Source organism: Calliopsis andreniformis, chromosome 8 (assembly GCF_051401765.1).
Source record: "Calliopsis andreniformis isolate RMS-2024a chromosome 8, iyCalAndr_principal, whole genome shotgun sequence".
Classification (NCBI taxonomy): domain Eukaryota; kingdom Metazoa; phylum Arthropoda; class Insecta; order Hymenoptera; family Andrenidae; genus Calliopsis; species Calliopsis andreniformis.
In genome coordinates, this window is record NC_135069.1 from 220,351 (window position 1) to 330,000 (window position 109,650).

Consider the following 109,650-nt stretch of genomic DNA (forward strand, 5'->3'; position numbering starts at 1 on the left):
TCAAAAATACCGATAACTTCATGATTATGTTAATTTATTTTTTGAAATAGATTTCATTAAAAATCAATGTAGAAAGAATGCTATATGCATAAAATATTTGATTTCTTCTATGGCTTCCATTCGATTCGAGTTACCAAAATCACGTGAAAAACTTGATAACTTTTTACCACAAGTATTTACATATGTACATTATATGCATAGCGCATTCTCATCTTCTAATTTCTCATGTGCAATGACGTATAAAGGATAAAATACATATGTATTTGACATACAAATGATGTAAAAGATAATTTAGTGCTACATACCTATGTACGTTAACAAAACTAAGAATAATAAAAAATGCTCGTACTGTCTATGCATCGCATACAAGCAATGCTTATCTCGGACATTACATCCGCGTATACGTGCACATATACGTTTGTGGATTTATACAGATGTTTATTTGGATTTGTATAATTTGATGCTTGCCTTAATATATAATAGTAGAAATTTCAGAATGTCGTCATTTATAGACGTATATTTATATTGCATATGCGTATTATATATTTCACGATTTTAAAATGAGGAAAAATAATTTTGAGAATCTTATTAAACAAGTATACGTTTGTATTTAGATACGTACGTAAATAATATGAATTCTTGCTCTAAATGTTTGCAAATGAATTATAAGAACAGAAAGTACGTAGGGGAAAGGGAAGAAATCTAAATGAGGGAAAAGTAATGAGAAAGAAAATGAGTGGGAAGGAAAAGCGAGAAAAATGTAAAGAATTGACATAAGAAAAATGGCAGTTTGTAAAGTGAGGTGAGGATAGAGTGGGGGGCATAGATAAATAGCGACGAGCCTGACTAAGGCGGGGCTCGCATATACCGCGAAGAGAGGTAAGCGGTTGAATCGGATTGGATCGGAGCGAAAGCAGCAAGTAAGCGAGCAGGGAAACAGGTTTGGTTTTGTGGGGCTTGCACCGCTGCACCGCTCTTTCAGACAGACAGTCCAATTTATGCATTACGGCTATGTAGGCACTACACGATATCAAAACGCTGCGCCCGGGCTTATTCCTCATTTACCGTCATCACCGTTGCAATATTATCAGAACTTTGCGAGTGCCTACAAGACTAAATTCACTGCATCGCATCTTCTTTGGTCATACAACAAAGTGTTTATTTTTCTTCGCATTAGAACAAAGTGATTTATATAGTTAAATACGAAAGTGAAACGAAATACATAAATACAACACGTCGAAACGTTTTGACATTGGTGGAGTTTGTAAAATGAATTTTACATCATTTAGAGGATTGTGACTGTTTTGTGACGTATCTGGTGCTTCGTCTTTCATTTTATTCAAAATTAATCGTACGAAGATATCAAATTCCGTACAGGTATATCATTTTTATATTGCACTGGTATCATTTGTTTCCCTATTAAATGTGCAATGCCTATTTTCAACTTAATCAATCTCCTATGGTTCTTATACAATTTATGAGGTTATGGTTGCTTCACTCATCGTAGTGTCTGTAGATAACCTTTCTAGATTTTAACATTTTTCTTTTATTTATTTCTTCTTCTCTTCTTTTACTATCTATTTCTCGACAAACGGTATCAGCAGACTGTTTTGTACATATGATATAATGTTCACACATCTACATATATTCTTTGCTATGGGAATTATCATAACGATAGTGAACAATACCGATACACGATGGTGTTTCTTCTTGACGTTACGTACGTATTTATACCTGCGTCATTGTTACACCAGCAGAATTTCAAGTAACATATAACGGAAATAATTGTTTGTTATATCAAAAGTTGTTCCTCTATCGAAAGCGAGTGAGTGAAGAAGGTATAAAAAGTCAAAAGTCAACGAACGTTACCTTACGCGAGTTTTTCCATTCAAATAGTAAGTAGTTACATTCTGATGTTCGCTCAATCATATTATTATTTTAATGGATAATTTTACTATGCATTTTTACGGTTAAAAAGACTGTACGTGCATACGTATATACATCTGATATATGCATCTGCTCTGTGTGTTTGTACACGTACATACGCAAGTACATACACTGTGCGCGAGGTGAAAATATGTACGTTTTCCCAAGAAGATATTCCATAGAGTCGTAGATGCATTATTATTTAACGAAAATTAGGTGGAAAAGGTACAATTTCAAAATCTGGCGTACATAAATGATCGAAATTGATCAATGGAAATGTGTCGGTTTCGTGCGTTTTTTATACATGATTTAGTTGTGAAATTCGTTATTTTATACAAATGAATATTGCACGGTCAACTCGTTCTTCTCGGTTTTTTGTATTGGCCAATCAGAATTGGCGAATATGCCTTAAAAGAAAATGGCTAACTCGTGTCGCTGGGTTCGAGCGTATCTTTGCGCGTCGTTTTGTGAACCCCGTAGTCTGCAATCACGTTGACGTCTATCGCCATTTCCTCGCAGGAGGATTCTGTTCGTTCACTTTCTAAGGTAAATTAAGTTTTCTCGATCGCAGAATGTAGAAACTTTTTCATTGTTGTTTCCCTCTGATAACATGCTTCTAAACGCGAGTGAAAATCCATCGATTAAAAAGACAAGTGTGATGTTATCGCGAGTGCAAAAGTGCATCCCATTCTTGAAGAAATATGGATGCAGTTTCGTTGCCGGCCGGCAAGCTATACGCAAAAAATTTCAATCTTATCTCGACCGAAGCATAAGTCATGTTTTATTAAATACATTAAATATATTATTTCAAATCGCTTTATCGCGATAATTCAATTATTATACGTACTAACTTAATTCACGATATTATATTCTGCATTTTATATTTCAAACTGAAGAATCAAAAATATCAAATTAATTGTCATGAATTTGAGAATATTTCGATGAAGTATAAGAAAGTTATATTGTTCGTTATTCCTTTGTATTTGGTTTGATAGGTAATATTTAAAGGCGACGTGGCTTGTTCATTAACGCGGGAAATTGCATATTCCATACGTGTGTGCGTCGCCAGTGTTGAACGGTCAAGTTCGAGTTTCGATGGGAGTTGATTGCATTTCCTGTCTTTCGTTTACTCCATTTTTGCATCTGAATATAGGAAAAATTTCACGTTTTGTTTATTTTTGTACATACTCGTACGAATTTTCTTTGATAAGTGATGAGTTTAGTGAGCTGAATATTTGCATTGTGAACACTTTCAAAGCATAAAATTAGATTCGTATTTTTCTGCATTATTCACAAAAAAACTCTCTCGCTCTCGCTCTCGCTCTCTCTTTCTCTTTCTCTTTCTCTTTATCTTTCTCTTTCTCTCCCTTCCTCTTTTAGGTTAATTATTTTGTTTTTATATTACTTTATACATAAATTTCTATTTTAGTCATTATGAAATGTTAATTGTATATTTTTCATGAATGACATCTCAATGATACAGATTGAAACAAAAGATATACATTATCCTTATGCATTGTAACTTATAATGTACATTTAAATTACTACTTACAGCTATGGCAGAAGGGAATGGGGAAATAAAAATGGAAGAAAAACAGTCTAAAGAGGAAATGGAATATGTAGAAAGGACAGAAGATTTTGCAAAACTTATTCAGTATGGATTAGATGAAAAAGTAGCTGCAAAATTGGATGAAATCTACAAAACTGGAAAATTAGCTCATGTAGATTTGGATGAACGAGCATTAGATGCTTTAAAAGAATTTCCTGTAGATGGTGCATTAAATGTACTCACGCAATTTCTCGAATCAAATTTAGAGCATGTATCAAATAAATCGGCGTATCTTTGTGGAGTTATGAAAACCTATAGGCAAAAGAGTCGTGCAGGTCAGGGTACTGGTACGAGTACTACTCCTAAAGCACCGGATGAAGATAAAATAAAGGTAAGCGTGTATTTTGTAACTGACATTAAAAGACTTTGAAGTAACTACTGATAATGTTTTAGATGATTCTTGAACGCACTGGTTATCCTTTGGATGTAACAACAGGACAAAGAAAATATGGAGGGCCCCCTCCGAATTGGGAAGGTCCCACGCCAGGCACTGGTTGTGAGGTAAATAAGTAAAATGTTATTGTTCCTCCTTCAGCATTTACTTTGATCTATGTGTAAAATAAAATTACAAACAAAATCGATACGACTTTTTTATCTGGACATTATCGTTTCTGTTAAAGGTATTTTGTGGTAAAATCCCAAAAGATATGTACGAAGACGAATTAATTCCATTGTTTGAAAAATGTGGAAAGATTTGGGATTTAAGACTAATGATGGATCCAATGGCAGGTTGCAACAGAGGATATGCATTTATCACTTTCACTAACAGAGAAGCAGCACAGCAAGCTGTTAGAGAGGTATGTAGACATGTTTTATTTAATTTTTTTGTTTTTATTAACGCGTAGGTACCAATTTGTGAAGCGTACAAATTTTGTTATCCTACTTTACGATATCTTGCTATGGACAGATCGATTCCCTTCATTTTTGTTTATAAAATTCTTAGAAATGTTACAAAATTGTTATTGCTACCAAAATACACGTGGTCTTTCGAAATGTTTATGTATTATATATCGTGTAATTATTTTGCGTTTCTGTTTCTATATAATAATTTATAGTTTGTTTGAAGTTGTTACTTATTACGGCTATACTTGATTTGAAATAAGCGAGATTTCAATTATATATCAATGGGATAATAAGATCTTTTACCTCTAATATTTACTGTTTCATTGGGCAAACAGTTAAATCAACGATTTTCATGATTTTCAATTCTGCTCTTCTTTCGTCGTTTTTGTTTTGCATTAAACATTTCGAATGAATTTTTGTACATTCCCATGTGGCTTGTTCTATGTTGTTCATTACGTTTTCTTGCTTTCTCGGTAGTTTCAATTCAAATGTCTTGCTATTATTTCATTAATTATAATAAGAAGTAACTAAATTGAAGATTCAACGTTTTAGTTAGGAACAATCCACATATTTGTTTCATGCGTATATGTCCCTGACCATCGATTCGTATTTAAGTACATAATTATATCCAAAACATCCTTAATATTTAACAATGAGAAAACACTGAAAACAAAGATATGCAGAAATCTGTATGCATGCATATACACAAATATACACGCACACACATTTATAACGCGCGCATACATCACCCGTATGGATATGCGCGCGCGCTACCACACGCACACTGGCACATACACGGCACTTACAAACGTACGCGCGCGCGCACACACGCGCACACACACGCACACGCGCACACACACCCGTATACATGCACATACAATAGAAAGAGCACGCACGCATACACGCATACATATATACATTAATGACGTCCCTATGGATGAGTTTCTTTTCCAGCTCTCCTCTTTGCTCAGTGGGCAAAATTGGGAGTGGAGAACCTTCCTGAACAATGACGATGAAAAAAAGCTTTGTGGTCTAATTGGTTAGGGGTATATTTACCTAATTGGTTAACTTTGATTGGACAGTGACAATTTTTGTAACAAAATTGAAAAAAATTGGTAGGCTTAAAATTTGTTTACAGGAGCACATGATACGCGAACGCCGGTTTCCTATATTGTGAAGACTCGAGCGACAAAGCGCATGCCACTTTCTCGCTTTCATGGAACCACACCATGTTAATAATTTCGCCAAATTGCACATTTTGAAAAATTTTTCCTAAATTCTCCTGTTTCTCGTAATTACATAAAATACGAAATGTCTCATTGGAACAATATTAGGCATGTGTCTGTTTTCTTCATCCCACAGCTCGATAATCACGAAATAAAACCCGGCAAGAATCTGAAAGTAAACATTAGCGTTCCTAATCTACGACTTTTTGTGGGGAACATACCAAAGTCAAAAGGCAAAGAGGAGATCTTGGAGGAATTTGGTAAATTAACAGGTAAAGTGAATTCGAGGCGTGTGTACCTACCTATTTACCTATACCTACCTGTCTACCTGTATTGTTACTTAAGAGTGGTAGCCTTTAAGTAGTGGTTGTAGATGGTATGGAATTACGGAGCATCCAAGAAAAAAAAAGAACGAACGATCGCGCGTGTAATCGTGCGATCTGCGATAACCTATGACACCTTCAGTTCTGGTCAGTCTCCTTGCCTCTCGGTTTATTAGTGAACAGTAACACCTCTCTGGTCCAAGTCTTCTTTTCCTCGCATATTTAGGTTGAGTTATGAGTTATTTGCTTCCTACTTGTATTCACCGTGTAATCCTCTTATCTTTTTTGTCCTCCTCTTTTCATCTTCCATTGACTTTTTCCTCGCAGTATCTTTGCAATCATCGCCGCTGCTGATACTTGTTATAGTTATAACCAGAACCGTTCTCCATTACTCTCGTTTCATAATTCCATCGTAGTAACATCTTTATCGCTACTACTATTTTTATCTCTATCTCTAGCTTCTTGCGTCTCTGTAATCTCTTCACTCCGTTTTTCAGCCGAATTCATGGTTGATTTGCCGGCTTCCTTGCCAATTACTATACTTTTTTTACTTTCTTTCTTTCTTTCTTTCTTTCTTTCTTTCTTTCTTTCTTTTTTCTTTCTTCCATTTCATTTCTTTTTTCTTTTCTGCTATTCCGAATGTAGAAAGAAACGGTGTAACTGAAGAGAAAATGTGGAAGCAAAACAGTACGATTATTGTCCTCGTTAGAATTGCCGTCCTCGTTGTTGTGTCGTCATTATTGCCATCACAACACTACCATTTCACTACTATCGCAACAACCACCATCACTACCGTCATTACCATAACTACCATCACCACCATCGTCACCATCGTCACAATCACTATTGCAACCATTACTATCATTATTACCGTCGTTGTTGTTGCCCTTACTCTTGAGTATGAATAAGAGAACGATTTGATACGATTTAGTAAAAATAAAATAGCCCGATCACAGTCGGTCGCGTTGTCCCGCGTGGTTAGAAATTCTGCGACACGTTAACGTCACGATTCATGACTGGGCCTCGAGCATGGGGGTATGGGAGATTTGCGTGGACCGCTGGGGCGTTTAGCTCGCTAACAAACGGACAGGCACTCCCACCCATCCACCCACCTGTTCATTTCAACTGTACGCAGTGTTCCTGGTCTTGTCTCCACGAGAGGTTCACTTTCCAATAATCCTCGGTCAATTCTTGCTCTCAGCCCTATGTAAACCCTTTCCGTACAATATGTACAAATCTTCCTGAAGGTCGCTTCACGAATCCCACGTTCAGACAGCCAATAAGCAGGTGAAATTGTAAAAGGCAAGCTTAATTGGCACTCTCCTTCCACATTATTCTTACAGCTGAATGATTATGAGATTCGGAAAGGGAAAAAGATTGGTGTTACCGTATCTTATAACAATCACCGCTTGTTTGTGGGAAATATTCCAAAGAATCGAGACCGAGATGACTTGTTCGAAGAATTTACAAAGCACGCACGTAAGTTAACAATTGTCCTTAAATCAGCAAGCAGTAACCAAAAGGAAGTTCTATGGGAGAGATGTTGGGACAGAATTTTTATCTCTGAACGATCGATTAAGCTGTTTTTATCCCTTGATTTCGAGATGCTCAAAGGTGTCAGGTGGGTTAATTCTAGCCCTCTTGAGTAATTATCGACCCAGTAATTATCATTATCATTTCAAATTGCTATACCACGCCACATAAGAGATAAACCGGTCTACATGATCAATTGTGTCCCACGATCAAAGAAGTTTTATTGGAATGCCGTTCGAGACTCGACTGTGCCGCAAATATTTCAAATGATCGTTTCTTTCCTTCATTTAGTACTTCTCACGATACAATTTCATCATTAGTTCTTTCTTTAATTGTTCAGTTGTTTCAGTTTTCAGATATCGTTTTGAATGATACGCATACGTACCATGTGATTTTCTAATATATACTTTTCTCTCCTCTTTCTCCTTTTTTTCCGAAATCAACTATACTATATTTTTAGAAAAGTGAAGTCGTAGCTTCAATGTGAATATTGATTTTGGGACACAAAAAAAAAGAGAGAGAGAGAAATCGCGAACACGAAACGTGATGAACAGTAGGTGAAAGCATATAAAAATTATAAGGCGTGGTATTCTTTTTGCTCGATCAGGAAGTTCCATTAGTTTTACGAACACGTGTCATGTTCTCGGATTTATATTTGATTTGTATTGTTGCTGACCGATGCAAGGCCGATCGGGGTGTGATTGGAGCGAATGTGTATGATACTTCTCACATTTTCTGTGTGTGTTTGCATAGTATTCTTGCATGTAATGTTAAAGTCTGGACACAGAGAGGAAATAGGATAACGAGAGAACAAGAAAACAATAATTAAATCGAATGCTGATACTGGGATTCACGTAGTACGAGAGTGGTCCATTTAAAAGATGTAAAAGTTTTGGCAGAACAGTTATAAGGCATCTGAATCCGCTTTAACAGTGTATTACATTGTTATATATATATATATACATTCATTTAGAGCAGTCAGAAAGTGAGAGTTACTTATTCACGCATATGTAAATACGTATGTCACGTATGAGCCAGCTTTTAAACTGAGAGGAAGGAGAGGAGAACTTTGTTCGAAAGAACAGGGTATAGAGTGATAGCGATTATTTCAACAATGTTTAAGAGTGAAGTAATTGTTCCAATACTAGTAGAAATACTGCTTATCGTTAAAAACGAAAACGAATTGAACGCGGAAAGATGTCACACTTCGTTCAAGTATTAATATCGTTGGAAGGAAAGTTGAAGTGATTTTTTTATAGTGTCAGTCTTCGATGTATTCGTGATGTCGTCGCCATAAAGCATGTCAATTCTTATAGCATGGTAACTACTCTTTTCAGCGATAGATAGCATATGTACATTAATTTGTTGGTATTGTGAGCTGTCATAGTGGTACATATTAGAAATCGACAGACCATGCGTTATCGGTACGCGACAGAAGCTTGTATATTAAACTATTAACGAGTAACAGAATTCGAAGGTTTAATTAACTGCAGACTTATCGCGTGCGTTCTGTGATTGAATGTGGGCAAAGCTTTACGTTTTCTCCCATGATTATTCTTCTACATTTGTATTTGTTAGAGAGCTTTTTTTTGTATTCGTAATGACACATGGTAATGTCTTTTAATACCGTGTTCAATTAGTTCAACTGCCTTTTCTATTTACACTCTATATACGTACGTTTCAGTCCCGACGTCTGATATTCTAATTATGTTTCAACACTTTTATTTCACGTTTACAATATCTCCTAGCCGGATATTGTCTGCAATAAGTATACCTTAAATGCAAGTTATACACCTTAAAAAAAGGGGAGAGGGGGGGGGGGAGAGGGGGAGAGAGAGAGAGAGAGAGAGAGAGAGAGTGAGAGAGAGAGAGAGAGAGAGAGAGAGAGAGAGAGAGAGAGAGAGAGAGAGAGAGAGAGAGAGAGAGAGAGAGAGAGAGAGAGAGAGAGAGAGAGAGAGAGAGAGAGAGAGAGAGAGAGAGAGAGAGAGAGAGAGAGAGAGAGAGAGAGAGTGAGAGAGAGAGAGAGAGAGAGAGAGAGAGAGAGAGAGAGAGAGAGAGGAGAGAGAGAGAGAAGAGAGAGAGAGAGAGAGAGAGAGAGAGAGAGAAGAGAGAGAGAGAGAGGAGAGAGAGAGAGAGAGAGAGAGAGAGAGAGAGAGGGAGAGAGAGAGAGAGAGAGAGAGAGAGAGAGAGAGGAGAGATGAGAGAGAGAGAGAGAGAGATGAGAGAGAGAGAGAGAGGAGAGAGAAGAGAGAGAAAGGAAAAGATCTCTGCTTTGTACCGATGTACTTTACGAATATGTATGAACGTATATACATATATAAATACACGTACATATACTCCGTCTCACAGAGCTAAGTTACGATTATGGTAGTAGAGTACGTATGTATATTACAATCGGGCTTTGTTCAATTATCACATTTGGATATCGTAAACGTAATTTCCATGCAATATATGGAGGAATGTTATGCGTACCTATTGGAATAAACGTATGTCTGATTGTGTGCGTGTTTTATACGGTTTTGTTTCTTCTTTTCTTCCATTTCTTCTTTTCTTCGATCTTTTTCTGTGCGTGCTATATTGAAGATCCGATATGCGAAGATTCGATACTATAATGTTCATTTTCTATTACTTTATTTGATTAGTCGTTTATCGACTTATCTGTTCTGTAGATTTTGTCAAGAATTCACAATTCTTTCCTCGCGTAAGAAAGGTATTCGAAATAACACTTGTACGTAGTATATCTGATTGCGAGTTGATCAATTGTAGGTAGTAAATAGAGGGAATGAGTGAAAATCAATGTTTGAGAACCGAATTTTTGAGAATCATACGAGCCAGGAGCAGGAGAATTAGCAGCGAATAGAATTGAGTGAGGATACATATTATCGAATAGATAAGATATGTTGTAGATACTCGATAAATGTAGTAGAAAGTCAAAGACATTCATATATTTCAGCATCTTTGGATTCTTGGAACTTTCGGGTTCATTTTGTGTCTCGATATTAACAGGTTGGAACAATGCTATTTAAAAAAAAAAAATTCATGACAATTTTTCATGCAGAAACAATTACTTCTCTTCTTAATCGTATTGTCATTTAATTATCTTTTGTGAAACGAGATTCAGTAGCCCTTAGCGATCGGTTCAAGTTTTATGCGTAGATGTATATAATTCTGATACTTTTGATACTTTATACGAATCGTTGAATTAGCAATTTGAAAATAAATTTACATGTTCTTTTTTTTTTTATACATATATATATATATATATATACATATATACATGTATACATGTATATATATGTATATATATAATCCTTTTTCATTTTGTTTGTTTGTCGTCCGGTTTTTCTTTGGTTTTTCATAAATACCATTAATGTCTATAGCATAGTCAATATCGTTTTACAATTATATTACATGTTGAAGAAGATGTGTGAAATTCAATTTATATAAAAGAAATGGAGTAAGGAATAGCTTTTCCATGCATAATTGATGGTAATTAATAATACGGCATAATACGATTACTTAGGCTCATTCTTTATACCTTCGCATCCACAATTTGTTTTCCTTCTTTTTGTTTTCTTTAGCCATAGATATGTATATATCCTCATTATTTTCGCTGAATTTTCTGATCAATTTTATTGATCTGTTCTGTATAATTTTTTCATCGTACAGCGGGCCTGACCGAGGTGATAATCTACAGTTCACCGGATGATAAGAAGAAAAATAGGGGTTTTTGCTTCTTAGAGTATGAATCTCACAAAGCAGCTTCCTTAGCGAAACGAAGACTAAGTACAGGTCGTATCAAGGTGTGGGGATGCGATATTATAGTAGATTGGGCAGATCCTCAAGAGGAGCCTGATGAACAAACTATGTCGAAAGTAAATGATGTGTTATTATTTTTTTAACAAATGAAAAAAAGAGAAAGAGAAAAAAGAAATGAGAGGAATTTGTTTGATGACATTCAGGAAATAATCTGTTCATTTAAATTGTATTTAATTTTAGGTACGCGTGTTGTACGTAAAGAATTTGACCCAAGATTGTTCCGAAGAAAAGCTAAAAGAGTGCTTCGAACAATATGGTAATATAGAAAGAGTAAAAAAGATCAAGGATTATGCTTTTGTACATTTTGAAGAACGAGACAACGCCGTGAAGGTAGGAAATAACAGCAACATGTGTTCATTGATAATTCATTAGCCTATTAATGTTTATATCGTAGGTTGTTTGCGCAAACGAATGAAATTTATTATTGCGTTGTTATAGGCGATGAATGAATTAAATGGTAAAGAAATTGGAGGTTCTCACATAGAAGTATCTCTTGCGAAACCACCTTCTGATAAAAAGAAAAAAGAGGAAATGCTTCGTGCTAGGGAGCGAAGGATGATGCAAATGTTACAAGGTCGAAGCGGGTGAGTTATTTAATTGTTCTAGGAACTCCAATTTCTGTCTTTCATTTTCGTTCTAATTTTGTTCACAACGATATTTTTGTTGATACAGAGGTTCCCCGTCGCATCCAAGCATGATGGGAGGGCCAATGCCAGTTCGTGGACCTGGCCAAGGCCCTAGAGGTACCGGTGCAGGTATGCGAGGACAAATGGGACGCGGTGATTATGGTAAGTACCGATTCATTTTCATCTTTCTCGCGATTCATTTGCTAGCATTCTATATGTATGGACATCATGAATATAGATATAGATATAGATATGTTTATAGGACATAGATATAGATATAGACATATATAGATAAATAAATGCGCGTGCCGCGAGCGCGTTCGAACATACACATATGCAAATGTTCGCAACACAAATTCTTACATTAAGATATTAAATAATATTAAATAAATCACTACATATAACATGTATATGTACGTACATGCTCATCGTAGTATTTTTCCTGACTAAACAAGTAACAATCTATTTACATTCTTCTGCGCATTTGCTTTTCAGGCTTAGACCATCACTTGTGAATGTTCACATTGATAAATCAGTAAGCTTAATATTTATCTTCATCAAGAAAATCGTTCATTAGGATATTTCATGTATTAATAATAGTATATTAATAATAGGGCAAATTATGCGTGCGTAAAATATTTCAATCGTACCGTGCTGCTATTTATCTACTAATTGAAAAAATTAACTGATGAACTTATCGTTAGGTATAAAGAATTAATGTTTTATTTTTCAGAGTTTAGTAAACATAAATCATTGTTAGATCATATAATGATAATGATACTGATAATGATAATGATAATGATAATGATAATGATAATGATAATGATAATGATAATGATAATGATAATGATAATGATATGGTAACGTTAAGTGAAACGAATATCCCGCATGCTTTTGGGAATTTTTCACTATCTCACTACATATCGACTCTCTTTAAGAAAAGAAGCATATTTCATTTGTCTTACGGGAAAAAAACATCTATGTTCGAAGCGAATAAAAATATTATGTTTCGTTTTCTTTCGCAAAGAAAAGTTCTTATAATGTGCTATGAAAGAAAGCATGATATGTACCATCAAATGTCGAAATATGATTTTTTTTCGTGGCAAAACAGTGAAATAGATTACTTCTCGTAGCAAAGCCGAAACGTGCTACTATTCCTAAGAAGAAATGAATAAGACAAATGAGACGTGCTACTTTCCTTAACGTACGTCATTATCATCTTACTATATGTGATTTTGAGCATAGATGTATCTAAGAAAGAAATGACGTTTATATTATACGAGATAATAGATTACATGAGTACGTAACGTGCAATAAATTCTTTAACTGTACTGAAAGGTTGTAGTGAGGTAGTGTACAAATAATGGAATATTTCTTTTCATTGAATCAAGTGTTCAGTATTCATAGATTGTTTTTATTAGTTGTTTATTTTGTTGATAAGATTTGGCTGAATCTATTTTATTTCTTATATCTACGATTTGTCACACTTATCGATGAAATTTTTTCCTCGGTGTATTTACTTTCTTCCGTGATAATTTGATAAATTCGTTGGTTAAAAATAGTAACAGACATTTTTTATGCATTTTCATACATATGTACATTTCTACATATGTATGTTACTATAGTTATCATCGTTCTACTAGTAAGAGCACCTTGTTGCCTTACCACTACCACTTCCTGTGACACCTGTACTCTGTACTCTTTCATATATGTATATGTATTGTGTCAAATTAAATACATACATACATATATTCATATTACAGTTTTTGTATGTATTTTATGAGAAAATAATTGCATGCGTATTGTTTGTTTTGTGTTTATATAATATGGTGCTCTAGTGAGACTTATTTTATGGCAATGACCAGTTACGTGCATTGCCCATCAATTGTATCTTTTGTTCTTCTTTCCTTCTTTTTTTCGTTATATCGTTTGTCTTGTTTCATTTTATGTAACTGTATTTATTTTGTTGATTTCCTTTTTGTATGCATCATAAATTCAAAAAATTTGTTTACAGCGCTCATGGAACTAGGTAAGATGCAAATAATGAATGATTGAGTGGAACGTAGCGGAGAATACTACATATTTGTAGATTTGTTTATTTTTCCCTTTTTGATTTATGCTCAAGGTTGAAAGCATACGCTATTGGATCATCGAAAATTGCAGTATTATATACATATGTGTCATTCCTATAGTTTTTATCAAATGGGAAAAATTGACAAGAAAGCGAATAACATGCAGATTTTCTATGATCCGTGTTAGACGTGTACAATCTTATCAGGATACGTGATGGTGGTAGGGTAATTATCGTAATTTTTTTTTCTCTTTGCAGTCTCGCGTTGAAATGGAAAAGATATGTAATTTTCTTTTTCTTTTGTTTTGTTTTGTTTTGTTTTGTTTTTTGTTTCTTAATAATTTGACCGATCATCGCATCATACAATCATATCGATATAACTTTCTGAATAACAGTTACGACACAATTCCGATGTACGTTCTTTTCCTTTTGTTTTTTTCTCTTTTTCTTCACTCAAACACTATTATTGGAGTTTTAAAACTATCTTTTCCCGGCATGCCTTTTCTTACATGAAACACAAGTATTAGTTTTGAATAAGTTGACAATTGGATATATCGTGGCTAAATTTGGGTCTATTTGTAATGTGTGTTTTTATAGATTATGATTACGACTATTACGGTTATGGGGATTATCGAGGTGGCTACAGTGATCCATATTACGATGACTATTATCGATACGAAGATTACTATTTCGATTACGCGCCGCCTCCGCCACCTGCCAGAGGGAGAGGCAGGCAGCCTCAACCGGTGGGTCGCCTTTTTTAATCGTTCTAAAGTCGTTTCTGTTCTTTCAATCAGTATTATTTTTAATGATTACGATTCGTGTACACATGTGTGTGTGTCTGCGATACGTATATATATATATATATGTATATAGGTATATATGTGTGTGGTACTCATACATATGTATATATATGTATACAGATATACACACATCAGCGGTAGTTTGATTGTGGCACAGTGTTCGTGGATATTCCCAAATACATTACATGATCCAGTTTATACTCTCCAAACAACCTGCTCACTTTATTATTTAATATGAATGCTTAATACCTTGTTGCTAATTGCTGGTGTAAGTATACGTACCAGGTATACATGTGTATATAAATCAAAAACGTGTGTCCGTGTAAACGTTTACTGTCTCTCATCAACATAATTCTTTCTATTTATAATGTGTGTGCTCTCCTTTCACTGGCCCGTTTATCCACCCTCCACGTATATATGACGAGTGTATGCTTTTTCTATCATACGTGTCCTATACGCACGCACGCACACGCGCGCGCACGTACGCGTGTCCATTACGCGTGCATGTGCGTTTGGTTACGTACTGAACTGTTACTACCAAAACATAAACACTAATATTTTTTAATACTAATACTAATCTCAGGTAAATCAGAATATAATAGAATAGGAAGAAAAAGATATGAAATGCGTGAAGGGGGGTCAATTACGTTGCAGCTTGTAACGTGTTTATGACTTTTTTTCTCATCACAATATTTTTTCGTCACTGTTATAGTTGAAACTAGCATGATAGAAGATATACATACATGTATGAGTGAACTTTTTGCCTTATCACGCATTCAAGGAAGTGAGAATAAACGAATGAATGAATGTGCAGAAGATACGTATAAAAGGGTTTGGATGGACGGTGGGAGAAGGAAAACGTGTACTTTTCTGTGCGTGCGTGCGTGCGTGCGTGCGTGCGTGCGTGCGTGCGTGCGTGCGTGCGTGCGTGCGTGCGTGCGTACGTGCGTACGTACGTATTAGCTGCATACATGTAGAAAATTGAGAGAGTGAAGAAAAGAAAGAAAGAGAGAGGACTTGTATGGAACGTGCGCGCGTTCTATATTTGGATCCGTTTACAGATCCTTAATCAAGTACGCCTAGTATTTAATATCCCCGCTTTCACTAACATAATCCTGTAATCCGAACACACTGCCACTTTCAAATTGCTTGCTAATCATATCTGAGCCATAGTAGACCCATTCTAAATTTTTCAACGAAAGTACAGCCGGGAAAAGCTATAAGAGAAAGGAAAGTAACAGAGCAACGGAAGGAAACAAAGAAAGAAAAGAAGAAAGCAATACCTTTCCCTGGTAATAAGAGACCATCAAAAGGCTGAAAGCCGCGATCTCTCACATTTTGATATTCTTCCTTCGTAAGAAAAGAGGAATGGAAGAGGGATGGATGGAAGAAGGAAAGGAAAGGAGGAAGGAAGGGAGGAGAGAAAGGAGGGAAAGAAGGAAGGAAGGAAGGAAGGAAGGAAGGAAGGAAGGAAGGAAGGAAGGAGGAAGTACAAGGTTATTTGTATACGAATGTACAGTGTCATAGGTTCTCCTGATATTTGCACTAAACTGTCAGTAATATTTGAAAACGTTACGGCTACAATTAGATAGAATAGTAGGAAAGCTCGTGTCGTGCATTTTACGTATATGTGACTGTATGTATATACACACGCGTGCATAAGTACATCGTACATAAGTCAATGGTCGTTAAGTTGGTAACGTTTTTGTATAGATGTTCGACGTTTATTTTCTCTTTCTATAAAGAGCGACGTGCGTCTCGTGGCTCGGATATGATGCACTTAGTAGATATTTACATATACATTTTTATGACAAGTTGCAGGGTTATCCAAAAATTGTAAGAGAACATTGGGCACCCTGTGAACATCGTTACAACTATGCCATTACTACATTTATTCAACAAATTGCTTGATTCACTGATAGACTAATTAGGCCGATTTTCTGATTTCTCAATTGGTTCGTTGACAATTAAAAGCATCGACGAATGTAGAGATAAATTGATCGATTGATTGCGATCAACTTTTTCTCTTGACAGTTCTCTATTGTCATAACATGCAAATTCGATTGTACATTTGTCTCAGCATTATAGTTTTAGTATCGTAATACTATTTACATTCTTCGATTGAGTCCTTCGAGTGAGGCGTATAGTGTCTTCTAATAAAATATTTCTCGCCTGTGTTATCTGTTAGTTGATCGTTTAAACCTTGACATAGGAACGATGAATCGCTGATTGTTCGTATTTATTGAATATATTTCTGCGCATGCTGTATGATGCGTAATTATTGGGATATCATATGCATTCGGTTTAATCGTTGTGTTCGTTCTATACGTTTGTTTCGGAAAATGATTTCTATGCTATAGATAAATTGATGTATTTATTATGTGTATATTCGATGGTTTATCTTATAAGCCTTCTCTATTTCGTCACCATCTTGATGAAAATTGTTGTGAAAGTCAAGTAAATTGGTATACTTCTTGAAAAACGGCAGATATGAACGTTGAAAATGAACTGTGCAAACGAACTTTATCTACTGTTTCACTGTAGGTGTATTATGAAGTTCAAGGAATCCTCGTATGCATTTAATTTGTAATATAGATTCAGTGTATCGCGTTTTACTTGAACAGGAGGAAAAGTTTTTCGCAAATCGTGCAACACGATTACAAGGATGTACATGTTACGTTTTAGATAGATTTCTCGCTAAAAAAGAAAGAAAAGTGAGAAATGGAATCAGGTTATTGCGTTGCTCTTGTATATATTGAAATGTTTATTCATGTGATTTTTCGTGTATGAAACAGAAAGGGAGAATCGATTAAAAGAAAAGTTACGACCTATTAGCCCGCTGTGTTTCAGTAATCGGTAGCATCGATAATAAAGTTTGATGGCTGTTGCTTGCTTCGATGTATACGAACACTGCTTACGCTTAAACTACCTTGCTGTAATGTTGTGCCGCTTTATTTAAACCTTGACTTGTTGAATTTTGTTCTAGCTGACAGTGCAGTAGGTTGTGTCGCTTAAAGTTTCCTCGCCAACCCAAAACAGTTCGCTTTTCGCTTTACCACATTGGATAACTCTGCTAATACTACTACTGCTGTCTGTAAAAAACATGTGGTTAGTAAGATTTGGTTTTAGGATATCCCTCCAATTGCATCGTTTTTATTTTTATTTATTTTTACATACATATGCTCGCGCATGTGCTTATACACGTGCACATGTAAGCGCATACATAAATATCTGTCTTGTATTCTGTTCACCTTCTATTCCTCCGTGTCCTTGTTTTCTTCTTCCACGTAACGCATACTCTGTCTTTGCCTATCTCTTTCCCTTGTGAAATAAATCAGTGAACATATGTACATATTACATATACGTACCTGTATTATATGATTCGTACATACAGTATACATATATTACGTCGCTTACACAAATTCGCTGGTACGAATTTCTAAGTCATTATTTACGTGTATAGTTATTCACTTGTACGTGTACGTGTTTGTGTACATAATACATATATGAATATATTTAATGGGTATAAAGTGTATGTATAGCAGTAGAATTAACGCCGATGAATAAAGATCTAACCTGGGTAAACGAGTCAAACAAGTTGACATGTTGTAATGTCCGTGCAGGTTTTGGACATTACGAGTATTCAATAGAAAAAGGTGATAAGAAAGGTGATATCGTGTCTATACGAAGTGACAGAGAAAAAGGAGAAGAGAGGAGAGGAGAGGAGAGGAGAGGAGAGGAGGGGAGAGGAGAGGAAGGGCAAGAAAGCGAGTGAATGTATGCGCGTGTGCATGTGCGAGTGAATGAGTGAACGAAAGAGAAGGAAGGGTAGGAATATAATAGGAAGAAGGGGAATGTAAGAAGGAAGAAAGGGTAGGAATGAAGGAGAAGTTGAAAGGTAAAGGTGCGCGATTAAGAGCGCGTGAATGAACGCGTAAAAGCGTAATGAAATATACGAGGTAACAATTGGGTGTGTGTTATTTGGTCAGGCTGGACGTGGTCGTGGAGTAGTGCCGCGTGGCCGAGTCGGTGGCCCGCAAGTCCGTGGGCCAGTCAGGGGGGGACGCAACCCCGCAACTTCAGGGGCTCGTGGGGTCCAGCGGCTGTCCGTTCGTGGGGGGGTCCGCGCCAAGGGAAGTTTACCAGGTGAGGATGGTCTGTATCTCCACAATAAATCAATCATTTATTTATACTATTATTTAGTTGCCACTCTCTTTTTATTACGTATGTAATAAGTATGAAAGCCAGCTTCTTTTCTCACATGCTTTCTCTTTTCATTTTCCAATTTTTGCTATTTTATTTATTTATTTATTTCTTCGTTTCTATCTTTCCTTCATTCTTTCATTCCTTCATTCCTCCATTCCTTCTTTTTCCCTCTCTTTCTTTCTCTCTTTATTTCTTTTTTCATTTCTTTATTCATATATCTCTTTATCCTCTGCTTCCTTCTAGTTTATGTAATTCCATAAATGGCCACATGTCGTTGAACATGCGTGCAGTCGATTTCATTATTGGTGGATCCCTCTCTCATTTCATATCTCCTTTCAATTCATATGCTTGCTCGAAGAAGGCAACATTACTTTCATCGATCCTCTTGTTTTTTACTTAATGGTAATCAGAATCAAATCGTACCGTTCAATATTTTCTTTCTTACGAAAACCCGTTGTTTGTTCATTTAGTTTTACATCATTGTAATGGGTCGTTCGTTTTATCTTTTAGACATGAGAAATTACTCTATATTATGTGATACCGCTTTTGCGGGCAAAACGAGTACCTATATTGCGTCAAATTATAGTACACGAAATATATAAGGTTTCAATTGAATTTGTATAATATATATATTCATTAATTATAGTATGCTTCCCTGTTTGCAACGAGTGCGTTTTCGAAAGAGAAAGGAGTATTTCTTCCCTGATCGATACTATCCAATCCTTGTATCCTGACGATCCTTGGTTCTTAGATTATAGCGTGAGGCACGCAGCGTTCACCCTTGATAAAATATCGGCTCAATATCAGTACATTTGCTTCGACCATGATGTTTTTGAGGTGTGTGTTCTTTTTCGATAAACTCATGACTCCGATTTACTCATTGAACTTATGATATAAATCTATGATGGCCAGTGCATGCTTGGTACCATGCAACGTTGGTTAGAGGGAAGATTTTCGATGCAAAAAGGGTGACCCGCAACTGGGTGTGCAACTGTTGTAATCATAAATGCAATCGCGAAGGTGACGATGGTTTTTTTGGTTTGTTTGTATAGCAGGTAAACGAAAATTTGACGGGGGTCACCAGAACCAGGGGGAATCTAAGCGTCGCTTCCAGAGCAACTGGGGAAACCAACCCCTCGCCCAACAACCACTGGGCAATGCGTACGGATTGGCGAGTGTGAATGGTGGTAGTGGTGGTGGTGGCGGTGACATGGGATTTGGCGGTAGAACCGCCACACTCAGCGGTGTTTCCAGCGACGATCACGAGTGGTATCAAGATTCCTACCAGTCGTGGAGCTAACTTCTGCAAGTCTGTGAGTGAATACGCACGCACGCACGCAAGCACGCACGCACGTACCAACGACCGAAGGGGACGGAGAGAAAAATGGTTTGAGCAAACGCGTACCACGGACGAACCGAAAACACGGGAATCGTTTCTGCAGAGCGCAGGAGACAAAGGAAAGTAAAGCATATACGAGAAATTGAGGGGTTTAGGGGGATGGGGGGGGGGGGGGGGGGGGGGGGTACTAATACTATTGAAAGAAGGAATAATACACGGTGAACAAGGGATCGTTGGGAGGGTAGAAAGTGAACCGCTGATACCGATATTTAATTGATCAATTTGATAATTGTAAATGTTCTCTCGTACCTATACGTGTATGTTTAATGAAAAAAAAACACTTAAAGAACGCGCAAGGTGTCGTGCTTGGCGCCACCACCATCGCTCGCTGTTGTGATTACGTACACAGTGATGTGCCACTGGGACTAATTATTACATCGGAGTGACCACCCAACAATCCACCCCGTACTACTATTATTATTATTATTATTATTATTATTGTATATTATGTATATTATATATATATATATATTTAATATATATATATAGTATATATAGTGTATACGATACGATAATACTAATCTAAGTACCGCTACTGCATTGTCGCATTGTTTACTGCCAAGTGATATGAAGATCATTGATGTTGACGTTGGGATTGTGATGGCTCGTATTAATTAAGAGAATTGCTGGAAGCTTGTGGTTTATTATGCGTCTATTCAATTTTTGAGTCTATATGAAAGAGAAGAGTGTGTTTTCGCGATGTCGAAGAAAGGAATACGCGGCGCATGAAAGAAAAGGCGAGAATATGAGGGTGAATGAATGAATCGCTATGTATGGAGAGAAAATGATAGACATGTTAGTAGTACTAATGTAGGTTTGCGGAAAAGTTCGAGGGCGCAAATGAAATAGATGGAGATTTAGTGATAAACTTAGATCGAGCTTTCTGCGAGAATTTAGAGCAAATATGACTGTGGTGTGAGTGTGCATCAGCGTGTGTGCGCGTGTGTATATGTGTGTGTGTGGATTTGGTTGCGAATTGTGTCCGGTTGCATATTTGTTGTATGTCTGTGTGTGTGTGTTGTCGTGTGTGTGCGCGCGCGCACGTGTAAGGCTATCGCATATGTGCGCATGTGTATCGTGTATGCGTGGAGCGCGCTAAGCGCCGCTAGACCTCCTATCGTTGGTCTATAATGTGTACAGTCAGTGAAACTATTATTATTATTAAGGGTCAGACAGGTACGACGAACACGGAAAATGAAACGTTGTAAATCAACGGTTCTACGATTATGTCTCGTAATTTGTCCGGTTATGGTAATTGTAAAAAAGGCAGTAGTTGAATCTATAAAACGGAGTGACGAGAAAGTGGGGGGAAAAATGGGAAAAAGTATCAGTCGGAAAGAACTTGATCCGTATAGAAGATTTTCCGAAGATCTAGTGAGGAAAAATTAGTCTAAATTATTGGGGTATTTATTATTTATTATTTCCCCCTTTTTTGTTTTGTTTTGTTTCGTCTCGTTTCGTTTCGTTCTTGTAGTTAAAGAGTGAGAGAGGAGAACCGTTGAATACAAACGGACATACAAGACGATTAGAAAAAAATATATCTTTTACGTTTCGTTTTTATTTTTATCTCAAATTTTACTGTCAAAATTTTCAAGTCGCATTCTTCGTGCGGTTATTTTCACCGCATACGCGACCACTTTGTTTGTTCTACTTTTAAAAACGACTGACTACCGAAGTTGATAATGATAGTTACGGATTGATTTAGGATGCGTAAAGCTTAGGCAACGTTTACAAATGCATGAACACATACAGCACACATTTTGAGTGTTGACTCGTTGTTATTGTTAGCCTGTTAGTTAATTAGTAAGAGTTGTAAGTGCGGGCTGTAGTTGGTCCCTGTCCCTGGAGCCCAGACACCCCCTGTTCTGGAGGATAATCGAAAAAGGAAAACAAATATAAAATCCATTTCTGTTTTGTACACTCACCCCCGAATCATGACTGTTAAACGAAAAAAAGCAAAAAGGGAATCAAGAAAAATATAGAGGATGAAAATTTCATTCAGTTGCAATAAGAAGCGACTGGGTATCGCCGTAGCATATCCTTTTATTCTATTTTATAACATCGACGAGAACGAATTATCACCGTGTATTTTTACCCAATCGAACAATGCACAACAATAGGACTAAAAACGCAAATTTCAGATGATAATAATAAAAAGAAAAAGAAAAACTATAAACAGTTGAAAGCTTGGACAAGAAATCACACAATTCGCACGTGAAAGTATGATCCGATCGACTGCCATAAACAAACTTACTGTACATCTCAATGGTGATCGACCGTTCACAGATTCTCGTATTTATGAACTACATTTTGTTACATTTTATTCACGTTTTACTTAAGTCTAATTCTTCTTCGTCATCGATGCTGTTTTGGTAACGATGATTTAACTGTATCTAGTAGAGTAATAATTGGAAGCCCCTCGTTTTAACTTCCTGTCCCCAGTTATGCGATCATTGTTAAAGGGAGGAAAGCAAACAGAAAAAGAGAGAGAAGAAAGAATGAGAGAGGATTAGAAGATGAGGAAAAAGTGTGTAAGAGGTAGAAAAATGTTGGGGAAGGGGGGAGAGGGGATAAAGGAAGAAAGAAAAAGAGAGAGAGTGAGAGTGAGAGTGAGAATGACCACAGAGGGGCGTGTGAAAGAGAAAGAAAAATGGGAGGGGGAGGAGGGGGGCAAGCAATCGGAAAAAGAAATTCGACTTTGTATACATCTATTAAGAATATTTCCTTTCATTCTTTTAGTCTCCTCCCCCATCATACATACAATTCACTACTCAATTACTGTACTTTATACCTACCTACCTACTCTACTTACCTACACACCCTATTTATACAAAAAAAAAACATAATATCAAGGATATAATAATGAATAATGATAATTAATATTAACGGTATAAATAAGGATAATATAGCTAATCATATTGAGTGGGGTTTTATCACACGATAATATTATACACTGTAAATTCTGGTTTTCCTTCAAAATTATATGGTACGGCAAGATACGTGTGAGTGTGTGAGAGAGAGTGTGTGTGTGTGTGTGTGTTGGTGTGTGCGCGTGCGCGTGTGAATACGTATACACATGTATATGAGTTTGTACGTATATATGTGTGTGTGTGTATATTATACATATACTATATATTTCTTGACTTAAAGCGCGCATATTCCCACACACATACACGCACACAGGTATATAAGCCATACGCAGGTAGAAACAGCAAATAGGAGAAGGATAAAGAAGGAAAGGAGGAGGAGGAGGAAGGGTGGAAAAGAGGAAAGAAAGAGAAACAGATAAACAGAGAAGAATATTAGAGGGTAAAAGTTAAGGTTGCGGGGGCAAGGAAGCATAACTGGTATATAGGCGGAGGCAGTTGACGGTGACGAGACTTTAGACTGATCTAGGTACTAGCATTACGATTTTGGCCTTGCCCCAGCTTTAAGGCGCCCCAATATTCTAATCCACTTACCCCTTGCTATTTTATATTTTGACCGGTGTTGTGGCAGCTGGGGTGCCTGGGGGTAATCGGTCGCATTTAGGATAATGCACCACTGTGGCTGACGATGCTGTAGCCGCGCGCGCTCTTTTTACCCGGTCAATGCCCTAATTCGCGGCACACATCCTTGAGAACTTGACTCTTTTTGGTTGGCCCGTGTCAGGCGGATGTTGTGTGATTTTTGGGTCGATCAATTTATGTTAATAACGACCCAAAGACGTGTTTTTTTAATTATATATAAATATATTATATATTATATTCCTGCGAATATGCATTTTGTGACGTGATGTTATTTAGCACTGACGAGGAAAACAAATTACAAAAATAAGCTATTGTATGAAAAAGAAATGAGGATCATATGTACGTAATACTATTCACACGAACAATATATATATATATATATACGGTTTATGTTTCTCGCGCCATATGCCACGTGTCAGCTCCACGGCTAAAAATGAACAAATTTCTTATTACCAAATTCTTTTATCGTTAATAATTGTGTTTTCAAATTTTTTTCTTAATATTCACCTTCCAGTTGCTTTGCTTTTTTAATTACCGCAATTTTAAAAGTTGTCCTTAATTTTAGTGTGACGTAGTTGAAGATAATAATTATCGACGAATTTAAAACAATGTTGAAATGGTTCCTTTTTCGGGCTAGGAGCTTGATTTAAAGTGTCAAAGATTTTTGTGTATGACCAGATGTATTCTACATGTCTCAATAAACAGTTGTATGTGAATTACCTTTCTTAACCGGTCTTACATTCATTTCGTACCTTGAAATTGTATTTAAACCTTATCCAGTTAAGCAGACAACGTGTATTAATTTATTACGTGAAAATGTATACGTATGTCCCAGGAAGAAAACTGGCTAACCTGTAATTAATTTGAAATATAACATATTTGTAATATTCTAAAGGCGTTACAGCAGCGAAGAAAATTCGGTAAACAGGTAAAACAAATTTTCAATATAACGAATCGTTGCAATTACCTTTCTACTTTGGGATCAAGATTTCAAGTTACAGAAAATTAATTTTGTATGCATTTAATGTGTCTTACGTAATAAAAAATCAAATGTTAATTGAATAAAAGTATGTCTCGGTGAAATTAACATTAGGGAAATGCATCTAATATTTAGATCGATTACTACTATCTACTACATGTGTGTTTACTTTCTTCATTTTCATCTCTTTCTCGCTACCGTGATTATTTTGCTCTAGCTTCGTTTTAACCGATTCGTACGACCTCTACCTTACCATTTGGGCATGTTGGGGGTAGCTAGTATTTGCTAGTATCTTCGTAGACGCTGTAAGGCAAGGGATTGAGAGTTACTTGGAGTCGGCGTCGGCGTCGTCGTAGCCGTAGCTTTTTCGGTGCTCTTCACGACCCTATTCTCTCTCTCTCTCTCTCTCTCTCTCTCTCTCTCTCTCTCTCTCTCTCTCTCTCTCTCTCTCTGTCTGTCTGTCTGTCTGTCTCTTCCCCTTCCCTCTCCTTGTGCACTCTTTTCTGTTCTCCCTCCTGTTCTGAAATATTACACAGAGCGCTCGCACGGCACGAGCACCACGTATATATTTGACTCTGCATCTCTCTTTTGTGTAACGGAATTGTAGTGAAGTGAGTAATGTCGGTGGTGCGTCGGCTCTGCTTATTGTTACGAACACACATCGATGTAACTAATTCGCAATTCGTCGCTATGAGATTTTGAAAGATTAGTGAAGTTGGTGTGGAAAGAACGTGCGCAACACCCTTGCTCTACGAGAATATTGCCTTGTTGGTGGAGCTCATGTTCTATGACTGATCGTTCATGGTTACACCAGACAACCTTCTTTTTCTTGTCGCTTGTTTATCGTTTTTTCTACGTTTTTCAACGTATTTGGAAGTGATAGTTTTTGGAATGGAATAGTGTAAGCATACTGTATATTCCCGTGGAATATTTGAGGCAGAGGACGTTCGAGAATCCTTTCGATGTTGTTGCACCCTTTCGTTGACGGCGCGAGTTCACAGAAAAATTGTCAAAAATCAAATGACATTTGAATTACGAATAGTTAATTTACCAAGGTATGTATATGAAAATACTATACACGTAACATGATGAAGAATGCACATTTGTGGCTACATTAGTGTGCGTGCGTGCGAGCGTGTGTGTTATATTAAAAGGAAGCAGACGACGGACGACGCGCCACTTAGGTAGTCCTTTTGAAGTAGCGCAAATGGGTGGTGACCTGATCCTACGAAGATCCTACTTATATCATTTTAATTTTCCTCCACAATAATAAACGATCTGGCGAAGAAAGCATTACGTAAAAAATAAGCCTGTGCGTTGTAAGTGGGTCAATTGCGCGTTTGAGTTCTGAAAAACTTTATGGATCGTGTCAGATGGTGCGTAGAAGCATTCATGAATAGTAGTTGCCAGAGAGGTGTGGCGTGTCGCGCCTATCTTCTATCGTTGAATTTCATCTAATCATTAACGAGTGAATGAGTGAATGTTTGCGAAGCTTTTTTAAATTATTTTCGTATAATTGATTGATTATAGAAATGGTGTTGAAATATTCATTGAAGAAGCGCACGATGTAGACATGGAAGGGACATTCGCCATATATATAGTGTTTTGTACTTGTACTATTCACACAATTTTTATATGGAGAAAAGAATTATTATCGAAATTGTGCGTGCATGGACAGGTTAGTCCGTTAGTATGTATAAACTGACGTTTATTCATTGGAGGCGCTGCTATTGACCACCCTCCTGCTAGGTATATCCTATTCTATTTTATTTAAATTTTCATCTAATATTCAGTACGTTTCATAGAATTTCAGTTTTTCCTATTCTATTCTATCGGATCTTATTTTATTCTGTATTTTTTCAACTTTATAGTTCGTTGCTCCTTTGTTTCAATCATAATTCTACGTTGCTGCTACTTATAAAGTCGGAAGAAAAAAAGTACTCGGTGAGCAACATAACATTGCGTACATATGTTTTTTTTTATTGAATAGTGAAAGAATTGATTCCAGCTGTTTCATTTGTTGCGAATGAATCGGAGGGTGTCTTGTGAAGTTTACACGACAAACGAGCCAGCCGTATGATTTGAACAACGATCGTAAAACGTTTAATAATGATTGAAACGCGTATGTTTCCAGATGATCTTCAGGATTAAGCTTTCGTATGTTTCCTGTGTGTGGAATAGAGGTTGACGATATGGTAAAGTCTTTGATAGCACCGCTATTACACGTTACATCGTTTAGTCATCAGATATTTTTCATCGTAAGTGTTTTGTCCTTAGGATGCAATATGGCTTCAGAAGTTTGGCATGCTTTTGGGAATAGTTTCGTCTCGCCTGCTTTAATCTTCTTCTTACTACTTTGTCCTCGCAACAGTACAGGTTAGTATATATTTCCGATACGGTACACCATACACGTGTGCGCGCGCGATGTAGCGTGTAGTGTTGTGTTACTACACAACAGTACTTACATGTGTCGCGGTCGTGTATCGCGTCGATGACGATACAGCGATATGGGGATGAACATAAACGTCCCGAAAACAAATGCAAGAAATATTAACGAGGCACGACGCATATGCATACGCATACATGTAGAGTAGGATGACATTGTATCGAGGTAGGAAAAAGGTTTGTTTTGCAGAGTGCGATCAAAAGTTCATAAGTACTCCAGATGGTCCACTGAATGGAACCTTTCACGCCCCAATGTTGATCAATCCTGACGGTGATTCTCGGCAGTGTGTGTATACGTTTTTCGCTGGTCCTCGACAGCGAGTGGAACTGGTGTTCACTTCTTTCGGTCTCCGAGGGACTCCACCAGAGTAAGTTTTCATTTACTTTCTCAATTGTTGACCGATGTACCTGTTCACTTTCTACGCGTGATCTTCACGTTTCTTTTCTTTTATTCGATAGTGGAGCTGCCGTTGGAGAATTGCCCGCGTAAGTACTAACGCGTAGTGTAAATATTGCGTTCCCAGATAATCTACTTATACATATAATGATTATAAGTGAGAACTACTCTTGTCCTCGCGATGAAACTGTATACGATTTTTCAGTTGTACTCACGAATATATGGATTTGTATGCGGAAATACGGACAGAAAATACTACCAAGTTGATCGAAACACCTTTCGGTGGACGTTTCTGCGGTCCAATTCCGCCTCGCAGGCGCGTATCTCTTTATCAAGGAATCGCTCTAAGTTTCTACACCGATAAAAATATCACGTTACCTAGTCTTTTCAGTGGCACCTACACGTTCATCAACGCGTGTACGTTTTTACCCCTCGTTCTGTTTCATTTTCCTTCTTTCATTCTTCTTCTGTTTCCTTCTTCTTATTCAATGAAATAGCATTACTAAATTGTTTGCAGCTGAATACGAAGTAGGAACGCCTGTACCTAGCACGCCTTGCTCTTTCACTGTGGACTCTGAAAACAAGCGTAGCGGTAACATATTGTCTCCCACTTATCCGGGAACGTACCCGAAGGACCTTACTTGCACTTATCAATTTATTGGGAAACATAGCCAACGAGTACGGCTGGAATTTCGTGATTTTGATTTATTCTTTGGAGGTCCACAGTACGTATACGCGACACTAATAGTAATAAATCTAATTCCATTTTCTAGTTAACTAGAACTGATCATTTGAACGTTATCTCGTCTCGTAGCTGTCCTTTGGATTATGTGAAAGTGTACGACGGTATGAATAATACATCAGCTGTGATTGGAACGTACTGTGGTCAACAACGAAATTTGGTATTATATTCGTCTGAATCGAGTCTATTTGTATTATTTGTTACCCTTCAGCGTACGGCAAACACGCAAAATCGAGGGTTCAAAGGAATTTTTGAATTCTCGGAGAGTTTTGTCAAGTTAGGTGGGTACACACCTGTGTACACATATATGCTTAGATACACATGCTTGTTTTGTTGCATGTTCAGATTTCATAACTGCTTACAAGGGCGAACACATCCGAGGATCGGAATGTGACCAGAAAATATTAAGTAAAAAGGAGTCTTCCGGATACGTGGTTAGCCCAAATTTTCCATTTCCGTATATACCAAAGGTTGTATGTCGATATTTCATTTATGGCATGCAAGATGCTCAACATCTCGAACGTGTTCGATTAGAGTTCATAACTTTCAATATATCAAAGAATAAGACGGTTGGAGAGTAAGTTTTACCAATAATGTATCTACGTTATATCGTATAAGTTGTATAAGTTTGGTGTACATAGTTGTGTCTCAGACGTATAACATTATTAAACGAGTTTCACCATTTAGTTCATCCTGTACCGATGGATATCTAAAATTGTACTTGAAAGGACAAGAAGCAACAGATTCGTACGATAAGTTTGATCATGAATTATGCGGGGTAAAGAGCACACCGAGTCATGTCGTTAGTGATGGACCAAGGCTCGTAATGGTGTTTAGTAGCGGAGAATCGCAAGGACAGGGCTTTAAAGCACGGTGAGAGCGAAAGAGTAATGAAACGATTTTTTCCTAAATGGATGTAAAATAAAAAATTGCTTCTCTGTAGATATAGCTTCGAAACAGAATACAAAATACCAGGTACCGCGGCACCAGATGGAAGTTGTACCTTCACGTACCGCAGCTCCTCTCGTAAGAAAGGAGATTTTAATTCTCCACGACATCCCAGCAATTATCCGAGCGATACGAATTGCACATACTTCTTCTTAGCAACGCCAAATGAACAAGTTACCTTAATATTCGACTATTTTAAAGTTCGAACAAAAAACACAAATGTGACGGGAGGTCATTACGGGTAAGGTGTATCTTAAATGGAATATATCAAAAAATATGTCTACTTACATATGTATAACATGTATTGGGTACGATAGATGATAGATGTCATCGGTGTTTGTCGTGTTGACTAGGATCGACATTTGTCAGGACGATTGGTTAGAAATATATAACATGTACCGGGACAATACGGAAAAGTTAATAGGCAGATATTGCGGCAGCACAGCTCCGGGACCTGTGGAATCGAATCTTGGTGCTCTTGGTTTACGAGTGATATTGCATTCGGATTCCGAGCTTGTTTACAGTGGTTTTAAAGCTCGTTATACTTTCGAGGTGGCGAAACCTATTTTTGGAGGTATTCGTAGAATACTTTTTAGCCAAAAGTTGCTGCAATCGTATGGCCAATATTTAGTCAAAAATCAACTACCTTTCTCCAGTTCTCAATTTCATTTCCTCTATGTTGCAGACTGCGGCTCGAATATAAGTAGCTTAAATTATGGTATCATTGCTAGCCCCAATTTTCCAGAGAAATATGATGGACCTGCTAGAAATCTCGCGAGCAAGACCTGTAACTGGTTTATAAGGGTACGACCGAATCAACGAATATTGTTGAATTTTGAGTTATTTTCCGTGGAAGGTGATCAGTCAGGTATGCCTACATGCATTGACCTCTCGGTAGTAGTGGCGTAGCTAATAATGAATAGATTAATCTGAGCTTGAAACATGTGTCAAATACTATATGTATGTACTGTGTATACTATTTGATATCATGATCCTCTCCCTTCTTAGTTCGTGGATGTCCAGCTGCGGTGCTACGTATGTGGTACTCTGCATTGTCGACGCCTGTTGAACTTTGTGGCGTGAAAGCATCAGATGCCGATTGGACTTACCTTTCGGAGGATAACAACATGCGTCTCAGGTTCGCTCTTATTTCAATTCGCCCAGTTTCTTCACTTTTTCTATTCACGTTAGAGAGCTATAGAGCATCAATCTAGCATCGTTCTAGAATCGAAAGGAATACATTGAGGATCAAGCTTTTTGCATTTTTCTCCTCTTTCAGCTTCATATTAGCTGACAAAGCGGTAGGACAGCAAGGATTTAGAGCAACATGGACCGAAGTAAGCACCAACACTGATTGCCAAAACCAGTTTTTCTGCAGTAAAAGTAAATACTGCATCGCGGATTCACTTCGGTGTAATAACATTTATAATTGTGGCCCGGCTGATACTTCGGACGAGGAAAACTGTAAGTTTCGTACACGTTAAAAAGACCAAAAAACAACTCCTTACGAACAGTATGGTTGGTTTCTTCTCTCTATCTCTTACTTTTACCTTTCTCTTCTGCTTTTACGATTGCTATTACTTCGTATACTAGATACACAAATACATGTATACAAATCACGAGCTATATATTTTCGCTCTATTAGACAATATTCGAATCCAATAAGTATGTAATTCCTTCGGATCGTTCAATAGATAGTATGTTGTACAAGTTCTCCAAGCGTACTCTCTTCTTCTTGTATTTTAATACCTTATATCGATCCTTTACATGTATATACACGCATATATTTGTACGTATAGGGCGCGTTACGTGAGGGTTTATGTATGCATGTACAATATATGTAAATAGATACGAATAACGTGAAGATGTGATAAACTTGAATCGTGTCGAAGATCCCGTACGATACGCGTTACATAAAGAGTGACTCGTTCGGTATCGGATTAGATCGGACTCTCATATTTAGTGTCGAATTTCAATTTCTTTTTTACTTGTTGGAGCGATAGCGAAAGAAGTACGCTTAAAATAACATTCGTCGCGATATGGTGAAATATGGTAATGCAAGTTATTTCAATTGAGAAGAGAATACAGAAGTAGTTAAGCGTTGCACAGTGCATGTGTCATCGAGTTTTGAACAATTGAAATGAAAAATGTTTTACATATTGTTCGATACGATAAGTAGGAAACAATCTGTTTTGTGGAATCATTCATCGGACATACCTATAATTTTATTTATATACATATACTCAATTAGTTCGCGGAATGATATAAAAACAAATACTTGTAAAATACGTTTGAATCGAAGGAAAAAAAAACAGAAAGAATAGTAGATGAGGACTTATACTGACAGAGATGATATGTACAGAATTGTAATTGTTCCTAGGTAAGTAGTATTACTAGTTGTTTTGTGATGTAGAAACGAGAGAATGAAGGGGTTGAATGAGTGAATGACTGTGTGTGGTGTCGCAGGTGCAGCATCAGCCCCATTGTCGCCAGCACTGGCTGGAGTCTCTGCCATGCTTCTTCTCTCTCTGTGCTTTGTGTTCGTGGCCATCTGAGCCCTTCATGAAGCTTCCGACGATCCGGCATGTTATGATCTCCCCTACCACGTGAGTTCACTCACAGTATTGCACATTTACCGTGTTCAGTTTCTATAGTCTATACGAACCACATGATATTAGCGTGATTCTACGCTTCTCTATCCGCTCGCGAATATCGACGGATTCGACAAACGTGAATATCGTTCTTTCGAAATTGATTGTTAAATTAACCGATGGCATGTCTCGGTTCAATCGCTTTTTAAAGTGTACGAGTATTATATAAATTACAAATCTTGAGGAATTTTCGTTTACCGTGTGTCGATGTTCGTTTTACCTTTGATCACAGAAATCCAAAAAAAGGGAAGCATGATTATAATAATGACGATGACGATGACGATGACGATGACGATGACGATATAATGATTATTATTATTATTATTATTATTATTATTATTATTATTATTATTATTATTATTATTATTATTATTATTATTATTATTATCATTATCATTATCATTATTATCATTATTATCATTATTATCATTATCATTATTATCATTATTATCATTATTATCATCATCATTATCATCATTATCATCATCATCATCATCATCATCATCATCATCATCATCATCATCATCATCATCATCATCATCATCATCATCATCATCATCATCATCATCATCATCATCATCATCATCATCATCATCATCATCATCATCATCATCATCATCATCATCATCATCATCATCATCATCATCATCATCATCATTATTGTTGTTGTTGTTATTATTATTATTATTACGATGAATGCAAGTTTATTCGTATATTAGCATGCCAATTCTCTCCCTATCTTATGTCTAATTTACAGACACTGTGTCAGTTACCCTTTGCTCCGAGTTGGACAACTTACGAGTTACAACTTTGCTTTCTTCTTCTCGTGCGATTACGAAACGTGCGAAAAGAGGGAACTGTCGAAGCGGATTCTTACAAAGGAAGCATTCAACTTGTCCACCTCTGATTTTAATATACTGCAATGCTGTATAATGTACATATATACAGATTAGAAGAATTGGAACTAGAAAACAGGTAGGACAAAGAGACCGCCTTCCTTTCCTTTCCATTCGTTTATTTTTTCCTGTATCGTTCTGCAAATTGCTGACGAGAATAAGATGAGACTGATCGAGACTAGGAAGAAAAGTGAAGGAGGAGTGATATACAAATAAGAGAACTACATATACCGTAAAGTATACAATATATGCACACGTGTAACAACAAGTTCTCCGGAGTTTTTCTGGAAATGGAAACAGAAATGTGTAATTAATATCTACTCTTAGAAGTGGTGCTCTTCGAGAGATCCGTTCCCGATGGAGTCACGGAGACGAATGAGGAATTGGCCCAATGAAAAATAAAAAACCGCGAGATGAAATGATCGAACTGAGGGGACAAGTTGTGTGGTTCTTTTTCGTATCGCGAATACAGCGACGGATCAGATGTGGTCTTAGGTAGTAGTCAAAGCTGTTCTGATGGTTAACGAGGAATGGAAGAGTGGGGGATTGCTTGTCACTTGCTTGTCACGTGGAAATCGAATGCGCGTGCTGATAGAGACCGATTGAATTTCAGGTGATACAGATATTGTTCGAACAGATAACTACGGAGTTGTCGTGGGTTACGTAGCCGGTGCAGTGTTGGTGGCAATAATCATTTGCCTCTTCTATCATCAAAAGTTAAAAAGACGAGTTCAAACTGTGCATTTAAACGAGCTGCGTCAACGTGTAGACGAGAACCACCGATGTTATCACCGCGAGAATCTGCTCCGCCATCACAATCATCAACATCAACATCAGCATCAGCATCAGCATCAGCATCAACATCAACACCAACATTATCACCATCACCATCAACATCAACATCATCATCACCATTACCATGAGCAACAGAAGCAGCAATACCTGCAGCAGCAAGAGCAGGATCAAGATCAGACAAATGAATTTGGTCAAGGATATCAGCTAGAGACATCAATTAGTCCAGCAAGTGAGAGTGAACCTGAGAATAGTTGCGCTGAAGAAGCAAGTAGCCTGGACAGTGCGTGACAAGACGCGTTAACGTAACCACTTTTGGGTAACTTTATCACCGTTTATCGTTATCGTCGTTGCGAGTAGCATTCGAAGCATGATTGCATGAATCGTGTAAATGACGCATTATACGACAATTGCAATGTACGAAATTGTTACACTCAACTTTTACCAGATGAGTAATTCTATAAGGACGCAACTTTTTCAATGATTTTTACGACATAGGAAGGTAGGAAATTTTGTTTCGACACAAATTTGAAACGAAATGCAGACTTACAGTCGATACTTTTATCAAGTATCGTGCATTATGGCAAGACACGTATCAACTGATTTTCTCGCGTGTAGTCAATGAAATAGAATAAGGGGAACCCGGTTTACTCGTAAGTAAACGTTGGAAAGCGCAGCATTAGAATTTAGGCAAACGATTCGTAAGATAACTAATTCTCTCTTGTAAATGTGCGTTAAACGTCCAGACTGAAATATACCGAAGCAGGTTTTCACCGATCAAAACTGTTAAATTTTGGCACAGTAATTTTCAGTGGAATATTTGGTAATCGATAAAACGTGTAAATGACGTTACGAGTAGCTTTAGAATAAACGTCGGCAATAATTATGACTGAAAGCATAGCTTCGTTATTAATTATTTCGTCAAGAAGAAAACGAAAAATGTCAAGCAATCGGTGTAATTGTTATCGGCGATATCTCAAAACTGCATTGTTCCTTCAACAAATCGTGAAACGTATTTTTATGCTTTCATTTCATATTGAAATATTCTTATGTATATTTCGGTTCTAATCTCTTAAACCTCAGATGTGCACTGTTATTCTTTCGATATTTAACGATATTAACATACGCACAGATATCTAACGAAATTTAGTTTTGCGATCGAGAAACGTCGTGTGTTCCGTGTATGCCTTCTGCTCGCCTGTATCGCAGTGCAATCGCGTAACAATTAAGGTTAAAGAGGATGCACGTACCATAATCTACATAACTTATACGCAATACGCTTTGTACGCGTAGTTGTAATACGTCTTTTTACCTGTAAGAAACAGTTATGTCATAAACGTTTTGTAATACGGTCAGGTACGAAAATGTATCTGAAAATGTTATCCATCCATGTTAAATCGGCAGTCGAATGAGCTCTTCGAACGAATAATTAAGTGCTATTGCGTGATTGACAAGTTATTCTTACTTACATACATAACACATAATTATCGTTTGGAAAAATTTATTGAACATAATTTGCGCGAATGAAAATTTTACTCTTTCTCTACCCATCATTTATATACATTCGACGTTATACTAGAATTATTTACTTTGCCCAGGTATTTAAACGGTCGATGTTAGCTTTCAATAATGCTATGTTGTTCGCCATGCGTTATTGTTTACGCATATATTGATCACGTAAACATGTATATATACGTATTTACATACGAACACCTAGAGGATAGCCACAGTTGTACGAAATTGTAATCGCAATTGCAATCAGTTGAATTTCGAATATATACACTAGTGAGCTGCTCGTAATGGAAAAAAGAGATAAGAACATATGAAAAATAAGCGTATAAATAAACTCTCGTATGCGTGTATAATACGAAATTACTCGAACAATGCATTCGGGATTCAGTTGTGAGATCGATAATAAATATCAGCGTTCGCGGAAATGCGATATTAATACTTGTACGTATGTACAAAAAGGGGGAACCTATTGTGTGAAAATTAAAGAAGGAAGTGAAAGAAAAAAAAAACACTGTACAAATGAGGTACGTATATATAATAATACAATGCCCACTCGACAAATGAAGGCACAACCTAACACTCTGAATAATCTTTCTTTCATACAAGTTTACCTATATAATTATTGTTTTTTTTCCCTTATATATACATAGTCGAAATATCTGATACTTTTAGTGAGGCGATACATATGAATAACAGAATGCCATCGAACACAGTTCCAAAAGTAGAAAACTTTATTAGTAAACTGGTAACTTTAAAAATTACACGGCATAAATATGATGGAAAAGCATATATACCTTCGACGTAAGTATGATTTAAGAGCACATACAATTCTGTTTTCGCTAACAATTATGTTTTTGAGCAGTCTATCTTGACAAAACTTACTTAAAACAGGCGAAAATTGTTGACAGATTGTGTGATCGCATATGCCTTTAAGTCACTAAGAAAGGAAAAGACGAAAAAAAGAATAGAAAAGGGATAGGAGGGAGCAGAGGGAGAGGAGTAAAGTATGTATAATATGCGATTAGACTTGTACGTACTGTTCGTCATCGGTATCTTCGTTACCGATCGGTTCTATAGAATGTTCAAGATGTATTCTTTCATAATCGGCATCGACCAAGTGCTTTTTCACTTTTTCGTACCCATCTTGATTCGTTTCGAATTGATATGCGTTGACTTGTTCGTACGGTGGTTCTTCGGCACGAGCAACACTCATGTACTTAACACTTTCGTAATTAGGGTCTCCATGATTAACGGACTCATAATTAGGATCTGTGTCGCTATCACCGGGTCGACATACAGACGCGTAATTTGGTTCTCCTGAATCGTGCGGCATACTTTCATAATTTGGCTCGGAATCTGTGTCCTGATCCACGTCGATTCTTCTTCTCAGTCTCACTTTCTCATAGCCAGGATCCTCACTGCTGGCATTGCTCATTTGTCTGTGCTGTTTGAAGGGGACCGTATAAGCTACTGGCGTATCTGTACAATTCCGAACTGACACCAAACTAGAACTGTTACTTTGCTGCTGATAATCATCGTTATCCCCGGTCGAACGTTGTGGACGCAATATCTCGTAGTTGGGATCGCAAACAGCGCGATTCGTTGATGAACTCTTTTTTGGAAGATCGGAATGAACTGCTTCGTAGCCATGACTACTCTCCAAACTATTGGATGTTTCCACATCATCCCCGATTCTAGGTAACACGGACGCATCCAAATCGGATTGAACGTTACCTATACAACTGTTCGTCGTAACAGAGTATTGAATCGAATCGAGTTCTTTCTTTTGCATTTCCATTGAATCATGACTAGACCATGAACTTGTAGTTATTTCAACCAAACTCAGCTTCCTACTAGCAGAAGCAACAATAATCTCGGGGTGCAGACCACTGTGAGAACTTGTATGAGTATCCGTACCTTGCTCCTCTATCTCTTTCTTCTTCTTCATTACTTTTGCGTACATATCTTCCAAAGACTTTCCGCTAACCAGAGACGTTTTCGCTCGGTCGTCAGTTTTCGTTCTCTTGTCAATCGACGCGTATACATCTGTTGATCCTTCCGGTGGAGGAGGCAACGGAGAATTAGCTTGACGTTTTTCCGGTTTCGGCGATGCGGGATTTACTATGGAACTATTGGCACTGGATGACGAGGCTACGACACAATGGACGTTAACGAAAAATGTTCAAAAGGTAAAACGGTAAAAAGGTTAACGTAAACGGTTCAAAAAAATAACATAATGTAGATCCGTCTGTAGTGAAGAAATACCTTGTCTCGAATGAGCATGCGCTACGTGGCGAAGGCTATCTACGCTGGGAGGTTGCGGAGCAGAATGAATTTCTTCTGAACGAGATGGGGCTCGTGAATACAGTATTTGTTCAATTTGCATCGTTCGTTGTGCCTCCGGTATAGCTGGTTGTATCTGAGCGTATGTTTCACTACCACTTGTATATACTTTGTCCTGTTCGTCGATCGCAGCATACACTTCGTCTATTTTAAACAGAATGCAGTCATACAAATGTATCAATTTTAGACTTTTTCTATGCGTGTCTACGTACGTACCAGAATCATCTGATACAGTCGCATAATGAGGGTCCGTTAAGGGTCGAATCAGATGGTTTTGTCGACAAATCGTTTTTGTTTGTGCAATTATGTTAGCCAGGGGCTCTCTCACGCTTATACTCGTGTATCCTTCTGCGAAAGATGAAATAGTTGAATATTGATCGTTTCAATTTATCAAATGAAAGAAGAAAGGAAAAGGAGAAACTACTTACTCGAATCCTGAGAGTCTCCGCTGAAATGCTGTTGTGGACTATTCAATTGATGCTGAAGCGACTGTAGTAATTGGGATGACTGTGACGTCTGAGTTAACATTAAAAGCGGTGGTGTCATATAGGGTAAATCTTGATTAGCTTGTACACCACCTGAAATGGCGTTAGCTGCTTGAATATCGCATGAAGTTGTGTCGGTGGAAAGAAGGGAATTGTGTGACGATGATCGACGAGTTCTTGGTGGAGCAATCGGATTATTTCCGCCAACTTGATTCGTCGATGTAGATGGTTTCTCAAGAGCAATCCCTTGATTAGTATTATTTCTGTAACATTAATTAAGAATTTAAGACAATATTACGTCTATATATGTCATGTAAATAGGTATGTATATTAATACCTATTTAATTGACTAGTCTCAGTCTTTTGAACGTTTTGAAGTTGAGCATATGGATGTTCGACTAAAATAAAGAAAGTAAACGATTAAGGGGAAGGATGAACGTTTATATTACTTATTAAAAAAATGTGGTGATAAATCAACAGTTTAGTCAGTACCGTTATCAGAGTTGGAAGATGCAAATCTTGAATATTGACCAACAGAGTTTTCTCGAATCAAAGAATTTTGCTGCAGATTTTCTTGTATTTGCTGCTCCAATACTTCCTCCTCCAAACCTGTATCGAGCACAAATTTTATTACTGTTCAAAATTTAGTTTCAAAAATCGTTTGGAAAAGTTAATATCGAATATAGGAAGACAAAATGTATTTATAGGCTTTTTTTTAACAATGCCCTAACTGTACCTGTACCTTGTACCGTGGCATATAATTCTGAATGATCACCAACTGCTTCTGCAGCTTCGTAAATATTTTGAGGTATCGATTTACTTGTGTCTTTACAACCTTTCTCCTTGTCTTTTGGAATGTCTGGGAGACTTCTATTAGCACCAGTTGTCCTAGGTACACAGCACAAAGGTATATTAATTTTATTGTAAAAAGATTTGTATAAAATTATTATATGTTTTGTAGATATGACATGTAATATATGAATGATAATTGAATAGAAACCTTTTTATACAGTCGATTGTATCTTGCGGAGCTGTGAGCTGTTGCACGTTTGTTGTTAAAACGGTATCAAAGGCTTCATGTTCAGAACTGTTTAATGTTACCATACCAGCAAGCCCAAGAAACTCATTTCTGTTTGTGGGAATTAGAAACAGACATAAGCACATGATACCATGAACAATGCTTTTTCTTTTCAAACAAAATTGAAAATTGTAATTATAATTACTTATTTTCATTACGGCGACAGCTGCAAATGCAAGCAACGATTAGACCAAGAAACGATAGCAAAGCACCAACAGAGAGAACCCAGTAACACCAGGCACCTTCTTCCAGAAAAGGACTTATCATGTTACAGCATATATTTTCTATACATCCTATAAAATGATTATATCAGATAGCATTGAAATTTATCATGTCTTTGTAAAACATAGCAAAATGGAAAAAATTACCTTCTGCTCAAGTCATTGTACAGAAGACCAATATATATGTATAATAGATATACATATATATATATGTATATATGTATATACGCACACACTCACAAACACAAAGTATCCGTAATATTTTATTAAGCTGTCGCTCTTTACATCTCTAATTAAATATCAGGTCAATTTATTTATATGTAGTGTTCCTTTCCCTTCCTCTGTATTTTACGCACCTCCCTGTTCACCCATTACATTTTGTACGATTCAATTAATAAATACGATTATTCATATATTTAGACAGTAAATATGTTACATCTGACAGTAAGCAGTCGTTGCAGGTCGATACGTTGCTTGAGAGAAACCGTAAACATTTTGCGTTGTATTATTCGTACATGCACTTATTACACATATCACACAATTTTTAATGACGGCTGATTCACGTATGAATTTCCGAAAAAATTTAGAGAGAAGTGAAAACACTCGTTTGAAAGATAGGCATTCATGAAACAAGAAACGAACATCAAACGATCTCGCTATGTACATGACATGTTGGTTTTTTAACACAGTACGTGGTGTATGTACATACGTACACACGTATGTACAGTTGTACGATTACGCCGTGACAAAAGCAGAAAAGATAAAAGGTTTTTTGAACGTGACATACGCGTATGCTTACGTATTAATGTACCGATACATCGTACATGCATACATAGGTATCTATATCACAATTCACGAATAAGGTTACGTTATTTATGCATACTTTACATGTACTTTATGCATTCACTGTATCTATCACTGATTTATATCTTTATTACTGGATACGGTATAGGGCTTCTGAGCATAGGACGATTTTAAGAGCAATAGGTTTGTCATTTTGTAAGAATATACCATGAGCGGCGCAAGTGAAGGGACAGGGTACTAAGTATTTCCAATCCACATGTATGTACACAGGAATCAGTTTAACTGGAAACCCTGAATCGATGTTGGCAGCACTTACAATGCACTAATAGGATTTAGAATAAATGCTGCCAACACTCGGAGGGTTTCCAGATAAGCTGATCACCGTTATGTACACTTGTAACGTTGTAACACAGACGAGTATGTAAAATAGATCGGGCATTTAATGGACTTTCGCGTCTCATATTCTGAAATACCGAATTCTCGAAAATTCACTGGTTTTCAAACGCCTTCTGCGAAACATATTCTTTTCACCACTGGCGCTGGTTAGTGTCTGCAAACGAGAAAATATTCCTACCATATCTCCCAGTCCTTCGTAGTCCTTCGATGGGTTCGGAATAGCAGACTTCGCCACAAGATACGACATCTAACGAAACGCATCATCGAGTGTCTTTATTCGAGAACCGAATTATAGGTAAGATTAGATTTGTATTTTCAATTTTGAATTTAAAATTGTATATAAACCAAAACACAATATTTTTCTTTGTTTTGATCAGGCAAAACAATTTGGTTAGCTGGCAAGTTGGTTTGACTGAAGGCATCTCGATTAACTTGAACGATCTTTCGAAAACTTCGCACGAAGATACAACTCATGTCCCATCATTTGTCTGCTTCGAGTAGAAAAACATTGCGATTCAATCAGGTTCGCTATTAAGCTAATACAGTGCTTCACTATCAATAAGCTTCTTCGAGAAGATCATCATCCTTACACTATATTCAACATTCTGCAGTGTATAAATCCTTCTTAATTACTTACAGAAATAAAAATGACTTTAATAACAATAATCTGCGTTTACTGATTTTTTGAACCACATGCCAGACACATTCCTCTATTTCCATATAAAGATATCTCTTTTATAATTGAAAATTAACACTTCCAGACATTTTTCAAAATTCTGAGATACTTCCTTACATATCATATTCCCCTCATACTTTTACGCAATTCTGGTAAAACCTGGATTTCGTTTCCCGCCAATTTTTCGAAAGACCTCCTCGCATGTCATGTTCTCCTGATACTTACAGTGATTTCGAACAAACTCGAATGTCGTTTCCCGCCAATTTTTCGAAAGACCTCCTCGCATGTCATGTTCTCCTGATACTTACCGTGATTTCTGGCAAACTCGAATGTCGTTTCCCGCCAATTTTTCGAAAGACCTCCTCGCATGTCATGTTCTCCTGATACTTACCGCGATTTCGAGCAAACTCGAATTTCGTTTCCCGCCAAATTTTTCGAAAGACCTCCTCGCATGTAATGTTCTCCTGATACTTACCGTGATTTCGAGCAAACTCGAATGTCGTTTCCCGCCAATTTTTCGAAAGACCTCCTCGCATGTAATGTTCTCCTGATACTTACCGTGATTTCGAGCAAACTCGAATGTCGTTTCCCGCCAATTTTTCGAAATACCTCGCATGTCATGTTCTCCTGATACTTACCGTGATTTCGAGCAAACTCGAATGTCGTTTCCCGCCAATTTTTCGAAAGACCTCCTCGCATGTCATGTTCGCCTGATACTTACCGCGATTTCGAGCAAACTCGAATTTCGTTTCCCGCCAAATTTTTCGAAAGACCTCCTCGCATGTCATGTTCTCCTGATACTTACCGTGATTTCGAGCAAACTCGAATGTCGTTTCCCGCCAATTTTTCGAAAGACCTCCTCGCATGTCATGTTCTCCTGATACTTACAGTGATTTCGAACAAACTCGAATGTCGTTTCCCGCCAATTTTTCGAAAGACCTCCTCGCATGTCATGTTCTCCTGATACTTACCGTGATTTCTGGCAAACTCGAATGTCGTTTCCCGCCAATTTTTCGAAAGACCTCCTCGCATGTCATGTTCTCCTGATACTTACCGCGATTTCGAGCAAACTCGAATTTCGTTTCCCGCCAAATTTTTCGAAAGACCTCCTCGCATCTAATGTTCTCCTGATACTTACCGTGATTTCGAGCAAACTCGAATGTCGTTTCCCGCCAATTTTTCGAAAGACCTCCTCGCATGTAATGTTCTCCTGATACTTACCGTGATTTCGAGCAAACTCGAATGTCGTTTCCCGCCAATTTTTCGAAATACCTCGCATGTCATGTTCTCCTGATACTTACCGTGATTTCGAGCAAACTCGAATGTCGTTTCCCGCCAAATTTTTCGAAAGACCTCCTCGCATGTCATGTTCTCCTGATACTTACCGTGATTTCGAGCAAACTCGAATGTCGTTTCCCGCCAATTTTTCGAGAGACCTCCTCGCATGTCATGTTCTCCTGATACTTACCGTGATTTCGAGCAAACTCGAATGTCGTTTCCCGCCAATTTTTCGAGAGACCTCCTCGCATGTAATGTTCTCCTGATACTTACCGTGATTTCGAGCAAACTCGAATGTCGTTTCCCGCCAATTTTTCGAAATACCTCGCATGTCATGTTCTCCTGATACTTACCGTGATTTCGAGCAAACTCGAATGTCGTTTCCCGCCAATTTTTCGAAAGACCTCCTCGCATGTCATGTTCTCCTGATACTTACCGTGATTTCTGGCAAACTCGAATGTCGTTTCCCGCCAATTTTTCGAAAGACCTCCTCGCATGTCATGTTCTCCTGATACTTACCGTGATTTCGAGCAAACTCGAATGTCGTTTCCCGCCAATTTTTCGAAAGACCTCCTCGCATGTAATGTTCTCCTGATACTTACCGTGATTTCGAGCAAACTCGAATGTCGTTTCCCGCCAATTTTTCGAGAGACCTCCTCGCATGTAATGTTCTCCTGATACTTACCGTGATTTCGAGCAAACTCGAATGTCGTTTCCCGCCAATTTTTCGAAATACCTCGCATGTCATGTTCTCCTGATACTTACCGTGATTTCGAGCAAACTCGAATGTCGTTTCCCGCCAATTTTTCGAAAGACCTCCTCGCATGTCATGTTCTCCTGATACTTACCGTGATTTCTGGCAAACTCGAATGTCGTTTCCCGCCAATTTTTCGAAAGACCTCCTCGCATGTCATGTTCTCCTGATACTTACCGCGATTTCGAGCAAACTCGAATTTCGTTTCCCGCCAAATTTTTCGAAAGACCTCCTCGCATGTAATGTTCTCCTGATACTTACCGTGATTTCGAGCAAACTCGAATGTCGTTTCCCGCCAATTTTTCGAAAGACCTCCTCGCATGTAATGTTCTCCTGATACTTACCGTGATTTCGAGCAAACTCGAATGTCGTTTCCCGCCAATTTTTCGAAATACCTCGCATGTCATGTTCTCCTGATACTTACCGTGATTTCGAGCAAACTCGAATGTCGTTTCCCGCCAATTTTTCGAAAGACCTCCTCGCATGTCATGTTCGCCTGATACTTACCGCGATTTCGAGCAAACTCGAATTTCGTTTCCCGCCAAATTTTTCGAAAGACCTCCTCGCATGTCATGTTCTCCTGATACTTACCGCGATTTCGAGCAAACTCGAATTTCGTTTCCCGCCAAATTTTTCGAAAGACCTCCTCGCATGTAATGTTCTCCTGATACTTACCGTGATTTCGAGCAAACTCGAATGTCGTTTCCCGCCAATTTTTCGAAATACCTCGCATGTCATGTTCTCCTGATACTTACCGTGATTTCGAGCAAACTCGAATGTCGTTTCCCGCCAATTTTTCGAAAGACCTCCTCGCATGTCATGTTCTCCTGATACTTACCGTGATTTCTGGCAAACTCGAATGTCGTTTCCCGCCAATTTTTCGAAAGACCTCCTCGCATGTCATGTTCTCCTGATACTTACCGTGATTTCGAGCAAACTCGAATGTCGTTTCCCGCCAATTTTTCGAAAGACCTCCTCGCATGTAATGTTCTCCTGATACTTACCGTGATTTCGAGCAAACTCGAATGTCGTTTCCCGCCAATTTTTCGAAAGACCTCCTCGCATGTAATGTTCTCCTGATACTTACCGTGATTTCGAGCAAACTCGAATGTCGTTTCCCGCCATTTTTTCGAAAGACCTCCTCGCATGTCATGTTCTCCTGATACTTACCGGGATTTCGAGCAAACTCGAATTTCGTTTCCCGCCAAATTTTTCGAAAGACCTCCTCGCATGTCATGTTCTCCTGATACTTACCGTGATTTCGAGCAAACTCGAATGTCGTTTCCCGCCAATTTTTCGAGAGACCTCCTCGCATGTCATGTTCTCCTGATACTTACCGTGATTTCGAGCAAACTCGAATGTCGTTTCCCGCCAATTTTTCGAGAGACCTCCTCGCATGTCATGTTCTCCTGATACTTACCGTGATTTCTGGCAAACTCGAATGTCGTTTCCCGCCAATTTTTCGAAAGACCTCCTCGCATGTCATGTTCTCCTGATACTTACCGTGATTTCTGGCAAACTCGAATGTCGTTTCCCGCCAATTTTTCGAAAGACCTCCTCGCATGTCATGTTCTCCTGATACTTACCGCGATTTCGAGCAAACTCGAATTTCGTTTCCCGCCAAATTTTTCGAAAGACCTCCTCGCATCTAATGTTCTCCTGATACTTACCGTGATTTCGAGCAAACTCGAATGTCGTTTCCCGCCAATTTTTCGAAAGACCTCCTCGCATGTAATGTTCTCCTGATACTTACCGTGATTTCGAGCAAACTCGAATGTCGTTTCCCGCCAATTTTTCGAAATACCTCGCATGTCATGTTCTCCTGATACTTACCGTGATTTCGAGCAAACTCGAATGTCGTTTCCCGCCAAATTTTTCGAAAGACCTCCTCGCATGTCATGTTCTCCTGATACTTACCGTGATTTCGAGCAAACTCGAATGTCGTTTCCCGCCAATTTTTCGAGAGACCTCCTCGCATGTCATGTTCTCCTGATACTTACCGTGATTTCGAGCAAACTCGAATGTCGTTTCCCGCCAATTTTTCGAGAGACCTCCTCGCATGTAATGTTCTCCTGATACTTACCGTGATTTCGAGCAAACTCGAATGTCGTTTCCCGCCAATTTTTCGAAATACCTCGCATGTCATGTTCTCCTGATACTTACCGTGATTTCGAGCAAACTCGAATGTCGTTTCCCGCCAATTTTTCGAAAGACCTCCTCGCATGTCATGTTCTCCTGATACTTACCGTGATTTCTGGCAAACTCGAATGTCGTTTCCCGCCAATTTTTCGAAAGACCTCCTCGCATGTCATGTTCTCCTGATACTTACCGTGATTTCGAGCAAACTCGAATGTCGTTTCCCGCCAATTTTTCGAAAGACCTCCTCGCATGTAATGTTCTCCTGATACTTACCGTGATTTCGAGCAAACTCGAATGTCGTTTCCCGCCAATTTTTCGAGAGACCTCCTCGCATGTCATGTTCTCCTGATACTTACCGTGATTTCGAGCAAACTCGAATGTCGTTTCCCGCCAATTTTTCGAGAGACCTCCTCGCATGTCATGTTCTCCTGATACTTACCGTGATTTCTGGCAAACTCGAATGTCGTTTCCCGCCAATTTTTCGAAAGACCTCCTCGCATGTCATGTTCTCCTGATACTTACCGTGATTTCTGGCAAACTCGAATGTCGTTTCCCGCCAATTTTTCGAAAGACCTCCTCGCATGTCATGTTCTCCTGATACTTACCGCGATTTCGAGCAAACTCGAATTTCGTTTCCCGCCAAATTTTTCGAAAGACCTCCTCGCATGTAATGTTCTCCTGATACTTACCGTGATTTCGAGCAAACTCGAATGTCGTTTCCCGCCAATTTTTCGAAAGACCTCCTCGCATGTAATGTTCTCCTGATACTTACCGTGATTTCGAGCAAACTCGAATGTCGTTTCCCGCCAATTTTTCGAAAGACCTCCTCGCATGTCATGTTCTCCTGATACTTACCGTGATTTCTGGCAAACTCGAATGTCGTTTCCCGCCAATTTTTCGAAAGACCTCCTCGCATGTCATGTTCTCCTGATACTTACCGGGATTTCGAGCAAACTCGAATTTCGTTTCCCGCCAAATTTTTCGAAAGACCTCCTCGCATGTAATGTTCTCCTGATACTTACCGTGATTTCGAGCAAACTCGAATGTCGTTTCCCGCCAATTTTTCGAAAGACCTCCTCGCATGTAATGTTCTCCTGATACTTACCGTGATTTCGAGCAAACTCGAATGTCGTTTCCCGCCAATTTTTCGAAATACCTCGCATGTCATGTTCTCCTGATACTTACCGCGATTTCGAGCAAACTCGAATTTCGTTTCCCGCCAAATTTTTCGAAAGACCTCCTCGCATGTCATGTTCTCCTGATACTTACCGTGATTTCGAGCAAACTCGAATGTCGTTTCCCGCCAATTTTTCGAGAGACCTCCTCGCATGTCATGTTCTCCTGATACTTACCGTGATTTCGAGCAAACTCGAATGTCGTTTCCCGCCAATTTTTCGAAAGACCTCCTCGCATGTAATGTTCTCCTGATACTTACCGTGATTTCGAGCAAACTCGAATGTCGTTTCCCGCCAATTTTTCGAGAGACCTCCTCGCATGTCATGTTCTCCTGATACTTACCGTGATTTCGAGCAAACTCGAATGTCGTTTCCCGCCAATTTTTCGAGAGACCTCCTCGCATGTCATGTTCTCCTGATACTTACCGTGATTTCTGGCAAACTCGAATGTCGTTTCCCGCCAATTTTTCGAAAGACCTCCTCGCATGTCATGTTCTCCTGATACTTACCGTGATTTCTGGCAAACTCGAATGTCGTTTCCCGCCAATTTTTCGAAAGACCTCCTCGCATGTCATGTTCTCCTGATACTTACCGGGATTTCGAGCAAACTCGAATTTCGTTTCCCGCCAAATTTTTCGAAAGACCTCCTCGCATGTAATGTTCTCCTGATACTTACCGTGATTTCGAGCAAACTCGAATGTCGTTTCCCGCCAATTTTTCGAAAGACCTCCTCGCATGTAATGTTCTCCTGATACTTACCGTGATTTCGAGCTAACTCGAATTTCGTTTCCCGCCAATTTTTCCAAAGACCGCCTCGCATGTCATGTTCTCCTGACACTTACCGTGGTTTTTGACTAATTATAAAGTTTAAAGATCATCGAAATGTCTCCTTTTTATAATGTTCTGATATTTATACTCATTTCTGCCATAAAATAATCTTTGGTAAATAATAAACGACATTAACAAGAGAATACAGCACTAAGAAGGGTCTCTTCTAGGATGTAGGTTTTTATATGGCAAATATTTATTACACAGGATTTATGATGGATTAAGTAAATGACTAAATGCATACATTTTTTCGTACTGTTCTTTTATTTGTTACAAAATAAATAAATTTGAACTAGTAACATATTTTATTGTTAGAAGTAAGTAAGTAAGGAGTCGAAAAATTGTCATAGTTCTCTCCAAAAATACGAAAAATTTTATGACTTTTTATCATAATGACATACCTAGTCGAAGCAAACAATGATGGAGTAGAGGATTGAATCATCAGACGAAATGTTAAAAAGACTGTTCGGTATCACCGAAGTTTTTCTCTAATCGAAATGCCGACTATCCGAGCTACGTTGCCTGATCACTAAACAGACAGATTATAGTGAACCACCATAAGAAATTGTAAGAACAGTAACGCAACAGTTTTATTATAAATTACAAGTTGAAGATATAAACGTAAGCTTACTAAATTGAATTCTTAAATGAAGACATGTGACGCTGTTCCACAGTGAATGTTGTATCTCACGGCGTATGGTCTGATCACTAGTCATGAATGATGTAGCCTCAAAAACCTATGGGCTCGTGGGCCTTCGTCACGGGTCAGGTAAAGTTAACCTATCAACCCACCAAAAACTAGCACGACGCGAACTCTTCGAAATCTCGAGAGCGACTGATTGTGAATTGCGACTGATGATTTCCAACGTGTCACGTGTCACCGTCACCGCTCACGCGTCATCACACTCCCGTATCCCCACCAGCGGCTTCATTCTTCTCATTCTTCTTCTTCTTCGTTCTTTCTCTACTCCCTACACGCCACAGAACAGTGACGTCATGAAAATTCGTTATGCGTAGAGAATCAGGCGGCAAGCCTGCTGAGGGACGCGTTGGTTTCATGTGCTTTTTTGGGTACAGACAGACTTGTATTTAATTTTGAATCGATATTACAATTACAATTCTTACTGCTCGCAGTGCTGGATTTTTATTTCATGCACAGCCGCAAACGTTGGACATGACACGAAAATAGGGCTTTAGAGTTAGAGCCCCAGAAATGCAGGACAGAAAAAAGCATTGCATGTCCAGTCTACAATAGGTCTGGTCTAAGGTAAACGGCAAAAATTAGATGGCACTATTGATTCCAGCAGCAATTTCAAATTGTAGAGGATTTTAAAAATTTGCTTACACATTAAGTAAACTGTTAATATAGCTTTTATAACAACAAATAAAGAATTTTGTCGATTGAAATTGTTATATACGAACCTGTAAAATTTGTGACAAAATTCCTGGCCTTTATGTTTATCATTTATTTATCCAATTATTATCTTATTCATTGCATGCATATGCTAAACAAGTGCTGTTTTTTCGTTGCTCGGTACCGTGTACATACATACATATGCATATAACTGGTAACTATGGAAATAGATATTACATGAAAAACTGCACGCGCTATTGCAAGTAATAAGTAATGTTTGATCAATTCTAAATGCATTCAACACTAGTTTGTGATTATTTATTTTATGTAATAAATTAATTGAACTATGGTAACGCTAACTACTGATTACATCGAAAAAAGATCTCAATCACGATTAAGTAAATTTCCGAGTGCAAAAACGAAAAAGACCGAACTATATGGGCTAACCCACTTACGAATGAACAATATGTACATCAACAGTATCGTAAGTTATATTTTCGAAAAGTAGTCATATTTAGCAATTTTTACGACTAGTTGTTTCATTGCAGGGTAATATTGCTGTCTATAAAAATCTGAAAGTAATATATTTACAGAATAATAATATATCTAGAATAGATAATTTACAATTTGCATCCAATTTGACTCATCTCTATCTGCAACATAACGCAATAAATAAATTGGAGAACTTAGATTGTTTTACGAAACTTGAAACGCTCTACTTAGGATACAATGATATAGCAGTGGTGGAAGGACTTGAGCATTTGCGAAACTTAACTGTATTACATGTAGAAAGGCAAAGACTAACTCATGGAGAATCATTATGTTTCGATCCAAGAAGCATGCATGCATTATCGGTAAGTTTGTCACTTTAGAATTAGTCTTTAAAGTAATTCTTTATATTTTGTTACATTGTTTCTAGAATTGTTTAAAAGTATTTAATATTTCTGGTAACAAACTATCAACTTTAAGAGATATTAAGAGTTTGGAGAAACTGGAAGTTCTAGATACTAGAAACAACAGGATAGATGATATCAATGATCTAACTGAAATTATAAGTGCTCTAACATCTCTAAGAGAATTATCTATACAAGATAATCCTATAACTGAACATTACAGATACAGAGAGAATCTTATTGCCAATAATGACACATTAAGTATGTTTATAATTGCATTTTCATTTGTATACGTATTTTATTCAAAAATGTATCGTTTAATAGGGATGTTGAATGGAGTAATGGTCACTGATATTTGTCGATGTTTCATGAAAAGATTTAAGATAGAAAAACATCGTCGTACTAAGCAATTCTCAAAGGTCAGATTGGATGAGGATATTACAAGTAGGGTCATGTTAGAAGTTTTCATAATAAAGTTTTTGCATCACAGATGCAATTACTTTTATGTACGATGATGATGATGATGATGATGATGATGATGATGATGATGATGATGATGATGATGATGATAATAATAATAATAATAATAATAATAATAATAATAATAATAATAATAATAATAATAATAATAATAATAATGATTAATGCTTACATTAGGTTCATTGAATTTACCATTGGCCCTTAAAAAATCAATATCTAGAGCAATGAATCTTCAACATCCTACTCCAAAAGTATCTATTTCAGTCTCATCAATTATTGATGAAACACAACCACAAATATTTTTAGCATGGAAAACAGGTAGATAAATACAATAAACAAATAGATTAATTTCAATATACACACGAATATCATTCACAATAAATGAATGATTGTGATTAATTTAGCACCAGGTATAGAAGCTATGAGACATGGTCACATCACTCCCAGACTATTCTGGAATCATGTAGCAAAAACCAAACATTCATATATTGCGAGATCATCGACGAAAAGCAAATCTAATAAATTGTCAAAGGAACAAGTTAACATATCCAAAAATAACTTATGCGACACTTGACTACATCATGTGCCCATTGCCCAGCTTTACAATATTATGAGAACAGATACGTATTAGTAGTCATATATACATATATACATGTGCGTGCTTGCGTGCGTGCATGCGCGCGCACGCGCGTGGTGGTATGTATATGTAAGCATACATATACTATTGATAACATTTTTTATATCAACGAAAATTATCACGTGAGTTAATATTTTAATATAATTTTTATATTACTATATATGTATATACGCAAAAGAAACCAATAAATCTTTTTCAACAAAGTGATTTTTTCTTATTTATTACAATTCTTTCTTTAGAAAATTATTTATAATCTATTATAGACTTTCTTCATTTGCATTTAATTTTCTTTTAATTTAAGTATATCTTATTCATTGATTAACATCTAAATTATTCGATTTACTGTCTATATATTGGAAAGCCATGTAGAAAATCAAAATAAATCTAATAATGAAATTATGATTATTTAAATGCAATGAAACATCTAGAATTAAATAGTTAATACACAAATGATTTACACACAGAGTAATGTAATCATAAGATTAAGTATACAATATTTTATTGTCGTTAAATAAATAAAAGATATGAAAGCCGTAATATTATGAATTATAATTCCAATCTGCTTGAAGATTCATACATTAGGTTAAAAACTTGGTTGCATGTGTTGATTAAAGTATTTAACCACTGTGTTACATTTGTTAATTTCTATAAAATATGGAATGTTAAATACAATAAAAATATGAAACGATATAAATTATTCGATTTCACGGTATAAAAAAGGTACAAGTACAAAATCAGTATTATCGTTTTTCTCATAACTTTACTGCCAGCTGTAAATTTGAAACATTAAAATTCAACTATAAAATCTTTATATAAATTGCTCATAAATAACATTTAGAATTAAAAAGAATGCGATCCTTGAACGTACCTTAACATGTCAACTAATACTACAAAATAAGGTGAGATTAACGAATCGATGTAGTTTCAGAAGTTAACTGCTAACGTATAAAAAATCTAATTTATAAAAAATGAAATGCAGTTCGCACGTAGATGGTCAATGATTATCCTTTGTTCTCTGTACAATTTTTTAATTAATGACTTGGCTTTTAAATATATCATTAAGTAATACGAAATAACAGAAACTAATTGTTCTAGAACTGTTAATGTAGGTACATAAATCTCATTTGATCATATTTGTATGAGAAGTAGAAAAGTAAAATTATCTTATAATGATTAATATGACAGAAATCGCTTAGTGTTACAAAATAACTGCTTTGTGCAAATGCCAGGCTAGTGGAACAATACTTTTAAAGAACAAAGGTATAAGCAAGCCTCCTACAATGTGATATGCATATCTTTTTAATGCTGTTTTCAAATTACTGTATCTATCATGTACATTTTAATTTTATTCGTACATAAATATATAAAAAAGCTGCGATATATTTTAATATTTATTTATAAATTCATATATATAGCCATTGCCATCATTTTCTCAAAGAAATGATCTGCATCTTAATAGTTTTATTGTAAGTTCAGGTTATCAGCCTTTTCTTCGTCTTAACATAAATTTTTGCATTTCATGAAAAATATAAATAAATTATTGAATGAACAAAACATACATAAAATTGTAAGCTTAGAATTATAAAAGTTATAGCTAAATTTAGACAAATACGCTGACCAATGCATCATAGCTCTTGGCATGAATAATTATATTTGTATGTATAATTTATTACTCTAACCAGTATTTACTTCTAGCAATTCTATCATTTTTGAACTGTGTAATTTAAAAAATCTACATAGTTTCCAAACACATACTTAAAATTATTAAATTATTAAAATTTTATGCTATAACAATGTAAACGACATGTATCATAGTTTTGTTTTACATTGTTGAATATTAATACTTTGTGTCATAGGAAACTTTGTAGACTTCTGGTTTCCTCAATTAATCATTGCTGTTTGTGTACATATGCACGCGCGCGCGCGCGTGTGTGTGTATGTATATATATTTAATTATTTATTTTATATATTTTGTATATATTAATATGTGATGTTTAAAGAACCTTAACGTTATCACACAACAAACATTACATAATACGCGTTAAAAAAATATGTCACAAAAAATTAGAACTATACAAAAAAGTATTGCAAGAATGCCATATTTGCATTGTATAAAAGCATGTTGAAAAGTTTTTTCGTCTGCTACTTACATACTATAAAATCTTTCAAAATTACTTTCCATATAAGTAGTAATTTTTGAATAACTTTTGTTGTCCAACAGATTCATAAAATTATGCCATATACACATGTAACGTTTTACACGTTAATTATATTTTTTCGTGTTTATTTTGTTATATATATTCATATATATATATATGTTTCCATACTTATGTATATAATTCAATTTAGTAAAACGTTCCTCAATTGCAATACTCCTCAAACCAATTTTGGTTTTCCACTACTAGGATCAGAGATAAAGTTTTAAGAACAAAAATTGAAATTATAGTAGAAAAGAAGTTTACAAAAAAAGAAGAAAGTAAAGATTTATGATCTTCATGTTACTGTGCAATTTTTGAAGAAATATTTAATTGTATGGCTTAATGTGTTATTGTTAGTCACACTCAACATCGCACGAATATCATATGATTTGTCTGTTACGAAACGACAGTGTAAATTTTGCAGGGCACTCCTCCCCTAATCTTAAGAACTCTGAACTTTGAACTGATCGTGTTTCGTTTACATACATCTTCGGCTATGTATACATAATGCATATAATACAGTTTTATATCTCTGCTATGTAACATACACACTTGGAGTATGAATACTGCAGTTTATGGTACAAGGTACCGTAACATTTTTATTTTAAAGAATATCACTGTCTTTTTCCCTTATTAATAACTTGATTTTTAATCAAGTTTAAGCTCATTAGGCGGTATTTACCTAACACAAAGAATACTTTTAGTGTTGATAAATTGAGTGGGGTAGTTATAATGTGTGGATAGAACATGTTGGTTTTCACTAATTTCGCGATATAAATATGTAAATAACTAATGATAATGAACAATATTCAATATGATCAGTTTCATCATAATACATACATGTTATGATATAGTGAATACCATTTTAACTTTCTATTTGTTAAAACTACTCGCAATTGTAACACCGCTCCCCTCTACTATTTTTTTGTTTTTAGAAAGAGTGCCCCCCATTTATCATAAAAATGTTTTGATACCGATTACTGTGCAGTTTGCTGTTGAATTTCTATCTTTTCGACAGTCATGTCGGGATTCATAGCAGTAGCTTCTTGAATTGCTTCAGCTAAAGCACGATCGTGATCAATGGGGTCACCGTCCGATTGTATTGTTATTTTTTGTTCTACACGAGTTTCTACAACACCATCTCTTTCGGTTTTGTACTAAAAATAAAGTATGCAACCTTAGCTCTGTATACAACATGAAATATTTATATATATTTAAAGCATGTATTCTCACCGTTATCGTTTCCACCGTACGAGTTTTGCTAGATATTGTCTGAGAACTAACTATTTCTCCAGTTGCACTATACGTGCCATCGTCATTTTCAACAGCTACTTTTCTGGTTTCAGTGGCTACTAATGGAACTGTAGTAGTCGTTGTTACATTTTCCTCTGGCTCATTTTTGTAAACGTGCGATTCTGTGGTTACAACACCAGCCGGATCAGCCTGAATCATATTTAAAGAATAACATTTCTTTTTTGAAACAGCAACAACTACTTATGTTACTATTATAAATATGTTATACTAATATGTTACTAGAATATTACAGCAGTATTACTTTTATTCATTCTACCAATTATACCTTAAAACCAGTGCTTATTGTAGGTATACATATATAAGCACATGTATAAAATATGGATTCTGCCAGTACATATACCTTAATACAGATCTGTCCTCAAGAATGTTGATAAAATAGAGTTTTAATTTCTAGCGCGGGTTGACAACTTTTCATAGGTGTGTCAAACGTGATTATGTTCCAATTCCTATAAATTTACCTGATAATACTGATTGTAGAAAGCTTGTTGATCATCTTCAAGGTCAATAGGAGTACCTGAATCATCACTGCCTGAACTGGATGTACTGAGCCTTCGTGAGAACAGCTACACCATGCAAAGTGTTAGCCAAGCCGGTAAAAATTATTCACAAAAATAAATAAAAAATAAATGTAAAAAAATAATTAAATGAACAATAGCCATGAGTCATATGTATCCGTTAAATATTACTGGCTCACCAAATGAATTGTGATTACTTTATTCAACTGTATTGCATGATTTCATTACATACGTACTGATCATGCATACGAAGTTCAATTATGCACATTTTGCATAGAACGTGAAATTGTATACTTAAAATGTTATGTAAATTTTCATAAAATTAGAAAAAAATGTCAATATACGTGCAACGATATTAAGTTATAAAGCAGTATATTTTATTAAGTTAATGTTAGAATGAATCAAAAATGTGACATATGGTAATTTACATAAATGCTAACATGCATCCATTAGTGGTGAGCCTTGTGTGTTTTTGAATTTAAAATATATTATTACCTGTTCACCAGAAAGTACATGACTCGTTGTTCGGACTTCTTGAGTCACTACTCTTTGTTCTTGTCGCGTTGCACTCGTCGCTGTCGTATGTGCTACAGTTTTTTCTTCTACCTAGTGTAAACAAGAAAAAAAAAACAAATATACAAAAAAATAACTCTAGCTTTATTAAAGAGTATACAGTATTAAAAATGTTGCGTGAACAAATTTAAAGTATTTACTCAACAAATTATGAACAAGCAAAATAGTATCTAAAGAAAGACTGTTGCACAACTATGCAAATTATTAATAACAGTATTTACAAACCTGACTGGTCTTTTGATTCTTTTCAAGATCTTCGTGCATTGTAGCAGTACGTGTAGTAACAGCAGTGGCTGTCATGTATGGTGCTCTACCATCATCCAATGTCTCTGCCTAAATACAACTACAAGGTAACTAATGCTTTATGTAACACAGGAGCAATGTATGTACATGTGTATATAAAAAATTTAAAAAAAAAAAAAAAAAAAAAAAAAAATTAAAAAAAAATACAATAACGAAAAAACTAATGAACGAACCCTTTTTGCCGTCTAATGCACTGGTTTCAAGATGATTACAACATCTATTGATAATTATTATTTGCAATACATTCACAATGCACACTCATTTCATGCAATAGATAAATATTACATGATTAAAGAACATGTTGCAATATCTACAAAACATAACTATTGGATAGACTACAGTTAATATTACTTGAACGTGCTAAAATATTGTCAGTCTGTGTAGTCTTTTCCTAACAATAATTTAAGAAGCATCTTTTCTGCTCTTGTTTTAACACCATAGAATAAATGAAATATCAATTGATTATTTGAATGAATTCGACAAAACTTATTTCATATTTGGGCAGTTAATGCAGTAGATACTCATAATTTTTGCATATGTGAGAAGTTTTTAGAAATTCTATCACCTTGTTCATTTGCGTGGAAACTGTTATTTGGCCTGTACCTCCAGGTGTAAGGTCTTCAATTTTTTCCTCTATGTTTTGAACTACACCTTCCTGATCTTTTACTACTGATTGTTTAGTCGTCGTCTTCACTATTGTCGGGGTAGTACTTGGAACTACCACTTTCTTCGTCTTAGAAGGAATAGTATTTGCTGCATCTTGTAAATTTTTCTGTTTAAACATGAAAACAAAAAATATCTGTATATTTCGCGCGCTTCGCTAGTGCCAATACATTTTTGATACATATGTATATACATATTTCTTGGCTGCGCAGCATTTACACTTTTTCTTCTCTTTCAGATTGTGATCATATTGAGAAAATAAAAACGAATAAAGAAAAGAAAAAAATATTTTCTAGAAAAATTAATTAAATAATATAAATGCATTAATAGTAGCAAGCAATAGTACTGCCACAAAAAGGATGAACATATTCTCAACAAAAATAGCGCGTGCAAATTTGAAATTAAAACGTGAATCTGAAGAGATGAACTTCTTGGAAAATATGTGCTCAGTGTTGCTCGCTGCGCAGCGTTTGTTCTTCTCCTTCAAACGATAATTTTATTCATGTTGCAATCCAGTGTCATCATCATCACTCTGAATATGGACTCAGTCTGAAAGTTATCCAGAGCTATTTAACAATGACCATTTATAGCTCGGTTATGCTGACTCCAAAAATTATTCCGCAAGGTTTCTACCCATCACAGTAACTATTTCATTGATCTTTTTACTATCTTTTGCAGCAAGATCACTTTGATTCAACGATTTATCGTCTCGAACCAACCCCATTAATACCTACCTGTTGTTGCTGCTGCTGCTGCTGCTGCTGCTGTTCTTGTTGTTGTTGTTGTTGTTGTTGTTGTTCAGCAGCAATGAAAACTGCTGAAGCGTTTTTATCATCCTCCGGTCGGGACATTGCTTTCTGTTGTTCTTTTAATCCTGCAGATTCTACATAATTAAGACCAGGAGTCTTTAATCCTGATGTCAATTTGTTAGTATCTAGATCCTTAGTCTTCCTTTTTTCTGCTGATTCAGCAACTTTCTTTTCTTCGCCTGGAGCATAATTAAATGCTAAGCCTGTAGCTTTACGACTTGCAGTAGTTGGCGATTGTTGATTTTGTATTCCCGGTGATGCTGATCTATCCTCGTACGAAAATCCATGTGGTGTAAATGGTTTCCTTGTCGCAGAAGTTTCTGTCTCTTCATAATCATAAGGTTTTGTATAAGAGGGAAGCGGTGATGATTCTGAAATAGTTTTCGTCTTTTCGATATTCGATGTTTCACTTAACGGCTTTACTTGTCGTTCAGAAGCGGAAATACTCGATGACTCCGTATCATTCTTATTCATCGATTCTTCTAATTCTTTACTCTTTTTCTGCTTCTTCTGCTTTGCATCCTTTTCTCTCTTGCCAAACAGGAAGCCACCCATGGAACTCTTTCGTAATAAATAAAAACATGCAGTGCCAAAAACATGCCATACATATATAACTTTCACGCAAATAAACTACCAATGCTAGTACAAACTACATATCGATCCCCCCCCCCCCCCCCCCCCCCCCCCCCCGACCACTTATCATCAAATAATCTAACAACCATGCACACTTATATCCTACGACTAAGTATGCGAATACACGGGTACTTAGAAAATGTTTAAGTTGTATCTGTTTCTTTAAATTAATACGTTGAGTCGTTACGCATAAAAATTCTATTCCAAAAATAAGTATGAATAAGCATTTTTCTTTTTACTAATCACAACAGGCAATAGCATAATAATAACTGAACGATATGCACTTACCTTGCCTTTTTCTTTTTTTTCTTTGTCTTTTTTTTCTGGCGTTTCCTTATCTTTCTTTTTCAACTCTTTCTTACTGGGCGACTTTACGTCGTTCTTGTCACTGATAACACTTTCATTTACTAGATCAGAGTTATTGAGATCGTTATGATTCTCCTTTTCATTTTCATTTTGCTTATCCTTTTTCTTCTTGGATAGACCACCGGGCGGTAGGACCGCGATTCCTCCGACCGGTTTCTATAAATAAATTTATAATCACACATCGCTTCATGCAATAAGCAAAAATTCAGCTCTAACTCTACGTTTTTATAAGCTATATGTTGACACATTCTTTTGGCGTGTAGTTCATGCTTCTGCAACTAATTACGGTCTGCGCTCTCAAAAAATACAATCATGAATTTTGTCACAAATAACTACATGTATTTTTTCCTGCAAAATTGCAACGTATTTATAGCATGTTAAATTTGCCTTTCGATTATTTTCTTCTGATACGATATTGCTTGCGTGAATTATTAGCTCCATGCGAAAATAAACATCAAACTTAGTTAAAAGTCTAATTAAAAAAATAAATAAATAAAAAGAAAAAATATATATTTTTCTGTACCTATTACTACGTATATTTATACAACAACAACACACGCTAAAGATTAGTAATAACAGTAAAAAAATATATAAAAAGTAGTAATAAACGCCAAAAATGAAAACGAGAAAAGGAAAACACCAAATGATTACATCACATGTTAACACAAATGGAATGATATGTTTGTTAATGCAACAATAGTATGTCCCATGTGAAATTCTATACCTTTTTGCCACGATCTGCATCATATTCTCCTTCCAGGCTACTGGTACTGCTTGCTGATGTTGTTCCAGCGCTTGTTTTTCGTGTGAGCTACCGATGTTAGTCATGTGTCAATTAGTCTTTTTATGATTGAATAATGTTACAACGCGGTTATGAAACTAACGATTGCTTCAAATTTGTAAGAAAGCAAGATTGATAAAAATAAGTGTTGTTTGAAAGCGTAGACCGCAGGTGAAACTAAAGTTAATTAAATCTGTTTTAATGAATTTCCATGAAATAACTGTTGAATTTGCATGACGATTTCATGCATTCTCTACGTACTATGTATTGCTATAACTTCGATAGTTGTACCAATGCTGCACGTACATGTGTACACGTACGCGAAGAATTAATATAAAACATACTTATTTTACCTTCTCTTTCTGTTTCTTAATTGGGCTAGGCCTTTGATCTATATGTTCCATGTCAGGTATCATTTCAGGTTCGTAGCTCATTGTATGTCTTTTGCTTGGCTCTGAACCGTAAGTTTCAACTTGTTTCGGTCCACCTAAAGCTGCATAAAGTAAGTAATATTTAACGATGTTAACGCAACCTAACAACTTGTTTATCTATATGTTCTATACGTGTATAATTACCATCCATGCTGCGAGATGTTGGACGGCGGCCAATCAAAGATCTTTCGAATTGTGGCGGCTGTCTATCGATAGAAGTTTTTTTTGTTTCGTAATAAGTTCTTCCCGAGTAGCGGAAACGAGAACCCAAATGTAGCATTAAACCTACCTTCTTGACAGGTTCAGGACTCATGAGCCTAAAAATATTCGTATTATACGTGTAAGTTTATCCTGCAGTTACATCCTGTTGTACATCTTTATGTTCTTTAATTGGTAAAGTGTTGTTCACCTGAAGAAAGTATGATGTTCTACGCAAACTTTCCATAATTTCTTGGCCGCTCTGTGATTCGCTAATTTAAACCCAATCGTAGATTCGAAACGCTCAAATTCACCAGGCCTGATTTTGATATAAAAATTATGCCTCTTGTAAGAAATTTTTAAGATCTTAGGCCAAGCGAACCTATTGATTCTTAGTCGATCACTGTACACGAGGAGGCCTGACGAACATACACCTAACATTATGTCAACAACTTCAGAGTCTTTGGCTGGATGCAGATCGACCCCGTACATTGCCAACTTCTTTGCATTTTCGAGATAATGAAGCTCTGCTTCGGCAGGTGTTTGACCCCTGGAAAACGACCAATATTTTCCATTTATCATCCTTCCATGCCACTAGATCACAACTGGAGCACTTGCTAATTGTATGTTAATGGGAAAAGAAAAGACTAACTTGTGCGTTTTATGCAGATCCATCACTTTTTCCACTAACTCTGGTGTTTGATTAGGAGCAAACTTGAAATCCTTCAAGTAGGTACGACCATGCTCTTCCGGGTCGTAATCACCGACTTCCGATTGTACCAAATATGAACCTAAAAGAGCGTGAGTCACAAACGAACAGGGTAGGCGGCCTGTGATAATATCATTTCTAATTTGAAGGCATAGTTGATATCGCGTTATGTCTTCCTGTAATTGAGCCGGATCCGGCGGATAAAATTTAACTTCGAAATTAAATTTCCATGGCTCATCTGTAAATGAAAGCATTATATATGTATCGCATATTTATGCATGCATGCATACATTCAATAATATGTATATAATGTGCATCAGAGAAGTGTCGTGGTACTTTTTACAAATTTCGCGATCCTTTTATCCAAGTCTAACCAGTTTCGTGGATCGTGTCTATCTTCGTAAATAAGTCCGAAATAATCCTTCTCCAGTAGATTCATACTCTGGCATATCATGTCAAGCAATTCCTGCCCTTTCGCCTTCCTCTGTAAACAAATCGATTTCTAATTAATAAGATTGTGCTATGCAACATCGTGGGATCAACTTTGACGATCAATTGACTTATCCCAGGCGTCGCGTATTTTTTACATTAGTAGGAACTTACATCGATATAGAAGTCTTTGACGGTACCGTCAAGCAAGGTGACTTTCGCAAGGGCAGTTTTTCCTTTGCTGCTTGGACTTTTCGTCGGGGAATTCGTACCAGTCCCATTTTCGGCCGTCACTTCTGCTGGACCACCAGACGATTTCTGTTCCTCTGGCATATTTCAGCCTTCTCTGTTGAGAAAATGATTAAATTCATTCAGTTCCCGATCTTCGTGTGGCAGAGATCAAAGGATTCCATGGATGGGCGTATGTATGTATGTATGTATCTATATGGACGATGTAGGAACAGTTGAATAATCTGCTCCTTCAATCGGTACTTTCACGTTTCATCGCGAAAAAATCACAAGGCGTATTTTGGTGTATTTGAATATAAATCCTGTCTAGACCAGAGGGTGGCATGTACAGAGAAATAATCAATATTTAGACCCACAGATGGTTGAGCGGTGTGACTGTGTGCCCTCCGCGAACATAATATTCGCACATAACTTGGAGGGGAGGATAAAAGGATGTAAGGGGCCCCACCCGAGGATTGCACGCGTGATTCTTCGAGTGCGCAAGTGACACAATCGGCCCGATCCACAATTAGAGGATAGACCTTAGAGGCCCCCTCGACACCCTCGCCTTTCGTAAGCAACCACTACTACGTGTAACATGTTACATACTTCTACATTGTATCAAAGTAACGATAGAAAAGATAGATAGAGTGACGACGCGCCACATTTCGTAATACTTTAGTAAACAGGTAGAAGTTACGTGTGTCAAAAATGCATGTGCATGCTTACCGCAGGTCGTTGGCCGTATCTTAAGATAGAACAACCATGTAAACTCGTGCAACACGCACATTGAACGTAATGTGTGCGTCGATACAGAGCCGATAAAGACATTATAGTTCATATTTATAGAACTGCGCTCAAAATACTATAGAATATACATACAGTATACGATCAAATATACTCGTATTCAAGTAGAATACAAAGTGAAAAAAGGCGCATCGAATTTGGAGGAAGAAAAAACTTTTCTATTAGAGTCCACGAACGCAGACTTATGCAATGCTATCGCTGAACAAATAGCAACTCAACTTCAACCGCGACGATTCGAATTCGTTTTAATATCCGTGTACCATGTCTCGTAACACGTAATGTTGAACGGAAATCACGGCTCACTGCTCAATTCCGACAGAATCACTTGTTACAGAGGATAAAAGAGCAATTATGCTCTATCACTGAAAACGAAAACATTGTCTACGCAATTTCGTCTTCACATTAGAAAACAACTAGCTGTCGCGTCCGCTTAGATTTTAGACTTTTAGACCATCGAATTTTACCTACAAAATATTGTCTATTCGATCTATTAATTTAAGGATTAAGAAAAAATAATAATGAAATTTGCACACGTTATGGAACGGAATCTGCCATAAAAGCATAATAGATTCGACAAGCCCGATGTCGTCATCGCTAAATAGAAGTAGACGTCCTTTATCGTATTCTCTGCACTGGTCGCACTGGAGTAATACCTACATGTGCAGATACGTGTGGCTGCATACACGTACATCAGTTATAGCAACAGGCTACAATGTCACAGTCCAGCAATCTTAATCACGAATGTACACACTTCATTTAGAGAACCGAATTTGAAATAGCATCGGTAAGTTAAGGTGGGGAATGCTCAAAGTCCGATTTTCGTTTCATCAACGGGTTAAAGTTTCATCTGGCTGGTGAAAAAAAAACGGCAGCCGGTTTAAAAGAAACCGCTTTTTCCCGTCAACGCGGAGATCCTTTCAAAAATTGTAAGCGTGGGCTTAGACGGTGCGTCGAAGCAGGGGGAACTGTAAACGAACCTCGTATGATCCATAGCACACGCCTACACGAGACACTCATCCTCTCATCTTTCTCGATCTAATATCTGTGTATTAAACCGATATTACCTAAAATAAAAGCAGTTCATTAATACTACAATCAAATCGTAAAAGAATCGCAAAAGAATCGCAAAAGAATCGCAACCCGAATCGTATCGTCAAGGGTTCAAACCTGTAAAACTGTCACGTACGTGTGTAACATGATTAAAGAGATCGATAATGAAAACATGAAACATTAACACGTGCGTACAGACAATATCGGTCTTCGCGGCGGCTATGCATATGCTAGTCGGATAATTCAATTTTCCATAAAATAATGGTACTAATATGAAAAAAGCAATCGTTCAGGGGGTTTGATTGGTGTTGCTTTGATTAAAGAAACTCGCGTACACAGAACGCGTATTGCGCCGATAAGTGAGCTTGATTCCCCACCGTAACTTTAGGCATGTCGTGTATTGTGCATCACCTCCTATCAACGCCACACCTACCTACGCAACAACAGTAAGTACACTTCCTTGCCTCGATTACCGTTTATACTAATAATCCTGAATATACTGTGAAATCTATCAGCATTCAATTATTTTTATTATAGCTTAGTGTTACAACGAAAGAGGAGAGGACAAATTTCTCGACTTCTTTGGCAGAAGATGTTTGAATTGACGAGAAGGCGTGTAATTCATCTAATTTTTCGTAATAAGCTTTAACGAGAAGGAAGACTGACGAAACTTAGATTCTTTCTTTTTACATCAAACGAAATATGTACATATATACATACATTCGAAAGGTTAAAAAGATTTCAAATATAGGCTGTATTTAATCAAAATATAAAAGAAGAGGGCGTTGTGTGATACCGGCTAAGCAAATCTATGTAGTTACACATTTTACAGGTACACTACATACCTTTCTAACAATAAGTATACTTTGCATGATCGTGCTTCTATCTTTTCGAGGTCCTATATCGGAATGGAATAATAGAAATAAATGATAGTCAACGATACAACTCAACTAGATATCGCTACTCGTCCTCAACGAGATTCAGATAATAAATACGAAAATAATGTCATCCTAAATAGCAGTTCAAAATTTGTACATTAAAATACGCATGATATTATATGTAAACAGCCCCTAATAGTTACTTTAATAAATTGTATCCAATATTTTCAGTCAACCGGACCACGCAAATATTTCCGAGAATCTCTGAGAATATGTATGTACGCTTCAATCAATGAATACATACATAGATACATATATGCATACGCTTGATTCATTATGCAAAATTTATTTTGCAAGATATAGATATTTTATGTAAAGTCGCTATAAACGTACGATTACTATTTGTAATACCCTCCCCCACTAAACACACCATAAAGATTCTTCGATAGTACTGGATTGTTTCGTGAAAGTTATACGTATGTATGTATCGTACAGGTGTCTGTTCACTTAATCTATCAGCAAATATGTATGATAGAAATCCGTATTTAACGCTTCGTGGAAATAGTCTATTTTGAATGAAAAATTGGTGAAACATTACTACGTTGTGGAAAAACTATGAAACTATATACGCACGTACATATTTTCTAAAAAAACTTACCTATGAGAGATGGGAAGACGAATTTCTTTCGGATAATGCTACCACAAGGAGAAAAACGATGGATTAAGAATGGGACCAAAAATGGGACCAAGAATGATCCACAGAAATGAAATGATGGTTGTTTCTTGCTGTGAGCAAATAACTAAGAACTTCCTACCGCGAGCACATAAACAACTTCTGTTCTAAATTCACCGACGGCTATGAACGCGAAACAGGTCCGTCGAATCGCGGGGCGACGCTGGATGCGGCCACGGCCCATACTCTGGCACCATTTTCAAATAGTCCCTTCGTATTGCACGCAAAATTATTTCATTTTTTTACATACCTTGTTGCTACGAAATTCTTCGCACGATGAACAATCACTGTTCATAGGAAATTCAACTTCGTTACAAAACTAGCCGACACACAACAGTGACGCACCATTCAATTCGGAACCGCTAACACAGTGAATACGGGACTGCTTTCGATGTTCTTACGCGTGAGTCAATATGGCCGACGACCTAGGAAAATCAGTTTCTCTTATGACGCAATCAACCGAGTACCGCCCTGTTTAAACGCATTTTCCCCGCTAGATGGCAGCACTAGCGTCAAATTGAAATCAGTAGATAAAACAGAAATTATGCACCGATCACACTGATTCGTCATGCCGATTCCATGGCTGACGATGACATTCTGGTCTAACCTGACTTGACCTGACCTGACTGATTCCGTCATTCTAACAATTAGAATACTTTGAAACAATGCAACATTGTACACAACATATTTCATACATGTATGCATGCTTGTAACCGTATAAAGAAAAACATACATACTGTGGTGATGACGATGATAGAAAGTATTTAGTGTATTCCGCTCTGAATTCGACGTATCTATATATGTACATGTAAAAGCGATATCCGATATCTACTGCTTCAACTAAATATCAGCAGACACATACCTACTGATACCCTATGCCCCTACGCAATTTCGACTTCCACTTACCTCTTGTCACCTCTTGTTAAATATTACGTACTACATGTTTCGGTGCTGTAACATTCTCTAGAAATAACAAGTTTCTTGTTTCCCTTCCTTATCTTTCATTTTTTATTATTAGGATATATATAAAAACAGTTAGCATATCGCTAAATTATTCAACTAATCGCGATCGTAAGCACTTGCAATTACAAGTTGCCGGTTGAAATTGTTTCTTTTGTTCACCGTGTGCGCGGCTCACAACCCCAAAATTCGATTGCAATATTTATATTTTATTTTCATTCTAATCAATTTACTGCTTTCGGCATATGCGTGTAAAATGGCTTGGTTGGGGAGATTTCATGGAAAAAGTAATCATGATCTAGTAGAATATCTTAGACGTAAGTGATGATGCAAACGTAATTTAATCGTTGCTATGCGTTCTTTTATGCTTTCAAAATCTATACATTTTTACTCTTATTACATCTTAGGAACTGATGTAATTAAGTCTGACCGAGTTTACGAAGCAATGTCTTCTGTAAACAGAGGCAACTATACAGATCCTGACTATGCATATGTAGATTCCCCACAAGGAATTGGCTATGGTGCTACTATAAGTGCTCCTCACATGGTATTTTCTTCTAATTAAAATAACATTTGTATTAGTAGAAAGTAGTTAGTTTGATAGAGGAGAATTCAAGTTAAAAATATGAAATTAAACTAGATTTAAATATTTTAGCATGCATACGCTTTGGAATTACTCAAAGAAAAATTACGAAATGGTGCAAGAGTATTAGATGTTGGATCTGGTTCTGGATATTTGACAGCTTGCATGGCAAAAATGTTAGGGCCAAATGGATTAGCTGTTGGTATCGAACATATGCCCGAACTTAAGGAGTTTGCTATGAAAAATATCCAAAGAGGTAACCCAGAACTTCTTCAGGACGGTCGTGTTGAATTAGTTGGTAACTGTCTTTTCAATAATTTACAAAATTTTCAACTTCCTAATTTTCTACAAAAGAATATAATATTCCAGTTGGGGATGGAAGATTAGGGTATCCTGAGAAAGCACCGTATGACGCTATTCATGTAGGAGCTGCAGCTAAAGAGATGCCTCAAGCTGTAAGGAAACATTTTAATTATTTAAATATAAACGTAGAATAATTGTTTCATTCATTGCAATCATTGATATAGTTATTAGATCAACTAGCTCCTGGAGGCTGTATGGTGTTGCCAATGGGTCCTGAAAATGCTGATCAGACTTTGGTCCAGATTGATAAAACATTAGATGGGAAGATTAAGAAAAAATTTCTTACTAGTGTTGTTTTTGTTCCATTGACTAGTAAAAGTAAACAATATCCTTCGTGAAATTCATGCATGCTCCAATAAAAGATCAAGTTTTTCTTGCACATGTATAGAACTAAGCACAAATATTAAACTATTATTATTATTTACATTTAAATTAACTGTAATTTCAGCCATTACACAAATTAATATGCTTAAGGTTACAAGTATTACTGAAGACAAAGAAAGTTGCACACAGTATAATAATACACTTATTTATTGTTTCCTTATGTTAAAATATATTGCATTAAAAGATTTAGTTTAGGTCATCTAGACAAATTTATGTACATATGTATTTAATTTATTCATCAACATGTAAAATTAAATATAAACTATTATTATGTACACATTCTTGCTAATTGTCAATAAAGATTGAAATACTTTACATAAGACTAGAATTATCTTCCCTTATAATCAATTTTATTTTTTACAATAAGTATCGTAATATGTCACATTTGATTTATAAATTTTATCATTAAAAAAAACTCGTACTATATTAGTCTTAATATAGTTGAATTAAGTGTTCTATGGTCGTATTTCGACTTGAAATGCACAATGAACAGTGACGTGAACACTTTATCTCCATTACGTGTTCACTTTTATTTGAAAGAATCGCGGAAAAAGAAGAGCGCATCGATGAAACTCGAGCCCATGACACGCTTACATTCTACGAATTTGCCAACTAATTATAGGTATAAATCAACTTTACGATGTCCTGAGTCTATCCCACATTTTCCTAACAACAGTTAGAGTATTTTAACCATAATCAAACTAACTGCAGCACCTAATGTTAATCCCGCTCCTAGAAAAGCTCCCATCATAGCGGATGCAATCTCTTTTTCTTGAGAATCTACAACCCTGTTCAAAAGTATACATGAAAAAAGATCCATATTAAAGTTTGAACATGCTTGACATTTGTAATACTTACGTTGGAGTTAAAATAAAAGTTAAATTGCACAAGTAACCATTACTAACGGCAAAAGCAATAGTTATTAAGATATAATAAAGATCATTGTGAATATAAACGGGCAGATGATGTCTAGGTTGCTCATTACAAAATAAAAAAGCTGGTATAAAAAAGATTCTCAGGGAACTCATAAGCATCACCTCCCACGGTTTATTTTTTGGCTAGAAAAGTATAACAAACTCTATTTATAGATGATTTCTAATATAAAAAGGATTGGTAATTTAAAAGATATTTGAAAGAATATTTTTCTACAAACCCACTGAAAAAAGCCCGATAATATTCTTCCAACATAATCGCCTATACTAAAAATAAGGTAAGTCACCACAGGTACGAAGTAGATATCTGTAATAATATGCATAAAAATGAAAGGTTTAATATATACTGTATAATATTTAGCTTTAACCTTACCATTCCAAGCATAGCCTTTTCCTTTATACTGACTTTCCACCAGTACAGTAACAGCTGGATACACAGACAAAGATATAAAAAATACGAGGAACACACTAATACCATAGTGCCAAATTCTTTTAACAATACGAGTGTAGGAAACGGTGGTGCCTTGTGGAAAGGTCACTTCACTCGTTATAGAGAAATTTATCTCTATTTGGTTAGATGATTTTTCTAACATATGATGTTTAAAAAATGCCTAAGTAAAAATAAATAGTTTAACTTTTCTTCCATACATAACAGATTAGCATCTGTGTCATTAAAATAAGCTTCTTAACATACAATTATATCAGATACAGCTGTACTAGAAGTATCAGTGATGTATAGTCATCGGAATGAAATTACTCACCGCTTTTTCTAAAACGATATAAGCAATTAAAGATAAAAGTAAAATGATGTCCCCAATGATAAAGTATACCAAGCCTGAAACTACAGGACTAGTACCAATCCAAAGAGAGCATATTTCTGTAATAGCGGTGAAAATTCCTCCAAGTGCTTGACCGCTTGACATAGCAGTTATATACTTTGGCGAAAAACGACCAACAATACCCATTAAACTTCCTCCAAAAATTGCACTTGCAGCTATGTATAAACATTCTATTATTACTCCTCTTGCTACATATATAACAATAAATATTGAATATTATAGAATTACCATTTACAAGTGCTACAGTGGTCAAGGTGATTACCAAAAATGTGTATTGACCTGAAAATTAAATCTGCATATTACTTAAAGAGAAAAGTATACAATTTTCTATTAAACGTATTTCTTTCAACTTACACTTATCTGTATTTATTTTAACAAATACTGTTGTCAAAATGAATAATAGTAATATTGTGCACTGAGATCCTACCATCCTTGTTCTTAGAGGTACTCTGTTATTTCAAATATATTCTTCTATAAGTAAAAGTTAAAAAACACTGAAAAATATTTAAAAATTGTTTTATTTACCTTTTACTAATAAATGCATTTACTACGAGGAAAAATGTATTTGGTAAAGCACTTGCTATACTTAAATACGAAGTAAAGCTAGCTTGAAGATCAGTTCTTTTTTCCAAATTTTCTGTATGAGTATAATTGAAACTATTTGTAAGATTTTCAGGTACCTCTCTAAATTTGAACATCCAATACTGCAAAATAAATTGGATCAAAATAAATACATATCATTGAAAATATTAGGTATTAAAAAACTATATTTATTACTTACGTCATCTGCAGTAATAAAAAAGCTCCATGGAATCAATGTATTTATTCCAAGTAAGTAAAAAACTATATACGCAAGATTGTACCTAAAGAATGAAATAGCATAAAGAATATAAATTTGTTCAAAAGTTATCGAACCTTGTGAGAATGTTAAGTACAGAATTATTACTTGTCACTTGGTTCGTATGGCTTTAAAAATGGCTTTTCATCTGGTACTGAAATATTTGGATCGTCTACTTCAGTTTCTAAATCATCTTCAAATTCACTGTCAGATGCACTCCCTAGTAAGGGTCGTCTGTTGATGGAATACGACATTGCAAAGCTGAAAGATACAACAGTATAAAAATTTCTTTTCATATGTCTTTACAATATTTACATTTGTGATTTGTTATCAATGAAATAGCTATAACATTATAATCAATCTTTTCTCAAATTATACTTACAACACTAAGAGAAGCGTGAAATTGTCACTCAATAATTTCGTCGTACTCAAAATCTAACAATATTTCTTCATATTTTGCACTAACATCCTACGAATATCATGCTTAATGAACGACGTCTGTGATATGATTGACAATGTTCTTAATCCGTTGTTGTTTTAAAGTCTCGAAAGATATCGTCGTATTGTGCATCAGTCATATTTCCTTAACCACCTGTAACTAACCACATGCACGAAAAGCTAATACTACAGCAGTAGTATTATAATAATCCCAGCCTATTTCTTCTTTCATTCCTCCTTTCATATCTACGCATGCAAGGACAACAGATGTAGCACATGCTATTAGATATCACACAATCGGGTACGATGTGTGAGTACACATGACACTGTATAGAATGTGATGCATATATCATGTATCAGATAACACGATATAATTATGCATAAAAAAGGTATTGTAAAAATTTCACATTTGGTAATGACTAATCGTATTATCCATAAAGAATCATTCTTAAGTTGTAATAGAATACGAAACGATAATTTGACCAATTAAATGTTAACGCATCAATTAATTTAAGCAGCACGCCACTGTCATACCTGGTCATATCGTCATTATATGCATTGGTGTGCATGTATGTACAGCTGTACAGGGTGATTAGTTTATCTGGAAACTGGAAACCCTCCAGGGAGTGTTGGCAGCACTTACAAATCTTCTTACAATACTAACAGCAATTACAATAAATGCTACCAACACTCAGAGGGTTTCCAGTTAAACTGATCGCTCTGTATAAGTGAAATGAGATGTCGAGAACTCGTTAATTGAGAGGAAGTGCAAAAAATGTAGAAACGTCAAAGTCAAACTATAGCATTTTCGATGGGATAAGAATGAAGAAAGAGAGTTATTATTAGCATTTTTAATTAATGAGAACTTTTTGACATTCGAGCGGAAGTTACACACATATGTTTCCGACGTAACTTCTGCAGAATGGTGCATGCGCACTTTATACAACCTGAATATGTCGACTGCGTAAAGTACGTTAAATAGTGTTATCATGACTAAAGCAATTTCCTTTGGTTAAGTTTATTGGTGTTGAGTTATCAGCATCATCGTGATTTGAGAGTTGAAAGTTGCAGTCACCGTTAGTACAACTAATTAACGGAATTAATCTCGCCATATTGCACATCCGAAACTAAGTATTAGAGAAAGCCTTATGTCAAGTCAGTTCAGTATTGGGGAGGCCGACGACGTGTGCCAATATGAAGAAGTTATTTTCAAAAATCGAAAATACGTCGAAAGAACCAAACAGTTATCTAGGAAAGATCTTTGTGGTGGGACGTTATACCGTAACTGTTGAAGAAATTTTAGCCGAAGGTAAGTGTTGTCTTCAACCTTGAATATTCAACATCCCCTTTACCTTTACCGCTTCATTCTTATGCTCGAAGAACATCTCTTCTATCATCTTTTACGTACTACACGCGCACTTCAGACAATTTTACAGTATTGTGCTGCAAATATTTATATTCCTACATTTCATATGACTTCTTGATATTCTCAATGTTTGACTAACATTCTTCCACAATTGCAGAATTAATTATTGTAAGTATGATGTTACAGGGGGATTTGCTATTGTATTCTTGGTTAAATCTACAAGTGGACGTTATGCTCTTAAACGTATGTATGTTAATAATGAACATGATTTGAATGTATGTAAAAGGGAAATACAGATTGCTGTAAGTAATCGAGTAATAAATTAATCGTATGAATTTTCTGAAATACCTTTTTCACATAGACATCCTTTGTTTGCAGAGTAACTTAAATGGTCATAAGAATATAATAGGATATGTGGATAGCAGTATCACTCACATAGGTGGAGGAGTACATGAACTATTGCTTTTAATGCCTTATTGCAAATCTCAAGTTCTTCAGATGATGAACAATAGGTTATTCATATAATGAATAATATAATGAATAAATTATTTATTTTTAATAGCGTATCAAATTTGACAAAAATTTTTAATATTTTTCTTTAATATTCCCAGGCTACAAACTGGTTTCAGTGAATCAGAGGTCCTTCAAATTTTTTGCGATGTCTGTGAAGCTGTATCCAGGTTACACCATTGCCAAACACCAATAATACATAGAGATCTAAAAGTGTGTATATTGCACTGTATACTATTTATTCCAATTTGTGCATATATGTTGATGATTTTAATTGACTTACATGGAATCTTCCTCAGGTGGAAAATATATTACACACTGATGCTGGTCACTATGTCTTATGTGATTTTGGTTCGGCTACAGCGAAAGTTCTTAATCCCAGTGTACACGGAGTTGCGGTAGTCGAAGAAGAAATTAAAAAGTACACAACCCTTAGTTATAGAGCACCTGAAATGGTTGACATGTATTGTGGGAAACCTATTACAACGAAAGCCGATATATGGGTAAGAAAATTTTTTCAAAACAGATATGTTTAATTCACAGAGTTGTCCGCGATATAAATTGGGTAAACGTTAATGGTTTTAGGCGTTAGGATGTTTATTATATAAACTCTGCTTTTTCATATTGCCATTCGGAGAAAGCACGCTTGCTATTCAGTCAGGAAATTTTACAATACCGGACAATTCAAGGTTTGTACTTGAAGTAAATTTATACGAGTATGTAAATTTTTCTAATATCTTGTATTTTTAACACATTACATAATAAAACTATTAGAACAACAATCAACTTTATATAGATATAGTAGAAGCCTTCATTGTCTGATACGTTATATGCTTGAGCCGGATCCTGATAACCGCCCCGACATTTACCAAGTTTCTGTGATTGCTTTCCAAATCCAGGGTAAAGAGTGCCCTGTACAGAACTTGCACGTACGTATATAATGTTGATTATTGAATACATAATGTGGATTGTGATAAGTTCTAATTGATCGTCGTATTTAAACCCGAAAGAGGGGCAGCCGGGGGGGGGGGAAGGGGTAAAGTAGTTATATATTTATATTAGAGTTCAATTTATATTTGATACGCTACATGTACATTTACTACCTTCTAGAAAGTTCCAACTCCTATTTTGGAATCGTTATCCTGTCCACCTATGGAATCTGAAAACATAAAAAGATCATCTTTGGTGAAAACACCAAAACCATCTCCTGTAGCTACAGTGGAGGGTACTTCAGTTACACCGAGACAGCGACCGAAAGGGCAGGTTGTGAGCACAGGTCCTATAAGTTTAAGTGGACAAATCGTAAATCAAATCTCTGGCCAAGGAAATCAGATGCAATTGCAAGCTACTACTGGAACTTCTGTTTCGTACGTTCAAATCGGTCAGCAACTCTCTTCGTTGAACGTACCCCAGTCTTATTTAGGGCAAAATATACAACAAAATCAGTCGTTACCGGTCCAGCCGTTGCCAGTAAACGCACAAACGCCCCCTCATCAAATGCCAGCGCAGTCAGCATCTTTCGCTCAAGCTTCGCCACAAGCTTCTATACCAAGTCAAAATGTCACATTTGGCGGGCAGCAATCGCAGGGTCTCCAGTCACAGCAAAATCAATCACAGAATCCTTTGACTGGTCAATCACCCGTCACTGCTCAAGATAAAAACACACATTATTTCGATTCGAAGTCTACAACGGATGTAACCGAAGAAAATCTAGAAGCTTTATTTCCACCATCGGGTAAGGATCTTACAAAGGATATTGATTTTTTCAAAATTTCATAATATCATATACAATAACGTTATTATGACTTTGCAGGATATCCAGATCCTTTCAAAGACGACGCTCGAACCATGCCACCGCCTACAAAAATACCACCTCTAGTAGCCCCGAAACCTGCTAAAACGTTTCCTAAAACGTCCAGTGTTTCTGCTAATTGTCCATCATCGAAGTTCACGCCTGTAACTTCGTTAACATCAAAAATAAGTACTTCAGCTGGGCCTAACAAAATTATAACACCTGGAACACCTCCAACGTTTCCAAAGCCGGTTAATAAGACGGAAAGTTTGAGTCAGAATATAAGTTCGAGTACTTCTCCACCCGATAGTCCGACAATGTCTTCTGTACGTCATAGGAGAAATGTGAGCGACACAAGTGCTTTTAATAAGTGAGTTGCACATTTGATCATTTATATAATAAATGGTATATACTCATATTGATCCATATGCGCGCAGTATTTAAATGTATACACGTGTATCGTTTTTACAGAGTATTTGCAAGTGAAACTACACAATTTCTAGCACCGTACGAAGCTTCTGTGAAATCACGTTCCGAAGATGGTACCCCTCCCGAAGTTTTATCCGATACAAGGCCTGGTTTAGGAACCAGCACCTCGCATGTACGTATTGTAAGTACATAAACTGCACAAATTCAATTTCATTTGCCTTGTCAATATTCAGTTCGTTATTATTGTTTCGCTTTCTTTTTCTTATTTACAAGACAGATAGGAAAATATTCATTTTTCTCACCCCTTGCATTGAATTTTCCTGGAGGCTATTGGACACTTATTCAGATACGGGGCGGGAAAGAAAAGATGGGTTTTCTCCGAAAATTTTTCAATTTCAAACGCGTCTACGAAGCTCAATCAATTTTTTTCACGATCTGTTGTAGGGGGAATTTAAAGTTTAAAGCCTCCTCTTTAGAATAGACCCTTGAAAATTGATGTACGATTTTTTTTCGTCGAGTTATCGCACTTCGAACGAAAAGTGCTCCTTGGCCACCGCTTGATTCAAAGTGTACCTTGGGTATCATGTCATTTAAACTTCGATAATTTGAGAAACAAAAATCGTATATGGATTTCTAAGGACTCTATTTAAAGAGGAAGCATATGCCTTTAATTTCAATCTAAAACGAATCGCGAAAAGAATGTATTAAGCTTCTTATAGACGATTGAAGTTGAAAGATATTCAGGGAAAAACCACCCTCTCTTTCTTCTCTCACACCTGAGTATAAAGGGACTTTCGGGAACCAGGGATAAGAAAGTAGAGGCTTTGCCCTTTAAAATGAGCCTAGGTTCACTGCCGTACGATTCTTTTTCACAAAGTTACACAAGTTCAAAGATCGACATTTTTGTGGGCCAAAATTAGTGATACTTTCTAGGAAGTGTATATGTATATTTTTATTTGTGCATATTCTAATATTTTGATGCACATCATCGTTACTATTTACCATACATTAATCAAGATATTAAATGTAAGTTGGTCTTTCTCCATATGCACGTTCATAGGAATGCGATTATTTAACAGAGAACTTTGAATTAGGGTGAACTTTCAAGCATAATAGCTACGGAAGGAAGATCGTTAAGTGCGGACGTGGCAGCGTGGAATCCATTTGAAGACATGCAACCGTTCAATCAACTGACCGAGGATCACATTTTTGGTGCTGAATTCGATAAGATTAGAAGAGGAAGTAATACAAGTATCAGTGGTGTGAAAAGTCGTGAAAGTCTTGTTATGACTTGTACAGATGTATCAGAGGATCCGTTTGAATCTGCACCTTTTAGTTTGCCAAGTGAGTCTTTTCAAATACGATTTATTAAAATTGAAAGGAAGAAAAAATGAACCAGTCGTAGCTAATAGACAAATTAATTAATTGCGACGTTAATATGTTAAATGAAAACGATTTGCTTTTAGGAGGAAAGAAGAGTAAACTTGGATCAAAGACTGCTGCGCTTACCGGAGGTAATGCATAGACTCCTTCGTATCCTGTCCTATTCTATTTTGGTCTCCTACCTTACGAGTCCATATACAATTTAAAGTAATGTTGTAGGTAAAGTAACCATTGACGCGTATTCGCGTATCTTATTATTTTAATTCCTCTTCAAATCGGTTAAATAATACTCGGATCTATATAACATCGTGTTTAATTTCAACTTATTCCTTTAATAGAGTGTCTTGTTTAAGATAATGAGATTATTTTAAATTGTAGGCATTAAAATGAGATAAAACAGTCGTTACATTATCTATTATTGTATGTGAACAAATACGATCGTACTTTCCTGTTTTTTATTGCTTTTTATAATATTTTTTTGTTTGTTTTCTTTACGACAGTACCTTAAAATGAAGACTGTCTTTGATTCTCTATGCGCAGGCTTACTTAGCGTTCGGTTTTGATCGTTGTTCGAAGGTTTAACATCCAGAGGAATCGCATATTATAAGGCGATTTATTTGGTGTACACGATACGTATCGATCTCGAGTATTATGAATCAGAGAGCTTAGAACGATACAATTCAATTCCATTATATGATTTATTTAGTGTGTAAAAGTTTGTTGCAATAATTGATAAGTGAAATGTTACGATTAAAGACAGATTTACACGCATTTTGCTTTGTTGGGAAGTTAACTATGTGTACATATGAAATATACACTAATTAGCCAAGATTTTGTTACGTTTCATACTATAATACGATTTGAGAGGAAATCTCACGTTGGTAATATAGAGATTTTGCACTAACCGAAGTAGTTGCTATTTCTGAAAATTACTGGTATATAATAATTCATTGATCCTTCGATTAAATTGAAATATTGAAGATAAATACTTAAAGCTCGCGTTAGAATGCACGCGAGTGGCTTCCAATGTATGAATATGTTGTGTATTTTAATACTTCGAGTTACCAAAGATAGGTTGGATCTAGTAATTTCCAATGAATCTATTTCCATGCAATAGAGATTGAAGATCTGTTAATATGAGTAAAGACAAGGATATAAACTATATGAGAAATGTATAAAAAAAAATGTAACATTTGACAGATAATATATTGCAAACAACAGATGCTAGTTGTGAATGTTATGTATGAAAGAAAGGGTAAACAGTGTGTTTTAAAGTTTACACAAAGTATATCTTCATCTAGCAAACATAGATAAGATAAAGAAAGTTTTCAAGTCAAATAGAAAGTGGAATGAAATACATTCCTTTAATGAGCACGTCTCGGAACGTGTTCAATTTGATGGTTGCCAGTTGAAAATGAAACTCATACAACGTATACTTTCTAAATTAAAGGTAGTCAAATGAAGATACGTAGTACTATATTCTATATTTTTGGTGTTCACGTATCAGTGGAGCAATTAGGATTTAGTAGTTTAGATTTTGGACAGTATGCTGGAACTTGTTCAACGATTATACAATTGGTAAGAAAGGGTAACAAATTTAAGGGCCACGACAGTAGAAATTTACTTTTAAGTAAATCACATTGTAATTTCTATACAAAACATTTGATTTGTGATTTGTTTTTAAACTCGAACAGTGGCGAATGACTTAAATATGTGTGTAAATAAACAGAAACTGGAATAAGATTGATTTCTTTCAAAGTGAAGAAGTATATATGTGTGTATAGAATTGCGAATCTGTGTGCATATGTATATGTCTATTTCAATAGCTACTACATTACATGTACAAAACAATCCATAACACGCACGTCTGATCTTTCTCTCTTTCGCTCGCTCGCTCACTCACTTTCTGTGTTTCTGGTTATCCTTCATTTGCTAATGTTAATCATTATCATTTCTTCTCCATCGTTTTTTTCTTGAGGAAAGCATGTTACCCCGTTTCTTCCCCTATCTGTCTCTTTTTCTTAGTTGATTCGCTTTATGATTCATGGCAAATGTGTACACAATTTTATCGTGTCTGCGAATCTGTAATATCACTGGAATCAGAATTGTAAGGCATGACAAATTTGGATCGTAACAATTGAAGAAAATCATTTTTATGTTCCGCATCGGACGAATAGTTTGCTACTGTGCCTACGTTTCATTCACAAAATAGAAGATCGATCTTTTTCCTTTTTATATGCACAACTGTTCTTAGATTCGTCGCTGCGCTCTACTATACTCGTGCACAGTATCTAATATTTGATGCATTCCTTCTTATAACTAATATTTTTTGATAAAAATTGTAAATTGAATTCCCATTGTCTGGAACACCCTAATAAATTTGGGAGGCCCAACAGTTGAATTCGCTCATTTGTTCGTTCCTGAAATGTTTGATCAGTCCGTGACAAAAGAAAGAAATTCTTATATAAGTACTAATGTTCCGTATCGTTTGCCTCCCATTGTGCCTATTATTCTAAAATATTCCAGACGAATCGTTTCATAATTTCTGCAGTATTTCTCTTTCTCTATAAATGCGATGCAAGGTATGAGAAACGAAGTGTGGATTTTATTAATCGTCAATATCAAATGGTCGTATGTATGGGAAAAATGGAAAAGCACTATAGGAGGCCGACAATCTCGGACATCATCTTGCTCGCTGTATTATGATAAGAATGTTACAGCAATAAACGTGTACATTAGCACATGGTATATGGAGTATTGTTTCTTTTCTCGAAACGGTGTAAAAACGCAGCAATTCTTTGGTCGTTAAACGATTCAGTATTTCTGATAGAAAATTGTATCATACGGCTGAGTTTATGTATCGATACTTACGTGTGATACATGTCATGCCATAAAATCGCATCGGTACGATACGAAGATCATTACTGCGTTTTCTTGCATATTATCCTTAACTCCCTGAATATGATTAGGACTGTTCCAGACCTTACGGTGACGGTACAATAATGCTAGGTGATGGAATACTAACAATATTACATATTCAAACAAGCTTAGGGAAATGAAGAAAGAGAAGGTACTAAAGGAGCAAGATCGAAAAGAAAAAAGATCTTAATAATTCGTCATGCTTCTATCGGAACATTTTAGTTTTTCTCATATACCATAATTGAACACTACATAGAAGATTGAGGGTGAAGCAGTAAATTGAACTGCGTACAATTCTGATGATATAATTATAATGCACCGTCTGCAGCAGACCTAATCAGACATTTCCAGTTTCTCCTTCATAGATCTTATACGTGAAAGATTTCAACGTTTCTTTATACATACAGTTAACTATCAGAATGATGTTTATATCGAGTCAATATCGAGTCAATATCGAGTCTTTAATTGATTGCAGCTATGCTGGTACCCTCCTTATATCTATAGATGAATTTTCATTATTTCGATAAATTGAGAAGTACTTGCTTGCACAATTCAGATTTCTCGTTTTCACATAAACATTCAGCTAAAATAGTAAAAAGCTTGTTTAGAGTTAGATACATGTACCTATATGTAGCAGATAAAAAGTAAAGTTAGGTAAGTATATACGAGTTACGAGTTTTATTAGATAGGTAGGTACGTACGTCCATTCAAATGCAAAATGGATAAGGGTCGAGAAATGGAAAAATATTCATTCAAATTCGATCAGTTGCTCGTTAATGCAATTTTCTTTCTTAATTTAATTCTAATTTACATATGATTAACTAAAGCTTCGAGAAAGCAGACGATTAAGAAAGCTTCCGTTTTGTAGTAAAGTTATACGAATGTTTGTGTATAAAATTGACAGATAATTGTCTTATTTTTCAGGAAAGTCTGTGAACGGTAGGCTGAGAATACCGCAAAAGCCACGGAACTCTGGAATCGAATGCATCGAAATGAGCGAAGAAACGATTCTTTTAACAAGAAATACTTCTATTTCTCCCTTGTTCATTCGACCACCCTTAGAAGACAGAACCAAATATGAAAAGCTTCCGTTCACTGCTGACGATGCATCCAGTGACAGCGATAAGGATATAACACAGCAACGGATAAAGCAAAAAAGGAACGTTAAAAATATGTTACGTAAGAAAAGAAAAATTTTACCAAGTACGAAAAAATCGAGTAACTTTATTAAAAGTTCTGCTAGTGATTTGCAAACTGTAAGTAATGAGTTTAATGTTAATCGGGACAATGGTCACGAGGTCGGCATCGACAATAGTGAATATGCTAAAAATGAAGAGCAACTGAAGGAGGTAGAGGAAGAGGAGGTAGATGAAGATGAAGAGGAAGAAAAGGAAGAGGAAGACGAGGAGGAGGAGGAGGAGGAGGAGGAGGAGGAGGAGGAGGAGGAGCAGGATGAAGAGAAGGAGGAGCAGGACGAGCAGGAGGAGGAAGAAATGGAGGAGGAGAAACATGAGGAGGGTACGAAAGAAGAAATAAGAAAGGAAATAAGAGTTAAAATAGAAAAGAACGGCAGAAAAAATGTTCAAATGGAAGACGAGAAGGTAGAAGATACTGACAACGACGTCGATGATGAGGATAATGATGATAGTAATAATGATGACAACGATGGCGATGAGGAAAAACATAAAAAGATAGATGGAATCCCTTTGGAAAGTATGCAACTTTATGATTGCTCGATTCAGCAAGCAGAACCAGTAGGCAAGTCAGTTTGTACGCAGAGAAATGAAAATTATAGGACCAGAAAATTAAAAAAGCATTATCGAAGGGGACAGCAGTTCACTATTTCTATAAATACAGATTCGAATATTGACCGTCAATATGAAGAAAAGCCACTTCTACTTAATGACGAATTTGATACAGAATTGGAAACAGGACAAGTGCATGGTGATCCGTTTGCTGGTCAGCAATATGTATCAAGTGGAAAAAATATGAAATTTTCAAACGATTGGCTGTGGAAATTCAAAGATGACGTTTTCGCTTTGGCTCCGTTCCCAACATCTGAGATTTCGAAAAAAATTAATGACGATCGAAGAAGCGAATTAAACAATATCGAACAAGATAAAGAGAAACGTTTACCGTACTTGGCTACTTCAGTTTTTACTGTTTTTAGTTCACCAACCACGTCCGAGTACACGACGATAGATATGGAAAACAAACAGTGTACTTTGGTACGGGCTACTGAACAAGATTGCGAGAGCATGAACGTTTTATTGCAGCGAAAGAAAAAAACCCAGGAACAGGAACGGCAAGAAAAGAGGAAGGAGAATAAAGAAAATGGAGAAAAGAAGATAGGAGAGAAACAAAGAAAGCAACGAGAAGAAGAGAATAAGGAAAAAGATTTGTTTGGATCTTCACCGTTTAGTCCGAGCGGGATTACTAATCCTTTTATTAATCGCACCTTGAATTATTCTACTACAGAGAACGATTTGAGTCAATCAGCGCCGGCATTTATAAATAGGAAGGCACTGTATGATAATCGTAGCGATGCCAATATTCGTTTCATTCAGTCTCGACAACCAGTCTACAACATCTGTCATATCGCGAACACTGACTCGACTTCAAGGAATACTAAGTTTGTAGGTGTCACGGCCAGTTTAAGTCATTCAAGTATTTCAGAAAAGTCTAAAGATCTTTTCGGTTCTACTCCATTCGACGAGTTGACACCTCTACGAACGAAGGAGCAACTTAGATCGAATTCTTTAAGATATTCTCAATCAACGTCTACATCGACAACGATATCGATATCGACATCAACATCGACATCGACATCGACATCGACATCGACATCGACATCGACATCGACATCGACATCGACATCGACATCGACATCGACATCGACATCGACATCGACATCAACATCGACATCGACATCGACAACGATATCAACAACGACAACATCAATATCGGCATTGGCATCGGTACCGGTATCGGCACCGACACCAACACTGACACCGACGCCGACACCGACACCGACACCGACACCGACACCGACACCAACACCGACACCGACACCAACATCGACATCGACATCGACATCGACATCGACATCGACATCGACATCATCATCGACATCGATATCGACACCGATACCGACACCGACATCGACATCAACGCTGATACAAGTTTCGACGTCCTCGTCAACATCTGCGGCTTCTGCGTCGATACTAGCATCAGGATCGGTACCTACGAATTTCATTGACGATGATTTAAACACAGTATTAATGAATAAAATAGAAACGTTGAATAGCGGCCGATCGATATGTAATTTGGAAGACGCGAGTTATTCGGTTGAACCGATCCAACACACTACAGTGGATATCGGATCTGAAATGTCACCGGAACGGATCGTTACAAATGAAATGCCGAAACAGAAAAAGGACAAATTTATTAGATCTGAGAGATCTAAATATCACTTGATCGATGAAAATCATGGGGGTGTCGTAAACATGAACGTTTTACCTTCCAAGTTACCTCATAAAAGCAAGCCTGCTTGTCATAAGAAGAATCCGAAATCTAAGAAAGGTACTGTAACTACTTCTGGTTTCAGTAACATGAGTTTTGAAGATTTTCCAAGCGATGAGAACGAAGAGAAACAGAGTAGAACGGTACAGAATATTGCACCGTTCGAAGTAATCAGAGAACCAGAAAAACGGTTTGGATCATTAAAGAGAAGAAGTAATCCGTTCACTTGAAAATGAACAAAATTGCAAAAAAAATATGTATCATAACATTTGAATGCGTTTAACGTACTATGTACGATTACTTTTAACTTTGCTAGTTCATAACAGTTACTTTACGTCTTTAGTTGATATCGTTTAAATGTTGTCATTTACAAAGTAGGTTGTATTATAAAGCAGTTCGTGCATTGCGCGCACTTCAGTTGCTTCGTAATTGAAGTCCGAACGAGAACACTACAGATCGCACCGATTCTTGTACAAGTAAATCGCTACTCACAATCGCGCTCACTAATGAAACTAATCAGATATAGATAAGAAGAAAATTTCAAGTGAAGCAAAAATTTGCTGCAATTATGTATGTATATTCCATGCAAGATCTAAACAGCCGTGGGAATAGCTAGCAAAACGACTTGTTGGTAGAATAATACCAAGCCAATAAGCGATTTGATATGGATTTGGTAGTTCGATAGAATATCTATTATGGTATAAAAAACGAAAATAACAAAAAGAAGAGGGAACGTATACACGAAAATAGAGAAAGCTCATGCATCTATTTTTGCAACCAAGTATTTTGACCATATTTCTATCTTGAAATTTTCTACAGTTTTACTCTATAATTATGGTTATTGTTACGATCTGTCCAAGTTCTCATAAATGACGCAATTTATCCTCCCTAAGGAAGTAAAGCAACTAAAATTTATCGTACACGATGATTCAATTTGTTGTCTTGTGTACTATGTATATTTTTTCTAGAATCAGAAGATCTCTGTTACAGAAATAGTTGGTATAAATTCCATTGAAACGTATTTAAGCATTCGTGATATTTAACATGAAAATAACTTAGAACGTATGCTATGTAAGATACACAAGTGTGCGAAGATAGTGTACAAAGTACAAGATGGCTTCAGAAATTAGAATATTAAAAAATGAGTTTTTGTCTCTTAATTATCTTTATTTTCTCTAATTGAAAAGATACAAACATGTTTCAGTTTTCTCAACCATTGTGTATAGTCATTCCTAAATTTTTTAAGAGAAACAACGTAAAGACAATATATCGTACGAGTATTTGTATAACTATTATACGAATGTTTGTATAAATATACATGTAAGTCTAGGTGTGCATGTATACATTGCATGTTTGTAATCCATATGTAGATAATATGTAATAGTTAACACATTATTAGGTGCCTTCTTTTGTTAATTAGCGTTTCAAGTTTGTATTCTCCACTTGCAGCTGTATAGTGTATAAACAATATTGTTACAAGATAATCAAGTCAATTATATTCCACATGTAATAATGTCATAATTATAATGCGATAGAGCAAACACACAATGCTGTGCTACACTACAAATTGTATGTTCAATTCGGTGTCTATAATGGAGAGTGAAAGTTAAAACATAGGGAGAGGAACACGGTCGAAAGTAGAAGAACAAAAAGAAGTTACTGCTCTTAGTTGTACATTAAACAGGTTTCTTTTTTTTTCTTTCTTTTTCCTAAGAATAATATAGTAGTTGAAAAATGACTCAATATAATGCAATTCTTTAGAAAAGTATAAAGCATGTTAGGATAAGAGATATATTAGTGCTTGAATCTGGAAATACCTGGAAAGAGAGCGGAGTACGAGTATCACGATATGCAAAACTGTTGCGTTATAGCGTTTGAAAATAACATTATTCGGTACTATGCGTTTACCATGATATAGTAACATTACACATTCCACATTACTTATTCATTGTTTTATACACATACTTGTACATGTCAATCCCGAATTAGGGAATGCATAAAATAGAAATGTATGTAAAACGTATTTCTAAGTCTTATTTCAATTTTATCACTGTTCTCGAATCAAGAAAATTCAATCGTTTTTTTATAGTATTTTTCTTAAATCGGTATTCGCTTTTTTTTTATAAAATTTGAATAATTTGGTACAATTTTTATATATGCTTGAAAAATTAACACAGATAATTTCCGGTAGATTGTTGTATAGAAAATTTGTATAAGTAATTAGTATCTAGAATAGTTGCGCGCACACTTAGTAAGTAACAAAATGCACTGTGTTCGTATTTAACTTATTATCTTTTTCTTTCTCTTCATCTGACATGAACTTTTCATTCAATTTACTTAATTTTGTTAGGTATATGCAAAAGAAAATACATGTTACATATGTAACGAGGAATGATATATCGCGTACATAATGAAAAGTGTTATTCTGACAGTATTATTAACAGAGAACGAAAAATGATGTCCAATATCGGCATCAAAGTGTTAACGACAGCAAAACTTATTGCGTACCATGATAACGTTGAAGAGGAATGCGAATATCCAAATAAAGAAATTGAACCACGTTGAAATAATCGCTAATTGAAGAGCGAGACCAGTGTCAATTTTCTTGCTACGGTTCCAACTACTTACGTCTGACTGTAAATAATCCATGAAGTCGAAGATTGCTCCGCATGATAGTCTGTTATGTATCACCTGTGGTAGAGAATGAAAGAAAAAGAAGGAGAGAAAGATGCAGAAAGGGAGAAGAATGTGCTGTGGTTGATATTTGCATATGTAAGTGCGTAAGGAGGATATTAAATATTTCAATATTAATGTACCTCTGCTTCACGACCTGTCGAACTTAACACTTGTATGAGCCTTTTTTTGTACTGTTCACAAGTTTTATAGTAACCATCGGTCACTACAACAGCGTGAGCTAATGACAAGCAACATAGTAAAACTGCAAGAAACACACCAGATATCCATTGCTTGTATGGACGTCTGCTTTTAGCTCTGACCATGACCGTTGTTTGGCCAGTATTTAAGTTTCTGAAAGGAAAATATATGCGTATAGTTATTCGATTAAAGGGTAAAATGAAAATGAAGTTTCAAGTTTAAAGTGTAATTTTTCACACCTAGTGATGTCGTCGTGAACTCGCACAGGCTTGTCCAAATTTCTGTTAATACAACATCTATACCCATGATATCCACCGAGACATAAACCAATTACAATTGCGGGAATCAATCCATATACTCCGAAATGACAGAGTTTGACGTCACCTCCCACAAAAGTACTAAAAGTGTTAATACCGTACAGTATGCAACCGCAGTCGACGTTAATGCAAACATCTAGAATCCATGACCAATATTGCCATGCAGTTGCCAAGCTGGTCAATGATATTACAGAGAAGATTGCAGAGGATGCATACAGTATGCCTAGTATGTATTCTGCTCGTTTTTCTTTCATCATGATGTTTTCTTCTTCTGCTTGAAAGAGAAATTCTAACTGAGAATGAAAAAAGTACAAGAAATAATTTTGAATTCGAATAAGACGAACGAAAAGAAAACAAGGTACAACTAACAACTATTTTAGCAACAGAGAAATAGCATTCGTTTCGAATTTAGATGTTCGTCAATCACTGGAATTATAGGTATTCTATCGTAATTATCTGATAGTATATTTTTCTTACCGTTTCGATCAACTGTGAGATATTTAAAGATGTACCTCAAGTCGAAATATATCTTCCTCTCGAACCGTTAACATATTACGGAAAACTCGAACGAGTCTTAAGTACATTTTTTCACTTAATACATTACTTCTGTTTCGTTCACTCGCGGAATTTTGGTATGCAAAGTCGTCCGTGTATCCGCGAATAGTTCGTACTCCTTGTTCAAATAAGCAGTGGATTTTCGTTAATACTCGTCGCAGTATCTACGAACATGAACGATTACAGAGGCAAATATTTACTCGATGAGGTAGACTTACGGTATTCTTTCAATAGATATTCATATATGATGCTGTTATTATAAGGAGCGTTAAATGAATGATTGAAATGTAAAAATTCGGAACAAAGACGGCCGGAATGAACTTTACCGAATACTCTTATGGTGGCTACATGAATCAAATGCTTCACATTTCTATCTATACATAATATATAACGTATAAATGTCGAATGGCGTAAAACAATGTGATCAGCCCTCTGTTTCTCTCTTCTTTTTCGATTCTTTTGTTACACTGGATCGAAACCTATACACGACAACCAATGGGAACCGCAAGAATACTGAACAGTAAGAAGATAAACTCTGATAAGATTATCGCGCGTTACTGACATATAAGTAATCCAGGTGCTGCGAACTATGTGCATCCTGTGCGCGTTGGTGATATCTATAAATCTAGAACTAGAAACCATGATAAAGTGATTGTCAACTTAATTCGTATAAGAAGACACATATTTAAAAATACTGTTGCACAATTTTCTTTATTTATATTACAGACTGACTACTTTGCTTACTTTAATAAATTGTTTATTCTATAATTGTCCAAGAAAATTTTCTATGTACAAAACAAATAGAGTTCGTTGTAAATTCCTAGTAGTGTGGAATCGTATTTAGATTTCATTTTGATCTGTAAAAAAACAAATGACAAAATATATGAGAGTACTTGCTTCAAAGCCCATAAGCATTATCTGATGCATTTCGTGAAAATATCATTTGCTTAAATATTATTTATCGAATCCTTCAACTAATGATTAACTAGTGATATAAAAGAAGACTAGGACGATTGAAGAAAGTATCAGAAATATATATAAGTTATTTTAGTAGAAACGGTGTTAATAAAAATGTTCGAGAAAGATACGACAAAAAAAGGTTTTACTGGTACACACACAATCTTACGCTGGGTTAATGCTGCGGTGTCTGAATTCCGATAGAGTTTCCCGATTACTCCACAAGCAATACACAGATGCTATACCTAATCCAATACAGCCACCTAATGCACATTTTCTCAAACCAGCTGAAAAAGTGGAATAATTATTAATATTATGTACATACATATAGATACAAACTATTAAAATAAAACATACTGGTAGACTTAAATAGCATGCCTGTTGCTGCTGCTGCTGCTAGTGTGTTCAAAGAATCATCTGTACCTCTTGCCCAAGATAAAAGTACACCAAAACCACTGTACATTACAGATACTATCCCAAATGTATTAGCTAATGAAGAACCACTCTTCATAACATAATTAATTAGTCTGTTGTTGAAAAGAGATAAACAGTTATTATTATACATTTTTACCCTTTTCTTAGCAAAAATTTATAGCATTTTCAAGATAATTTATTTTATAAGGGGTATCAATTACATACTGTGTTCTTCTAAGCTTGCCAGTTTGTCCTGCTAATGATGTTGCTTTGATACCTCTGTACAAGCCTGATGCACCACCAATACCAGCTCCTATTATGCATGCTGCACCAATTTGACTGAAGGCCAATTCGAATCGACCTCTTTGTTTTGCTGCACCCTCAGGAAAAATATATTCAGGTTGACTTGGAGGAAGATATGCAGGATCGAATTTTAAATAAGGACTGAGCTGTGCCAAACCCTGCTGAGATGTAACTGATGAACATAAAACATAAAATATTATATGTATAACATAAATTGGGAACTAAACGATAAATTTTTAAAAGTTTTATTCGGGTGAAATTTAAAAAATTATTCCGAATATTTGATAAGTTATCATTTGCCTATAAAGCATTGGAATTGATTCCCTAGATACAAATACTAAATTACCAAAAATTTCTGTGTTTACATTATCGTTGATTGAAGGCATATCTTGCAAAACATTTAATGATACTGATTGTATTTGTCTATATTTTTTGTTACAAAAAATGCTAAAATGTAGCACCTAAGTACTATTGACTGAATAACTTTGAATAAATATTTATTCTCAAATCATTCTTATTTTATGCATAAAACTTAATGCAAGCATGCTTTTCTAATCAACAATTTTCAATTGTTTATAATTCATAGTGTGAAAGTAGTGATGATACACAATGACAGGCATGATTTCACAGTCCTATCGCAGATGCGAGTAAATGTAAAATATATTTATAATTTCTAGAGACATCAATTATAAACGAACACATGATTACGAATGAAAGAATTAATCGTTTGATATAAGTTGAGGTTATACACACCTGGAAATCTAGCGAAATTTTTAACTTATAAATTGTACATTATAAAGTGAAAATTTCATATAATCTATTACCATACAATAATAATCGAACCATACATCATATAGGTAAAACCGATCAAAATTCTAACGACATAAATAGTGTAATAACTAATTGTTCATGGTGCTAACCATGAATTTTTCCAATTCATTTTCAACTTACCCGGTATATTTAGGTTTCCATATTTCTTACTACTCGTATCTTTCGTATTCTCATCACGTAAATCTATCATCTTTCACGTTTCTTCAATCAGACTTTAATATATTTACTTAATTACGTTTGGTACAGGTACTCACAGCAAACGGCAAACGCTCATTCCCACCAATTCCCGCACGCTTACAAATTTCCAACAATTGGTTAAGATCGAACACCCAGGACCACCCTGAACATGTTGAGAATAAACGTTTAACTTCGAATTTTTACCGCCTGTGGGTCGAAAATAAATTCTTTACGATCTGAGCAATCTGTAATCATCCATGATAATTATTAATTATAATTATGCAATACTATTGAGCACAAAATTATTTATTTATTGTTAAAATCACTTTAAACACTTTGTTAATAGATAACATTTTTTGTACGGTATTTTGTTTATTTACTACTTCATTTTTACGCAATAACTTGACCGATGAACCTAAATCTATCGTAGAGTAAACAGAATTTATTATGTAATGTGAACAGATAATAAAATTAATTATTTATTGTTGTGAACTAATTTTATTAAATACATTGACCTACAACTGATATCTATCTCATTCACATACCACATTCATTCACTTCAAGATTTATTTGTCACATGAAAATAGGAAACTCTTAAAAGAGTTTCATCATTCATATTGCTATAATATTGAACAATTAAAATTGTATATTTCTTGCAACAAAGATGCATATTTACATAGGCAGTGAACTACTATTTTAGCAATATAACGATTATTTATTAAATTACGAGTCATACGACGAGGCAGAATTATTGTAGAGCCTCTACACATGATTACTCAATCATAAAAGTCTGTGGAAATAATTTATTTACTGCAAAAGCAGCATTTGTAAAATTATTAGAGGGCACCGGAGCCTGATGATACGGCCCTTAAGGAAAGTTGCTAGCGACAACTTCGACATCTAGCGGCGACCCACGAACTAACATGATTAGTAAGGACCGTATTATCGGGGGCAGGGCCCCCTTTAATAACATATTTCGAATCATTAAGAAACCATTAACAAACGAAATTATTATGGAAAATCGTTCACAGTGCTGTTTCAAAGTACAGACTAGATTAAATAATTGAATTTAAGTAGTAAATGTATTAAAAATAATAAAATATTAATAATTTTATATTTATTAATAACTTACGTTATTGTTAACTTATTTATTCATATAGTTGACAAAGTCTATTCTCGCCCTAGCTTATTCTATGCGATTTTCCAAACTAATGTTACTTATTTATTGCAAAAGCAGTATTAGAGTTTATTACTTGGCACCGGACCCTGATGACACGGCCCTTAAGAAAAGTTGCCAGCGACAACTTCGACATCTAGCGGTGGCCCACGAACTACCATTCCTTATAAGGTCCGTATCACCAGGTGCCAGTGCCTTCTAATAACACTCAAATGCCGTTTTTGCAACAAACAAGTAGTGTTAGTTTGGAAAATCGTACAGAATAAGCTTAGGAGAGAATAGAAGTTGTCAGCTATATGAATAAACAAACCAATAGCAGCATAAATAATTAATGGGTGCAAAATTCTTAATATTTCATTATTTCTAATAGATTTGCTACTCAAATTCAACTATTTGATTCAATCTGTAGTTCGAAACAGTTCTCTGAACGATTTGCCATAACAATTTCATTTGTTAATGGTTTCTTAATATATTGAAATATTTTATTAAAGTGGGGCCTGCCCCCGATAATACGGACCTTACTAAACATGTTAGTTCGTATGCCGCCGCTAGATGTCAAAGTTGTCGCTTGCAACTTTCTTTAAGGGCCGTATCATCAGGGTCCGGTGCTCCCATAATAATTTTTCAAATACTGTTTTTGCAATAAATAAACTATTTCCATAGACTTTTAGGGTTATATAATGATATGTAAAGAGTCTACAATGATTCTGCATTATCAGATAGCTAGTAAATCAATACATCAGGAATATCTAAGTGAAGTTTTCTTATAAGATTCGGAATATTGGATAAAATATTGCGTAGATATTGCCACAATATCTCAATATCTTTACGTCCATATTGATGTACTATTGTTTGAATAATAATAGAAAATGAGCTACTAAATAATAGCAGGAAATAGCGTGCGAATGACATGCATAATTATGCATCGTATGCATGCACTGGCATGCACCGAAGAAACTCGTGCATACATGCGAATTAAAAAAATGTTAGTGCTATTAACTACGATTAGATGGCGCATACGGTTTATGGTAAAAAATGGCACGACTGAAGTAGTCACAAAGCTTTCTTAGCTCGAAAGCCGCAGTATCGTATCGTATCCAGAATACATACACATATTCGCATTTGTATCATACATATACGTGCATATGAATGTGTAGCAGAGTGTCAAGCCTAAATCCGAACACAGAGAATGGAGGGGAAATGTATTAACGATAGGAGCGACGCTGTGTGGCAACGGCTGCGCATCAAACTATGCATTGCATTGATGTCGAAAATGGCGTCGGGCTCGGAGGTGCCAGAATATTCGTCTCCAGCAAAGCGACGAAAAGTCGATGGCAACGATTACTCCGGTACAAGGACCAAGAGACCTGAATTTGAAGATTGTGAGATGTCGCGGAATACCCCAAACGAAGATCTCGAAGGTATTTTGATAAAAATATGGTCGATTCATTAATGAAATTGACGAGGTTGCAAGATGGCGGTTTAGAAAGCGTCCGATCGTATTGCGTGATCATCGTTTATTCATAGCCGACGTGAGATCAAAGACGCCATGACAGTTTCTACGTACGTCGTAAATTTCGTACAAGTAATGTTTTTTTTACATTCATGTAATTTATACAGACCTATTCGTTGAATTTACATCAATTTTCCGTGTAAAATTGTTTCATTGATTCAATCTTTTAAATCGGCAAATGAATTTATTTCGTTAAGCAATCGTGCAAAGGAAAATTGGTTTGGTGAAAATAGAAAAACTAGTGACAGTGTAATGGCAAGTACTCTACGTTCGGTGAACGTTCATAGATGGCACGACTTTCAGTACTCGCGGGGATTTTTTTTAAAAAATTCCTACTGTCCCGCCTATTTTAAAAGTTTGTTATATTGAGCAATTTGCTTTTCAATTTAATTTTATTCCATAGAAATGCAATTATTCTTTACGCGTTGAAAATGAAACACGATAGAACAAGACAGTTATTATTGAAAATTGAAATTCAATATTATCGCATTGTACGATATAATGGAATTGTGTCGATAACAAGTAACAAATTATATTACAGAAACATATGGAATAGACAGCGGGTACAACGAATTAAGCGATGAATCAAAATCAGCATCTATTTCTCCACACACCATAAATTTCATGACAAATTTGTCAAGACTTGATTCAACTAGTGACGATACCGGTTGTCCGTGAGTTTTATTACTTTCGTTTTAATAGTTATTATTAGTGACTTGTATACCTTAAAATAAGGCATGCGAGTAAGAGTTTGATTGTGTTATGTTATCAAGATAATTTAGTTCATCAGATGTAATGTTTCAGAATCGATACTGCAGATGAAAAAGATGAAGTGTCATCAACAGTTTCAAATCTATCTGATTTATCAGGACTGTCTGATTTTTCTGCAGAAGGAGAAACAAATCATCAATGGAGAAATGCATCCTCATGGGTACAGAAGCAAATGTTGATAGGTGCTGATCCTAGAGATCTTCTATATCATCTTCTCATGGATTCTACTCAAATTCCGGAGCAAGTTGACGACTTGACTCTTTGGAAGGTACTAAGAAATACAAGAGATTGTATTAAGTTTGAATTGTGCGTTAAAATTGATTCATCCATTTTTGTTTCTACATGTGCAATTTTAGATTATAATAAATATGATGTCCGAACCACCGCGTCGACAAAAGTTAAGACACATTAATACTTTGTTAGATGTGGTGAAATTAATACGTAAGAGTAAAAGAATCATAGTCCTGACTGGTGCAGGTGTAAGTGTCAGTTGCGGCATTCCTGATTTTCGAAGTAAAGACGGTATTTATTCCAGATTGGCGCAAGATTTTCCAGACTTACCCGACCCACAGGTACCATGATTAAGACAGACATTGAAGTAAATTTGATTTAAAGAATAGGAAATATTAATCTTTTTTTTCTTTGACTTTATTGTAGGCTATGTTTGATATCAATTATTTTGGACAAGACCCAAGACCTTTTTACAAATTTGCGAGAGAAATTTATCCTGGTCAATTTAAACCGAGTCCTTGTCACAGGTTTATTAAAATGCTTGACAAACAAAAGAAACTTCTAAGAAATTATTCACAGAACATTGATACTCTTGAGCAAGTAGCAGGCATTGAAAATGTAATTGAATGCCACGGTTAGTAAAATACATATATGTGTACTCTCATATCAGTAGACATTTGTTAATAATGCATAAATTTTCTATTTAAGGTTCTTTTGCGACTGCGTCGTGTACAAGATGTAAATATCAAGTGAAAGCAGACGATATCAGAGAAGATATTTTTGCCCAGAAAATACCCTTGTGCCCAAAGTGTAGAATTAATGCTTTGCCTTCCATATTAGAAATTAATCCTAACGAAAGTTACAGAGGTAATCCTAAACATAATATCTGCACAATTTGTACGTGCTCATGGTGATATTTTATCGTTTAAGGAGAAAAAACACACACATAATCAGTTGTCAATTTCTTTGGTATAGAACATAAACCACTAGTGATAGTTTTTGCTATTAGTCTTTCCTGTAGCGCGTCGCGACTCGGTGGCCATGAGAGAACATTATCTACTCTTTGCGGAATACGTCTTCGCTATATGATGTTGCCATTTACTCTCATCTACGCATAAGTTGATACATCAATTGTAACTACCAGTAAAACTTTGGCTTGTTTATAAGCATATAAGGTAAACTTATAAAAGTTGCATCATGTTACACGTGCGTGCTGTTTAGCCAGATTTGCGAGGTACGATTTGCGATTCGCGGTTAATAAGATTTCAAAGATTCAAAGAACATGATGTGTTTCCGATAGAATATTGTACCAATATAATAAAACGGAAAGCGCAATCTGCTACGGCCAACGGAGCAAAGTAGTGAAAGGAAGGTTTTCACGGGAAATTTGTATAATTTACAGATTTGGTGACACAGGGTATAATGAAACCGGACATCGTTTTCTTCGGTGAAGGACTTCCGGATGCTTTTCACGACGCGATGGCCAAAGATAAAGATGACTGTGATCTTTTAATCGTAATCGGTTCATCGTTAAAAGTCCGACCAGTAGCATTGATTCCTTCCTCTATTCCATCACATGTTCCGCAAATTCTCATTAATCGGGAATCGTTGCCACATTTGAAATTCGACGTCGAATTATTAGGAGATGGTGATGTCATCATAAATCAGTTGTGTCATTTGTAAGTAATTAGTATCTATGATTGTATCGACGCGTACTTACTTATGCACGATCTTTAAATAGGAGAAGAAAGAAATAAAAAGGGATAAGAAGAGAAAAGATTGACCGCTAAATACATTATTATAAATGCATGCATTTATGTTTCTGCAGAATGGGGGATTCCTACAAAGAAGTATGCTGGAACGACACAATCCTTGAAGAGACAACGCAACTTTTGCCGGTACGTTACTTAACGGACGATACTTGGGAGCAAAGTCAGGACACGACGATGAATACCACGTTATCTCAAGATAGTGTTGAAACTGATTTTAAGCCGCAGGACTTGTGTTCTGCCGAAAGTCAAGAGAGTCTAATGATCGATAATAGTAGTATACACCGACAACACAGAGGATATATAAACGCACGCGTTTCACCCTTTCGCAATCATCAAATAAATAACACGGATGAGAGATTCAGTCTTTTAGGAGGTAGCCCAAAAAGAAGATTAGGCGAATCGAGTGCAGAAAGTAGTCCGAAAAGAATGAATTTTGGTTGCAATTCTTCACTAGACTTCAGTTCTTCTTCCTCGATACCGGAGACTTCCGATTGTTCGACAACTGATTATAAAATTCATATCGTATCGGTGGAATCTACATCAAAAAACAATGGAAAAGTTTATAACTTAGAAGAGTGTCAAGTATTTCCAAGGATAATGGAATTTTCTTCAGAAAGTACGATATTAGATTCGACATTAAAATCGAATGGTTGCGTGGAAAATACAATAATGTCGAGTGTAAATGACAATTGCATTGTAACGGAGACTACAGAAGTTGATAAAATTAATTTTAAACCGAGACAAGCATCTATCGATTCCGCTTTGGATTCTGGAATAGGCGATAGTTGTAATAGTGTCGATAGTCGTGAAGAAAAAGACGATAAAGAAGAATTAAAGAACGAGAGATTGCAAAGGCACTGTTGGCAACCTAAAGCACGTGAAAGTCTTGCTACAAGATTACCAGGTATGAGATATAAAATGTCATTTTTTTTTTTTTTTTTTTTTTTTTTTAAACTTTTTTCCTCGTTCTAATAAAGCTACATTTCTCTATCGTTTTCTAACAGAAAACTCATATTACCAATTAACACCTGGAAAATATATATTTCCCGGAGCGGAAGTATATTCAGATCTCGAAGATTATGATCAGTGCTCTTTTTCGATAAATTCTGAAAGTTCGGAAAGCGATAGCGATTCCTCGTCTATAGAAGAGGAGGAGGAAGAGGAGGAGGAGGAGGAGGAGGAGGAAGAGGAGGAGGAGGTGGAAGTAGAAGAAGAAGAAGAAGAAGAGGAAGATGACGAGGAAGTGGAGGAGGAGGATGTGAAAGAGAAAAAAGAAGAGGAGGAAAAGCAGGAGAAAAACATAGAGGGAAGATGTAAAGAAGAAGAGAAAAAACAAATGAATAAAAAGAGCATAGTAAAGGAAACAAGTAAGTCTCGCGTAATTTTATTAAGAAGATATCATTTAACTTAATATTAATTTAATTCAATAGACCAGACGAAAACACTACAGGATGCTGCAAATGACAAAGCTAATCTAGACGACGAAGATACTGAAGTAAAGTGGATTACGAATCGTTCTAACAGTGAGGTGCACAATTAGGGGTAAACTGCATTTAAAATAGTGACAATCTTTATTCGTATTATTCTTATCAAACGATAAATGAAGAGTGCAATTGTTACCGATTACACACGCGTAAGCATGCATGTATAGATACAAGTGTTTACGATAATAATAGGGTTCGTATCTCTTTCCTATAATATGATTTGTTATTGATTTATGAAGAAGGCAAGAGTGAAATCTTTCAGAAAGATTTCTCGAGTAAACATTGTTTGACGATGGGATATAGTTATATGTATAACATTGGAACGTACTATAATTCTCTCTTCTCTAGTGACAGTTTCTTCGAATTTATGTCTTCAGAAAGCACAAATTGAATTTGTCACAAGTTAAAGAAATTTCGTGATATAGTATTATACGTTATACAATATCACGAAATACAAGATAGTAGTAACTTTTTGACATAAAACATGGAAGCTTGGAAATTTGTCTTCTTTCGTGAACATCCATCACCATGAATTATCAATCCACAACATCGTGTCGTACTTTTGTAAATATGTCACCAATCTGATTGTTCACACGCGCAGTTGGAAGCTGATTTATAATGCTGGCAACTGTACGTATGTCGTCGATCAGTATCGTAATATATTTGTATATGTACGGTGTGATATTCTGAAGTCAATTGTACATACAATAATGTATAATATTAATGATAAATACACGACTAGGAATTCGATAAATTGTTCTTCCATGGAAATGTCGCCCAATAATCTGACATTTAATTTGATCGATAATTGGTAATTGACAACTATCGAGCAAATTATTGTTACCAAAAAGTACGAATTTATTATGAGGCAATGGTGGTGTTCACTTAATTTCGATAGGCTGATACTTGATTAACCTCTATTAAAAACAATCCATGACATATATATTCGTATACTATTTTCATCTTTCCATTTGTTAATTTCTAGAATAACGAACCTTATTATTTTACAAGGTACGTCTGAACGAAACGACAACGATGTTCATTTTTATTTCACAACAATGTTGTGTTTGTTACGTATGAATGTAAATAATCTGTCATTCACAAGTAAGTTAAATGCTCCGAATATCGTGCAATTATAGGATGGCGAAGGAAGTGATTTAGACGAATTATTCTATATTCTTAAAGAAAGTACAGAATAATAAAAAGAGTAATTGAATATTTCATTGAAGTGATTGACGTTTTTGTGTATTTCAGTGATTTAAAAATCAACTTTAGCGCAGAGCATCATAAAAAAATAATTAATCGACATTGATATTTGGTAGATGTACACACATACATGCTTGTAGGTAACGGTGATAAATTTTGCATCGGAAGATGGAAAGAGATGAAAAAGAAGATGTAATGGATTGTCTTTGAAGAAACTAATCTGAATGAATGTTTTTTCTTCGCTGCAGAAAGAGAATAGAAAAAGACATAAAGTTGTAAGAGATTGATTAATACAGTGGTGCACGCTTTAGCATTCGCAATCCGGGAGCCTATCCGGACCGTTATCCGTGCAGGTCACTTCTAGGAATTCGATTGAACGAAAGAGAAGAGAGCGAGTATAAATGAGATAATAGAGATACCTAGTACAGATCTGTTGTAAGAAAAGAAAGATATGGGTATTTGGGTCTGTTTGGGTTTTGCACCGCGAAACGAGAAGCCGCTAAAACGTGGATCAGTGAATTGTTATTACTGCTAGTGCTACGTTTACTTATCGTTGTCGTTCTTAACATACTAATAATGTAATGAATGATTGCTACTATCGTTAATTGTCTAGCCCTTACGTTTACTGCTATCAGCTTATCATTAACGGTTATTTATATTTTGTAAATTACTGTACAAGTTGAAGAGCGAGAGAAAATCATAAATAATTCAGATTCGCGTATTTTGAAATAGTTTGTCTGATAATGTAAAAGGACAAAGAAAAAGTATTAATTTTGTCACAAGACTTGTTAAGATATATTGGTGTGTTCAGTGTACCATTGGTGGAACTAATGAGAAAGAAACGTATACACAGACGAAAGCATATAACGACGTATATTGTATGTCTAGGGTGTTTGTTCTAATTCAATACAGTACATAGATACGTATAAAAATGAGTAAGTGGTACGTATCGTATGTGTATACGTATAATTACGGTTTCAAAGATAGTAGAAAATAATGGTGCTGTGTGTACGGTGAAATAAATTGTCACCAAATAGAAGAAGTTTGGTCACCGTGAGGATGACGAAGACAGTCTAGATACATAGTTTTATAAGTTTTATCGATAGATTTCAATATCTGAATACAGAATTTATCGCAATGATTTCGCACTAAATGTTTTTAGATTCATTAGATTTTCATTTCTTTTTATTGGAGCACGGGCGAATGTACAAAGCAATGTTGGATAGCTTGGCATTGCGTGTTATTTTTATATGAACGAGAAAATATAGAATAGTAAACATACAGAATTAAAGAGATGAGAAATCAAAGGTACGCGACAATCTTCGAGACGAATCGCACACCGGATTTGCATATCTCTTTTTCTGCATCCGTAGCGATATTGTCTCGAAGTCTGTCATCATCGCTAATATTTGTAAAGAATGAAACGGTTGTGTGAATATTTATTCTAATTACTAGCGTTATAACTGTTTAATGAACCTTACAGTATGAAAAATTCACATACCTATCTGCGGTGTGCGCGCACATGTAATATACATATACATATACATATACATATAGATACACACGTATATAAATGCGACGGTAAAGCATAGCAAAGCGAGTATGAGATTACTATCATCACCAAGAATAAGTCAGTGTTTGTTACAGATACATTTCCAATACATGGAGGGAAGCTTATTTTCTTTTTGCTGACCGTGTAAAGAAAAAGTTAAGGATAAACTTCGGTTGAAAGCTTAAACGTAGCCGATAACACAGTGAGAGTTGAGTATGGATGTGAGTGAGAAGCAATATGGATGAAGAGAAATGATTCGGTTCCTCATGGATATACAGTCAGTTTTATAATATTTAGAAGATTCATCTTCCGCTATGTACAAATGGCTTTATTTATCATTGTTTTACAAATTCATACGCAAGAAAAGTACGAATTAGGTATTATTATTTGTCTTTATTTATTCGAAGACTATATAAACTAATAGACAGAATAAGTAAATAGGCGAATAGATAAAGAAATCGATAGATAGATATTTAGGTAGATAGGTAGGTAGGTAGGTAGATAGATAAATAGATAGGGTAATATGTATGATATAAGTAAAAGAATGCAAAATATGCATACTCTGTTGTACACAACTTAGGTGTCGTATATTACACGGCATTATATGCATACGTGCAGAGATACACGCGTGCACAAATAGTATACGTATACTACTACGGAGTGTAAACGATATAGAGAGGATAAAGAATAATATTTGAAAGGGTGTTAGGAGAGCTGAGAAAAAAAAAGAAAAACAAAACGTGTCCTGTGACGGAATATGAAAATTAAACCGAAATAGATACAACAAAACGTATTTATAGATCTCCCCTACCACCCTTCGAAATATTCTACGTATGTTGTTTACATCTTCTCTATATGAATATTATACTATTTAGGTGTACGTACACATGTAATGCATAAAAAGTTGGTTTCAGTCGGCGTCCTGAAAACTTTTCAAACTATTTCTCTCTGTTGATCGATCGATCGGTAGGAGATCTAAAAAATTGCATTATCTTATATTTTTCCAGGTATACGATATGATCCTGTCTATGAACCATTCGTATTGCGTTCATCACGGTTCACTTCTGTACGTTCTACTTAAGCATTTACTTACTTTTCGGCTACTTAAAAGTTACTTATTTAATAAAAACAGAGCAAGAAGGAAGAAATGAAGAAACGATAAGAGAATGATAGATTTATGATAAATGAAGATAGCGTATCCTATGCAATGTTAGCTCACGTGCGGTCGATTCAGAGAGAGACAGAGAGAGAGAGAGAGAGAGAGAGAGAGAGAGAGAGAGAGAGAGAGAGAGAGAGAGAGAGAGAGAGAGAGAGAGAGAGAGAGAGAGAGAGAGAGAAGCATCAACTTGCAAAGATTTGACAATCATGCCAACTTTTTTCCCATTGTACTGACTTTTTGTATAAATATGTCGCATTGTAAATATTTATTATTTTTACCGTGTATTCGTATCGTAAATTTCTATCGTTTCGGCTCAGCAATGAATCATAGTGTGTTGTCTGTCTCTTTCTTTATGCTTAGCGGCTAATTTATTCTTCTACTTTTCGGAGACTATTCGTCTATTGACTCACAATCTATTCCACAAGGGATTATCAATATGTTCATCGTTTAGCCGACACGAAAGAACAGGGTGTAACAGGAACTCTGAATTTTTTATAATTTGTTATTGAATGTAATGAATGTTATAAAAATGTTCTCCATTTTCGACGTTATAAGTTTTTTGTTTCTTTGGTATTATTAACGTGTAAGCTTATCTTCTAAATTAAACATTTTTCTATGATAACTATGACTCACTGATTTATCCGTGTTATACCATTTTTCATCTCTTATGAAACCGGTTTTTCTCCCAAACATTGCGTAATAAATAGATGCGATGAGGATAGAAGATTAAGTTGAGTGAACCCTAGAATTTGAATTAGATCAGAATTTATCAAACAATATCGCAAGCTTGATAAATCTATTCAGAATTTCTCCTCCTCCGGTATTTGAAACAATTGAATAGTCTTGAAAGGAAAGTGAAACGATCATTTGGAAACAATTCATTGAGAAATTAAGAATGAAAAATGTTTCAAGAACAATTGTATTTATTATTTATTTCTTTATTTATTTGCTTTATTGTTGTATGTCATATAATAGTTTTGTGTTGTATATCGCAATTATCATAAATCAAATTTGAAAATAGGCTTTAAATTATAACAATGTATCTTAGAGAATAATTGAAGCGTTCCCTGGAATAATAGATCAAAAGCTCTCGAACAATTTTCAGGAGCTTCATCGAAACTTACGCGTAGGGGACCGTTTCAATTACAGTATCGTCGCTATATATTGAACACTTGTCGAAATCCCCGCCAAGAAAGATTTTCAAATGTTCAATCGAAATGAACATTTCTTATGTATATCGAGTGTTTAAATCTAGAATATTTAATATTATATCATACTAGTCCAGCCGAAACAGCAGGTGACATTTTCTATTTACCTTCCACTTCCTATAATTACGTCTTGTGTAATAATAACCATAATATAATAATAAACATTATTACCACCACAGCAATAATAGTATATTATAATAGCACTGTTGCTAGGGACGCACGAAATTACATTTACGTGTCAGCGACCCACTACCTGTTTAGCAATGAACATATTCATTGATCTGAATAAGATTCGGTATACATAATGTTTAATGTATCATTAGTACAACGCGTATTATTTAGTTCCTGCCAATATCTTTTCTTCTCTTTTTCACACTTGTCCTTCGAAGTCTTCACTGTATATAAGAAGGTAATGCAATCTATATTGTGTCGAAAACCTGGTCTTATGTTCTGTCCAAGTAGTATGTGCTCGTGTCGTCTACAGCCTCTTCCGTTTAGAACTTCTTTCTGCATTCTGACTTTTGTTTCCTTCCCTCGTTACATTATATTTTAGTATTCACTTTTTTCGTACTCTTTTCGTACTTTTTTCGTTCACGATAGCTCGTAATCCTTTGAACGCATATTACGCTTGAAGGATCAAATGCGTTTCGACAGAAATACAAGATACAAGTAAAGAGAAAAGAATACGTGTAGGAGGCGAGAAAGAGCATAATTGTTGTGATTGAGTTCCACCAACTATGCATAGTATGCACACACGCGCGCGCGCGCGCGCACTCTCTCTCTCTCTCTCTCTCTCTCTCTCTCTCTCTCTTTCTCACACACACACACACATTTCGCACAATGATTCTCGTATGCAGATGATCAGCGGCATCGGAACGTCGACGATACTTTAACAAATCCGCTTCAAAGTGAGAAGTTACTCTGTTTGTGAGACTCAAAAAGAGGCCATTTAAAAGAAAAAAGCTAATTACAAGATGCTACGAAATTGAAAGTTTGTTGAGAGGGAGAAGAAAAACTAAAAAATAAAAGATTATCGAAGAAGCTAGAACTCAGGTTCCGCATCCTATGTCAAATGCCGAGAATCGTTTTTCATATCTTTTTTCGTTTCTCAGCACTCCGATATGTGCACTGTTAAGTTAATGTTGTTATCTACTACTTAAAATTAGATTGCGACAAACGCGTGAACCGCAAAATTATCGTTGCTTATACGATACCACAGTAAATAATACGAAAGTGAAGCTTTTAATTTAATTGAAAGTTTGATTCGAAGAATAAAAAAAAAAAAAAAAAAAAAAAATTGAAAAATGACTATTATCAGAAACGAATTTTCCAAATCGGTGATAATGGTGCAATATCGGACGAACGTCTGAATTTGAAACAACGAATGTTGAGAAATATCATCTAATAGAATTGGTCAACGGATCGAATTGAATCAAAATGAAGTAAAATAGAAGTTGAGTGAATATTCGCCGTCAGTATTTTTGCGTAAATCGTGAAAAGAGTGTGTGATCGCCGACTGTTACGAGCCCAAAATACAGAAGCGACGTTTGCCTGAGGATGAAAACCTGAAAACGAATCAAAGTAATAACGATAAAATTTCTTTGTTTCGTTTCATGGCTCCACGGTCTCCACACACTTTTGCTCTCGCATAATTATACTAGATAATAGTAGTAAGTTGTGTAGTAAGGATTTACCGCCGTATCACCTAGCATGACAAATAGTATTCATGTTGTGTTTTAATCGATATAATTAGAATAGTAATATGTAATTTAAGAGTCTAGAAACAACGCTTGGTATTCCAGCTGCATCTATTTGCTACTTTAAACTCCAGATTCTATTTCATATCGTCCAAGTAAGAAAGCAAAGGTTGCCTTTTCAAAAATTTCTTTTTTTTAATGGGTCCATTTATTCCAAGCCTGTAATAATTAAATTGTTAACACTTGATATGCATTTACGGATCCTACGATCCGTAACAACGGTGTTCAGAACATACATGTACTTTGTATATAAATAGATAAACTTCGACAAATGAAGTTGAATTAAAGGAAAAAAATATGAAAATATTCAATGAATATGAAACATTTACAATGTAAGCATCTGTAACGTAGAATATGTTTTTGTTCTTCATTCTACATGTAACGTACCGGATGTTGTTTATCTTGTACAGCATCAGGCATTCCCCAAGCTGGTGGATCCATTTTGTTGGGTTCGTTCGGAGGAATTTCGGTTAAAGTAGGTGTTCCAAATTGTCCAGGTAATAACGTTAATCCAGGCATTAGTGACAAAGCTGCTGCATTTCCATTTGGAAACTGTTGCTGTTGCTGTTGCTGTTGCTGTTGCTGTTGCTGTGTATCTACATGACCCTGATAAGAATAATCGTTATGCATTTTCTTTCAAAAAGAGGATAAGTAAAAGAGTGCACAGGACAAGGATTGCATACGCAAATACATTGCAAGCGGATAGAAAATAGAAGTGTAAAAAGAACATAGAACTAGATAAATGGAAGTAAATATACATACTTGAAAGGAAGATTCCATCATCTGATGAAGTTCAGCGTCAACGTTAGATATACGATTGTAGGTAGCACTAGATCGAAACATTTGATGCCTATCAATTCCTGGCGCTAGGCTCGCCCAAGATCCAACAAGTTTTTCATTATTTAGCATCCAATTAATAGAATCAGCATCACCGCCTGGCCCCATTCCTGCAGTAGCATAGTTTTTCCAGGCTCTTTCTGTACCAATCGGACGTGGTACCTTACGATCCTCTATTTTCAGTTGGTTCATTTCTTGAGCGACTTGTGCAGGTGAAGACGGCGATATCGCCGGTGAACCGCCATTCTCTAAACTTGTGATTAAGTCAATATTCCCGGGTTGCGCAGTGATATTAGCCAAATGATTGGAAAATCCGATTTGGCCTATCATTGGATCTTGATGCGGTGGATAATTATTGTGCGGGGGACCGAAAGGCCAACGTGTCTGTCCGTTGGTCGAGATGCCGGCGGTGTTAGGAGTGGCTCGAGACGGAGCCTGATATTTTCCTAGAGGAAAGTTTCCAAGCATCGCTAAATTATTAGACTGGATTGCAGATGGTGGAGGTGGCGGTACAGTGGCAAACATATTTGGATGTATTCCTGCGACAGCAGCTGCTGCTGCTGCCGCTGCCGATCCCGCATTGAACATGGTCACTTGAGGTTTGCTATTTAAGTGTAACGAACTAGAGAAATCAGGCGCTCTGGGATTTAACCTCGACATACTGACGGTAGTGTTGACAGAAGCAGATGGGGCAGCTATCGTCTGTGTAAAATTTTGCATGTGAGGATGGTAAGGTAGAAGAGGATGAGGAGCTTGACCTTCGTTGGGCACCATTTTCAGTAAGCTCGAGTTTACATTTGGATGTTCGTAACCGACGTTATTTGCTTTAAATAAACCAACGTCTAAGGTTGGTTGCGATGTTGAAGGTGGCATCACGTGTGGTTGATGCGACCCGGCGTTACGCGATGTCAAATCACCTTGAAATACTGGCCTGCTAAATTGTGCCCCCATCGTTGCCCCTATTTCTATGCTTTGCTGAGGAATTACAGGTCGTGCCACGGCTAAACTGCCAGGCGGTTTATTCGTGAGTGAATGTTCACTGTAATTACTTCCAGAAGATTGATACTGAGGTGGCTGAATTGAACTATGTCCAGTGTTCGATGATGCGCCACTTCCTATGCTAGTTGCACTCGTATTGGTTGTAGTGTTCGATTTGCTTGAAACAGGAGAACACATTGTTGTTCCACGATATCCAGGAGCTTTCGAGGCATCCACCTGTCCCAAGAACAAAGAAATTCATTGTTAAATGAAATCATCAGTACAACTACCACGGTATTCTGTACGATGAAGAAAGGTGCTATTTGGTAATTATGTATTTTACCAATTTCAAACTAACCTGAGGAGGGCCATTGTCGATAAATTTAGACGAAGATGACCCCGATGTGTTTACAGAGACTCCACCGCCAGCCACGGTTGCGAAATTCATACCCTTTTGAGATTCGTTTTCTCGACCACCCCACATCGATTGCTGAGTAACTTTCGTAAAGGTGTCGTTGAATAAGGAATACTCGAGTGGCGTGTTATTCGTTTGCTGCTGCTGCTGCTGTTGCTGCTGCTGCTGCTGCTGCTGCTGTTGTTGTTGTTGTTGCTGTTGTTGTTGCTGTTGCTGCTGCTGCTGCTGCTGCTGCTGCTGCTGCTGCTGCTGCTGCTGCGACTGCTGCGATTGCTGTTGCTGTTCTTGAATCGTAGATGCAATTGGCGTTGAACTACGTACTTGTTGCTGTTGTTGTTGTTGCTGCTGTTGTTGTTGCAATTGTTGACATTGCGATACAATTGGCGGCGATGGACTAACTCGAACCGAATTTGAACATGTAGAAGCAATCGAATTATTTTCCGAGCAATATGCAACCGCAGTACTGGTAGCTGGTGATGCAGTCACGTTCGAACCGGGCGAATAAGTGGATTTTCCTGAATAATGAGAAACCATTGTTGGCGGGGCAGATAAAGTAGGCAGTGGCCGGCAGTGTTTCGGCGATGTATTGACTGCTGAAACGGGTTGTTGAGACGAAATCTGTGCCGTTGCTGCAGCCGTGGCTGACATTACGGTGGCAGTGTTCGATTGTAAGGATTTCTGCTTATTTACGGTGGTATGAGTGGACTGCATCACGGTAGTGGATGTATGAGTAGAGGCAGTGATTTCCGATAATTTTGCAGCAAACGTTTGCGTTGTACTTGTTGTTACGATCTTTGTTGCTCGTCCAGCTGTCATAATAGCACTCGTGTATGACATTGTTGTTTTTGTATTCGACGACGAAGCCATCTGAGCAGCTACAGCTTGGGCTCGTTTTTCGGCTACACGTACAAAGAAGAAAGAAATAATTGAAATAATATGTATAAACCTTTATACATATGTTCTTCTCGTTTAGTTATCTTAAGTTTACAGGCACGTAAAGTATACGTCATTATACAGTCAGATCGTGATTAGAATAAAGAAGAAACTAAGGATTGCTTCACCTGCAGCAACGAGTCTGGGTGCTGTTGCGCGTGGTAAAGGTGTCGGAAATGCTCCAGCAAGTTTAATGGTAGATGACGATCGAAGAGGAATCAACTGATTGACGGCAGAAACTCCAGATGTGTAACTGGTCTTATGAATTTGTGTACTGTTGGAATTAGACGTTAAACTAGGCGGTTTACTTACAGGACCTAACTTTGCTTTACTCGACTAAAATTGAAACGGAAATGATATATATATATATTAGACAATGAATGATAAAACTAGTAAGCAATGTACTTAATAAATATATCGTTGGCCAATATCTTACAGCTATAGTAGAAACGGTCTTATCCCAAGAAGAAGTCGTCACAACAGTCAATTTCGATTTTGGAAGCATTTGCCATATATCAACTTCTGGATCTTTAATAAGCGCTGCTATTAATGTATGAGCTTGTTTAGTTGCATCGGACGATCCTCTGAAAAGTAATAGAAGGAAGGAAATTTATATAATGTATATAAACGCTAAAATTACTATCGATAATAAGACTAGTGATAATTAATGAAAAGCAACACTAGCAATAACGTACTTGATAGTAATAATTCGTTCGCCTTGACATTTGCTCTGTTTTTCTACTTCAATATGTGCTCCTGTTACACCTCTAATAGTATTTATATTACTTCCACCTCTCCCAATAACCCGACTAATAGCATTGGGAGGAACAGAAACTTTCTTAGAGCGGAATGGTGAATTCATAAATCTTCCAGAATCGTCGGATTGTCCCCTAATTAAAAAATGTTTTTCTTTGACTATTCATTTTCGTAACCATTACTTATGCATCGTTATTATTCGGCAACGATTCAACGTACTAAACGAACATATAAGACGTTGATAAAAGGGGTAATTATTTTTCTTACTTTCTCACAACTTCCTTCCAACCTTCCTCACGTTTGCCACCTTGTTTAGGACTCGTTGTACTATTTGCTTTAGTGGAACTATTCAGTATCTCTCCATCGTACTGATTACTATAAGATTTTTTGCCTTTACCAGGCGTATATGTTTCGTTGCCAGTCGCTTCGAAATCTTCCCTATCTGCCGGATGTCTTGAAGATTCGAACACTAGTTGACCTTTCAGTTTACGCTCGCTACAATTAACAGTTGATGATCGGCTATTTGTTGTGACGGAAGAACTTGCCGATGCTACCGAAACTCCGTTATTAACATTAGTCACGATTCTTCTGAAAAATGAAAATATTCAAAGTATTGAAGCAATATGTACGTGCATAATGTGCACACGTAATAAGCGTTTATTAATCTAAAAATTCATTCGAGATCATTTCGACTCACTTTTCTGAGGTACTATTATTTTGAGATTTGGTTGGTGTGATAGAATTTTGAGTCAAAGTAGTAGTAGTTTGCGCGATAACAGATTTTGGCGACCTCTGTGGAGACATATCTTTTTCATTACTCGCGGGACCATTGGCTTTCTTTTTTTTCTTGTCCTTCTTCTTTTCTCTCGCTTTCACGTCATTACTGCTGCAACTACCTTGACTATTTGCATCAATTCCACTGTCACCTTCTTCTCTATCGGCATCTTCTGGACTTCTATTAACCGGAGATGGCATACTATCCATTCTTTCGCAACCGTCACCAGTTTCGTGTTCACTATCGTCTCCCCTGTCGCATTCTTCGTCACCAGATTTTTTCCCATTCTCTTCCTTCTCCTCATAGTTTGCTTCATTCTTTTTGTATTCTTCGTGTAATTTTCGTTTTTCCTCCTTCTTTTCGAGTTTCTTTTTTTTCTTTCGTTCTCGTCTACGAGCAGCTGCTGCCTTTTTCGACTCTTCACGTGTTTTCTCCATATCGAGCTCCTCCAATAATATCGTAGCATTTTTATTTGCTTTTGCTGCTTGAGTCTCTTTTGCAGCTCGAATTACTTTTACACACTCCTGACATTTTTCTAGAAGTTCTTTATCGCTTACGGTAGCTATGTATCGTGTCATTTCTTGGTCACTTGGAAATTGAGTAACATGATTTACCATCCACTTAACTACCTTAATATGTCCTTTGCGAAAAGCAGCCATCAAACAAGACACCTTGCGATTATCTTGCGAATCGATATCTGCGCCAGCATGGTACAGCAAATCGACAACGTTTAGATGTCCACCGTTTGCCGCTAACCATAGCGGGCTATTTCCTTTTTTATTTTTCACTTCTACTTGAGTCCCCCTTGATAATAATAATTCTACGAAACGGCAGTGTCCTTTATCAGCAGCGATGGTAAGGGCAGTGTCGCGAGACGAGGGAACAGGTGTAGCATTGACATCTGCCCCTTTAGTGAGTAAGACGCGCCCAACTTCCACGTATCCTCCGCTGGCTGCTTCCATTAACGGCGTAAGTCCAGTCTTGGCTCGATGTTCTACGTTAGCTTTACGATCGAGAAGGAGACTAACGACTTCGTGTCTTCCTTGAAAACATGCCAACGTTAGCGCCGTATTACGATTAGTTTCAATTTGAGCATTTATATCGCTGCCCATATCTAGTAACAGTTTCACCGCCGCAACGTGACCATTCATAGCGGCAAGCATTAAGGGGGAAATACCCAATTTTGAACCAGTCCGAGAATTAATTTCAGCACCATGACTAAGAAGAAGCTTTATTATATTAACGTAACCACCAGATGCTGCAAGGCTCAAAGGTGTGTAATCAGAGACGTTACGATGTTCTTTATTGGCACCTCGGTTCAATAGAAGTTCTACCACTTCGTATCTGCCACCGCTGCAGGCAAGAGACAAAGGTGTGTCCTTGGTACGTTCGGACTGAGCCTCTATATCAGCTCCATGATTCAAAAGAATTTCTACCACTTTCTGATGTCCCGCTGTTGCTGCCAATATCAGCGGAGTGAACCCTTTTTTGTCTCTATGTTCTATCGGGAGGAATATAGTATTATAGAATATTCGAATAATTCGTAAGATGTTGAGAGTATTCAACAATAAAGTACCATGTTCTTTAAAAATCTTACCTATATCCGCGCCGCGACTTAATAGAAGTTCAACGAGTTCTTCATGCCCACCAGCGCATGCCAAAGTTAGGGCTGTATCATGATTACTTTCTGTTTCAGAATCTACATCCATGCAAGAAAACGGTGCAGGCGGTACTTGGTTAGTTGTGTAACCACCAACCGTTGGAACACCTGTTGTATATTGACCAGCAACTAAATGATCAAATTTTTGTGTCAAGATATTGAATTAACGTAAAAATACAGTTCATTTCATTTCATTTCAATTTAACGTTACATTTTTCTCACCTGTCGTTGGATCTAACTGATAATTCTGGTTAGGAAAACTCGGAGTTTGTTGTTGCGTATTCGCAGTCTGTTGTTGTTGACACGATTGTTGCTGCGTCAAAAGTGGGTATCTTCCCTTTTTACCTTTGCCGCTTGTTGGTGCAGTATAAACTTGCTTTTTGTCAGAAGCAACGATCGTCGCAGAAGTCGTTGTTACTGGCGCTTGAGTTTGAGTAGCCACTTGAACTTGATTAGTACTACAAGCTGTAGATTGCGTGTAACCATTTGTTTGATAAGGTATACTGTCTATTATTCCTGTTGTTTCGCTTACAGTTGGTAATGCTTGTGTTGGAAATGCTGATTTAAGAGAAATAAGTTAATGTAGACATGGAAATTAATTGTACCGTTTATATTACAGCTACTAAAATAGATTCTGGTTAAAAGACTCACTTATTTGAGAAGACTGTGGTAACAATTGTGGCTGTAAGTGACATCGAAGACCCTCAAGATAACCTTCTTTAAATGCAGCATTCAGAGAAGGTGTTTGTAAACTAGCTATTATGTCTGCCGGTATTTGAGCACTTAAGGGTGGTAATGAAACAGGTGGTACCGACAGTACAGGATTAGTAAAATATTCTTGAGAGGTATAAGGACTGTTTGTTTGTTGAACTATTTGCGTAGTTTGTAAATGTTGTTGCTGCTGCTGCTGCTGCTGCTGTTGTTGTTGTTGTTGTTGCTGCTGCTGCTGCTGCTGTTGTTGTTGTTGTTGCGGTTGCTGCTGTTGCGTCTCTTTACCGCTTGGCACTTCCAATCTTTTCAGTTCAAGTTTTTCTTGATCTTCTGTTGCTACTTGATCAGAAAATAGTATTTATTACACAATAATCACGTGAGATTATATAGTTGATGGATAAAGAATCAATCAAGTAAAATTCAAATCTCATTTCTATATTTACCATCAACATTATCGTCAAAACTAATAGATCGGAAGATTTCAAAAGCATCGTCAAGGGGAATATGTGTGCCATCTTCCAATTTAATTACACTTTCGCTCGTACAAAGAGCCTTTGCCTTTTGAGCGGCAGCGACAAAGGGACAAGCTCCATCTCGATGCAGTCTTGCCAACTCAGGATCTGTCTGTTCCGTTAGATTCTGCTGAGTTTGCTAT

The 109,650-nt window shown here is 36.2% G+C and overlaps 12 protein-coding genes and 1 long non-coding RNA gene across 57 annotated transcripts in view; 6 read left to right on the forward strand and 7 right to left on the reverse strand.

Moving 5' to 3' along the window:
- Window positions 1-865: 865 nt before the first annotated feature.
- On the forward strand, window positions 866-20,459 carry Syp (synaptotagmin binding cytoplasmic RNA interacting protein). 11 transcript variants are annotated; one of them, XM_076383002.1, is made up of 12 exons: window positions 866-1,377; window positions 3,481-3,866; window positions 3,929-4,036; window positions 4,156-4,332; window positions 5,741-5,876; window positions 11,130-11,335; window positions 11,460-11,609; window positions 11,718-11,863; window positions 11,952-12,067; window positions 14,574-14,722; window positions 18,769-18,934; window positions 20,038-20,459. In XM_076383002.1, exons 2-12 carry the CDS (start codon window positions 3,483-3,485, stop codon window positions 20,283-20,285), a joined length of 1,986 nt encoding a protein of 661 aa, XP_076239117.1. In that variant the 5' UTR covers window positions 866-1,377; window positions 3,481-3,482; the 3' UTR covers window positions 20,286-20,459. The 11 variants fall into 11 exon arrangements, 9 of the variants coding, with proteins under 9 accessions (XP_076239117.1, XP_076239116.1, XP_076239119.1 ...); XR_013002399.1 differs by lacking the exons at window positions 866-1,377; window positions 18,769-18,934; window positions 20,038-20,459 and adding exons at window positions 2,361-2,472; window positions 17,766-17,887; window positions 18,403-18,491; XM_076383001.1 differs by lacking the exon at window positions 866-1,377 and adding an exon at window positions 2,361-2,472.
- Window positions 20,460-25,408: 4,949 nt separating this feature from the next.
- Window positions 25,409-35,832, forward strand: LOC143182614 (tolloid-like protein 1). 8 transcript variants are annotated; one of them, XM_076383729.1, is made up of 17 exons: window positions 26,078-26,248; window positions 26,403-26,550; window positions 27,007-27,067; window positions 27,150-27,248; window positions 27,508-27,685; window positions 27,777-27,803; window positions 27,920-28,131; window positions 28,232-28,439; window positions 28,529-28,737; window positions 28,802-29,033; window positions 29,144-29,329; window positions 29,400-29,645; window positions 29,758-29,978; window positions 30,090-30,272; window positions 30,413-30,542; window positions 30,684-30,868; window positions 33,565-35,832. In XM_076383729.1, exons 4-17 carry the CDS (start codon window positions 27,158-27,160, stop codon window positions 34,032-34,034), a joined length of 2,778 nt encoding a protein of 925 aa, XP_076239844.1. In that variant the 5' UTR covers window positions 26,078-26,248; window positions 26,403-26,550; window positions 27,007-27,067; window positions 27,150-27,157; the 3' UTR covers window positions 34,035-35,832. The 8 variants fall into 8 exon arrangements, 6 of the variants coding, with proteins under 6 accessions (XP_076239843.1, XP_076239844.1, XP_076239842.1 ...); XR_013002495.1 differs by lacking the exon at window positions 26,403-26,550 and adding an exon at window positions 31,871-32,010 and having other exon boundaries at window positions 26,081-26,248; window positions 33,565-33,704; XR_013002494.1 differs by lacking the exons at window positions 26,403-26,550; window positions 33,565-35,832 and adding exons at window positions 31,871-32,010; window positions 32,813-33,558 and having other exon boundaries at window positions 26,081-26,248.
- A 131-nt stretch (window positions 35,833-35,963) lies between these two features.
- On the reverse strand, window positions 35,964-39,820 carry LOC143182615 (uncharacterized). Of its 4 annotated transcripts, none has more exons than XM_076383734.1 (10): window positions 39,530-39,820; window positions 39,307-39,445; window positions 39,084-39,212; window positions 38,820-38,971; window positions 38,576-38,692; window positions 38,421-38,481; window positions 38,027-38,346; window positions 37,815-37,946; window positions 37,521-37,742; window positions 35,964-37,406 (listed from the first exon to the last, which is right to left on the reverse strand). In XM_076383734.1, the coding sequence occupies exons 2-10, from the start codon at window positions 39,426-39,428 to the stop codon at window positions 36,277-36,279; spliced, it is 2,385 nt and encodes a 794-aa protein (XP_076239849.1). In that variant the 5' UTR covers window positions 39,429-39,445; window positions 39,530-39,820; the 3' UTR covers window positions 35,964-36,276. The 4 variants fall into 4 exon arrangements, with proteins under 4 accessions (XP_076239849.1, XP_076239851.1, XP_076239848.1 ...); XM_076383736.1 differs by having other exon boundaries at window positions 38,826-38,971; window positions 39,307-39,454; XM_076383733.1 differs by having other exon boundaries at window positions 39,307-39,454.
- Window positions 39,821-47,673: 7,853 nt separating this feature from the next.
- On the reverse strand, window positions 47,674-50,467 carry LOC143182456 (uncharacterized). Of its 7 annotated transcripts, none has more exons than XR_013002438.1 (5): window positions 50,332-50,467; window positions 49,242-49,358; window positions 48,855-49,004; window positions 48,064-48,694; window positions 47,674-47,961 (listed from the first exon to the last, which is right to left on the reverse strand). It is a non-coding gene; the product is annotated as an uncharacterized LOC143182456 (long non-coding RNA). The 7 variants fall into 7 exon arrangements; XR_013002436.1 differs by having other exon boundaries at window positions 49,242-49,439; window positions 50,332-50,456; XR_013002437.1 differs by having other exon boundaries at window positions 48,855-49,358.
- On the forward strand, window positions 49,114-50,987 carry LOC143182455 (protein phosphatase 1 regulatory subunit 42). The gene is made up of 6 exons (XM_076383447.1): window positions 49,114-49,270; window positions 49,335-49,640; window positions 49,706-49,940; window positions 50,004-50,123; window positions 50,337-50,477; window positions 50,564-50,987. Exons 1-6 carry the CDS (start codon window positions 49,133-49,135, stop codon window positions 50,731-50,733), a joined length of 1,110 nt encoding a protein of 369 aa, XP_076239562.1. The 5' UTR covers window positions 49,114-49,132; the 3' UTR covers window positions 50,734-50,987.
- Window positions 50,988-51,588: 601 nt separating this feature from the next.
- Window positions 51,589-64,820, reverse strand: Cora (erythrocyte membrane protein band 4.1 like coracle). 5 transcript variants are annotated; one of them, XM_076383710.1, is made up of 16 exons: window positions 64,665-64,820; window positions 60,893-61,064; window positions 60,626-60,773; window positions 60,233-60,527; window positions 59,792-60,130; window positions 59,527-59,699; window positions 59,305-59,444; window positions 58,895-58,981; window positions 58,093-58,326; window positions 57,097-57,732; window positions 56,265-56,471; window positions 55,622-55,729; window positions 55,319-55,429; window positions 54,767-54,871; window positions 54,228-54,437; window positions 51,589-54,151 (listed from the first exon to the last, which is right to left on the reverse strand). In XM_076383710.1, exons 2-16 carry the CDS (start codon window positions 61,049-61,051, stop codon window positions 53,972-53,974), a joined length of 3,132 nt encoding a protein of 1,043 aa, XP_076239825.1. In that variant the 5' UTR covers window positions 61,052-61,064; window positions 64,665-64,820; the 3' UTR covers window positions 51,589-53,971. The 5 variants fall into 5 exon arrangements, with proteins under 5 accessions (XP_076239825.1, XP_076239826.1, XP_076239827.1 ...); XM_076383711.1 differs by lacking the exon at window positions 64,665-64,820 and adding an exon at window positions 64,340-64,528; XM_076383712.1 differs by lacking the exon at window positions 58,895-58,981.
- Window positions 61,429-67,024, forward strand: LOC143182610 (protein-L-isoaspartate(D-aspartate) O-methyltransferase). Of its 4 annotated transcripts, none has more exons than XM_076383719.1 (5): window positions 61,429-61,519; window positions 65,782-65,921; window positions 66,030-66,255; window positions 66,327-66,412; window positions 66,485-67,024. In XM_076383719.1, the coding sequence occupies exons 2-5, from the start codon at window positions 65,820-65,822 to the stop codon at window positions 66,656-66,658; spliced, it is 588 nt and encodes a 195-aa protein (XP_076239834.1). In that variant the 5' UTR covers window positions 61,429-61,519; window positions 65,782-65,819; the 3' UTR covers window positions 66,659-67,024. The 4 variants fall into 4 exon arrangements, with proteins under 4 accessions (XP_076239834.1, XP_076239832.1, XP_076239833.1 ...); XM_076383717.1 differs by lacking the exon at window positions 61,429-61,519 and adding an exon at window positions 64,897-65,691; XM_076383718.1 differs by lacking the exon at window positions 61,429-61,519 and adding an exon at window positions 64,899-65,216.
- Ent1 (Equilibrative nucleoside transporter 1) lies at window positions 66,847-70,425 on the reverse strand. 2 transcript variants are annotated; one of them, XM_076383716.1, is made up of 12 exons: window positions 70,286-70,425; window positions 69,696-69,911; window positions 69,422-69,574; window positions 69,257-69,338; window positions 69,001-69,179; window positions 68,830-68,924; window positions 68,704-68,754; window positions 68,398-68,630; window positions 68,010-68,247; window positions 67,858-67,943; window positions 67,563-67,762; window positions 66,847-67,492 (listed from the first exon to the last, which is right to left on the reverse strand). In XM_076383716.1, the coding sequence occupies exons 3-12, from the start codon at window positions 69,565-69,567 to the stop codon at window positions 67,381-67,383; spliced, it is 1,422 nt and encodes a 473-aa protein (XP_076239831.1). In that variant the 5' UTR covers window positions 69,568-69,574; window positions 69,696-69,911; window positions 70,286-70,425; the 3' UTR covers window positions 66,847-67,380. The 2 variants fall into 2 exon arrangements, with proteins under 2 accessions (XP_076239831.1, XP_076239830.1); XM_076383715.1 differs by lacking the exon at window positions 70,286-70,425 and having other exon boundaries at window positions 69,696-70,241.
- Window positions 70,426-70,548: 123 nt separating this feature from the next.
- Nak (Numb-associated kinase) lies at window positions 70,549-83,695 on the forward strand. 2 transcript variants are annotated; one of them, XM_076383195.1, is made up of 13 exons: window positions 70,549-71,060; window positions 71,304-71,419; window positions 71,496-71,629; window positions 71,729-71,840; window positions 71,927-72,130; window positions 72,213-72,316; window positions 72,424-72,556; window positions 72,738-73,362; window positions 73,441-73,789; window positions 73,891-74,029; window positions 74,943-75,192; window positions 75,315-75,362; window positions 79,075-83,695. In XM_076383195.1, the coding sequence occupies exons 1-13, from the start codon at window positions 70,946-70,948 to the stop codon at window positions 81,900-81,902; spliced, it is 5,157 nt and encodes a 1,718-aa protein (XP_076239310.1). In that variant the 5' UTR covers window positions 70,549-70,945; the 3' UTR covers window positions 81,903-83,695. The 2 variants fall into 2 exon arrangements, with proteins under 2 accessions (XP_076239310.1, XP_076239311.1); XM_076383196.1 differs by having other exon boundaries at window positions 73,891-74,020.
- LOC143182289 (uncharacterized) lies at window positions 83,329-85,479 on the reverse strand. 2 transcript variants are annotated; one of them, XM_076383221.1, is made up of 4 exons: window positions 85,341-85,479; window positions 84,786-85,134; window positions 84,489-84,699; window positions 83,329-84,363 (listed from the first exon to the last, which is right to left on the reverse strand). In XM_076383221.1, exons 2-4 carry the CDS (start codon window positions 85,118-85,120, stop codon window positions 84,154-84,156), a joined length of 756 nt encoding a protein of 251 aa, XP_076239336.1. In that variant the 5' UTR covers window positions 85,121-85,134; window positions 85,341-85,479; the 3' UTR covers window positions 83,329-84,153. The 2 variants fall into 2 exon arrangements, with proteins under 2 accessions (XP_076239336.1, XP_076239337.1); XM_076383222.1 differs by having other exon boundaries at window positions 84,786-85,156; window positions 85,341-85,446.
- A 631-nt stretch (window positions 85,480-86,110) lies between these two features.
- Tim23 (translocase of inner mitochondrial membrane 23) lies at window positions 86,111-91,021 on the reverse strand. Of its 2 annotated transcripts, none has more exons than XM_076383223.1 (6): window positions 90,900-91,021; window positions 88,044-88,345; window positions 87,015-87,264; window positions 86,733-86,902; window positions 86,545-86,662; window positions 86,111-86,275 (listed from the first exon to the last, which is right to left on the reverse strand). In XM_076383223.1, the coding sequence occupies exons 2-6, from the start codon at window positions 88,111-88,113 to the stop codon at window positions 86,266-86,268; spliced, it is 618 nt and encodes a 205-aa protein (XP_076239338.1). In that variant the 5' UTR covers window positions 88,114-88,345; window positions 90,900-91,021; the 3' UTR covers window positions 86,111-86,265. The 2 variants fall into 2 exon arrangements, with proteins under 2 accessions (XP_076239338.1, XP_076239339.1); XM_076383224.1 differs by having other exon boundaries at window positions 86,535-86,662.
- On the forward strand, window positions 90,551-95,745 carry Sirt1 (Sirtuin 1). 2 transcript variants are annotated; one of them, XM_076383197.1, is made up of 10 exons: window positions 90,551-90,698; window positions 91,332-91,464; window positions 91,595-91,829; window positions 91,918-92,133; window positions 92,219-92,426; window positions 92,501-92,659; window positions 93,195-93,471; window positions 93,621-94,468; window positions 94,569-94,931; window positions 94,995-95,745. In XM_076383197.1, exons 1-10 carry the CDS (start codon window positions 90,551-90,553, stop codon window positions 95,102-95,104), a joined length of 2,697 nt encoding a protein of 898 aa, XP_076239312.1. In that variant the 3' UTR covers window positions 95,105-95,745. The 2 variants fall into 2 exon arrangements, with proteins under 2 accessions (XP_076239312.1, XP_076239313.1); XM_076383198.1 differs by lacking the exon at window positions 90,551-90,698 and having other exon boundaries at window positions 91,402-91,464; window positions 91,681-91,829.
- A 5,733-nt stretch (window positions 95,746-101,478) lies between these two features.
- Window positions 101,479-109,650, reverse strand: part of Mask (multiple ankyrin repeats single KH domain) — a 15,899-nt gene continuing 7,727 nt past the window's right edge. Inside the window, exons 12-24 of one of the 7 annotated variants that reach the window (XM_076383190.1) lie at window positions 109,439-109,646; window positions 108,936-109,334; window positions 108,507-108,842; window positions 108,222-108,413; window positions 106,547-108,125; window positions 106,117-106,434; window positions 105,789-105,983; window positions 105,530-105,677; window positions 105,222-105,429; window positions 104,104-105,059; window positions 102,693-103,982; window positions 102,318-102,536; window positions 101,479-101,738 (exon numbers count right to left, since the gene is read on the reverse strand). In XM_076383190.1, the coding sequence (XP_076239305.1) occupies window positions 101,646-101,738; window positions 102,318-102,536; window positions 102,693-103,982; window positions 104,104-105,059; window positions 105,222-105,429; window positions 105,530-105,677; window positions 105,789-105,983; window positions 106,117-106,434; window positions 106,547-108,125; window positions 108,222-108,413; window positions 108,507-108,842; window positions 108,936-109,334; window positions 109,439-109,646 (6,141 nt within the window). In that variant the 3' untranslated portion in view covers window positions 101,479-101,645. Of the gene's footprint in view, window positions 102,090-102,317; window positions 102,537-102,692; window positions 103,983-104,103; window positions 105,060-105,221; window positions 105,430-105,529; window positions 105,678-105,788; window positions 105,984-106,116; window positions 106,438-106,546; window positions 108,126-108,221; window positions 108,414-108,506; window positions 108,843-108,935; window positions 109,335-109,438; window positions 109,647-109,650 lie in introns of all 7 variants that reach the window. The other 6 variants (XM_076383192.1, XM_076383187.1, XM_076383191.1 and 3 more) reach the window with 6 other exon arrangements.

What these genes read in the sequence shown, in the direction of transcription:
- Syp (XM_076383002.1), top strand. Translation starts at nt 3,483, where the DNA reads ATGGCAGAAGGGAATGGGGAAATAAAAATGGAAGAAAAACAGTCTAAA. An exon ending in GGAATTTGGTAAATTAACAG is followed by an intron (nt 5,877 to 11,129) that starts GTAAAGTGAATT and finishes TTCATCGTACAG; the next exon opens with CGGGCCTGACCGAGGTGATA. An exon ending in AACGAGACAACGCCGTGAAG is followed by an intron (nt 11,610 to 11,717) that starts GTAGGAAATAAC and finishes GCGTTGTTATAG; the next exon opens with GCGATGAATGAATTAAATGG.
- Sirt1 (XM_076383197.1), top strand. Translation starts at nt 90,551, where the DNA reads ATGGCGTCGGGCTCGGAGGTGCCAGAATATTCGTCTCCAGCAAAGCGA. An exon ending in AGTGACGATACCGGTTGTCC is followed by an intron (nt 91,465 to 91,594) that starts GTGAGTTTTATT and finishes GTAATGTTTCAG; the next exon opens with AATCGATACTGCAGATGAAA. An exon ending in ATAAATCAGTTGTGTCATTT is followed by an intron (nt 93,472 to 93,620) that starts GTAAGTAATTAG and finishes ATGTTTCTGCAG; the next exon opens with AATGGGGGATTCCTACAAAG.
- LOC143182614 (XM_076383728.1), top strand. Translation starts at nt 27,158, where the DNA reads ATGGCTTCAGAAGTTTGGCATGCTTTTGGGAATAGTTTCGTCTCGCCT. An exon ending in AAGAATAAGACGGTTGGAGA is followed by an intron (nt 29,034 to 29,143) that starts GTAAGTTTTACC and finishes TTCACCATTTAG; the next exon opens with TTCATCCTGTACCGATGGAT. An exon ending in GTGACGGGAGGTCATTACGG is followed by an intron (nt 29,646 to 29,757) that starts GTAAGGTGTATC and finishes CGTGTTGACTAG; the next exon opens with GATCGACATTTGTCAGGACG.
- Nak (XM_076383195.1), top strand. Translation starts at nt 70,946, where the DNA reads ATGAAGAAGTTATTTTCAAAAATCGAAAATACGTCGAAAGAACCAAAC. An exon ending in GACACAAGTGCTTTTAATAA is followed by an intron (nt 73,790 to 73,890) that starts GTGAGTTGCACA and finishes TCGTTTTTACAG; the next exon opens with AGTATTTGCAAGTGAAACTA. An exon ending in GCACCTCGCATGTACGTATT is followed by an intron (nt 74,030 to 74,942) that starts GTAAGTACATAA and finishes ACTTTGAATTAG; the next exon opens with GGTGAACTTTCAAGCATAAT.
- LOC143182455 (XM_076383447.1), top strand. Translation starts at nt 49,133, where the DNA reads ATGGTAACGCTAACTACTGATTACATCGAAAAAAGATCTCAATCACGA. An exon ending in GAAGCATGCATGCATTATCG is followed by an intron (nt 49,641 to 49,705) that starts GTAAGTTTGTCA and finishes CATTGTTTCTAG; the next exon opens with AATTGTTTAAAAGTATTTAA. An exon ending in ATTGGATGAGGATATTACAA is followed by an intron (nt 50,124 to 50,336) that starts GTAGGGTCATGT and finishes TGCTTACATTAG; the next exon opens with GTTCATTGAATTTACCATTG.
- Tim23 (XM_076383223.1), bottom strand. Translation starts at nt 88,113, where the DNA reads ATGATAGATTTACGTGATGAGAATACGAAAGATACGAGTAGTAAGAAA. An exon ending in TGGAAACCTAAATATACCGG is followed by an intron (nt 87,265 to 88,043) that starts GTAAGTTGAAAA and finishes TATGTTCATCAG; the next exon opens with TTACATCTCAGCAGGGTTTG. An exon ending in GGCAAGCTTAGAAGAACACA is followed by an intron (nt 86,903 to 87,014) that starts GTATGTAATTGA and finishes TTTCAACAACAG; the next exon opens with ACTAATTAATTATGTTATGA.
- LOC143182615 (XM_076383734.1), bottom strand. Translation starts at nt 39,428, where the DNA reads ATGATAAGTCCTTTTCTGGAAGAAGGTGCCTGGTGTTACTGGGTTCTC. An exon ending in CGGAGACTCTCAGGATTCGA is followed by an intron (nt 37,947 to 38,026) that starts GTAAGTAGTTTC and finishes CATCTTTCGCAG; the next exon opens with AAGGATACACGAGTATAAGC. An exon ending in GACTGTATCAGATGATTCTG is followed by an intron (nt 37,743 to 37,814) that starts GTACGTACGTAG and finishes TGTTTAAAATAG; the next exon opens with ACGAAGTGTATGCTGCGATC.
- Cora (XM_076383710.1), bottom strand. Translation starts at nt 61,051, where the DNA reads ATGCCAGAGGAACAGAAATCGTCTGGTGGTCCAGCAGAAGTGACGGCC. An exon ending in ATGCAGATCGTGGCAAAAAG is followed by an intron (nt 58,327 to 58,894) that starts GTATAGAATTTC and finishes ATTTATTTATAG; the next exon opens with AAACCGGTCGGAGGAATCGC. An exon ending in GTACGGTGGAAACGATAACG is followed by an intron (nt 54,152 to 54,227) that starts GTGAGAATACAT and finishes CTTTATTTTTAG; the next exon opens with TACAAAACCGAAAGAGATGG.
- Ent1 (XM_076383716.1), bottom strand. Translation starts at nt 69,567, where the DNA reads ATGTCGTATTCCATCAACAGACGACCCTTACTAGGGAGTGCATCTGAC. An exon ending in TAAAATAAATACAGATAAGT is followed by an intron (nt 68,755 to 68,829) that starts GTAAGTTGAAAG and finishes TTTAATTTTCAG; the next exon opens with GTCAATACACATTTTTGGTA. An exon ending in AAAAGGCTATGCTTGGAATG is followed by an intron (nt 67,944 to 68,009) that starts GTAAGGTTAAAG and finishes ATATTATTACAG; the next exon opens with ATATCTACTTCGTACCTGTG.
- LOC143182289 (XM_076383221.1), bottom strand. Translation starts at nt 85,120, where the DNA reads ATGATGAAAGAAAAACGAGCAGAATACATACTAGGCATACTGTATGCA. An exon ending in GTTCACGACGACATCACTAG is followed by an intron (nt 84,700 to 84,785) that starts GTGTGAAAAATT and finishes TTTTCCTTTCAG; the next exon opens with AAACTTAAATACTGGCCAAA. An exon ending in CGACAGGTCGTGAAGCAGAG is followed by an intron (nt 84,364 to 84,488) that starts GTACATTAATAT and finishes TCTCTACCACAG; the next exon opens with GTGATACATAACAGACTATC.
- LOC143182610 (XM_076383717.1), top strand. Translation starts at nt 65,631, where the DNA reads ATGGCTTGGTTGGGGAGATTTCATGGAAAAAGTAATCATGATCTAGTA. An exon ending in CTATAAGTGCTCCTCACATG is followed by an intron (nt 65,922 to 66,029) that starts GTATTTTCTTCT and finishes TAAATATTTTAG; the next exon opens with CATGCATACGCTTTGGAATT. An exon ending in CTAAAGAGATGCCTCAAGCT is followed by an intron (nt 66,413 to 66,484) that starts GTAAGGAAACAT and finishes TCATTGATATAG; the next exon opens with TTATTAGATCAACTAGCTCC.